This window comes from Durio zibethinus, chromosome 22 (genome assembly GCF_047325235.1).
Source record: "Durio zibethinus cultivar Kanyao isolate XHJ-2024 chromosome 22, ASM4732523v1, whole genome shotgun sequence".
Lineage (NCBI taxonomy): Eukaryota > Viridiplantae > Streptophyta > Magnoliopsida > Malvales > Malvaceae > Durio > Durio zibethinus.
In genome coordinates, this window is record NC_143183.1 from 7,891,053 (window position 1) to 8,035,231 (window position 144,179).

Here is a 144,179-nt window from a genome sequence, read left to right on the forward strand (position 1 = left end):
ATTCAATGTGGAAAGATAATTGGTGATTATGGCTGAAGAGGAATACTTATTGGTGACCCAACCCATAAATGCCCCCATATGTGGAAGTAGTAGAGGAATCATTAGAATGTTCTTATCGATCTTTTCAACCTGTTAATGTAGTTCAACCAGATTTTGATCAATTGGATGGTTAACAAGGGTTGAAGTATTAGGTTCGACTTAGGCAAAAGCCTTTAAGAGATAAGAGAGCTTCTTAAAATTTAGGATTAAGTTATAGATCAGGACTAGGTTATGAGACAAAAAAAATGCAAAACAACAGCAGAAGGGCAAAGAATGGACCAATAATCTTTTTCCACTTAAATGAAACTTTCATTCCTAGAAGATACATGCATTTGAGAGTTGAAGAAGACATAAAAGGAGAACCAAAATGGGAGAAAACTTTTGCCAAGCTATCTATTCATATGGTGGATAATGAATGTCAAAATGAGGAAGTTTTGGTTTATCCATGCCCACTTAGTTATGAATTGAATAATTAAAGGGTCATCCAGATGCTTGTTGTTTTTAATTTTTTCTCTATGTAATCACATCTCCTAATTACTTATGTCCAAAAGCATTAGAATGAACTCTTATGTTTGAGCCCTTTATTTTTTATTATTTTAATAAAAGTAAGAGCATGCATTTTATCCATTTCTTCTATTCATTCATCCTCCCATCAAAAATTTCTTGCCAATATCTCCTATTCTATTAACTTTTAGGTCCCCAAAGGAATGTGAAGGTAATCATGACAATGATCCGAGGTTTAATTTTAAAAATTCGATTAATATCGGTGAACTTAATACTAAAGAAGACTTTAAGGAATACACTTTGTCTTCAAATTTAATGAGGCTAGTTGAGTAAAAAGATAAGTCCATTGAGCTTAATCAAAAAGTTGTTGAACTGATCAATTTGGGTGATGCTGAAAATAAAAAAAAAGTTAAGATCGGTGCTTCACTTTTAGTAGTTGATCGACAATAGATAGAGGATTTGTTTCAGGAATTTAAGGATGTGTTTGCCTGGTCCTACTAAGATATTCTCGAGTTCAGCACTAAAATAGTAGAGCACAAGTTACCTTTGAAGTTGGAATGCAAATTGATGCAGCAGAAGTTGAGAAGGATGAAGCTAGAGATGTTATTGAAAATCAAAGAAGAGGTAAAGAAATAATTTGATAGAGGCTTTCTACAAGTAGCCAAATATCCTAAATAGGCGGTTAATATAATACCTGTCCCCAAGAAGGATGTAAAGGTACGAATATGTGTAGAATATTGAAATCTAAATAAAGCTAGTCCAAAAGATAATTTTCTTTTACCTTACATAGATACACTAATGGATAATACAGCTCTTCATTTAGTGTTCTCTTTTATGGATGAATTTTTTTACTATAATCAGATAAAGATGGCCTAAGATGATATAGAAAAGACCATATTTATCACTATGTTAGGAACTTTCTGTTACAAGGTTATGCCCTTTGAACTAAAAAACGCTGGGGCAACTTATCAAAGGGCTATGGTAACACTTTTTCATGACATGATACATAAGGAGATTGAAGTGTATGTGGATGACATGATCACCAAATCCCGAAAGAGAGAGGATCATGTAATCAATCTCAAAAAATTATTTGAGAGGTTGATAAAGTTTCAACTTAAATTGAATATGACCAAATGTACATTCGGAGCCAAATCAAGGAAGTTATTAGGGTTTATAATCAATGAAAGAGGGATAGAAGTTGATCTGGACAAAATCTAGGCTATCCAAAATTTATCCCCACCAAGCACACAAAAAGAAGTTTAAGGTTTCTTGGACAGATTGAACTATATCTCTCAATTCATTTCTCAACTCACATTTAAATGTGATCCCATTTTCAAACTCCTTTAAAAAAATAATCCTGGTGAATGGAATGAAGAGTGCCAAAAAGCTTTTGGCATGGTCAAGCAATACCTATCAAATCCTCCAATATTAGCACCACTTGTTATAGGGAAACCACTAATTTTGTACATAGTGGTATATGAGAAATCAATGAAATGCGGTTGGGGTAGCAAGATGAATCTGACAAGAGGGACAAGGCTATTTACTACCTAGTAAGAAGTTTATAGAATATGAGTCCAAGTACTCAGTACTCAAAAAGATGTGTTGTGCTTTGGCTAGGACAGCTAAAAAATTTAAGCAATACATACTTTATCATACAACTTGGCCATAGCTAAATTGGATCCCATTAATTGCATCTTTGATAAGCCACTGTCAGGAAGAATCACAAGATGGCAAGTGATGCTCTCATAATATGACATAGTATATGTGAGTTAAAAGTAATAAAAAAAAGTGTCATTAATAAATTTTTGCTAGATAGGGCCACTAATGATTATAAACCTATGAAGCTTGACTTTCTAGATGAAGAATTAATGGCCATCTTAGGGTTAGAAAAAAATGATGATGGGGAAGAGATATGGAGAATGTATTTTGATGGGGCTGCTAACGCCTTAGGGCATGGGATTGAAGCAATATTGATATCTCTAACAAGATATTAGTACCCTATAACAGCAAGATTAAACTTCTACTATATCAATAATGTGACTAAATACGAAGCTTGTGCTATGGGGTTGCAGGTGACTTTGGACAAAAAAATCGAGACGTTACAGGTGTTTGGAGATTCAGTCTTAGTTATTTATCAATTAAAAGATGAATGCGAGATAAGGAATTTGAAGCTCATCCTTTACCATAATTACATCTTAAAGTTGTGCAAACAATTTGAAAATATCCAGTTTGAACATTTGCCCCATGAAGATAATCAAATAGCAGATGCCTTGGCAACTTTAACTACGATGATGCAAATTGGCAACACAGTTGAAATTCAACCCATTAAAATAGATGTCAAAGACATGCCAGTATATTATGATAATTTAAAGGAAGAAGAAGATGGTAACCCTTGGTATCATGACATTATGCGATACCTAATGGATCAATAATACCTGGATCAAGCAACAGAAAAAGACAAAAAGGTCTTAAAGAGGTTAACTATAAGATTCTTTTTGTATGAGGAAATTTTGTACAAAAAAGGTAAAGACCAAGTATTATTACGTTGTGTAAATGCTTTTAAAGCCAAGAAGATCAATAACGAGGTGTATGATGGTAGCGAGGTGCATGATGGCATGTGTGGAACGATACGAATGGGCATATGATGGCAAGACAGATTATGTGAGTTAGATATTATTGGTTGACAATGGAAAAAGATTGCATCGATTATGCTAAAAATTGTCACAAATGTCAGATTTATGCTAATAAAATCCATGCTCCACCTAGCATTTTACATGTTATAGCACCACCTTGGCCATTTTTTATGTAGCAGATGGACGTTATTGGTCCTATTACCCTAAAGGCTTCAAATGGTAATAGATTCATTTTTTTGATGATTTCACTAAATAGGTCAAAACTGCCTCTTTTCACATTTGTGACTAGATCAGTAGTCTACAAATTTATCAAAAAAAAAATCTACAGATATGGGCTCCTAAAAAGAATCATCTCAAACAATGCAAAGAATTTGAATAATAAAATAATGCAAGTATATTTTCAGTTCAAAATCAAACATCACAATTTAGCTCCATATCGCCAAAAAATGAATGAGGTAGTAGAAGCTACAAATAAGAATATCAAAAGGATTCTAGAGAAGATGATTGAAACATATAAGGTTTGGCACGAGAAATTGCTTTTTGCTCTACATGCATAGCAAACCTCTATGCACACGTCTACTAGGGTAACTCATTTTTCCTTGGTTTATGGAATGAAAGTTGTATTGCCATTAAAAGTGGAAATTCCATCTCTAAAAGTCCTAAAAGAAGTGGGGTTAGCTGAGTGGATTTGGAAGTGCTATGAGTAATTGAATTCTATTGAAGAAAAGATATTGACAGCAATTTGCCATAGCCAACTGTACCAAAAGAGAACAATAAGAACACATGACAAAAAGGTCCAACCTCATCAATTTCAAGAAGAAGAGTTGGTATTGAAAAGAATCTTTCCAAGCCAGTATGATGATAGAGGGAAATGGACTAAAAATTGAGAATGACCATATGTTGTAAAAAGAGCTTTTCGAGAAGAGCCTTAATCTTATCAAAAATGGATGGTGATAAGCTTTCCAACCCTATTAATTTTGACATCGTGAAAAAGTACTTTGCTTGAACCTAAAAAAAAAGAATAAAGAATATAAAAAAAAGTTCAAGTTGAAAACTCGACAGGGTAACTTGAACCCCAAAAAAAATGGGGGGGTTCAAGTTGAAAACTCAACACGACAGCTTGACCCAAAGAAAAATTTTGAGTTGAAAAGCCAAAAGGGTGGTTTGAACCAAAAAGGAAAAAAGTTTAGAAAAGTGACTTGAATTGAATGAAGGCAAACTCAGATGAAGATAGCGTCACTTGAAGAGTGTGCCAGAGACATTGAATTTTTAAGAGCTCTAAAGTGTCGGGGCATCGTGTTTTGATTGAATTTTTGAAAAAATTTGAGATTTGTTGTCATGATTATCTGATCATTTGTCTTGTGGCATTGCTATTCCCAAATTGCCATCCCTGTCCACTATCTTTTTGTTTCTATACCATCATCTGTAATTTATTGCTTGTCTGAACAAATGAAAGCCATATTATTGTTCTCTCATAATTTTATACCTTGCCATGAATAGAAGAAGTGCATAACTTGCATATCATATTTTGAAATTAAGATAGTGATTAATAATTGAATAATGTCATTGTTACTTTGAAAAAATTGAAAGAGATAAGGACCAAAGATGAATGCCTCCCATTAAAAGAAAATTAATGACTGTAAAAAGGTCCCCTTAGGGTAACAATAACTACTCATTTAGGGATAGTTTCCTTATTAAGAGGATACAAAGCAAAGAATGCAGATGAAAGTTGTGGAAACCTTAATACCATAATAAATGTTCCATTTGCAAACATTCATATCATTACATGACCATTCATCATAGGTTTCGATCTCGACACTAGTCAAATCATATTCAGACTTGCAGCATTGTCCCAATCTTTAATATTCAACCTTGATTGGGTCTTGGTCATTTTTTGACTTGCAACAATATCTCAGTCATCCGATCTTAACTCAGGTCAAATCATATTTAGACTCGTAGCATCATCCCAATCATTAATATTTGACCTCGACTTAGTCTTGGTCACTTTTTGACTTGTAGTAATGTTTCAGTCATCTGATCTTGGCTCAGATCAGATCATATTCAGACTAATGATATCTTCTCGATCATTAATCTACGACCTTGACTCGATCTTAGTCATTTTTTGACTTGTAGCATTATCTCAGTCATCTGATCTCGACTCAGGTTAGATCATATTCAGACTCACAGCATCGTCTCGGTTATTAACCTACAACCTTGACTCAATCTTGATCACTTTTTGACTTGTGACATTGTCCTAATCATCCGATCTTGGCATAGGTCAGATCATATTCAGGCTTGTAGCATTGTCTTGGTCATTAATATATGATCTTGACTTAGTCTTGATCACTTTTCAAAATCACAACACCATCCCAGTCATTCCGTCTTGGTTCAATCTAGATCATTCTCTCAATCAGAGATTCAATTTTGATCGATTTCGCTTGCTGATTTGACTCGAGCAAAATAGGTGTCTAGGTATTTACATCATCTCTATCTAATAATGATGTGCAATGAGGCATAGCTGTAGAGACCCATCTATGTTCAAAACGAAATGAGGTTGATTGACCTGGATATTACTATAAGTTTACTACATTATATATTATATTATTATTATATATTTATCACCATTATTATATACTATAGTATATCATATTACTTTACTATTATTATATTATTGCTATATTATTATTATTATTTTTTAATTATTTTTATTCTTATTATTATTAGTATTATTATTATCTTTTATTTTTTTTTTTTATTTTCCTTTTGTGCAATATGCACGTGGATAGTGAAATCAAATATTAGGATTAGAACCCACCACATGGTCAAAATTTTAATGCAAGATCATATCAATATGTGATTACTGAAAATTTGGGACATAAAATCCCATCTAGACAGAATTCAATACCAAAATTCAAGCCTGGGATTGATTTTGTTAGGTTTCTAAAATTGATCTTAAAGTTGCCTATAAATTGGACTAACTCTACAGAAGACAAACACGAAGAGAAATTCCTTGAAAGAAAGGTCTGGAGAAATTTTGGGCAAGTAAGGTATTCGGGAATTTTGATTTTGGGATTTACGGGTTCAATTTAAAGTCTTTGAGTGTGATTTTGGGTTTTTAAAAGTAGGGTTAAGACTCTGGAGAATTCTAGAAGCAATCTGGGAGTAATATAGGGAAATTTGGAGAAATCTAGGATTTTTTTGGGTTTAGGATGAACATTTGAATTTTTCGATGAGGTTGAATTTTTTGGTGGAATTTTGGCAAGTTTTTCAAAAACCGACAAGTTTTTTAGTTTTCGATTGAATTTTTTGACAATATCTCTAAAAACCAATGGGCCTTTTAGTTTTCGATGAAACTTTTTAGCATGGTTCTTGGTTGTTTTAGAGAGAAGGCAGAGGATTTTCAAGCTAGAAAGAGAATGGCTCGAGTCTGAGGAAAATGCTGAAGATGTGCCTTTTATACTATTCCAGAATGACAACATTTTGGAAGCCTTGACCCATAAGTGACCCAAAAAGGATCTGCATGTTGACCTTGGTACTAACCCGACCCAATCACAAGTTTTCCTTTTTTGATTTTATTTTTATTTTTTGATTTTATTTTTATTTTTTGATTTTATTTTATTTTATTTTTAACTCATTTTATTTTTAATTTTTTCTAGTTTTATTTTTTTAAGAAATTTTATTTATGTTATTTTATTTTTGAAGATAAATCAGTTTTTAAAAAAAAAAAGAAAAAAAATAATTCCATAACAAAAAGAAAGATATTTTTCAAATAAAATCCTTACAAAATAAATTCATAAGTTCTACCAAACTATTGAAAAATTTTTATGGGTTTAATTTTTAAAATGTAATCCACCAAACTATTGAGAAATTTCATAAATCATTTTTAAAAAAATTTTTAAAAAATAATTTTTATCTTCTAAATTATTAGAGGATTGTTTTAAAGTATGTTCTATCAAACTATTGAGAGACTTTACTAATTTTCTTGAAATAAAATAAATTAACAAATCTGACAACGGAACCTCTTCAGAATGGGATACTAATCTCTATGAATACTCCTAAGGTAAGAAAATTATCTTAAATTGCTACCAAACTATTGAAATAATTTTAAGATTAATTTTTAATATTAAATAATTTGGTAACTTACAAATATAATCAAGGCTTGGATAATCTAAAATCAAATTGGTATCATCCTTTGGATAGGAGGTGTTATAACCTTCCTCATTAACCAACTCTTGAACTTAACATCTAGCTTTATGGATCAAAATATGTTTTAGGTAACCAATCACACCTAAACAAAAAAGATTAATGACGACTCTTCTTATCTATATCTAACAATAGTTTCACGATCTATACATTATGACAGGTAACATTAAAATAAAAAATTTATCGCAACTAAAATTTTAATACTTCAACATACTAGTGTATATAAGATGATAGCGTATATACGATGATAATCAACTATTCTATTAGAATTCTTATTACTAGTAGCAATGTTGTAATAATAGGATCATAGATTGAATTGGATGTCGATTTAATCAATCAATTAATTGCGAACATTAATTTGACTATAATAACCACAATGCTATGAGTTTCCTTTCCTTGAATCATGCATTTTCTTAGCATGATCGATCTCTCTTTTGTTCATTTTGCCAAGTTTTCTGGTACTAAACTAATATCTTTTTATTATCTTTTGCTTTGAAAATACTTAATTTTATACAATCAAATGTGACCGTAATTTGACTGCCCTGACTTTTTGCATGACTGAAGGAAATCAAATATTTCTTTGGAAATCAAATACTTTTAAGAAATGAAAAGAAGGAATCACATGACGCCCTGAACCACAAATTGGACTCTTGTAATTGAATACAAAAGCGGATATTTCCCTCGGGATTTTGTTTTTTTCATTGGAAAATATATTTCTATAAAAATTTTCTCAAGCAAAACGTCACAACAATAATTAAAATGGATTGTTACGACGATGCTACCTTAGACTGTCAAATAGTAACTTTGAAATGGTTAATAAATGGTAAAAGGATTAAAAAAAATCTTTCGAATAAATATTTAATAATCATTTAAATATTTAATATTTTGTTGTAATTAATTAAATCTTAAATTTTTTAATTTTGAATTCGTTTAATCTTTAAATATTTATTTTAATCTTAATTGAATTATCGATTGGATGAAAATAAATGTTGATGGTTAACTAATTTTTATATAATAAAAGTTCAATTGATAAAAAATATATGCTTGAAGATTTAATTGATTGTAATAAAATAATAAAATTTTAAATGATTATGGAATTTTTATTCAAAGATTTTTTTATTTTTTGCCTTAATAAATGGTATATGGAGGACATGAAATCAAAATACATTCAAGATGGATAAATTATCTTAAACGTCAAAGTTTTTAGAATATACCAACAGAACCACCGAAAGAGTTTTTAGAATTCATCGTCGGAATGAAAGATTTATCACATATTCATCTAAAGTAAATTAAAAAATTAGAAAATGAATATATATTTTGAAAGATATATGATAGTTTTTTTAATATTATTTATGAAATTTAAAAACTTTATCAGTTACGTATAAAAAATTATCTCATTTTCTTAATGAGTTAATATTTTTTAATATACCATCAATAAAAAATTTTCAACTCTAAAAATATGTTAAAGAGGTTAAAAAAAAAAAAAAAAACTAACATGAGCATGTTTTTAAGTATATATATATATATATATATATATATATATATATTATCAACAAGTACGTGGCAATTCTCTTCTCATAGTAATAGAGTAAAAAAACCTGGATCAACAATGTATGAAATAATTTTTTATTGAATAATTTCGAATTAGAAAATGATGTGTCTAAATGAAGCATCATGGATAAAAAAATTGTAAATCTAAATGGCCAAACCATTTACTGTGGAAGAAGAGGGCTTGTCAAATTCAGTCGACATATTGTTCGGCTCATGAACATTAAATTGATGAAGTGAATTTGTCAGTTGAATTACTAATTTTCCTATTTCAACGCCAATCAAACATGGTCATATACATTCCTTTAAAAACAAACATAACAAAAAGGAAACTCGTTATTATATCTGAAAACAGCCTTGTGAGACAAAAAGAAAGAGGACAATTTCGTTCCCCGACTAGTTTAATCTTTGCTTGGAATCAAAATTTCCCAACCTTCTTAAGGCCGTGATTGGCGCACATGTAATTTTAATTCCACTAAAATTTCAATTAAATTTTAGGTTAAATATAAAATTAATCCCTATATTATATATTTTTTGTCAATTTAATACTTTAAAAAATTAAAATTATTAATTTGTTATTCGAACTTTTATTTAATCATCCACTTTGTTATTCCAAATTAACGTTATTAGTTAACTTGTTAATATGTTATGAACAATTAATAATATGTTGATACATTTTAAAAAGTTCAATCAAAGTCATATTATTAATTGCCATGTAAGCCTTTAAAAAATTAAAAACTTTTAAAATTTTAATAAAAAATAAAAAAAATGAAAATTTTAATAAAAATAAAATTTTCTTAAATTTTAAAAATTCACAAAACTTAAAAAATTGAAAATAAAAAATCTATAGTAAAATATTTTTCAAATTAAAAAAATTCTAATTTTTTTTAAAAAAATATTAAAATTTATAAAAAAAATTCTTAAAATTTTAAATAAAAAATTTCATAAATCTGAACTATGCTACAAAATTATAAATAATTGAAAAATAAACAATTTAAAATTTAATAAAAATCCAATAAAAATAAAAAATCTAAAAATTTCATAAAATATATAAGAAAAATAAAAATTGTAACATTAAAAAATGAAAAATTTTCAGAAAATTTAAAAACTTTTTACAATTGTTTAAAAATTTTTAGATTTTAAAAAAATAGATTTTTATTATTTTCAATTTTTAAAACTTTTCTAATTAAAAAAAATTAGTTTTATTAAATTTTTATTTTGTTAATTTTTTAGAAATTTTTTGAATTTTTATTAAAATTTTTTAATTTTTAAAGTTTTCATATTTTTAAAATTTGTTAAAATATTTCAATTTGTTAATTTGTTTATGATTGTTAAAATATTCAGATTTTTAAAATTTTTTTTTAACTTTTTTTAATTTAAAAAAAGTTTTCTTTTAATATTGAGGTAGTAATTGATTATGTGATACCGATTCAATTTTTTTTTTCATATGTCATTATTTTATTAGATATTAATATCATAATTGAAAGTTAATGATAATGTTAATCTTAAATATTAAAATAGATGACGGAATTAAAATTGAAATATCAAACTAAAAATTAAATTTTTTAGATATAAACTAATAAAAAAATATAATACAAAAGTAATTTTTATATTTAACTCTTAAATTTTTAATTAAAACTATAATAAATTCACTAACTACACTTTATTCAAAACCGCAAATTCAGAAGGAAACCGTGTCATTCCGATTCCCCTATCCCTTACGGCCTATAATATCTGACGTGGCATTATCCCGAGGTTAAAATAGTAAAATTGAACTTGTTTAACTTCAGTGAAATGGCAAGTCAGAACCTACGATGTGCACCTGAGATAGCGAGGGAGCAAGGGAGACCGTTAATGGCGGTTAGGTATAATTGGTTAAAGTAAACCTAAAAGGTAAACCTAACAAGAAAACGGTAACGTTTAATAGCTTGGTATGTAGCGGCGTCGTCTTTGTTTTTTTCTTGCGGTTTTTTTCCTGCTCGTGGCTCTATAAAAGCCGTTTTCTTGGAGCTTGTACTCTGACTCTTCCTGCTTCGTCTCCTTGTTCTTCTTTTCTTTGCTCTCTCTTCCTCAGCTTTTGTCTATTTTTCTTTTCGTTTGGTTGTCTGCTTGGATACAGAGAAAACGAGGGAGAAAGCTTTTGAGTACCGAAGAAGAAGAGAAAGTTGCAATGGCGGTTTCCAAGAAATGGGTTTTTACTTCTTTAGCGGTTCTGTTTGTGTTTCTTGTTGGAGCAATGGCCACTGTACGGACAGACAACGCTTCCAGGTCTCTCTTTTCAACTTCAGTTTTCAAGCTTTCTCTATCTACAGTCTCTCTGTATTATTTTAGTAAAAGAAAGAAACGGAGGCTCCTCTGTTTTTTCTTTTTCAGTTGGGGGGTTTTGTCTTGCAAAATTTCAACCTACATTATCTAAATTATGTAGAAATTTGATTGGCTAGATCTTGAAAATATTCTTGAAAAATGAATCTTATCCTTAACAACAAATTGGAATTATGTTTCTAACGACTCCATTAATATCCCTCTTCAAAATTTTCATCCAACACTTAGAAAATGAGATCCGCTGTCCTTTTTCAATGCAAAATGAAAATGACTCCTAACTACAAAATAATACAAAATCTATTTATTTATTTATTATATATTTCCCATATTTATTTGTTTTTTATAAATATATTTTACAGCAATGTGGAGACAGAGAAGGTGCAGAGCTCAAAGAACTCAACAATGGCAGCCAGGTAAAGGAGAGCTCAAAACACTAGCTTTTTTTCCTCTTTATTTGCGCCTACTTTTTTTTTGTTGGTTAAAAACTGATCTCAGCCGTTCGTTTTATCTTCTTTCGTGTATGGTTGGCCTGTTGGATCATGGGAACGGTACTATTTTATCCATTCTAACAACAAAATAACGATCCCAGCCGTTGAGATCCAGATCCCTAGATCTCAACCGTTTATTCCGTTACTCAGATTCCTTCTTTCGTTGGTTAGCTAGAATTACCCTTCAAATCCAATAAAAAAAAAAGAGGTTCGTATTATAATGTGAAAGGCCATTTTAGAAATTCCCGCTGACGGGTCGCCTCGCGGTTTCTCTCTCTTCCGCCCTCGAAACACTTTTTTAACAGTTTTGGGAGCTTGGGTGAACAGTCTTCTTTGGGCAGTGTACTTGCTGTAATGTACACATATTGTTTGTTTTTGGTTTTGGGTTTTTAATTCAGTGAGTTTGTTTGTAATTTCAGGTCAGAAGAGGCTGAGCTATTGAATGAGCATGCGGTGGCTGACCCAGAGGCCGTAGCAACCGAGGTCGAGACCATCATTGACATGTGCGTCTCTCCTTTTCAATCTTCTCTTACCTTAACATTACTTCATCTATACGAACATTCAAGCAAATAATATAAGAGTTCCTTTTTTTTTTTTTTAGCTAAAATTGATATTTATTCAATTTAACTGCTAGTAAATGTTAGGGGAAGGATTTGGGTTTTAGATTTTTTAGTAGTTTACAAGTAAGAGAGCGCAAATTTATTATGGTAGATGTGGTATTAGTAGTATTTATTTGCTTCGGGTTTGTTAGTTTTTACCAAACACCATTTGTCATTGTTAGTGATTAAAAGCGAATCCGAGGGAATCAAAACTGTCACGTTCTCAAATCTGTTACATTCTTGGTCATGTCATGTTTATCATATTGTTGTTTTACTACATCCCTCCATCCCTTACTCTGAGCTCCACCACTATTTTGGTCAGATCCGTGTTACACGTTCCTGTCTCTTTCTTTCTCTTTTGTTCAATCCAATACTGTCATTTTACAGGTACTTGAGGGTACAAAAAATTTTCACACGCTTATTCAAAGAAAATGTCCAAATCACTCACTTTTTTCTTAAGTTTTAACAATTTAACCTCTTATATTATAATTAAAGTTTCATTACATCACATTGACTGTAGATTCACGTTAATTGTCTTTTCATGCAAATTGCAACATACTTCTCTCCCATAAATATAATGACATAATTGACAACCCTTTTTTTTTTTACCTATTTTCAATCACTATCCCTTATTTTCTTTCTATTTTTTAATTATAAATGTATAGTACAACTGCTTATGATAGGCAGAAGGAAACAAAGAAAGTCATTTTCTCAATCTATTGTTAATTGGACTATGGTATAGTTTTTGAGAGGAAAACAAAAATTGGGTAACGGATTCTTTTTTTGTATCTGTGTTAGTAATTAAAATTGCAGATCTTTTGTTTTTTCCTTTACTTTTTTAGGTTTTTTCTTTTTGGCAAACAACAGCATTTTCCTGTTTGCTGCAAAAGGACAAGCTAAAAACATACACACACTCTCTTTTGGTTCTTTTCTTTAAAATGAATCGAAGCATCATTCCTAGCCGTTATATCTGGAAACCTTATTGTCCTCATGAATTGACAAACCCTTTGTCTGTTTATGCATTACCTTTCCTATTGGGATCTGATTAAGGTCCTCACTCCTCTGCAGAAGGTAGTATGGAAAGTGGGGCTAATTTACCCCCACCGACAAACTTTCAATAGTAAAACCAGAAATGTTAGTAATAATTCTTTTACAACCAGGAAATTTTAGACAATGACAAATTATGATTTTAATGTTAGTCGCTGTTAATAGTAACATTTAATAATAATGCCTGATGTATAAATGTACATTTGATATGATGGCAGGAATATTCACAATGTGACTGAAAGGAGGAAGTTGGGGTTCTTCTCATGTGGAACCGGTAACCCCATTGATGATTGCTGGCGTTGCGACTCTAATTGGCAAAAGAACAGGAAGAGACTTGCTGATTGTGGCATTGGTTTTGGAAGGAATTCAATTGGTGGCCGTGATGGACGCTTCTATGTTGTCACCGACCCTAATGATGATGACCCTGTTAACCCCAAGCCTGGGACCTTGCGTCATGCTGTGATCCAGGACCAGCCTCTTTGGATTGTGTTCAAGAGGGATATGGTTATTACATTGAAGCAGGAATTGATTATGAACAGCTTTAAGACCATTGATGGTCGTGGAGTGAACGTACATATTGCTAATGGGGCATGTATCACAATCCAATTTGTTACTAATGTGATTATTCATGGTCTTCATATTCATGACTGTAAACCCACTGGCAATGCCATGGTGAGAAGCTCACCGTCTCACTTTGGGTGGAGGACAATGGCTGATGGTGATGCAATCTCCATCTTTGGTTCCAGCCACATCTGGGTTGATCACAGTTCTCTCTCTAATTGCGCTGATGGTCTTGTTGATGCTATCATGGGCTCAACTGCCATTACCATCTCCAACAACCACTTCACCCACCATAATGAGGTAATTTTGCTGCATATTGTTCTTGTAACTCAATTTTAATATGTAGCATCCTTATTAATGGTAAAGAACTGTTTTGCATCTGTGATTAAATGTAGGTGATGTTGCTGGGTCACAGTGACTCTTACACCAGGGACAAGCAGATGCAGGTGACCATTGCCTACAACCATTTCGGAAAGGGACTTATCCAGAGAATGCCGAGGTAGTGCAGTTAATTCAACCTTTCACCTTAAAAACCCGTTCGTTATCCTGTCAATTTCAATGGAAGTAAAAAAGGTAATCTGATAAATGAATTGGATTTTGATTAATGCAGGTGTAGGCATGGGTACTTCCATGTGGTGAACAATGACTACACTCACTGGGAAATGTATGCTATCGGTGGAAGTGCAAACCCTACCATCAACAGCCAGGGTAACAGATATGCAGCTCCAACGAACCCATTTGCAAAGGAGGCATTGTCTCAGTCTCATTCTTTTAGTCCCACAGTGAGATTCACATCCTGAATATGTTGATCATTTTTTGATTGATTGGCTTGAGCAGGTCACCAAGAGAGTGGAGACAGCTGAAAGCCAGTGGAAGAGCTGGAACTGGAGGTCAGAAGGAGACTTGCTGCTTAATGGTGCCTACTTCACTCCATCTGGAGCAGGAGCCTCAGCCAGCTATGCCAGGGCCTCAAGCTTAGGAGCCAAGGCCTCTTCCATGGTTGGAGCCATGACTTCCAATGCTGGTGCTCTTCCCTGCCGCAAAGGCAGGCAATGCTAGTATATCCCCCCAATCAATTACATTGGCTAAAAAAGGGCCATTTACAATCTTTTCTATTTTCCCCTTTTTCCATCATTCTAAAAAATTTAAAGCACCACCTACCAAAATATCCAATATTCTATCCATAGTTTCTTTACTCAAATACCCGCATCATCACATATTTTGACAAGAGGACATTTTTTTTACACATTGTCATCATATTGTCCTACCCACTCCACTCATTCTGTTTGTCAATCTGTTTATTTTCTCAACCTCGGCTTGCTTCAATTCAAGTAAAAAAAAATCTGTCTTGGAAGCAGGTGCGGAAGGGTTGCCCATTTTTTCTTTCTTTTTTGCCTATTAAGCTTTCTGGTCTTTCTCACCTTCACCTAATTTCCATCTTTAACCGCCATTTGGTCCATCCTTCTGTTCCCCAGCGTCAATCTTGGTCTCTACATACTCTTTTGTCTTTTGGGTTATAGGTCTTAATGATTTGATGAATTTTTCTTTTTTTTTTTTTTTTAAATGTGTCAACTCATACAAACGATAGTATGAATGTCATACTTCCGAGTTATTGAAAGACTTTGTTATAGATGATGCATAGCAGTCAAACAGCAGTTATGTTTCTTTTATTAACTTCTACTTTTCTTTGCTTTTTCTTTCTCAATGGGAACAATCCTTCTTTTTATTCACTTTTTGGTTCTGCAGTTGTGGCTATCTTCGATGCCAGCTCGCTCCCCTGTTCATGCTTTTTCCTCAGCCAGCCAGCCAGCCAGCCAGCATTAGTGATTCTTTCATGTTCCCACCTGCCATCCCCACATGACCATAAATAAATTCATTAATCACTGATATCATGACTCTTCTTTTAAGCTTTTGGTCTTAACCAAAATGATGCAATTCTGCCCAATTGCTTTAAATAGTACTACAACCATCATCTGGTTAAAATCTTGCCTAGGAGTAGTAGTTACACTTTCCTCCAAACAATAAATCTCAAATTTAGACACACATTTCCTAATCATCTGAAACATTTATAAAATGATGAGTCCGGTAATTCTAGGGCAAATATACCATTCAGGCAATGCAATATAATTCCTATAGCGCAATTCAAGGTTCATGGAAAATTCAAAACTTCATTCTAATACAGGAACATTATCCTAAACAAATTTGGCAGAAATTGAACAGAATTGACGGTAACCAAACTCCGGAACTAATTTGCAAATTCAAAACGGGATTCACTTAATTTGCATGTGAAAAGTCAATGCGCAATACTACCACTTCCACTTTCGCTTTTGAGAGCAAGGAGTAAATGAGGATCATGCCTTGTCTATAACAAATCGGTCGAGCTTCGTCACAAAGTGGCTAAAACATAACAGATGGATGGCTGTGAAGCAGAGAGGAAGTGATGATGAGCCCTAGACTCACAGTCACGTGGAAGATGATGGACTCACCAAATGCTGTGGCCTGTGGGTTTAGGGGGCCCCATCAGGCATGTGCTTCTCCAAAGACAAATTGCATTTGCATGAGACGTAATGGGACCATTCTCTTTCTATCCCCAGCTTGCACATTATATACATCATATGTCAATACATAAACATGAAAATCTACTCCTGTCACTGCACCACCCTCATGCATTAACCTGTCATTGTTTTTGTTTTCTTCTTCCCCAACGTCGATATAGTGTTTTTCACTAACTCAAGTTGATCCTTTCCTTTGTGTAAATTGAGTGGCCTTGAACTCCAAATTTAACAATATGGAAGCCAATATGGTGTGGTTATGGGATGGTAACAAAATTTTGTATCAACGAATGTTGGAATGCAAAGACAAAAGTTTGCTGTGTTGTGACGTTAACTTGAAAATTAGGACCAATATTTGGTTATAGGAAGGTTGTTTTTGAAATGATCTCATCTACAATCCTAGGTTATTCCAAATTCACAATTTATAAAGAGACATTTGATTGCGAATTACTAAATTTTGATAAATAATTTCAAAAGAAAATGATATTGAAGAAAAATATGTGATTCTTAAATTTTATTGACTCAAGAAATGTAAGATTATTATGTTTGGTTTAAAGAAAAATAAAATTATAAATCAAAAGTAAAATGCAGACTAATTAAGCAATTGTTTTGTAATCACAAAACATTGATACTTGAGGATACAAAAACATCCTTTCGCTGATATAGAGAAGAAATCAATTGCTCAACATACACTGAATTTTGCACTCAATTATAGTTAACAGAGTTAAGAACACCTTTCTCAATGATTTTTAGTTCGGAGATTATTTCCCTACAAAGCAAACATATATGTATATAATGTCTTCCATGTGATAACAAAGTAAGTATTATAGAAGGCAAAAAGCCTTCTTTCACTCTCTCCTGCCTTTCCCAACAGACCATTTCAAGAAATTAGAAGTGAACACACTGAAGAAAGCTTGTAAATGTCTAAGAACATCCCATGCAATGGCAACAATGAAGATATATATAGCTCATTCTTTAGATGGAGATATTGAAACTGTATCCAGCTTCCGCAAAGTAAGATTTCACCATATCAAGAGCCCTAGAACGGTGAGAAATCTTGTTCTTCTCCTCCTTTGGCATCTCCGCATGACTATAGGAATGAAGACATTATTAAATCATCAAAAGGCCTATTCTATTTCTGTCTAGATCATAATTAATCACAAGACACGATACAAAAATAAGGATGGACAGACTTACGTTTGGTCATAGTCATCAGGTTGAAAGATAGGATCCCATCCAAAGTCATTGGATCCCCTAGCTGGAACTATTTTGCCCTGACATATCAACCATATGCTAGACATAAATTGAAGGAGTCATTATCAATTTTTTTTTGTTAAGATGTGATTTATTATCTGATAAAATATGTCCCATTTAAAGAGGAATCCTAAGATTAACTTAAGTTTTTTTAAATAGTAGATTCTAATATATGAAATCAAAATTTAGATTCGAAAGTACAGTTATGATTGAAAAAATTATATCACTCTCACAGCACCCATCCAAAAGATAGTACCAGTTTGATTTCAAATTATCCAAGCTTTAAAACATATTTAAAATTTATCAAATAATTTAATATCAAAATTTTCCTTAAATTACTCAAATATGTTGGTAATAATTTAAAAATATTTTCTTACCTCAAGAGTATTTAAGGAGACTATTTATTATGTTTTGAAGAGGCTTCATCGATAGATTCATTAAATTTGGCTTCTAGAAATAAACATCTATAAACCAAATTTATATCCAAAAATATCATCCAATTTGTTGGTAAAACTTTTTGTTGAAAATTATCCTCTAATCTGTTAGTAGAATTTTATGTAGAATAAAATAGCAAATCTTTTATTTTAAAAAAAAAAATTGATTTTTTGAAAGTTATAAGACTCTCCAATATATTGGTAAAACTTTATTTTTAAAAAGCATTAGCCCCCCAATCTGTTGGTAAAACATTTTATTTTTATATATATTTTTGAAATACATAAAATTATAAAGTTTTTTAATATGTTGATAAAACCCTATTTTTTAAAAAAAGATTGTGTTCTAATCTGTTGGTAATACTTTTATTTACATATAAAAATATATATATATTTAAAAAATAATAGATGAATAAATAAATAAATAAAACAGTTAAATACATAAAATGAAAAAAAATCTGAAGTCAGCTTAGAAAGCGATTGGGTCGCATGGCTCAACTCCGAGCATAAAGAATGGCTGAAGTGGCTTGAAAAGGTGGCTAAGCTCAGCTTGGCTCACTAGCTTAAGAAAAGCACAAGTCATTAGGTCATGCAATACAATTTGGGTTAGGTCACGACAAAACACGCGAATCTTGGTCATTTTTTCAAGCAAAACAACATCGTTTGATGGCAATATAAAAGCAAAACAAATGCCTTTCCCTTATATTTCCTTTTCTTTTTTCTCTCTTTGCCCTTTCTTTTTTCTGATTCTCTCTAACTTGTCAATGCTAGCCAGTTGAATCTTTCAGTAGATTCTAGAAAAGTCATCGATAATTAGGTTTTTTGCCAAAAAAGTCACTGAAAATTTTGAATTTTCATTAAAAAATTTCACAAAATTTGCAAATTTTAGCAAAATCCAAAAAATTGCCAAAAAATACCAAAATCAATTTACTTAAACTCCTAGAATCCTTTACACCCCTTGCCTAACCTAAATTAAATTTCACAATTTTCAAATCCTTAAAAAAAAATCCCTCCAAAACTTTAGTGCCAAAACAAACTATATTTTGCGATTTTTAAATGACGTTCTCCATCCTTTTTGTGTCTTCTTTTGAACAATTTATAGAGATTTTAATTAGAAATTTTAGGGTCAAGGATTTTCAAAAATCCCTTTAATGAAAAATCAATTTGACAAAAACCCTAACTTGATGCTTTTATGATTTTTTTGATTTGATTTCCCATTTCACGTTGGTTAATATAAAAAATTTTGAAAATTTTCTTTTGTCCAATTCTCATACGTGATTTCCAAGAGATTCAGTTTGATTTTATTATCTTTTTTTTTTATTCAATTGTTCTTCAATGTCCTTAAAACAAAACCATATAGAAAACAAAAAATGCTACGGAGTCCTAACCCAAGCAAAATGACTTATTGGGCTGAAGGCCCAAAAATTACTGCTTTGGGCACAAACCCCAAATACCCAATGAACAAGTCCATTTGAGATCAAATGATCCTAAATCCAAGTAAGCTAACTATTTAGATTGTTTGATATTAAACCTCAAACGAAATGAGGTGTCTACAGTTGTCCTTTTTTGCACATTCTTGTGAGGCAAGATTGATCCAAAGACATAAATAACCATTGCGTCCAATTTAACTCCAAACAATTTTAAAAGAACCCTCTAAAAAGAAGTTCAACAAACTAAACTCCTCTATGCAAAGAAAAAATAAATTAAGAAATGGGCTCCTTTATACAGAGGCTAAACAACTTTAAAATAAGAAATAGGCTCCTTTAAATAGAGACTTAGTGATTTAAAACATAAAGTGGGTTCTTCTAATTAGATGTTCGAGAGTTATAAAAAACTTTTTATTCAAAAATCTTACCTCAAAAATTCCTTCTCCATTGAGAAATCAAAATCTTTGCATTCCATTCTCCATGTTGGATTTTACGATCTTCCTGTTTTGAATAAATGCAATGAATATCTATGTATGTATGTAATGCAAATGAATTATCGATTGTTGTACATAAATTTTTGGGACTTTTTCTTTTGAATTCCAAATCCTTAAAGTTTCCAACAATAGGAAAATCAACTCCATTCTCAAATTTGGCACTCGCCTTCCGAAATAAAAGCTAGTACCAGGCCTTGAAGTTTTCATTTCTTACTTGTGTACCCTTCAACCCCTTTAAAGTAATATATAATCTTTCATGATATTATTTAATTATCAATCATTATCTCAATTTCATGACATATAATATGCAAATCATACATTTCTTATATTCATTGCAAAGCATTTAAAAAAAAAGGGCACAGATTGAAAATGGGATATAGATAATGAACATCTTTATTTGGAAAAGAAACTAGATTACAAATGGTGACTATTTGAGATAATTCTGTCAACTAGATATGGTAAAGGTAAACAAGGATGGCTATTTGGGACAGCAATGTCCCAAGATAAACATTCAGATTATCATGATAACATCTCTTAGATTCTTTTCAAAGACTCAACCATACCATGCCCTCAGCACTTCAAAACTTTTTAAAATATATCAACTTTCATGTTGGATTTTGCGATCCCTAAATGATGCTATGCTCACCTTATCCAACTTACCTTTTTAGGTTTTCAACTTAGATAAATCCCCATGTAGTCCAAATTGCTCTTTTGGATTTTCAATTTGAACTTTTTTTTTTTAAGTAAAGTATTTCTTTACAGCATCAGAATTTATGAAATTGAAAGCATCATTTTCATCCATCTCTATTAAGATTAATGTTCCACCTGAAAAAGCCTTTTTTACTATATACAACATTTCCTAATTTGAAGTCCATTTTTTCTTATTATTATGTTGGCTTTAAAGAATTCTTTTCAACACTAATTCTTCTTATCGAAATTAACAAAGTCAAACCTTCTTATCATGAGCTCTTATTAATCTTTTCTAATATAGTTAACCATGACATAGGGCTGCCAACCTTTTTTTTTTTTTAATGAAGTTTAGTTGCTTATAGTGCTCTTGAATCTATTCAGCTTCCTCTAATCCTATTTCTTTTAAAACTCTAAAAAATGAGATTTCTACATTCACTGGCAACACAGCCTTTATCCCATAAACCAAGAAAAATAGGGTTGCACCAATAGAGGTGTGCACTGATGTCCAATAGGCATGCAAAACAAAAAGCAATTTCTCATGTCAATCTCTACACGTCTTGATCATTTTCTCTAAAATCTTCTTGATATTTTTATTCGCAGCTTCTATTGCCCAATTCATCTTTGGATGGTACGATACAAAATTATGGGTATTAATCTTGAATTGAGCATATATCTCTTTCATCATCTCGCTATTTAGGTTCTTAGAATTATCCAACATCATCTTCTTTGAGAGTCCATACTTGTAAATTATTTCTCTCTTGATAAACTTGCAAATTACTGATCATGTCACATTTGCATAAGAAACTGCTTCAACCCATTTTGTTAAATAATTGATTATTATGAAAATAAATCTATTCTCATTTAATGCTTTTGGAGTAATGGGCCTAATGACATCCATGCCCCATATAAAGAATGGCTAAGATGGTGTCAAAACGTATAAGGTAATGGGTGGAACATGGATCTTGTCGACATACATCTAGCAATTATGACATTTTTTAGCATAATCGATGCAGTCACTATTTATTGTTAATCAGTAATATCCCACTCTCACAATCTATCTTACCATCATGTGCTTATTTGTATGTGCTCCACATACCCTGTCATACATATCCTCAATAATCTTTTTTGCCTCAACTGCATTTACACATCATAATAACACTTGATCTTTACTTTTTTATAAAGAATCTCTCCATCTAAGAAAAATCCCATAGCCAATCTCTTCAGCACTTTCTGATCATTTGTTGATGATTCTTTAAGTATTACAGGATGTCATAATACCAAGGCTTTTCATCTTTCTCTTCCTCCACATTGGAGCAATGTACTAGCATGTCCTTGATATCTAATTTAATAGGTTGAATCTCAGTATTGTTATCAATCAGGATCATTATGGGCAGAGTAGTCAAGGCATCTACAATCTAACTTTTTTCACGAGTTAAATGTTTGAATTGGACTTCCTTAAATTGCTTGCACAACTTTAAAATATATTTATGGTATGGGATAAACTTTAAATCTCGTGTCTCTCATTCTTTCTTCAATTGATAAATAAAGAAAGTTGAATTCCTGAACACCTTTAATACCTTAATTTTTTTGTCCAAAATAACTTGTAAACCCATGATACAAACCTCATATTTGCTATATTATTGGTGCAATTGAAATTTAATCTTACTATAATGAGATAATAACGACCTTCAAGAGATATAAAATTACTTCGATTCTATGGGCCAAAACATTAACAGCTCCATCGAAGTACATTCTCCATGACTTATCATTGTCATCTTTTTCCTTTAATCCCGAAATGGCAATTAATTCTTCATTTAAAAAATCAAGTTTCATTGGCTCATAACTTCCCGTAACACGATTCGTAAAGAATTTTGCTATGGGATTTTCTTTGATTACTTTTTGGCTCACGTATACAATATCATACTTTGAGAGCATTACTTGTCATCTTGCAATCCTTTTTTACAATGAAAGTTTTTCAAAGATGTACTTAATTGGGTCCAATTTAGCTATAAGCCAAGTGGCATAGTAAAGCATGTACTGCTTGAGTCTCTTAGTTGTTCAAGCCAAAGTGCAACATATTTTCTCCAATGATATATACTTGGACTCATACTTTGTGAACATCTTGCTCAAGTAGTAAATAACATTTTTCTTTTTATTAGACTCATCTTGCTACCCCAGCACATATCCTATCAATTTCTTATGTACTATCAAGTACAAGATTAATGGTTTCCTCGAAACTGGTGGTACTAACACTGAAGTATTTGATAGGTACTGCTTAACCTTATAAAAAAACCTCTTTACATTCTCCATTCCATTCACTAGGATTGTTCTTTTGAAAGAACTTAAAGATGAGGTCATATTTGGAGGTAAATTGAGTGAGGAATCGATAGATGTAGTTCAATCTACCTAGAAAATTTTGAACTTCTTTTGGCGTACTTGAGGGAGATAAATTTTGGATTGCCCTTATCTTCTCTAGGCTAACTTCAATTCCTCTTTTTCTAAGCACAAAGCCCAGCAATTACCTTGACTTTGCTCCAAATGTGCATTTGGATTGATTTAGCTTAAGCTAAAATTTCCTTAACCTTTCAAACAATTTTCTGAAATTAGCTACATGGTTTTCTCCTTCATAGGATTTTTTGATCATGTCATTCATATATACCTTAATCTCTTTGTGCATCATGTCCTGAAAAAGTGTTATCATAACCCTTTGATATGTTGCCCTAACATTTTTCAATTCAAAAGGTATAACTTTGTAATAAAAAGTACCCCACATAATTACGAAACTAATTTTTTTGTCATCTTGGGCCATCTTTATCTGATTATAACCCAAACATCCATCCATAAAAGAGAATACAAAATGTCAAACTGTATTATCCATTAATGTATCAATATAAGACAAAAAAATTATCATTTGAGCTAACCTTGTTCAAATCACAGTAATTCACAAACATTCATACCTTTCTATCTTTTTTAAAATTTGGTACTATATTAACCACCTACTTATGATATTTGGCCATTTACAAAAGGCCTACATCAAACTATTTTTTTACCTCTTCTTTTATCTTTAACAGCATTTCAGGCTTCATTCTTTTTAACTTTTGTTGAATGGGTCTACATTCAGACTATAAAGGTAACTTATATTCCATTATTTCAATGCTAAACCCTGACATACCTTAATAAAACCAAGCTAATATATCTACAAATTCTTGAAGTAGATCATCTAACCTTTGTTTATAAGCTGATGGAAGTGATATCTCGACCTTAACCTCCTTCTTATTCTCATCATCCCTTCAGTTGATCATTTCAATAATTTTTTGATAAGGCTCAATAGATTTATTCTCTTGTTCAATCAATCTCATTAAATTTAGAGGCAAAGTGTATTCTTCAAAGTCATCTTTAGTGTCAAGTTCATCAGCATTAATTAAGTTTTCAAAATTAAATCCTTCATTGTTATCATAATTATCTTCACATTCATTTAAGGATATAAAATTAAATGAAATGAAAGATACAAACAAAATGCTTTGACTGAAAAGAAAAGATGAATGAAAATGCATAATCCTATGCTTTTATTAATATAATAATTAATAAGAGGCCCATACACAAAAGACTATCCTAATACTTTTGGGCATAAGTAATCAAAAATTGTAATTACATTAGAAAGGTATCAAGGATAGCAAGCATCTCGATGACGCTCCAATTTTTAAGTTTAAAACCTGGATGAACAAACATTTTTTTCCTCTTAGGCTTCCTCTCCTATCATCTGGATAGACATCTCAACAAAAGCTTCTTCCATGCTCAGCTCATCTTTAACCTATCTTTCTGACACTGGACACACATATATCATCTCGACCTAAAAGTCTTATATAGATGCGGTATGACCATCGACATATTTCTTGCTATTTTTTTTCTTTTCCTATTGTCTCACAGCCTTTTCATTTCCCATTTTTCAAATTTATACCTTATGCCCAATTTCTCATTGTTGTCAATTATTATTGGAGGCTCTTTAATTCCTTGTAGATTTTTATCCAACCCAACCCTTAGATACCAACCTTTGTTAACAAACTGGCTGATCGTAATTCTACGGAACTCTGGTTGGTATAACTTAGATCTTTCACTCACAATATTGACAAGTTCAAAGGATCAATAAGAACACTCCAATGATTCTTTTGCTACTTCTACATAAGAAGCATTCATGGGTTAAATCACCAATAGGTCCTTTTTTCTAACCATGATCACAAGTTGACCCTTTACGTTGAACTTGACTTTTTAATGCAAGAAAGAGGGAACAATATCCACCATATAAATCCATGGCCTACCCAATAAATAACTGAAGATAAAAAGATGTTCACAACTTGGAAATTCACATTCAAAGTGCAGGGCCTAATTCACAATGGCATCTCAATATCTTTCAATACCTCACATCTAGTTTTATCAAATACTCGAATAACCATGTAATTGCTTTTTATGTGGGATATATCAATAGGTAGCGTTGCTAAGGTAGACATGGGCATAACATTGATAGCCGAACCATTGTCAATAAAAACATTGGCTATAATATGACTTCTGCATTTTATAGTGATGTATAAAGCTTTTGTGCTTCCCTTTTCTTCAGGTGGGATTTCATCGTCATTGAAGGCTATATAGCATGGTACCATCAGATTTTTTGCCAAATGATTCACATATTCCATAAACACATTATGTACCATATAAGTCTGATTTAACACCTTTAATAAGGTGTTATGACGTGACTCTGGTTCAGTAACAATGACAACAAAAAAATCCTGGCTTATATCTTGTTTAACTGCTCAACCATAAAATATTCATCATGTTTTACCATATTCAGGAACTCTAAACTTCTTTATCAGACATTAACTTTAGATTATCTTTTTCTAAGGTTAGCTCTTGCTCAACTTATTTTTTCATCACTATTACCATCTCTTTTATCACCCTTTCTAGCATCTCTAAGGCGTAACACCTTTCGTTTCTAGTTATGCCCCTTATGCTAGTTATGTTGACAATATCTAACTTGGGCATGGTCTTTTCCTACCCTTGAATTGTCACTTCATAATCATATCTCTATGGTATAGCCTTCTTATCCTTGTAAAGGAACAAGCTTGGGGCTCTGAAACTCACTAGCTTAGGAATAAGTTTGTCTATAACTAATTTTGGCCTTTCACCATAATATAGAGTTATCGACTTTGGCACCCACTTTGACTTATCGATCATAACCACTTTAACATTTTTTGAGGTTTCTATATCTTTGTACAATTCTATCTGGTATGAATCCATTAGCTTTTGTACCTCATCATGAAATTGTTTGCAAGTTTCAATAAAATGACCTGAAGCCTTACTATGGTACTTGCACTTTTGATTTAAGATGCATCTCCTACGATAGGTTCATGGATCTATTGGTTGTACCATCCTATCCTCATATAAAGCATCATACAACTAATTAAATGGCATCTTGATCTCTTTTACTTATCTCTTCATGTATCATTTGTCCTTATTCAAAACATTGACTATATAGATAGGCAATGGATTACAACTACCATTGGATGTTTTTTCATAAGTATCAAAATTAACCAACCCCAATCCAATTAGACCTTGCACCTTATATTTCAAAGCACTGTAATTTTTAGTGGAATGTCCCATAATTACATAATGGTAATCATAATGAATAGTGGGATCGTACCTCACTTAGGATAAGAGGGGTCAAATGGTTTTATACGGAGTGGAGCAATTAAATGATTATTATGAAGTTCTTGGTACAACTCCGTATAGGTAATTGGAATGGGTCAAAAGTGAACTTCTCACAATTATTTCATGGTTTCCTTGAACCGCTTGTTGAATTCAATGTGTGTATGAAAGGTCTTGTTGTAGAAATGGTATTAGAGTGGTAGGTATTTGTAAGTAGTCGAACTAATGGTTAATAAAGGGATGGATAAACAAATTGTGGCATTATTTGGTATAAGAAAGTTACGCATTATTTATGGTAGGATAGTATGTACTGTAACTAGGTTATGGGTAAAGGGTGTAGTTTCTAAATTGCTACCCTTTGAAACTCACAGCTTGAGTTTCACTCTTTTTTTTTTTAGACATTTTCTTAGTTGCTAAGGATTCTCGTCTTTCAAGTTTGCCATTCTTGATGGCATTTTCAATGATCTTACCTAAAATCACCGTATCAGTAAAGTTCTTAGTCATGTTTTTTATCATCTTTTCATAATAAGATGATTTTAAAATGTTCACAAACAGAATTATTATTTCTTTTTTAGTCAACGATGGCTAGACCTAAGCAACTATATTTCGCCACCTTTAGGTGCATTCTTTAAAAGACTTGGTCACTTTTTTCTTCATACTTTGCAAAAAAAAGCGATCAAAAGTCATATCTATAATATAGTGGTATTGATTAATAAAGGAACGAGTCAAGTCTTTCCATGATTTGGTGCAAGTTTTATCCAATTGGATATACCATCTTATAGTAGACCTAATTAAACTGTCTTAGAATATATGCATGAGTAACTTTTCATTACTAGTGTATGAGGCCATTTTATGATAGTATCTCGTAATATGCATGTAAAGAATTTGGTACTATCATATTTTTCAAACTCTGATACTTTGAACTTTGAGGATATCACCACATCTGGTATCAGACAAAGTCCAACAACATCCATAAAACCATAAAAATTAATACCCTCTACAGCTTACAGTCTTTCCTCAAGCATGCTCATCATGTGATCAATTTTAGAGTCTTTCAAAGACTCAGCCATCTCTAACTTCAATTTTTCTTTTGAATTGTGCAAATTGGGAACTTGGATCTATTCAACAACCTTTTCTATGAAAACAGGATTAATGTAGTTTTGAACATTCCTTTGGCTGGGCATAGATGGCATTCCTAATAATTATAGCTTGGGAATGCAAGCTATTGTGGTGAGAAGTTTTTGATGGATTGGGTCTGATACGGGCTATAACTCGGAGGATACAAAGGACAACAACTTCATGCGACACTTTTTCCTTTATTGCTTTTCCCTTATTCAGCTTTCCCGAGGCTTCAAGAATTTTGCTCAGCTCTCTCTTGATTTTTTCCTGAGCTTTTTCCAATTTCTCAACATGGCTTGTTTTATTTTGTTTCATTCTTCTAGCTTGAACCCGAGTGTTGTACTAATGTTAAGCTATCCTTAAATCTTGTGTACCATAACTTCAAATTAGTGATCTTATTATGAACTAACATGATTAATAATTTAATTGTGAATGATTGGATGCAATGCATGAAAAAGAAATAAAGAAAGAATTTGGCCATTTAAGGAAATTTCAACAAAAGTGAATTTTCATTTATTCCATTAAAATCTGTTTTACACTGAATCTATTATTCTCCATTTATAAAAACATTTAATCTACTCATATTGATCATTAGCCTCTTCAATGAAATTCAGCATACGCTATCCATGTTCTTTTGATGGTGTAACCATTGTTCATGCGTTAGCCTCTTCAACCATCTCTTCTACTTTAATCATTACCTTGCTTATCTAGGTTGCAAGATGCTCTATATATCTTTGCCTTCCCAAACCTTTTTTTTGGTTAAACTATGCTTGGTAAGATAACCCCTTATGTTCTTTTATGAGTGCCATAATGTGATCCCCTTATTTATCTAATTTTTGCTTCAATGTCTGATTATACCTTCTAAACATCTCATTTTCCTATTGAACTTGAACATAATCATCTTTCATTCGAGAATATTTTCTTTTAGTTTTTATTTCCCACAAGTCAAATCAATGATGTTTATTTCTTTGGCCTTCATTTGGATATGCAATTTTTTATGCTCTTGACGTAGCTCCGTCAACTCCTTAAGGGCATTATCATGCTCCCTAACAACCTTTTGGGCCTTGCTCTTAACTTCTAATTTTTTATGTTATTGATGAAGCTCCGTCAAATCTTTAACTATCATATCACATTCCTTAGAGATCTTATGAACTCTGACTTCTAACTTTCCTATTTTATCTTTCCATTACTCTCTTTCTTCTTGAAGCTTTAGAATCTTATGTTTTATCTTATCCTTTTCAGCTTCAAATTTTTTTTTTTTTACAAATTCCAACTCTAATGATACTTCATCCAACTCTTGATTCACTAGCTGACAACGATTTTTAAGTGTAAACACCTGTTTGCCCTTTTTGGCTCTTCACACCAAATACCCATTAGTGATTTTATCAGTAAATGACCTAGGACTCACTCTCTTAGGCTTCTTTAATGCCCCGATCACATTATCCACCATTTATAGCATTTTTTGCTTACTATATAGAAAATATGTTTAAGTGAGTTTGTGTTTTGTGGGAATAAACTACTTAGCTCCAAACTATCTTTCCATTACTCTCTTTCTTCTTGAAGCTTTAGAATCTTATGTTTTATCTTATCCTTTTCAGCTTCAAATTTTTTTTTTTTTACAAATTCCAACTCTAATGATACTTCATCCAACTCTTGATTCACTAGCTGACAACGATTTTTAAGTGTAAACACCTGTTTGCCCTTTTTGGCTCTTCACACCAAATACCCATTAGTGATTTTATCAGTAAATGACCTAGGACTCACTCTCTTAGGCTTCTTTAATGCCCCGATCACATTATCCACCATTTATAGCATTTTTTGCTTACTATATAGAAAATATGTTTAAGTGAGTTTGTGTTTTGTGGGAATAAACTACTTAGCTCCAAACTATCTTTCCATTACTCTCTTTCTTCTTGAAGCTTTAGAATCTTATGTTTTATCTTATCCTTTTCAGCTTCAAATTTTTTTTTTTTTACAAATTCCAACTCTAATGATACTTCATCCAACTCTTGATTCACTAGCTGACAACGATTTTTAAGTGTAAACACCTGTTTGCCCTTTTTGGCTCTTCACACCAAATACCCATTAGTGATTTTATCAGTAAATGACCTAGGACTCACTCTCTTAGGCTTCTTTAATGCCCCGATCACATTATCCACCATTTATAGCATTTTTTGCTTACTATATAGAAAATATGTTTAAGTGAGTTTGTGTTTTGTGGGAATAAACTACTTAGCTCCAAACTATCTTTCCATTACTCTCTTTCTTCTTGAAGCTTTAGAATCTTATGTTTTATCTTATCCTTTTCAGCTTCAAATTTTTTTTTTTTTACAAATTCCAACTCTAATGATACTTCATCCAACTCTTGATTCACTAGCTGACAACGATTTTTAAGTGTAAACACCTGTTTGCCCTTTTTGGCTCTTCACACCAAATACCCATTAGTGATTTTATCAGTAAATGACCTAGGACTCACTCTCTTAGGCTTCTTTAATGCCCCGATCACATTATCCACCATTTATAGCATTTTTTGCTTACTATATAGAAAATATGTTTAAGTGAGTTTGTGTTTTGTGGGAATAAACTACTTAGCTCCAAACTATCTTTCCATTACTCTCTTTCTTCTTGAAGCTTTAGAATCTTATGTTTTATCTTATCCTTTTCAGCTTCAAATTTTTTTTTTTTTACAAATTCCAACTCTAATGATACTTCATCCAACTCTTGATTCACTAGCTGACAACGATTTTTAAGTGTAAACACCTGTTTGCCCTTTTTGGCTCTTCACACCAAATACCCATTAGTGATTTTATCAGTAAATGACCTAGGACTCACTCTCTTAGGCTTCTTTAATGCCCCGATCACATTATCCACCATTTATAGCATTTTTTGCTTACTATATAGAAAATATGTTTAAGTGAGTTTGTGTTTTGTGGGAATAAACTACTTAGCTCCAAACTATCTTCAAACCATAAGTTGTGTATAACTCATTGCTCCCTATAAACCCAAAAGTGGGACCCCAGTCACATCTCTACACTGATATAGCATCAATTCATGATTCATCCATGGAACTAACTACTTCACTTGGGTACAAGGCTTTGTAGCAGAACCATCCATTCTTTTTTAGATTTAGGCTTAGCCCATTCACTTTCACAGAACTCCTTAATCAAGGCTCGATTACAAAAATATAATTTGGAAAACACATTCTTCTTACACTTAAAATAATTCTTCATCTACAAGTATAACAATGACACCCCATAAAATTCCCTTTGCCCTTTTATCGATAATGATTCAAAGATTTAATTTTTTAGCCAAAATTGCAAGAGAATGATTACAACATTTTTTTATATGCCAAAAGAAATCAATCATTTATATTTCAATATGACCCAAGATCCTAGGAAATACCACCATGCCATATATAACCAAAGCAAATATATCTTGCCCTTGAGCATTATTTATAGTCATTTCTTTTTTAAAGCCATACATTTACATTTTTCTTTTTTACTCCCATGAGACCAACTAGTTTCTTATGAAATGCTATTTTTTTGCCTTCTAACATATATCTTATTTGATGATTAGAGATGCAAACTCATTAATGTAAAGTACTGTTCTATAGTCGGTGTCATGTCAACCTCATTAACGATGAAGCATATATATGAAATATCCTAGAATTTCACCATAACTCTAATGAAGGAGTATTCAACTACCACTAAAAGGAAATGTGCAATATGACCCTACTTCTCACAAAAAATTAACTATTTGGACTAATTCATACCTTTCCATATATCTAAAAAATCCTTCAAACTATTTTGTTTAAGGAGAAAATTAACTTTTTTAGGCAAGGTGGAAACATACTATAGTGGTAAACAATCGCCTTCCTTTTGTTGCCCTTTTTTTTACTCTACCTTCACATCATTAAGTGACTCACACTCGGAGAACATAGATGAGGCGTAAACTAGACATTCTGTGAATTCCATGAAATCTTTTGTTAAAAATATCCTTAGGGCAAGTATACTATGCAATCTGTATAAATGTTATTATGAATGTGCAAGATAAGAAAACAAAAAAAAAAATAAAAAAATTAGTTAATAAACACAAAAATAATAAAACATATAAACAAAATAACTACAACAACCCACATGAAACTAATTCAAGGTCAACTCTAAAAGGTTAAGAAAACATGGCTCTACTTATGGGTTAAGCTTATAAGGTTAACTATATGTGGTTTGAATTATTTCTAAAGGTTCTCAAATTGTTCCTTACATTATTACCACCACTAGCTAGTAAGGCCTCCTAATTCTTACCCATTATAGGCTATGAGTGAAAAAAATTCAATTTGAGTGAGACCGTTTTGCTAGCTCATGCAAAGATATGAAATCTCATGAAATGGTAGGTACTTTACTTCCTCATAAGGGACAAAACTCAAGTATAAAGCTTATGTTATGTATGTGTAAATAAATGACAAATATGAACAAAATAAATAAAATACGAACAAGAAAATTTTTTTTAATTTATTAAGTTAGGGTTGGATAACAAAAAATCATTTATTGACTTGACTCTTGAAGTCCTTAATGAAATCGTCAAATTATCATAATGTATAGCTTCGTGAACCTACCGCTAAACATAGACTAAAAGAGTTACCACTAATATTTTTTGTTAAGGTATGATTGATCCCTATCAGAATCTGTCCAATTTAAAAAGAGATATCAAGATTAACTTAAGTTTTTTTAAATAATAGATTCTAATTCATGAAATCAAAATTTAAGTACAGAAATACAATTATACATGAAAAAAATTATAACACCATCACAGCACCCTTCCAAAAAATGATACCAATATGATTTTAAATTATTTAAGCCTTAAAACATATTTAAAATTTATCAAATAATTTAATATTAAAAAATTTTTTTAAATTACTCCAATATATTGATAATAATTTAAGAATATTTTTTCACTTTAAGAGTATTGAAGAAAACTATTCTCATACGTTCAAGAAGCTCCATCATCGGATTCATTAAATTTGACTTCTAGAAATAAGCATTTATAAACTGAATTTATAGCAAAAAATGTCCTTCAATTTGTTGGTAAAACTTTTTGTTGAAAATTATCTTTCCATTTATTGGTAAGATTTTATGCAAAATAAAACAAGAAATCTTTTATTTATTTTTTTAAAACAATTTTGATTTTTTGAAAGTTATAAAGTTCTTCAATATACTGGTAAAACCTTATTTTTTGAAAGCATTAACCCTCCAATCTATTAGTAAAGCTTTTTATTTTTATATTATTTTTTTAAAATAAATAAAATTATAAGACTTTTCCATACATTAGTAAAATCTTATTTTTTTAAAAAAAATTACCTTCCAATCTGTTAGTAAGGTTTTTTATTTAAATATAAAAATATATATTTTTAAAAATAATAAATGAATGAATAAATAATCAATAAAATAGTTAAACACATAAAATAAAATATATATATATATCTAAAGTTGGCTCAGAAAGCAGTTGGGGCATGCGGCTCAACTCCAAACACAAAATATGGCTAAAACGACTTTGAAGGGTGGCTCAATTCAGCTTACCTACTGGCTTAGGTAAAGTACGGGTCGTCAGATCATGCAATATGGTTCAGGTCGAGTCATGACAAAACACATGAATCTTGGTCTTTCTTTAAAACAAAAACCACATTGTTTGATGGCAATATAAAAGCAAAACAAACACATTTCCCTCAAATTTTCTTCTCTCTCATCCTTTTCTTTTCTCCTACTTCTCTCTAACCTGTAAACGTTAACCAGTTGCATCTTTCACCAAATTCTAAAAAAGTCATCGATAACTAGGTTTTTTGCTGAAAAGTTTGAATTTTCGTTGAAAAATTCAACAAAATCTAAAAATTTCAAAAAAATCCAAAAAATTGCTAGAAAATACCAAAATCAATTCACTTAAACTCCTGGAATCTTTTGAACCCTTGCCTAACCTAAACTAAATTTCACAAATCTCAAATCCTTAAAAAAAAAAAAAAAAAAACCTCCAAAACCTTACTACTAGAACAAACTCTATTTCGTGGTTTTTAAATGATAATCTTCGTCCCTTTTGTTTCTTCCTTTGAACAATTTATAAAGATTTTAGTAAAAAATTTTAAGTCAAGGATTTTCAAAAATCCTTTTAATTTAGGCAAAATCAATTTGATAGAAACCCTAATTTGATGCTTTATGATTTTTTTGATTTGATTTCCCATTTTATGCTAGTTATTATAAAGAATTCTAAAAATTTTCTTTTGCCTAATTCTTATACGTGATTTCCAAGAAATTTAATTAATTTTATTATCTTTCCTTTTTATTCAATTGTTTTTCAATGTCCTTAAAACAAAACCATAATAAAAAACAAAAAATGCAACCAGATCCTAACCCAAGCAAAATGACCTGCCAAGTCGAGGGCCCAAAAATCACCATTTTGGGCACAAACCCTAAATACCCAGTGAATAGGTCCATTTGAGATCTAATAATCCTAAATCTAAGCAAGCTAACTATTTGGATTGTTCAATACTAAACCCTGAATGAAATGAGGTGTCTATAAATATTTCAAAAGTCATATTTTATTTCATGCAAATTACTCTTAGAGATGTAACTGCTTAACATAACAATCATACATCTACTCAAAAATCAGATGTAAGATATGCCAACGAGAAGTAAACATCAGAAAAATGTTGCCTTCAACCACAATAACAATTTAATCAGAGAGAACTCTTGCAAATAATTCAAATCCCTTACCAAAGACTCTTTAATAGTACTAATGAACTCAAATTATTACTGATTTAAGGACAAACCCATGCACTTCTTACAAAAAATTTTGGTTAAATACTAGTCATATGGTTAAAGAAAATTCTCAAAGATATTGTGACTTTAACCTTATCAATAATGTACAAATCTTACTACATATAAAGAGTGCAAAATAAACACAAAGCATGCCTGAAGTTCAATTCCTTGTCTTAGTCATTGTTGGATCATTTCTCTCTAATATTTTATTACTCATAAAAAATTCCTCATTTAGGAAAAAAGTTAATTTTAAAATCACAGTGCAGTTCATAATATAATCATCTTAACCTCGAGGAAAATATGGCATATGCTTACCAATTCATTTATTTAAGGACTGACCATTATTTAATCCAGAAGCAACCCAAATAAATGCTCTTGATTAATGATTTCTTGCAAGCTCTTTGCAAATTTTAGAGTTAAATGTTCTAAGAACTGCATTAAATCAATCAAAATTATTATTTTAATTTGTTTTCTTCTGTGATTTCAATGTTTTTTTCATACATAAAACATTTTACTTTTTTCTATTTGTGTAACCTCTTGAACTTGTTGCATATGGTTGGTCAAGCAGCTAAACTAGGCATCATGTATGAGGCTCAATGTTACAATCCTGAACTAAAACTAAAAATCCCACATCCATTAAGTACTAGAGTTGATCTTGGGATATAAACGTTCACACCGCTTCCCTCTTGTGAGACACCTTTGGTGAGAAAAAACAGTGAAACCAAAAGGTTAGAGGGGATAATACCTCACAAGGATATGAACCGTGATAAGGAGGCTGATCTAGGATGCCAGATGAGTGCATGCCCAAGTCTTGGAGCCGCGTGGGCCTAAAGTTGAGTCTCAGCCCGCGACAAATGATATCAGAGTCAGCTCTGAGGGTACTAGTGATGTGCCACTGAAGTAAAGCCAGGAATCTCACATCGATTGAGTAATAGAGTTGGTATTGGGATAAAAAGGTTCACACCGCCTCCTCTTTGTGAGAGACCTTTTGTGGGACAAAACTGTGAGGCTCCAAGGGTTAGAACGGACAATACTCCACAAGGGTGTGAACCATGACAAGTAAGCTGATTTGAAACGCCAGATGAATGCATGCTTGGATCCTAGAGCCGTGCAAGCTTGAAGGTTAAGTCTTGACCTGTGACACTCAACATGTATAAAATTTTTAAAGGAAAGAGGAGTGAACTAACAATTCAGTTAATAGAAACATCAAATCAACTAACCAGTAAATTCTCTCAAGGCAGGAAATTATTGTCTAGGTTTAAAATCTATTTTAATGAAATGGCACAGGGCATTTGATACTCACTAATATAAGAATGAAATGAATAAGCCGATAGAGCAAGATATCCTTCTCTAATGTTTTTAGCTTATAGAGGACCAAGAGATCATCAACATAAATGTAGCATTGTCAAATCCTTAACCACAATACATTGCTTATAAATTAGAAATGAGAAAATTCCTAGGCACTCTACCAATTCTTATCCTGAAATTTTAGGAACACCTTCCCACCCCCACCCCCACCCCCATTTTCTATCCTTCTTCTTTCATTTCCATTCATTGTCCAAAAGATATTTAAATTAGTAAATAGTAAAAATATGTATGGATCATTTTCTAATTAAGGCCAAATGCTCAATTTATGACTAAATCTTTGAGTTGTTTCTCATATGAGGGCCAAACCTTTGATTTGCTTCAAAAAAGATCACAAGTAAATAACATTTTTTTAAATAAATAGAAAACGAGAAAATGACACAAAATGCCATTTGTATGCTCTTTATGCACTTTAACTGAATGTGAGAGAATAGTTGAAAATTATACTGATTTGGACAATCTCGAAAAGTTGAGAACTTGATTTGGAACAAATTAAAGTTTGGTCCTCATATGAGAAAAAACTTAAAGGTTTAGACCTAAATTGATCATTTAACCTTCTGATTAATATACCATTTTGGTCTTATTAAGTTAACAAGGCAAATTGCTTTGTGCTTTATTATACTTGTATCTGAGACCATTTCTTCGTAAAAATTATACTTGAAAAGATAATAATAGTAAAGGCGAGAAAGCAGAATAATAATCTTGGAAACATATTGGAGTTTCCCTGGAAAGGTAATAGGTTCAACATCAGGCCCAAGGGCAAGAGAATGCACATAAAGCATAAGTTGAATTGTCCTCATATGCCATCAACAAGTTGTTCAAACCTAGAAAAAGTGACAAAAGTAAACAGATCATAGGAGAGTATTTGAAGCAGCTTAAAATTTCGACAAAAGTAGACAAAGAAGAAAGAAACGATAGAGCGGATTGTGAGAATAGAACCTTCATGACCAATCTTCTCCAGAAGCCACTTGTTGCAGAACACATTAGATAATGACAGTTAGAAAGCATAAAACAAGAATGTCAACATAGCATTGAAAAAGAATGACTATTATGGGAGACATTATTTTCAAAATCATCTAAAGCAATATTGTTGGTATCATAACAAAACAAAGACTAAACTTGAACCTAGAAATTTAAGAAACTGAAGATAATATAGGAAGAACAGGAATAGAACTAGTTTGTAAAAAAAATTGCTCAAAGGAACAAATTGGTGGTAAGAAAGCTCGTAGAAGAAGCTGGCTGAATGTACAAAGAATCTATTGAAAAGGGTTAGTCACTTGCTTTTTCAAGTAAGCCTAACAAGACGTCATGCTCGTTGAACAATAATCATGAACTCACTTGGTTCAGTTCTCCAAATATCAAAATAACACCGACACAAATAAAAAAAAAAATGTTGTGCATTTCAATACTATTCATTTTAATAAATTCTCTCCAATTATAATTCAAACCCAGTTTTTATCGAACTGAAAAGAGAATAAAACTTACAACTTTTGAATTTAGCAAGTATGAAATAGAATTTAGCCAGTATGAAATAGAACTTACATGTTTGGCCCTGCAAATAGTTTAAGAATAATAAAAAAAAATCATTAACTGGAAACCAAAAAAAATCCAGAAACAAATAGAAGTCCAATAAGATTGATATATACCTGGAAGACCCTTTAGGGCATTGAAACAAAGACATGTATCTTCCACCAACACTGGTCCATTCACCTTCATATCCAAAAAAAAAAGATTTTTTTAACATAAATTACATTTGCTTAAAAAAAATCTGGGTATTTTACAAATACAAAAGTTTTGAGTATATAAACCTGGAGAGCAGCCAAACGAGCCTTCTCTTTGGATATTTCTTCCAGCTAGCCTTGCTGTTAAGGCACTAAAAAAAATTAAAAAGTAAAAATAAAAGAAAAGAATATTTTGCAAATTCAAAAGTACAAAAGAAAGAAGATAGTACAGTCAAGTTTGAGGGACTGAAAGGGGATGGATTGGCCCAAGATGGCTTTCACTTTCTCCAGCTTCTTGGAATTTCCAGTTACGATCGTTACCGGCCGTGAGACCAACACTGCTCTCGCTGCTGCCGCCGCCATTTTCCCGCCCTTTTTTTTTCCTCTGTCGCTGGAAAATAGGAATGGAGACCTTGCACCAGCAGAAGCAGAGCAGAAACTTCAAAAAGACAAACCTTTTCTGTGCTACCATGAATGGCTTCATGTCAGTCATGACTTAATTGACGAGTAGTGAAGCTGGACTTGGTAGACCAAAAACAGTTTGACTTGCCGTCTGGTATAGGGGACAAAGGGCCCATCCAAAATTGGAAGTAAGACATAAGTTAAGCCCATTAATCAACTTCCAATTAGAATCCCATGTTGATTGGAGACCGACGCTATAGAAATTGAGGCAAGGATGTAAATGGGTTGAGTTACTCATGTTCAACTTCGACTAATACTCAAGCTTATTTGTTCATTATCCAACCCAGCTTGAGCTCCATCTCCAATTACTTAGATAATAAATTAAGTTAAGGTATTTTAGTTTTCGATTTAAGAGATTCTTGAGTTTAATCAAATCTTTATTTTTTAATATATTTTTAATATATTTAATATATAAATAAATAATAAAAATATATTGTTTAATGTTTATATTTACAATTTTATTGTATCTCACAGAATTTAAAAGTTAAATTTAAATATAAAAAATAAAATTCATTTGAGTTCGAACTAAATTTCAAAATTTTAAATTTTATAATTAAAATGAGTTTGAACCTGATAATGAATCTATTTAACTCTGTTGATTACGCCTTTTTGCAGGAAAAGACAAATCCATATTACTAGGTAAATGTATAGTTGGAGTAACGGCTTTTCCTTTTGGGATAAGTATATAGAACGAATTATAGTTGCATCCTAGATAGCACAAAAATGTTTAAATGAGCAATTAGAGTTGTAAATGAACCTAGTTGAGCCAGGTTCTTTTCTATTCAAGCTCACATCGGTTAATAATAAACGAATTTATAAATGAATGAGCTCTTAATAAATTGTACAACATGCATTCGAACGCAATTTCATTATTTTTAACGAATTTTAGCGGAATACAAATAAGTTCTACTTTAAATCTCTAGAAATGGACTTAATACTTATTATAGCACAAAATCACAACCCACAACCAATTGATGGATTGGCTTGCTTGCTTCTATATTTACACCATATAAGTGAAAAGAGTAGGCAGCAGGTACGAATTTATAGGTTTTACCTATTCCTTATTTTGGTTCTTAAGCGATGTGGGATTTATTGGCATATGGACATATGTATAGTAGAGGAAGAGGATGAGAATTTACAAGTTTTACCCATTTCTTGTTTTGGTTCTTAAACGAAATGAGATTCATTTGTATATGCACATATATGCAACAAAAAAAAAAAATGAAAATTTATAAACTTTATCCATCTTTTATTTCGATTCTTATGCGATTGTGGGATTGTTAAAAATAGGTTTCTATTTTTCAAACTTTATTTAAAGTTATTATCCAAAATTTAAACATGTAAAAAGAGTTAATAAAAAGAGTTATTTAGTAATAATATTTTTAAAAATTTCAAAGTTATTTTGATATATGTCATATATAATTTTTAATGATATAAATTTTATATGATAATTTATAGATTGATAAAAGATATTACATCTTATAATAATCAACTTTTAATATTTTAAACAAATTATAATTAAATTTATTTATGAACATTAAGCAAGTTTATTTGTAAATATAAATAAATCAAATAAATTTTTGTTCGTATTCGATTTATTTAATAAATAAATATAAAAAAATATTATTTAAAAATATTTATTAAGTTTAATAAATAAATATAAATAAAAAATAATCAAACATATTCATGAATGATTTGTTGAAAATTTTGTTTGTTTACACCCTTATGAGCAACGCCATTTTCTTATAAATTCTAATTATTTAGTTCAAAGATCTGCCTAACCACCAGGATGGTACCAAAATGGGTAAGTGAATATTTGGTTCAACTTATTAAAGAGTTTATTTACTATAAAAGTAAAAATCAAGTGTTTGATTCTCAAAATTTTAAGAATTTTAGCTTATGTAAAAAATATATTTGACTTTTTAGACGAGCTATAAATCGAAACTTCTTCAAGAAGTGGTAATGAAAATTTTTTACATTCTCACCGGACTTTTAAATAATTAATAAAATTATATGTAAAATTATATCATTTCACATTATTTTTTATTTTGTTTATTTTTTATTGAATTCATTTGTTTTTTTATTATAATTAATAACAATATATCTTTATTTTATTTATTTTTTCACTTAAAAACTTGTGATTTATTTTATTAATAAAGTTGGCTATTTTATTTTTATTAAAAATAATACAAAAATATTATCAAATAATTTTTTTTTTAAACATTCTAAAACATTTTTGTATTAAGTGTGCCAAACGCTATTTTCGCTTTTCTTTACAGTACTTTTAGAACAATTCTACTCCAGCAGAACTTTTTATAGAAGCTCCAGCCGAGCCGAAGAGGCTTTAAAATTAAGTACTGTTTAACGTGTTGTGAGTTTTTTTTGGTTAGGTGATTGGATGCTTATCGGAAGCTTGACGAAACGTTTGACTTGGATGACCATGATGACTTATAAAAAAAAAAAAGAAAAAAGAACGATAAGGAAGGCGACAAAGATATTATTTTCGGTTGCGTTCTGACGCTTAGTTAGTGTCAGGAGTCACCTTTGTATAAGGTTATGATCGAGATTTAGGTTGTCATGAGTCACTCATATATAAGGTCATGATCGAGTAGATCCCTTGTGTTAAGAAAAGTGTCTCTATTTCAAACATTGTAACGGTTACTGGTAGCATAGCTCTAAAAGCTCTAAGGCTCTTTAAGGGGTGAGCCGGCAACGTAGTATTGGACTATCTCACCGGGTGCTATGCGAGCTTAGGCCACCCACCAAGGGCTGTCCCCCTGGCCCTGGTGATGGTGGGAGGTCTTGATATATGATTCCCGTTTATAATAAAATTCACCCCGATTGAATGCCCGATTGTTGCCTCGATGCGTTTCTTTCTTTCTCGATGTGAATGTGCCTTGTTGTGTGTGTATGCTTGAGATTGACCTCGATATATTATGCCTTATTGTGAATGCTTGAGACTAACCATGGTTTATGATTATTTATTCAGATATCGATCTATTGAAGGCTGACTTGGGTGGAAGCGTCCATTCAAGTGCCGCACGGGCTAGTGCTTGTTGAGAGAAAGCTTAGTCCGTGACACGTGGTATCAGAGCACGGTTAAAAAATGCTAGAAAATGGATGAGATGGCCACAAGTGGTGGACCTGATCATCAACAGAGAATTGAAGAACTTGAGGCCGCGGTGGCCGCAATGAAAACTCACATGGCGACTAAAGATCGAGTGAGGGAGATCGAGACAACCCAGCGGGAGTTGTCCGATACTCTTCACAATGTGAGCGATGAGGCTAGAGATGCCTTAAATATTCTCCAAAAGAAGTTTGAAGAGCTTAGAGCATAGGTGAGCATCTTACAACTGGTTGTGGCTAGGTCGGGTTCGAGCTTGATGGATAGGGGAAGAAGGCCTAAGGTGCCGGAGCCTCAATGTTATGAGGGAGCAAGGGATGCCAAGGAACTTGAAAATTTCTTGTTTGACATGGAGCAGTACTTTCGGGCGGTGCACACGGATTCAGAGGAAGACAAGGTAACAATGGCATCGATGTACCTCGTAGGGGATGCCAAGCTTTGGTGGCGTTCCAAGTTTGTCAATGACGAGTGCCTGATTAAAATTTGGACGGACCTGAAGCAGGAATTGAAAAACCAGTTTTTCCTTGAGAATGTGGAGTATATGGCTCGAAGGAGACTCCGAGAATTTGTGCAAACAGGGACAGTGCGAGAGTTTGTGAGGAGCTTCTCTACCCTGATGTTGGATATTCGAGACATATCTGAGAAGGACAAGATGTTCTATTTTCTTGAGGGCCTCAAGCCTTGGGCCAGAGCAGAACTACAAAGACAAAAAATGCAAGACTTGGCCAAGGCCATGGCTGCAGCTGAACGTCTCCAAGACTATAACGATGGCTCCTTAAAACGAAAAAATCCTTCATCAGCTGGCAGTAGCTTCAACTTTGGGAGTGGAGGAAAGATGACCAGATTGGACCATCCCTTCAGTGGGGGATCAGATAGGAAGTCTTTCGAACGAGATAGCACCCAGCCCAAAACAAATAATGCAGTGACTTTCAGGCCTAGGCAACCGCTAGCTTGCTTTCTTTGCAAGGGGCCGTATCGGGTGGCCGAATGCCCGCACAGAGGAGCCCTTAACGCTTTAAGGATCTCATCTCAAGAGTCTGCAAAAGCCCCGGAGAGCGTTGAAGAGATCGAAGAGGAACCAGCCAGGATGGGCTCAATAAGGTTCCTCAATGCCCTTCACACCCAACTGAACACTATAAGGAAAGAGCAAAGTAAGGGCTTGATGTATGTGAATCTAATGATAAATGAGAAAGCCACCAAGGTCATCATGGATACAGGTGCAACCGATACTTTCATCACACCAGAAGAAGCGAAAAGGTATGACCTTCAGGTTAACAAAGACTGTGGACGAATAAAGGCGGTCAATTCACCAGCCTTTGCAATCAGTGGAAGCTTCAAGGGTGTGACAACTAAATTAGGGCCATGGGAAGGGAAGGTAGACTTCACAGTCTCCCCTATGGATGACTTTGATGTCGTTCTCGGATTAGACTTCATGACGTTGGCTCAGGTGATCCCTATCCTCACTGCTAGCTGCTTGTTATTTTTAGGGGAACACCCATGTATGGTGCCAGCCAATATCTTGCCAAAGAGTGGGAAGAAAATGATTTCGGCTTTGCAATTCAAGAAAGGGGTAAAGAGAGGGGAACCTTCTTTTGTGGCCATACCGATCTACAAAGAAGGGTCGAAAGTAGGACCAATACCCGATGGCGTGAAGAGAGTGTTGGAAGAATTCGAAGAGGTGATGCCAGAGATGTTGCCCAAGGTTTTACCCCCTCGATGAGCAGTGGACCACGAAATTGAGCTCCTCCCAAGAGTAAAACCCCCTGCTAGAGCTCCCTATCGCATGGTCCCGCCAGAGTTGGCCGAGCTGAGAAAATAGTTAGATGAGCTTCTACAAGTCGAGTTCATCCGACCATCAAAGGCTCTTTTCGGAGTGTCAGTGCTATTCCAGAAGAAGCATGATGGGAGTTTGCGCTTATGTGTTGACTATAGGACCCTGAACAAAGTCACCGTAAGAAACAAATATCCTATCCCGCTTATAGCAGACTTGTTTGATCAATTGAGCCGGGCCAAGTACTTCTCCAAACTGGACCTGAGATCTGGATACCATCAGGTTAGAATCGTTGAGGGAGATGAGCCAAAGACCACTTGTGTAACACGATATGGCACATTTGAATTTCTTGTTATGCCTTTTGGACTGACCAATGCTCCTGTCATATTTTGTACATTGATGAATCAGGTGTTCCATGACTACCTTGACAAATTTATAGTCATTTATTTAGACGATATAGTGGTGTACAGCTCCACCTTGGAAGAACATTAAAAACACCTACGCCGGGTATTTAAAAGGCTGCAGGACCACCGGTTATATGTAAAAAGGGAGAAATACGCATTTGCTCAAACCCAAATCCACTTTCTCGGTCACATTGTCGAACGTGGCCACATTCGAATGGACATGGAAAAGGTTAGGGCCATCAAGGAGTGGACAACACCAAAGAATGTTAGTGAGCTCCGCTCATTTTTGGGACTAGCCAACTATTATAGAAGATTTATGGAAGGGTACTCTCGTAAGACCACGGCCCTTACGGAGTTATTAAAGAAGAAGCATAAATGGTGTTGGACCAATGAGTGCTAAGAGGCCTTTGAGAGATTGAAAGATGCTATTATGAAGGATCTCATCTTAGTTATCCCCGATGTTGAAAAGCCTTTTGAAGTTCAGACGGATGCATCTGATTTTGCTATTGGAGGTGTGCTTTTACAACAACATCACCCGATAGCATTTGAAAGTAGGAAGCTAAGCGAAACGGAGAGAAAATATACGGCCCAGGAAAAAGAGCTCCTGGCGATGGTTCATTGCTTGAGGGCTTGGTGACATTACTTGTTGGGTTCACACTTTATCGTGAAGACGGACAATGCAGCCATTAGCCATTTTCTCACCCAACCAAGGCTTACGGTGAAACAAGCTAGGTGGCAGGAATTTTTAGCGGAGTTCGACTTTCGTTTTGAGCATACCGTTGGAAAGACCAATCAAGTGGCAGATGCATTGAGCAGGTGACCAGAGTTGGCGGCCCTCAAAAGAATGGCCCTAATTGCAACTAGCAGAGCCACTATGGACATTCATAAGTTGATTGGAGATCATCTAGGAAAGAACCCGCAAGCCTATGCCATCTTGAAGCTAGTGGAAGAAGGGAAGTCCAAATACTTCTGGCAAGAAAATGGGGTCTTGTGGACTAAGGGGCCTCCAGTGTTTGTGTCAAGAGTAGGAGGGCTGAGACAGATGCTAATGAGGGAATGCCATGACACCCCATGGGCGGGACACCCAAGCTGGCAACGCACTTTAGCGTTATTGAAATAGGGATACTATTGGCCTCACATGCGACAAGATGTGATGGACTACACGAAGACTTGCCTCATTTGCCAACAAGACAAAGTCGAAAAAAGAAAACCTGCGGGCATGCTGGAACCATTACCGATACCCACCAAACCGTGGCAAAGCATCTCCCTCGATTTCATTTCGAGCCTACCCAAGGTTGGTGATCTTGGAACTATCTTGGTGGTAATTGACCGGTTCTCCAAGTATGCCACATTCATCCCCGCTCACAAGTATTGTACAGCAGAAGACACAGCTCGACTATTATTCAAACATGTGGTCAAATATTGGGGCCTCCCTCAAAACATCATCAGCGATAAAGATCCGAGATTCACGGGGTCCTTTTGGAGGGAACTTTTCAAGATTTTGAGGTCCCAACTCAACATCTCTTCGAGCTATCATCCTCAAACCGATGGCCAAACGGAACGTTTCAATGGATTGTTGGAGGAATATTTAAGGCACTTTGTCCAAGCCAACCAAAAGGACTGGCCTTCATTGTTGGACATTGCTCAACTCTGCTTTAATTCCAACAAAAGCTCTTCCACTAACAAGAGCCCATTTGAGGTGGTCACCGGACAACTACCAAGGCTACCCCACACTTCCTTAGAACAATATAGAGGAAAGAATCCGAGAGCTTTCAACCTCAGCAAGGAGTGGAAACAAAACACAAAGATTGCACAAGCTTACCTGGAGAAGGCATCAAAACGGATGAAGAAATGGGCAGACAAGAATCGCAGAGCTCAGCAATTCCAAGTTGGTGATTTGGTTCTGGTCCGACTAGTTCCTGAACAAACCAGGTTCTTAAGAAAGAGAGATCGTAGACTGGTGCGTAAATATGAAGGTCCAGTAAGGGTCATTTCCAAGGTGGGGAACGCTTATTACAAAATCGACCCACCGAAATGGATAAAGGTGCACCCAGTATTTCATGTAAGCAACCTGAAGCCTTTCCATACAGATCTTACAGATATTAGCCGAAGAGAGCCAACCAGAGCCGCCATCACCATGAAGCCACCTTCAGAACGTCGAGTCGAAGAGATCTTAGCCGACAGGGAAACCAAGATATCTCGAAGACTAATTCGGGAATACTTAGTGAAGTGGGAGGGCTTAGGACTAGAAGAAACCAGCTGGGAGAGAGAACACGACCTCCAGAGATTTCAAAGGAAGATTGAAAAATTTCAAGCCAGCAAGTCGACGAGGACGTCGATAGAATAGGTGGGGGAGGATGTCATGAGCCACCCTTGTATAGGGCCATGACCGGGACTTAGGTTGCCATGAGCCACCCATGTATAGGGCCATGGTCGGGTAGATCCCTTGTGCTAGAAAAAGTGTCCCTATTTCAAACATTGTAACGGTTACTGGTAGCATAGCTCTAAAAGCTCTAAGGCTCTTTAGGGGGGATGAGCCGGCAGCGTAGTGTTGGGCTATCTCACCGGGTGCTATGCGAGCTTAGGCCACCCACCAAGGGCTGCCCCTGGCCCTGGTGATGGTGGAAGGTCCCGATGTATGATTCTCGTTTATAATAGAATTCACCCCGATTGAATGCCCGATTGTTGTCTCGATGCGTTTTTTTCTTTCTTGATGTGAATGTGCCTTGTTGTGTATGTATGCTTGAGATTGACTTCGATATATTGTGCCTTATTGTGAATGTTTGAGACTAACCATAGTTTATGGTTATTTGTTCAAATATCGATCTATTGAAGGCTGACTTGGGTGAAAGCGTCCATTCAAATGCCGCACGGGCTAGTGCTTATTGAGAGAAAGCTTAGTCCGTGACAATTAGTGTGTGTCGAAGAAAAGAAGAAAAGGAATAAAAGAGAAAAGAGTAGGTGGGAGAAGATAGAAGGATAATGTAAGGTTCGTAATAAGTTATTTACGATCCAATCCAACCTTTTATACTTAACTCATGTGGACATGCTTAGTTGGTTTATTCAGTATTAACCAAGTATTTGACCAATTACTGTGGTCACTGAATTGACTATCAATAGATCCTGATTTAATAGTGAAAATGTTAATACATGTAACAATCAAGGTATAATATAATATTTATTTTTGGTATTATTATATATAAATAAAAATTTTAAAATATATATTTTAAAAAATAATTAATATTACATATAACTTTTAAATTATAATAAAATATTTAATTTTAATACTTAATTTTTAAAAATTTATAATATAATATTTAAATTTTAAAATTTTTAATGTAATATTTAAATTATAAATATGATAATTAATGTGATACTTATTTTAATTTGATTAATTTTAAATAATAATTGTGACAGATAATTAATTTTTTAAATATTATATTAATTTATAAGTTTATGATTCAAATATTATATTAAAAAATTTAAAATTTTTATATTAAATTAAATATTTTATTATAATTTAAGATAATAGGTGACATTATCCTTTTAAAAATAAAATAAATAAAATAATAATTTTTTTAGTACAAAAATTTCTGTAGCAAAGGCCAATTAAAGACGAGGTTTTGTGAAAACTGGACATGACCCAACTGAGGCTCATTTATCATGGAAGCTTAGAGAACTCCTCTTTTTGTTCGTGCCATAAAGTGTTTTTATTTTTTTCAAAAATTAGATATCAAACACATTGACCGGTCATTGTTTAATTTAATCAAGTCACGGAGTCCAGACAGCATGGGCCTTGAGCTGTTTAAATAAAGCGACTCCCTCCTCACTAAATTCCACCCTTGATAGGTACATATATATATATATATATATATATTTAGTAGCACTGGCACTTGAATACATGATCTGATAGAAATATTATTCTTTAACCAAGATGAGAATCAAGAGTAAAAAATGCTTATAAGTTTTGTCCCTTTTTTTCTTATTCTTGTGAAAGAACCCTGTCTACTTGCACATGACAACTTATTAGATTGTCATTCTTGTCACTCTAATTTAAATCACTTTTAGAACTAGACTACCCACTTCATCTTCACATCAATTTTGTATTCATGCACAAGCAATCTATACTATATAGGTATAATATAGGAAGAAAGATACAAGAGAAAGCTTGTCCTCGTTATGAAAACCTCGGGGTTTCAAAACTGACCGTTTGGTTGGATTATAATGAAGATATCTTTTTTGGATTAGCATGCTAATCAATTTTCAAACCCTAAATCCTAATTTTGATTTTAATAGTAGTCCAATTTTATGTGTACATATGTATTGGAATATTAGAGGTAATCCTATTTGATCTCAAATATTTTTTTTATATATTCTTTTATATCTCATATTTCAACTTGAAAAATTTAGATTGGAGCCTTTGATTCTACTTATCAAGATGTTGCCTTGAATAATTTAAAATTTAATTTAATTAATTTATGCAATTAAGATATCAATTAATTTTAAATTTTAACAATTATAACATTTTCTTTTGTCTTCTATTACGATTTTTTTTTTGTAAAAAAAAAAGGGTTGCCTTGAAGACAAATATAATTAATTATTTAATATCAAATTGATACTATATTATGTTTAGATGATAGACCTAAGATGATGTTGAATTGCTATGATGGAAATCAACATTATACATATAATTTTAGTTGAATGATTTGAACTATGGGTCGTTTTTAATGTGAGGTGGTCCTCCTCACAGTGTTTCCCTCGTCAAAGGGCAAAAGTTGGGTGTGAATAATAAAAGGGTTTTGATTGAGTTTGTGAGATTGTGGCAGAAACAAAACGTGTATAGATTCCAAAGCGGAAACTTCCAAGGCCAAGGCCCTTAAAACACGGGAGGCAGAGAGGCAGCAGCGCCGTTTAGCTTTATTTTTTATTTGGCTCCTTATGCTCCTAAAGCAGTAGTTTAAGGGGGAATTAAACTTAGGTCTTACATGAAAATTAAAATATTATTTTAATTCATTACTTTTATTCAATTAAAATTATATTTAAATTATTAAAATAGAGTTTTCACAATACTTTTATATTAGGTTTTTGGGCTTGGTTGGGTGTATTAGTGGGGAAGGGGGGGGGGGGGGGGGGGAATTTGGATTCCCATCCTCACGTGATATGGCCTCAAAATCAGGGATATGTTTGTTGCTAAAGCTGTTATTCCATTTCGGCTCAAAATCATAATTTTTTTTTGTTTTTTTTTTCTCTTTCTTTTTTCGTTCTTTTGATGATATAGTGGAATGTTAGATTAACGTTAGAGTTTCCTCTGCCACATGATTGTCACCCTTTTAGCTTAATTATGATCGTATGCAATGTTTTTTTTTTTTTTTTTTTTTTCCTTTTTGGAAATTATAAGCAATTAGTGTTAAATACTTTTGGCAAAATCAATCCGGAAAAATTTTCAAAAAGCTTTGAACTTTTATCCACCCAAATCCAAATTATAAAAAGAAATCAAAAGAATAGAATAAGTTCAAAAAACTCAAGCCGAAAACAATTCAAATTTAAAATAACTCAAAACTAAAATGATAAGTATCTGAAATCATTTAAATTCAAAATTTATGTTGAAATTGTTGTATATTTTATATAAAATTTATAGTAATTTAAGACAAATTATCCAAATTGAAAAAAACTTTTAAATTCAAAATGGATTCAAAATTTGAATAATCTAAACTGGAAACGAGTGAATTGAAAGTCCTTCGTTAGCCCCCTCTATTAAATACTACTCATAAATATTTTATTTTGTTTGGTTAGTTAGGACGCTTTTAAGTTTAGCACATTTTATTTCTAATATTCTTCAGTATGCGTTGACTTCTTTCACAATTATGAGCCCTTGTGAATTTCGTCACTTTGCTTATTTAGATTTTAGAGTCTTCTTAGCATTAGTTTTCTTATGAAACTATGAGGTGCTTATAATCAATATTTTATGAAATAAATCCATCCTCTTAAAATTGGTCATAATTTTAATAGATGATTTATTCTAATTTCTATGTCTGGAAAAAAAGGTAATAACTCTCCTAAGAAATTCATAAAATATTCAACTTATGATATATTGCTACTTTGTTCTTCAGTCAAAATTTTAATGAGTCATGTTACTTACTCCACTAACTTTGTTCCAAATTTTTCTTGATAAATATAGAATTATAGGATAAATTTAAATGTAAGATCTATCAATTCATAAGTAATCAACTAATTCATGAAAAAGATATTACAATCAAGCTAATAATTATATATCATATCAAAATTTATAACAACTTGAAAAAAAATTGGTGGGACAAATAGCGTTTTTCATTTTGAATATCGATACCATCAATACAACATTGATAGGGTCAATGTCAAAAGATATATCTTTTAATATCTTTATCACAAATATAGATAGGGTCAATGTCATAAATGACTTTTAAACTATATTGAAATATTCGATGTGATACTTGAATTTTAAAAATTTTTAATGTGATATCTGCATGACTATGAATCTGTTAATTAATATAATACTTATTTATAATATGACTAATTTTAAATGATGATAAACAACTCTTTAAGTATAATATTAATTAATAAATTTATAATTTAATGACTATATTAGAGATTTTTAAAATTTAGAATCACATTAAATATTTTGCTATAATTTAAAAATCATTCATGACATTAACTCATATAGATATTAACACTTTAGTAATTATAAAAGATTACTAGCTAGAATCTACTTAATACTTTAGCAATTATCAATATCTTTAATATCTATATATCGTAAACATAATGGATTTTTCAAAATAAAATTAAGTCAAAGACATTTTAATTTGTGTCCTCAATTATATTTATGTTCATTAAAAGAACCAAATTTGGCTCTCTATTCAGCAGTCACTTTACTATTATAATTTTCATTATCCCCAGTCATTCACAAAATGACTTAATTAATTTGTCAATCCCCAAAACATAGATCTAAATAAATCAACCAAGTTTCAATTTACTAGTGACCCATTTGGCAACATTTTTGGAGAACCTAAAAATTGTAGTAATATTTATTGCCCTACTAATATTTAAGAATGAAAATTATGTTGAGTATTTGAACGAATTTAATTGACCAAAATTTTGAGTGGACCCAATTAATTTATTTTTTTTAAAAAAAATTATAATCATAATAAAATATTATATTCATATAGTTAATTAAATAATCAACTATTATATCATAATTAAATTATAACAACTGAATAATTAACTATCAAACTAAAATATAATTAAACAATCAAACTCATATGCAATAAAACTTAAATTTAAAATCTCAAAGTTGTAAGACTTCTTCTTTGTTACTAAACAAAGGCTTATTGACTAATTTAAACCCAATTAAATTGAATGTTTTTGGTGAATCCCATAAAATATATAATATACTTTTGTTGTACATTATTGTAATGAAAATTCCAGCGCAGGCTGTACTCTTATTCCTCCTAAAATCTTAATTCTTCAAACTTATGTTAATAAAATTATACCCGCAGTTGAATGCCATTAGATCGATATTCCCTAATCTCATTTTTGGAAGGATGCTCCCCTATATGTTTGTCAGCTCAAAAATATTAAGCAAATTAAACTAATTATCATATCGGCTTAATAAGTGCCATTAAGAACACATTAGGGTTCATAACATAATTTAATGACAATTATAGAACCATGTTTAAGGCGCATGGTGATGCCCTGAGCAAGCTTGCGGAGCAATATATCATCATCTTGGGCACAAACTTTGTTTCTTTGAATATAAGATGATGATTTGATTTAGTATAAAAGGTCAGGAGAAGTCACAAATCCTCCTAGCAGATTTCCAATTGTCTCAATAATTTGATGTTAGACTTATTTGTGAAGAAACTTGAAGTCTATAAGATGATAAATTATTCAATGTTTTAGATCTGCAACAAGTCAGAAATGGTCTTATGTCTAATAGACCATTGGTATTTTATGTGGTTGGCTTGCATTATTAGAGTAGGGCATGATATTTCATTTCTAAGTTATCTGATAATATATAAATTAGTTTTCATCTATGTCTATTATTTCTCAAAATGAAATCCAATACCCATTTTTCTTCCATAATCCCTTAGAATGAGACCTCCTTTATAAAAAAAAAAAAAAAAAGTCCTCAATGAAAGATTTGACTTAATTGATTAGTTCGTAGCATTGATGAACCTTCATATTAGCTTTATCAAGAATGCAAGCTTTTTAGCTAAAATTGAAGTGTTTCTTTTGGTTTAGGGTTAGAATAACTTATGTTTATCTTGATTTTATTCAAAATTATGTTGATCATGAATTCATGATTATCTTCCACAGCTATTTTTTTAGTATATTTATGCTTTTCATACAAGTAAAGAGGTTGATCATATTATGAGGATTCAAACCTTTTAGTTAGAGAGGTTTCTAATATTTGGATAAGCTTTTAGTCTTTGGAATGTCCACTTCAATAATTGGTGCAAATTGACATCAAGAGAACAGGTCGAATTCTAGTGGCAAAACATCCAATTCTGCCTGTAAAGGTAGCGGAAACAAAGGTTTTCATTGTGCTTGTTCTTTGAGCTCATTGTCTTTACTATACTTTGCCCCCAAAAAAAAAAGAGGGATCGATTAGGACATATTCAGTAATGTGCTTAATTTTCTGTCCAACTATTTAAAATCAAGCACTATAAATGGTATTATTATTAGAATTATGATATATATACTTTTTTGGCATTAAGAAATAAGAAGTGAATTAAGTTGCTTAATGTGAGATATCTTCCTAATTATCCACATGGGCTAGATAAGTTGGTAAGTGTGGGAAAACACTTATTTACAACTAGTTGTAATATTGTAATCTGTGTATTTATATTTGTATCTCTAGAATTAAGTATTTGTATCCTTAGAATTAAGGATAAAAAATTAAGATAAACAATCCCTCAATTATAGGATTAGTTTTTTAAGAAAATTTAGTTTCCTAGTTTAACCCATAGTTAGTTGTATATAAACCTAAGGTTTTTGTATAATTATTAATGAGTAGTTTTTTAATATACATTTAGTTTTTCTCTCATTTTTCTATACAGTTTTATTTCTTAGTTTTTTCGCATGGTATCAAAGCTTTAGACTCTTCTTGGGAAGCAAAATTTTTAGTCTTCATTGCTGATTTCTATTTTAGGCCTTTATTGCTGAACCCTATTTAGACCTTCATTGTTGAACTCTTGTAAAGAAAGGTATCACTACCACTGAATTTGAGAAAGTGTCAACTGAAAAAATTACTGGAATACTACAGATATCTCGAAAACAAGGAAAGTTCAACAAAGAAAAGATTGAAAAGCTGAAAAACTTATTGAAAATCTTTTAAAAGCCTAATGTGGTATGTTTCTTGGGTAAGGTCTCTATTTCAGGTAAAGCTTCTGGTTCTCATGGATTAAATGTTTTGGTTAAGCTTATTACGAGTTCTTAGGTCATTGACTTAGAAGCCATAGACTATATGACTTATTCTTCACAAAAATTTATTACATATACTCTGTGTTCTAGTAATAAGAAAATTATTGTTACAGATGGTTCACTTACTACAGTGGCAAGATTAAAAGATGTTCAAATTAATCCCTCATTTGTTCTAAAAAATGCTCTTCATATTCTTGGATTGTCTACTAATCTGATATCTATACAAAAACTTACTAGAGATATGAATTGCAAAGTGACTTGTTAGCCTTCTTATTGTGAATTTTAGAACCAGAGTTCGAGAAAGATGATTGGACTTGCTAAAGAGAAGGATGGACTATACTATCTTGAGACATCAAATAACATAAGTAAATCAAGAATAGTTTACCTTTATCATTTTTTTCTGAAAAATCTTTCAATAAAGATAAAATCTAACTTTATCATTTTCATCTTGGACATCCTTCTTTTGAAACTTTGAGAAACATGTTTCCTTCTTTGTTCAAAGGATTAAATGTCAAAGATTTTCATTGTGATGTTTGCGAACTTACGAAGTATAGACGTTTGTCTTTTCCAATTAGTAACAAAAAAAGTTTTACTTTCTTTTACTTGATTCATAGTGACATTTGAGGTCCATCTACAATTCCTAATTTTTTTGGTGCAAGATGGTTTGTTTCATTCATAGATGATTGTATTAAGGTCTCTTGAGTTTTTTTTTTACTTAAATCCAAATTAGATGTGAATAATATGTTTTTAAGCTTCCAAAACATGATCTAAAATCAATTTGGAGTGAAAATCAAGAGATTTAGGTTTGATAATGCAAAAGACTATTTTAATCAGAGTCTATCCACCTATTTTCAAAAAGAAAAGATTATCCATGAGTCATTTTATGTTAATACTCTACAGCAGAATAAAGTGACAGAGAAAAAAATAACTATTTACTAGTCACAACCCGAGCCTTTTTTTTTTTAAGCAAATGTACCTAAATCTTATTGGGGGAAGTTGTTCTCATTGTCACACACATTATAAATAGGTTACCTTCAAAGATTTTGAGATTTAAAACTCCTATGAAACTACTCTCACAATTTTATCCTAACCTTAATACCACAAATAATCTTATATGTAGGATATTTAGTTGTACATTATTTGTTCATGTTCATAGTCATAATAGGAGAAAGTTGGATCTAAGAGCAATTAAGTGTATTTTTGTGGGGTATTCCTCAACTCAAAAAGGATATAAGTGCTATCATTTTTCTACCAAAAAAATTTATGTCTGTAGATGTCACTTTTGAAGAAAGTAAATCATTTTTTACTCAACTTTATCTTTAGGGGGAGACTTCATTCATGGAAGATAAGGATAAAGACTTCTTTTTACTTGATTTGTCCCCTTTTTGAATATTTACAACCATTAATTCTTCTAAGTCAAAACTTGTTTCTGCTGAGCCCAAGTCAAACACTAAATTTGAGTCTGAACCCATTCCAAATATAGAAGATATGATAAAAGATAATACTATTCTTGATTATATGAAGGAATTACAAGTCTATTCAAGAAGAAAAGTTTTAGATCCTGAACTAGTGCCAGTCCAAGAACCTAATCTTAACTCTAGAAATAAGGTAACTATAATTTTTGACTCTGTTTCTCAAAATGAGCATGAATATCCTAAAACTATAACTAGTGATTATGATTTACCTATTGCCATTAGGAAAGGAACCAAAGAATGTACTAAGCATCCACTATACCCAATCTCTAATTTTGTGTCATTTGAAAATTTTTCAACATCTCACAAAAATTTTCTTATAAGCCTAAACACTATTTTTGTTCCAACTAAATTATCTGAAGCATTATCCAGTGAGAAATTGAGGTGAGTCATGAAAATAGAAATAGAGGCCTTAGAGAAAAATTAGACATGAGAACTGGTAGAGTTACCTAAAGAAAAAAATTCAGTGGGATGTAAATAGGTTGTCACTATAAAATACAAGACTGATGGTATTGTTAAAAGGTATAAAGCCAGGTTATTGGTTAAGGGCTACACTCAAACCTATGGAGTGGATTATCAGGAAATCTTTTCTTTAGTTGCCAAGATGAATACAGTTAGGATTTTATTATGATTGGCTACAAATTATAATTGGTAGCTTTAACAATTTGATGTAAAGAATATTTTTTTACATGGTGATTTGGAAGAAAAAATATATATGTAGGTTCCACCGGGATTTGGAAGTAATCTAGAAGCAAACAAAATATACAGGCTGAAAAAGGCTTTATATGGCCTTAAATAGTCTCCTAGGACTTGGTTCGGAAGATTTGCCAAAGTGATGTTAGCAATATGATATAAATAGAGTCAAGAATATCACACATTATTTATCAAGCACTCTGATTCAGGGAGAGTTACAATTTTATTAGTGTATGTTGATGATATAATTATAACTGGAGATGATGAAAAAGAGAAAGAATCTCTAAAATAGTATTTGACTAGAGAATTTGAGATAAAAGAGCTAGGGAGATTGAAGTACTTCTTAGAAATTGAAATAGCTCACTCACGGTATGGTATCTTCATCTCACAACAGAAATATGTGATGAATCTTCTAAAGAAAACTAGGAAGCTCACATGTAAACTTGTAAATACCCCTATAGATCATAATCATAAAATTAGAAAAGCTAATGAAGATGCTGCTATAGATAGAGAGATGTACTAAAAATTAGTTGGAAGACTAATTTATCTCTGACATACTAGACCTGATATAGCATATGCTGTGAGTATGGTAAGTCAATTTATGCATAGTCCTAAAGAAGTGCACTTACAGGTTATCTATCGTATATTGCACTATTTGAAGACCAATCTTGAGAAAGGTATCTTATTCAAAAGAAATGGGGGACTAGTTTTAGAAGCATATACATATGCTGATTATGCAGGTTCAATAACTGATAAAAGATCTACCTCAGGCTATTACATTTCTTAGGTGATAATCTTGTGACTTGGAAGAGTAGAAAACAGAATGTGGTGGCAAGATCAAGTGCTAAAGCAGAGTTTAGAGCAATGGCTCAAGGAATTTGTGAACTACTATGGTTAAAGATTATCTTGGAAAACTTGAAAATAAAGTGGGATAGACCAATAAGACTCTACGGTGATAACAAGTCTGTAATAAGCATTGCACACAATCTTATGTAACTTGACAAAACAAAACACATTGAAGTAGATCGACATTTCATAAAGGAAAAACTAGGCAGTGGGTTGATTTGTACACCTTATGTATCAACCAAGAGTCAACTTGCAAATGTGTTGACTAAAGGTCTTAGTAATGCAACATTTCAAAAAATTATTTGCAAGCTGGGAATGGAAAACACCTATTCACCAGCTTGAGGGGGAGTGTGAGAAAACATTTATTTACAGCTGGTTGTAATCTTGCAATCTGTGTATTTATATTTGTATCTCTAGAATTAAGTATTTGTATCCCTAGAATTAAGGATAAAAAATTAGGATAGACAATCCTTCAATTATAGGATTAGTTTTTTAAGAAGATTTAGTTCCCTAGTTTAACCCCTAGTTAGTTGTATATAAACCTAAAGTTCTTGTATAATTCTTAATGAGCAGTTTTTCAATATACATTTAGTTTTTCTCTTAGTTTTCTATACAATTTTATTTCTTAGTTTTTTCATGGTAAGAAAATGAGTCTTATTTCTTTGTCAATTAATTTGATTTTTATGAGGAATATCTTGGAAATATACCCTTGAATATACCAAATTGATATTAGAGAGTGTACTTGAAAAAAAAAATTGATCTAAACAAAACTTGAGAATGTAGAACAATTCAAAAGCTTTTGATTATTATGATCTAAATGCTATTAAGACTTAATTGGACAAAAATTAAAGAAAAACCATCCTTCATTGCACCCACATTCCAATAAAAACATACGCTGCTAAAAAGGCAATAGACACAAATTATCCAATTTCACTCTTTTTGCCATCACAAATAGTCAATAATCACAATAGGGGCAACATTTGATTTGGGAAAATGTTTTTTATTTTCTATCTTCACCTTATATTTTGGTGTAGTGAATAAAAGAAGATAAAGAATTGAAAATCCTTGTTTTATGAAAAAAACTAAACAATTTAAAGTAGTTCTTGAAAACTTTACAAAATTAGAAAGCAAGTTTTTCAAACTTAGTTAGTTAGTTACCTTATTATTTGAATTACCATATCTAAAATAATTTTTTTATCTGACAAGATAACTTTAACTTTTCATGCTTAATTATAACATGTTTAATAAAGACTTCATAAGTTTGAAATAGGATGACAATATATCAAATACTAACTCATATAATAAAAGCATTTTTTATTTTTAATTAAAATTAATGATAACAATAAAAAAATTTTATATCTTGGCAATGGTAATGACATAATATTGATAATATAATTGGCAAGAACATCTATCATTATTTTTTGTATTTGAGATTGTCTGAATTTGAACTCTAATAATTGAAATTAAGAAATAATTTATAATAACCTCCAAATCTTCTAATGTTATTAAGGCAAAAAGTTGTCTCTTGCCAAAACTAATTTACCAACAATCTTTCCCTAACCATTACCAATATGAACTCTTACTAAGGCCAAATTAAAAGTTTCGCACCCAAAATTTATGGTGTAGCTAATAACCCAATGTTCAATACTATATCTCTCAATATTAATTAAATTGGAATACATGTATTCCAATTTAATTAACCCAAACATTGCAAAATATTAGATGACATGCCATATTTGGAATTGTGCATGCACCCAGAAGGGTGAGAGGGTCAGGAACTCAGTACTCTCAGGAGGTGGCAGAAGATAAATGGGTGCTTAGATAGGAGAATAGCCAACTCAGTTTGTAACTGAACAGGAAAAAAGCTTCCAGGAACCCGAATGGGAAAGAGTGAGCCCCAATGTCCTTTTCTGGATTTTTAAAAACAGCAAATGGGGATGACATAAAACACTAGTGGTATACTCGAACTTGGAGCTAACTGCCGCACTTTTCTCTCATTTATATTGTAATATTGTAATTAGCAGAGTCAAAAACTGATGTACTATCCAACTATAATTATATATGAAAACAAACTCTTCAATACATAAACATATACTATTACTTTAACTTTTTCTTTTTTACTTTCTTTTTTCTCCCTGGTGAGAGCAACTTGATTAAACTATTGAGAAATCCGAAAGATGTGAAGTCTCTTCTTGCTGAGCGTGAGACCAGCTAGCACCATCCTTCCTTATTATTATAATCTCTTGCAGTTTATGTTCTTTATGGGGAGGGTAGGAGAGGGAAGCATCCTAGGAGTGGGTTGGTGGTGAAGGAGGTGGTTGTGCTTGTGCAGTTTTATTGATCTCTAGGTTTTGCTTTTCCTCATTTCTTAATTAATTTTTTTTTACTATTTGTTTAATGCTCATTAGTATTTCACCATATTTTTGATGCAATGTAATTAAATTCATTCGTGCTTTTAATTAAATTCAAATATTAATTTTAATAAAATTATTTAATTTAAATTTTTTGTTAAATTTTTTTTTTTCAATCATAAATAAAATAATTTTATTATTGACTTCAGTATGAGAGTCAATCTCATCACCCATGAAAATGTATCGAGTGTTTTGTTGGGATAGTTTAGTATAGAAAATTCACTATGCCCAAACAGCCAGAGCTTGTACTTTGAGTTTGAGTTCAAAGCAAGCAAGAAATATAGCGTGCGCGGGGGGGGGGCGCCCCCCGCGTGTGTGTGTGTGTGTGTGTGTGTGTGAGAGAGAGAGAGAGAGAGAGAGAGAGGGAAAGAAGCAAGCACAAAGAAAGAGAAGAAGCAAAATCCAATGACGCAAACCCGAGAAGAAAGGTTTGGAAATTGAGGCAAATGTCGATGCCCAGCTCGAGGCAATCCTTCTTCTTCTTCTTCTTCATCTACAAACTCTCTTCTTCGTCATTTTTTTTCTCATTTCTTTCTTTCTTCTTCTTCTTCCTCACTACTTCCACTTTTGCGGCACCAAACCATGAAGCGTCCATTCTCTTCTCATGGCTACACTCTTCTCCAACTCCACATTCCTCTTTTTCTAACTGGAATAATCTTGATCCCAATGCTTGCAACTGGACCTACATAACATCCTCCCCACAAGGTTTTGTCACTGACATCCATATACAGTCTGTCCCTCTCGAGGTTCCTTTACCAACCAATCTCTCTGCTTTTCACTCTCTAAAAAGACTAGTCATCTATGATGCAAACCTCACAGGCACTATCCCAGTTGACATTGGTTATTGTACAGAACTTACTATCATTAATCTTAGCTCAAACAGTCTGGTTGGCTCCATCCCTGCAGGCATTGGTGGGCTCCAATATCTTGAGAACATCATTTTGAACTCTAATCAGCTAACCGGGAAGATCCCAGTTGAACTAGGTAACTGCAAAAGTCTCAAGAATATAGAGCTTTACGATAACCTTCTTAGCGGGACCATCCCTGCTGAGCTAGGAAAATTGTCCAGTCTTGAAGTTCTTCGAGCTGGAGGGAACAAAGATATTGTTGGGAGAATTCCTGATGAGATTGGATACTGCAACAACTTGACTGTTTTGGGGCTAGCTGATACAAGAGTTTCAGGTTCATTACCAGCTTCACTTGGGAAGCTAAGCAAGCTTCAAACATTGTCTATATATACCACTATGCTTTCTGGTGAGGTCCCTCCTGAAATAGGTAACTGCTCTGAGCTTGTAAACTTGTTTCTCTATGAAAACAGTCTATCAGGATCCATCCCTCCAGAGATTGGTAAACTTAAAAAGCTTGAACAACTGTTCTTGTGGCAAAATAGTCTTGTTGGGATTATTCCAGAAGAGATTGGCAATTGTAGTAAATTGATAAATATTGATCTTTCTTTGAATTCTTTATCTGGAACCATACCTGTGTCTTTGGGGGGTCTTTTGGAGCTCCAAGAGTTTATGATTAGCAATAACAATGTGTCTGGTTCAATACCTTCAAATCTCTCCAATGCTAGTAATCTTCTGCAGTTGCAACTTGATACAAGCCAGATTTCAGTTTTGATTCCATCGGAGCTTGGGATGTTGTCAAATCTTACTGTTTTCTTTGCCTGGCAAAACCAGCTTGAGGGAAGCATTCCTTCAAGTTTGTCTAGTTGTACCGATCTCCAAGCGTTGGATCTGTCACACAATTCTCTCACTGGAAGCATTCCTCCTGGCCTTTTTCAACTCCGGAACCTGACAAAGCTTCTACTTATTTCCAATGATATATCTGGTCTCTACGTACGGAGATTGGTAATTGCAGCTCCCTTGTGCGCTTAAGGCTTGGCAACAACAGGATCACTGGCGTCATTCCTAGAGACATTGGGAGCCTCAAGAGCTTAAATTTTCTTGATTTATCTAGCAACCGGCTTTCTGGACCAGTTCCATATGAGATTGGGTTTTGCACACTGCTGCAAATGATAGACCTGAGCAACAACATTCTAAAGGGTCCATTGCCCAATTCATTGTCATCTCTATCTGACCTCCAGGTGTTGGATGTCTCCGTTAATCAATTTGATGGTCAAATACCAGCGAGCTTGGGCCGTCTTGTGTCACTGAACAAGCTAATTTTAAGCAATAATTCATTGTCTGGATCAATACCTTCTGCTTTTGGCCTCTGTTCAAGTCTCCAGTTGCTTGACCTTAGCAGCAATGAGCTCACTGGTGCCATCCCAATTGAACTTGGTCGAATACAAGCCCTTGAGATAGCTCTTAACTTGAGTTGCAATGGACTCATAGGGTCAATCCCTCCTCAACTATCTGCACTTAGCAAGCTTTCCATATTGGATCTTTCACACAACAAGCTTGAGGGGGACTTGGTACCACTTGCAGGGCTTGATAATCTTGTTTCTCTGAACATCTCGAACAATAACTTCGCAGGTTATCTGCCTGACAACAAGCTTTTTAGGCAGTTACCACTAGGAAACTTGGCCGGAAATCAAGGCCTCTGTCCGACAAGGCGGGACTCGTGCTTCTTTGGCAGTGATGGCAGGGTGGGGTTATCAAGAACTGAAAATGACATAAGGAGATCACGGAGGCTTAAACTAGCAATTGCATCGTTGATCACCCTAACAGTGGCAATGGTTATTATGTGGACAATTGCGATGACACGGGCTCGAAAAGCCATTAGAGATGATGATTCTGAGTTGGGTGACTCATGTCCATGGCAATTCACTCCCTTCCAGAAGCTAAATTTCTCAGTAGAGCAAGTTTTGAAATGCCTGGTGGATGCTAATGTGATTGGAAAAGGGTGTTCGGGAGTTGTTTATCGTGCTGATATGGACAATGGTGAAGTCATTGCAGGGAAGAAGCTGTGGCCAACAACAATGGCACCATCCGATGGATGCAATGATGACAAATGTGGGATTCACGATTCCTTCTCAGCGGAGGTCAAAACGCTTGGTTCAATCCGTCATAAGAACATTGTTAGGTTTCTGGGTTGTTGCTGGAATCGAAATACAAGATTACTCATGTATGATTATATGCCTAATGGGAGCTTGGGGAGTCTCCTCCATGAGAGAACAGGGAATGCTTTGGAATGGGAACTTAGGTACCAAATATTGTTGGGGGCAGCAGAAGGCCTTGCTTACTTGCACCATGATTGTGTCCCTCCAATTGTTCACAGGGATATCAAGGCTAATAATATCCTAATTGGCCTTGAGTTTGAACCTTACATTGCTGATTTTGGCCTTGCCAAGCTAGTAAAAGATGGCGATTTTGCTCGCTCCTCTAACACTGTTGCTGGTTCTTATGGATATATTGCTCCCGGTAAGATTTCTTCCAGTTAACTACAACTCTATAAATGCAATGTTTTCCAATTCTTCTTTTCATGTCTGCAACTTTGTTATGTCGATTGCTGTGTGTTTTCCTACTTTAAACAGTTATAGTGTTGCTTCTTTATAAATATAAAAAAAGTCAAATTCATTCTTGCAGTGCTTGGCTAATTAATGATTCAATTTCATTTTCTATCAATCTTTAGCTAACTATTTACTGCTTCTTGGCAGAATATGGTTACATGATGAAGATTACAGAGAAGAGTGATGTTTATAGCTATGGTGTAGTTGTCTTGGAAGTCTTAACTGGGAAGCAGCCAATTGGTCCAACAATACCAGATGGACTACATGTAGTAGATTGGGTTAGACAAGCCAGAGGAGGAATTGAAGTACTTGATCTTAGCCTACTGTCTCGACCAGAGTCAGAAATTGAGGAAATGCTGCAAGCCTTAGGTATAGCCTTATTGTGTGTAAATTCATGCCCTAATGAAAGACCAACCATGAAAGATGTGGTTGCAATGCTCAAAGAAATTAAGCATGGAAGAGAGGATTATGCAAAGGTTGATGTGCTACTCAAGGGATGACCATCAATTGATACTAATAAAAACAATAACTCAAGTGGAGTGTCAGCAACATCATCATCATCAAAACCAGGAACGCAAAGCTTGTATCCAAAAAACAAAAACTCCAACTTCTCAGTGTCCTCTTTACTCATTTCCGTCTAATCCTACAGCAAGGTTAAAGTGATAATAAATACAAAATGGTTATAGCTAAGTGGAAGGAAGTTTGTTTTCTTATCTGCTTCTTCAGTTTCAAAACTTTTTTATTTGCATGTAAAGAAGGAAAGCTTGGTATTTGTTGCAACTAAATGCAGAAGAAAAAAAAAGGGGGCCAAGTTGCAGGTTTCGCTCTTGGAGCACTGTTGTGAACAGCTAAATACAAGTGAAACGACTATTATCACACAGTTTCCCAACTCTCAACTTGCAGACATGACAACAAATAATAGTAACAATAAATTGTAACTAAACCAATACGAGAAGTCAAAGTAAACCAAATTGAGCGTAGGGGAATAGTGTTAGTTTCAGATCTGGGTTTTGGTATGAATAAAAGAGCCTGCAAATGTGAATAAACAGTACATTTATCTGGTTAATCTCGATCTGTTTATATTATTGAATCCACCAGGCCATGCAATTGTTACTAGTACTACTACTATGTTAGGGCTCAGGGTTGCCTTTTCCTCCCCCAAACAAAGAGTATTTGACTGGCTTCGAATCACAGGTAGTAAGAAATCATTCAAAATCAGAGGATTTTTAGGACATACGAAAAGAATCTGAGAATCTAGTGAAAAGTTGATAAAAAGTTACTCACCAGGCGATTTCAGACTGAATGATCAAGACATTGATTTGACCCCTAAATTCTGTTGAATGGGACCCATGATAAGTTGGGGGCCTTAAATTCCTTGCATGTGTGATCGTATCATGGCGCCTGGTGTGTCAGTTTTCACTTTTTCTCGTTCCCTAGTTAGTAATCAGTATGAAAAAATTGATTCTAATATTGCATTCAGTGTACCTTTCCAAGGATCTTACACTGCTGTGCTGCTTTAACCAGGGCAAAGCTTTGTGTCCAAAAGGACTGCACTTCCAGCTCCAAAGTTCACAGTGGCTGTCTCAATAGATGCAAAGGGAAATGTTGTTACGTGATGAAGCAGTAAATTTTTACAGTATATTTACTTAATGCTTAAGGTAATTGGCTTTCTTATTGATCAAGTAAAAGAGAAAAAATTGTATGATTTACTACGAAGAAATATGCTACAGCCATGAATTTCAGAGCGCTGGGTCAGGCTATGATCATCCCTGGTTAATTTTGCAGGTCAGGTCGGACTCAAGAATCTTTTGATTTTCACTTTAGATGGACCCCTTTCCACTCCTAGACAAGGGACATTGCCCAAAGAGGTGAATCATTTCATTTCATTCTGCCCTTTCCTATGAAGGATTCCTCCATGGTACTGATTACAAAGGATATTTTCAAGCTTCGATTGTGACCATTTGAGTGTGATAAAGCAAGCACAACTGCCCAGGTACCTTATCTCCAAATTCAGTTGCGACGGCATTGCTTGAAAAATCAAGCAAAGAATAAGAAGGAAAAAAGAGTGGCTGCTATATCCGACATCTAAGCCAGATGCAAAAAACAGCTTGCCTGGAGTATAGATTAAGCAAAAAGCAATGCATACCAACCACAAGACGAAAAATTTAAAAATTAAAATAGAAAGTCGCTATTAATTTTTTATTGTGGTAAATATAATTGGTCACTTAAAAATTTAATTTTTTAATAAAGTCAAAAACAAATTTAAGGATTATGAAAAAGGTAATTTTGATTTTTGCAATAAAAAATGAGTTATAGAGTTTGGTTGTAGATGAAAAAAGATTAGAATCTTCACAGCATCCGTTTTAAAAATGGTACTAATTAATTACAGGTTATTTTTGAATTTTGAGAAAAAATGGTCCTAACTATAATATTTAAAATTAATTCCTTGAATTTGATTTATTTCCATAAAATCTCATTTATTTTTAAAAAAATGCAAATCATTTTATTTTTTGGATTAAAATGGAAACTTTAATATCGAAACACTTTTCAAACTCTCCTACATTTGGATTAAATTTTAGAACATCCCTTTATTTTGGGATTTTCATGATAATCCATCAAAACTAAGATAATATTCCTTATAAAGGCAATTGTTTAGGAATCCCCTATGTTGAGGCCATGTCTCAAAAATTATCTTTATTTGAAATATTACTTTATTTTTTCTTAAAACACTTTTTTATTTTTGAAACCATGATTGCAACAAAATAAATTATATGCATCATAAAATAAAGTGCATGAAATATGAAAACATAAATCGTATGCATGAAAATAAAAATGTAAAATGCCAAAATAAGTGTATGATAAAACTAACACGAGAATGACCATTTAAAAAAAAAGAAGATAATGTGTGTGTAAAACAAGTAAAATGCAAATGCATGGGAATGTGATTTGGGTTTAGGATTTTGGGTTAGAATTTAGGGTTTGGAAAATGGTTTGAGCACGTTCAGGGTTTGGTTTGAGTTTAGGGTTAGAGTTAGGTTTTAGGGTTTAGTAGGTTAAGGGTTAGCATTTAGAGTTTAGGGTTTGGTTTAAAGTTTGGCTTAGGGTTTAGGGTTTGGTTGTTTAGATTTTAGGATTAAGGTTTGGTTTAGAGTTTGTTTTGGTTTATGATTTAGTGTTTGGTTTAGGGTTTAAGGTTAATTTAGGAATTATAATTAGGTTTAACAGTGAGGCCTAATTTATGCAATTAGGTTAGTGTTTGGTTAGATTTTAGGCTTGTATCCCATATCAAATCGATCATCTTTCCTAGGTATCATCCATGGCCGTTTCATCCCTTACAAGTTAGCCTACACTTGTTGTCTTTTTTCTACCACTTCTTTAAAGGCCATATTGGAAGCTTTAGATATATATAGAGTAGGTACCTTTGATCTTTCACCAACATAAGTTGCATTAACAAATTTAAAGGATCTAAAAAAATACTCTAGGCTTTCTCAATTGCTTTAACATATAACGCAGTTGATGATTTAATCACTAGCAAACCTTTTCCAATGGCAACAATGACCACCTTTCATCGATTATGAATTTTAACTTTTGATGTAAAGTAGAAAGATAACCCCTACCATGTAAATCCACGATTGCCTTAAAAGATAACTATAGAAAATAGCGATATCATGACCTAAAAAACTATATTAAAGGTACATGGGCCAATTTGAATTAGTAGCTCAATTTCACCTATCACCTTATGATGGGTCCCATCAAAAGCCCTCACTATCATGTGACTTGTCTTTATGTAAGACATGTCGATTGGTAGTCTAGATAGTGTAGTCATAGGTATGACATTCATCGAAAATCCATTATCAATGAGCATCTTGGTTAGCGTATGATCTTTGTATCTTATGGAGATATGTTAGGCCTTAGCTTTACCTTTACTACTAGGCAAAATTTTATTTTCACTGAATGATATAAAATTCTACACCGTGATGTTTCAACTATGCAGTCAAGTTTCTTCACAAATATGTTATGAGCCACGTAAGCTTCATTAAGTACTTTGAGCAAGGCATTTCTATGAGGCTTAGAATTCAACAACAATGAAAGCATGGAGATCCATGCTGGTAAGTGATTCTATTGCTCTACTGCACTGTACTTATTGTGCTTAATAAGTTTCAAGAACTTATAAGCTTTTTTTTTTTTTGTAATTGGATTCTTACATTCTTAATCTAGGATTTGGACCGGGTAAGTCTTTTGATCATTGAGTGGTCTATTTTTTTTTCTAAGCTCATCTCTTTTTCCCTTACTTTTCGTTTTCATGGTCTCTCAAATGCTTATAGGGTATAACATCGCTTACTTCAAGTTATGCCTTCCACACTAGTTATGTTTGTTGCACTTTTATCACATAAGCCACATTGCAAGGATCCATTATTCAAACCTTGTGATATGATATTACAATCATATTTTTAAGAAATTGCCTTATCAGTTTTGTATGAAAATAGAACGGAGACCTTAATTGTTACTGGCTTATCCATCGTAACACTTGATTTTTCTTTATAAATAATGGTAACAGGTTTAAAATTTATATGAACTAGATTATCAACCTTAATGTTCAACTTTTCTTCATAAAAGATGGTAATAGGCTCAAAATTTTTTTGATAAGACCTATTCTTTGACAAATATCCAATCATAACATTCACTGAATTCCTTCATATATATCATAAATTTGACCAAAAAAACATCTATCATCCTTTACAACTCCTGTCTAAAGGCTTCACAATCTTAAAGTGAATAACCAACTACCCCTATATGGAATTCACAACTGTGATTAAGGTTATATGTGCAATTCTCATTATCTAAATCTTTAGGTATTGGGCAAATCATATTGGCATTCACTAAGGCCACAAATATTTGATCTATAGGGGTTTTGATCTCATTTATTTATTTTTTAATGTTCCAAGTTGTCTCGCTACTTAAAACATTTACTAATCCTCTGCCATGATTGAGTAACAAATTGGCATCAACACTTAATTTGACCTTCGTTGTGAAATTTAAAATCTCGTTATCAATCAAGTCTTACACCTTATGTTTGAAAGTCGTGTAATTTTCTAGAGAATGGCCCTAACCCCATAATGGTAGTCACAATAGGCTTTAAAATCATACCACTCTGGATATGAATATTTTAAAAGCTTTATGGGTAGTCGAGCCACTAATAGTTTCTAGAATAGTTGAAAGAATAACTCTATGTAGGTCATGAGAATTGGATCAAATTACGGTTGTACTCGATAATTTTAGGGTTTCCTTCGATTAAAGTTTGTTGGTATTTGACTGGGTGAAAAGTTATGGTGGAGGTGTTTAGGGATAAAATTGGTTTGGAAGGTAGGTATTTAGGTTTGCACTGATTGGTAATGGTTTTAGAACATGTTGGAAATGGTTGCGTAAAAAGGCTAGTATGTGGGATATGAATGATACAGAGTAGAAAGTTTTGGTTATGGTTTTTCAATGGCGATAGCTTGCACTTCTGTTTCTTTTTTCTTGGGTGATCCTTCTTTCTTTGATAAAACATCACCCATTTCAATCTTTTCATTCTTAATGGCATTTTCTATTATCTCACCCTAATCATCATATGAGCAAAGTTTTTCCTATCATGACCAATGAGCCTGTCATAGTACGAGGCTTAAAGGGTGTTAATGAATAGAATAGTTGCTTCTTTTTTGGTAAGAGAAGGTTAGACCTAAGCAACAACATCTCACCATCTATAGGCATACTTTTTAAAGTTTTCACTGACTTTTTTTTTTCATATTTTATAAGGACAATCTATCAGAGCCATTTCTATGACATGTTTGTATTGAGCAATAAACACTTTGGTCAAATCTTTTTATGAATGAATTTGACTCTTATCTAATTGAATATATCATCTGGCAACTGGTTTGGTAAGGTATCTTGTAAACAATAGAGGAGCACTTGTTGTTGTTTATATGCCCGATCATTTTTTAATAAAACATAATGATATGTGCCATGGGGAATTTGATTCCATTATATTTTTTAAATTTTGGCACCTTAAATTTTGGTAGGATTACCAAATCTAGAACCAAACTAAGTTCACTTACATCAATTGTGTCGAAAATGTTCACACTTTCAACAATCAAATTTTGTTATGCCTTTACATTCTTAGATTGTTTGGACGTGCTTTTCTTTAGTTTCTCTTATTTTTTGGATCATCTAAATTTGGGATCATAATAGGATCAACATGACTTACCTAATGTTTAGCCCAACATGTCCTTCACTCTGTGGTTGAATTGTGAATGGAGGTAAACTAAACTGAATATGTGGTTGCCTTTCAAGTTGTGTCATTTGTGGATGCACTTGATGAGAAGCTTGATCATAGGGTGGAATGAACCCTAATGGATATAAGGAATCTTCCTTATTATTGGTGTTTTCTTGAACTTGGGGCTCTTTCTTAGTGGCACTTCTTTAGCTACCCATTTTTTTTGGTCATTTTTCTTATCATGTCCATCATTGCAACCATTTCTTTTTGAGTCTTTTCTTGAGACCTAGTCATTTGTTTTATCAACTTTTATTGAAACCTAATAATCTATTCTTGTATTTTATATTGAGTTTTCTCTATCTTTTTCATTACAGATGCTTGCTCAATGGTCATAATTCTGACTTTTGAGTGAGTGTTGTAATGATGATGAGTGGGTTGATCTATATTTTCTGATAGCTTAACTATCCTTGCACTTGATCAAGTTAAGGGAAACTCTTTTAGATTTGTTATTTCAAGGTCCCTTTATTTCAGTCATTTTGAAAATCTCATGATGCATTTTTTTAAAAAATTTAACATTAAATGAAACACACATATGATGCATGAATGCATAAATGCAAAAGATGTGCTTATTATGTATCCCATATTTGCATAAGATTTTAAGCTAAACTTAAACCACCACATCACAATGTCACATTACTCAAATTGCAATATTACAAACTTGAGTTTGCCATAATACCTTACAGAAGACTTTTTACACTTAGACCATAATATTATAATATTAAAATTTTTAAAAGAAATGCCTTACATGCTTGCAATGTTTGTAAACACTATCTAGAAAATTAGTCAAACATTGGCTATGTTTTTTCGAGTAGACTTCTTCTTTTACTTATTTAGCTTCTTGGGCCATGTCTCTTGCTTTAAAGTTGACTTTTCTTACTATTCTACTAGGTGAATGCCTTGAGATTCTTTCAACAAACACTCTTCCTTCCAATACTATGCTTCTTTGGCTTTAAGTTTAAATTGATCTTGTTCTTCTCTCAAGACTTGAATAGCTTTACATTGATAGTGTTTTTGCTGTTTCAAGTTATCCATGAGACTTTATAGCATCTTATTTTCTTCCATAGGCTAACTAAGCTCTTATTCCTTAGATAACAAATTGGACTAAAGATGTTCTACATTCTTTCTAAATTCTTTAAGGTTAGTGGTCATCCAAATGATAGACTTATACAAGTTGTCATAATCTCTTCTTGTTCTCTTTCAAGCCTTCAAAATTTCCTTTAATTCTCTTTAGTTTTATACTCCACTTATTACTCTTATGTTGACGTCTCTTTTTCTCAAGCTCTCATAATTCTTTCTCTTCTCCAAATTAGCGTTTCATAATTTTCATGTCTTTAGGGACCTTTTCATTATATGCATTTTTTTGATTACATGGTTTCTTTTCTTTAGGAGTAACTTTGCTTTTGATATGTTGCCTCCTCCATATCAGATATTCAGGTGTGGCTTTATCTATATACCCCCTATGATCTATTCTTCGAGTTTGCTTCCATTCTTTGATTATTTTTTTTCACCTTTCTAAGAAATCATGATTCTTTGAAAGGGAATTCTAGTTCTTAAAGTCCATGCATCATTGAAATGAATTGCTTTAACCCCAATTGTTGATGAACCATTATTAGAGCATAGCTTATATCTCTTCACGGCCCTAAGACTAAAATCCATGGCTTGTCACCATAATTGTACAACATGGCTTCTTAGGGCATTTATGGAGCCCTCTATATAACCTGAGCACTGGTGAGATTTTACAAAATCGATACTCACTCTTCCTTGGACTTTATTTGACCATTCAACATTGCAAAATTCTTTAATTGGCATGCTTCTATTACTATAAGTAGGATGAAATTACCCATATGATGCTGACAATGACTTTTTACCTACATAAAGTAGCTATGCACACCCTATGAAGTGTTTTTCTCTTATTTGATAGTAATTCAATGATTTAAAAATTTTTGCCAGTATAGAAGAAACATGATTAATTTTGTTGTCCACGTGCTCAAGAAAGTCAATTATTGATACCTTCATGTACCCCATGACTTTTGAGAAAATGATCAAGCAATAAATTACCAAAGGTATTATTCTAAAGCCTTATTCATCCTTTAAGTGTTTGATGATGTAATTACCCAAGATTTTCCAATGGATGCAATTAGTTTTGCCTTTTGTTTGAATATATGAGTTCACATTCTGAGTGGGGACCTCCATCATGCATGCAAGTTTCCTTTGAGATCTAAGTTTTTTTTACCTCGCCAATAGATTTTATCTGGATTAAAGAGATGCAACCATAGCAATGTTTATCTCATTGGGGTGATATCTATCTTGTTGAACATGAAACATCTATAAGCAGGGTCCCAAAATTGAACTAAAGCTCTTATTAGCTAGTTTTTCATAAGCTCCTTAAATATTAAAGCAATATGATCACATTTTTCCTTAAAAGCCATTTTCCTAAAAATTGTTACACGATGCTAGATCTCGACAAACTTAAAAATGTCATTTTGCTGAAACCCTAGTTTGCTTTCTTTAGGCAAAGTTTCCTCTTCAGATCCCTTTAGACAATTTCCCATTTTGCTTTAGGTTTCTAATGATAGAGTTATTAACTCATTAGCCTCTTCATACATGATGGGCTTCGAAGCTGATAACATTAAAAAAGATAAAAAATCTTTAGACTGATACTGGTACATTGACACGCATATCTCATATGCAAATGTTTATGATGATGCATGATTTTGAAACAAATAGAAAGCAAAATAAATTAGGGTTAGTAATCATTAAAATAAATGTTCCCCTATATGTCCTAATTTAAGGTTCACAATCTACGAAAATGGTATGGCTTTATCTAAGGTTGGTTTTTTAAGGTTCACTATATTCATGGTTTGGTATTTAACAAAAGATAAAAGGTTCCTAAATTGATCCTCAGTATCATCCATTATGGACTAGTAAGGCTCTTAATCCTCACCCATAATGGGTTGCCAATGGAAAGGGTTCAACTTGAGTGGAAGTATTTCGCTAGCCCATGTGAGGCATTATAACCTTATGAAAGCGTAGGCACTTTACTCCCTCCTAAAAAGGGACAAATTTAGGAGCTCGGGTATAGAGTTCATGAATGAATGCAAGTGTGTACATGTGTTAAGGAATGTAGCAATTATTAAGTGAAATAAAATCAACAATATAATTGGCAACAATGTAAGACAAGTAAAATAACAAAAAAAAAAAAAACAAAATGAAACCGTCAAAATTTTGCTTTTTTTATATTCTTAATTTTATACTAAAATGAGATAAGGAATTAAAATTAAATACTGAAAAGACCATAAAATCGAAGTTTGGATGACACATGCTTAATTTTTGGCTTGACTAGTAAGCTGTCTCCAGCAAAGTCTCTAAGCTATTATAACTATTTTTCGTTTGAGTGACTCAATTGCTAGACTTGATCAAGGTTTTCAAAGTCATCACCAATCATTTTTAATTTAGTGTGATTGGCTACCTAAAATTTTTATCCTTTTAATAAAACATTTAAAACAAGTTTAAAGTCTATTACAATAATATTTACAATCAATGAAATCAGGATTAGGTCCAGAAGTACAATTACGAATGGGGATGGTATTAGTACTTGCACATCGCCTATTCGAAGAACTGTATCAATTAAGTGTGTATTATGCTTTACTTTTAATGATATGGTCTTTTTAAATATTTGAAGTTAATTCCTTTAAAAAAAATTTTATGAAAAATATCTTATTATTATTATTATTATTATTATTACTACTACTACTACTACTACTCTACATTCTATAAATTTTTCAATGCTTTGGTGGAATTCATATAAAATATCTTTATTCAGAAAATTTTCAAACAAATTGACCATTTTCAAAATTTTTGAAATTTCTTCATAAGATATTTTATTTATTTTTTAAAACTGATTTTAGGATTATCTCAACTTTTTAGCGAAATTTAAAAATCATTTCTCAAATTGATTTTAGAATTATCCCAATTTTTTCAATGAAATCCTACCAAAATCATTTCTCCCAAAAACAATTAAGAAAAATAAGATTCTTCCAATTTTCTTAAAATTCTTACTCAAGAGATTTAATTAAACATTTAATTTATTTTTATTGTTATTTTTCTCTTTTTATTATTTTCTATTATTTATTATCTAAATAAATCTTTATTTAGTAAAAATAACTTTCTAGATTATCCTTTTTGGTGAAATCTAAAAGTATTTTTACTTGCCGTAATTAAAGGAAATTGAATTCTTTCAATGTCCTTCAAAAATTACTCTTTGAAAGATTTATTCAAATAATTTTTTGTTTTTATTTTTATTTATTTTTATAATCAAAGTAATTTCTTGAATCATCCCAATACTTTGGTGAAATTCAAAAAGTATTTTTTTTACTTGTAAAATCAAAGGAAACTAGAACTCTTTCCATTTCCATAATAATGTCTTTCTTTTTAGGATTTATTTTATATTAAGAATTATTATTTATTCTTCATTTTATATTATAATTATCATTCATGATAATTACTTATTATTTATTTGTTTAAATAAAAAAAATATATCTATATAAAAAAATTAACAAAAAAATAACAAAAATCAAATCAAATCAAAATGAAATCAAAAAATAAAAATAATAATAAAAAAAGTTTACGAATGGGTCAGGTTAGGCAGAGGTTGGGCATGGATCAAGATACTAAATCGGCAACATTTTGGTGGATTATAAATAGGCCTTTTTTGAGTTTTTTTCTTAAATTTTTTCTTTTTTCTTTTTCTCTCTCTAAAAAGCTGAAGCTTCTCTCTTTAAAAATCCTTCCATCCGTCGGCCATTGTGAAACCTAGATTTCGACCGATTGCGACCATTTACAAGTGGTCAAAATCTTCAACGATGTCAAAAAATTCAAAAAATTTTTAGGTCACATTTAGTTACCTAGATTTCGGTGGTCGAAAAATTGAACTGATTACCAAAATTTCATATTCCCCAGATTTCGGCAACTAAAGAAAATTTTCAAAAAAATCCTAAAAGTAAATACCTAGAATCATCTTTACAGCCTTTTAAAGACTTATTTTAACCTAAATTTTTCAAAAAAAAAAAATCCCAAATCTTCTAGATCTAGATTTTCAGTATTTTTTTTGTTTTTGCAAAAATTATTTTTTGCTAATTGTTCCCCCTATAAGGATGTAGTGTTTTTGATGATTTTTTTTGCATTTATGTGTGCATGTGTTTTTATCTTTTTTTTTTTTTTTACGGAATGGCTGTAGGCTTTTTTTATGTGTTTCTTTCTGTAAAATTTTTTTTCTAGATTTAAAGGATTGGTTTGATGTAAAATCCTAAATCTTGGGGGAAACAAACCCTTAATTATTTGCTATCTATTTAGGTAGAGGCAGTGAGCTTTCAGTGCATTAAATGCATCGACTTTTAGGAAGAAAAAAAAGCTTTTGGCAACTTGATTTTAGTTGCCAAAGTTGAAACAATTTTTGACTTTTTTTTAGATTAATTAGTAAAATAATAATAAAAATAATAATGATGATGATGATGACGATAATGATAATAATAATAATAATGTAAAATGATCGAGTACAAAATAATTAGATAAATTCAATTAAAGTATTCAACTAGATCCAAGTGGAACTGAGAATTAGTTTGAATTTATTTTGGCACATACTTGATCTCCCAAATAAAATAGATGTCTACAGCTAACATTTAAGGTTAGTTTTAAACTAGCAAACACTTTCCAAAAAATAAAAGAATAAAAGAGGGTTTAAACAGGAGAGGAAACTTATGGACTATAAAAATATAAAAACAAAGCAAAAGAAAACAATTGAAATCCTAAATTCCTATTATATGGATTTTTAAAAAAAATAAAAAAGCCATGAATCACATGAAATATAAAATAAAAATGTAAAATATCAAAAAAATACTAAGAAAAATGCTACCTACAGGTCATTGTCAAAACGTATAGATCCGTGGACTTACCGCTAGACATAGATTAGAAGAGTCGCCACCAATATTTTTTGTTTAGGTGTGATTGGCCGCCTAATCGAATTGTCTCATTTAAAGATGAGTCCGGTATCTTTAGACAATAGATTCTGATATACGAAACTAGATTTTAGGTTCAAGAGTACGGTTACGTGTAAAAAATGTTATAGCACCCTTACATTCTTATGAAAATATGGTACCAGTTTATGTTTTTACCAAAATATTTAATATTGAGAATTAAACTTAAAATTAGCCCAAAAGTTTGGTAGCAGTTTAGGATAATCCTCTCACCTCAAGAATATTTATGTAGACTAGTGTCCTACTCGAAAGAGGCTCCGTCGTTAGATTTATTAATGTATTTTATACAAAAAAAAAACTAGTAAAGTTCTCCAATAGTTTGTTAGGATTTACTTTGAGACAGATCTCCTAATAGTTTGAAGATATTTTATTTGAAAGATATTTATAAAATTTTTTTTTTTGAGAAAATTCATTAAATCTTCCAATAGTTTGGTAAGATTTAATTTAAGATGTGATCCTCCAATAGCTTGGTAAGATAAGATACAAAAATTATCTTTCTTTTTGAAATTAATTTATGAAATTTCCTAATAGTTTGGTAGATTCCATAAAATTTAAATCCTTAAAAATCTTCCAATAGTTTGGTAAGATTCATAAATTTATTTGAAAAGACTTTTTTATTGTTTTTCAAAAATAAAATAATAAAAGGAGTTTTTATAAAATATTTGATAAATAATAAATTGCTCAACAAAAATAAAATAAAATAAATAATAAAAATGAAATAAAAAATTTAAAATATAAAATGATAAAATCAAAAAATAAAATAAAAATGAAAAAAAAAACCTACGATTGACTTAGGTTGTGCATGGTAAAACATGCGGATCTGGGTGCCTTAAATTCAAGCTTTTTCTCAAAAGTGTTTGAGTATGCCTCTCTTTCTAAAATAGTTATTCTTCTATCTTCTATCTTCTCTCTAACTGATTTCCAAAAATTGATGAATAAATCCCAAAAGCCAATAGAGAATTTCTAGAAACCCAACAAATTGTCTAGAAAACTAAACCTAAAAATCCCTAGAATGCAAAACCCCACAGATATTCAAACCCAAAAACACCAAATCCCAATTCTATAAAATCTAAACAAATTAAACCCATAACCTAGACCTATTGGTTGCTAAACAAATTTCTTTATTTTCTCTCAAGAGTTTTTACATAATCTTTTATTTTGAATGATCCCCTGTTCTGCTGAATTGATTCCACAATTGTTTCTCAATTATTTTTTTCTAATTGCTTGATTGTAGGCTCTCTCTCAATGGTTAGAAACCTTTAATCCCTAAAAACTTCAAACCTAGAGAGTTTCCCTTAAAGATCCAACTCTCACTCCCCTGTGATTTTACACTCAATTTATAGCCAGTTCTTGGTAGAGATTGTAATGTCTAAACAAAATAAAAAAAGCTTCAATCTTGAGATTGAATTTTGTCTAACTTGATTTTAGGCTTAGGTTTTTGCCAATTTGTCTGATTTGATTTGATTCTAAATTAAGAACCCCTTTAATTATGCTAATTTGATTTCCCTGTAATCAATATAGATAAAGAAAATGAAAGAAAATAATAGTAATAATATTAAACACAATTGACACGAACACAGTTATGTGTCTACAGCTGTCCCTTTTTGTGCATTTTTTGTGAAATAGGAATTGTGCAAAGATAAAAGACATCTATTTTGTTCAGGTCTAAAAGTCGAGATTTAAAAAATGATCGAAGTATACCAACATAGGAAATGATCGAGATTGAACTACAAAACAAGAAATAAAATGATCTAGACTGAATTGAGATCAAAACAGGTGATCGAGATTGAACCACGAGTTAAAAAAAATGATCTAGACTGAGCTGAAATCAAAATGAGTGATCGAGATTGAACTGTTTGTCAAAAAAATAAAGTTCAATATTTCAACTCAAAATCCAAAGATTCATAATTTGGACATTCAAAAATTTGTGAGGTTCCATAACAGAAGTTGAAAGATCCTAATAATCCAAGTTTAGCAAAATCGTAAAGATTCAAGATTCGCAAAGGCTTTTAAATTCATAAGAATAGAAGATTCGCTAGATTCTAAGTTTTACAAAGGTTCTAGATTCACAAATATTTCAAGTTCATAAGGACCTTTAGATTTGCAAGAAGGAAATATTCGTATGATTTCAAGTTTCGCAAAGGTTCTAGATTTGCAAAGATTTTAGGTTCACAAGGATTTTCAGATTCGCAAGAATGAAAGATTCATAAGATTTCAAGTTTTATAAAGGTTCTAGATTCGCAAAGATTTCAAGTTCGCAAGGATTTTTAGATTATCAAAAATTAATGATTCGTAAGATTTCAAGTTTTGCAGAGGTTTTAGATTCACAAGGATTTCAAGTTCGTAAGGACTTTCAAATTTACAAGAATGAAAAATTCACAAGATTCTAAGTTTCACAGAGGTTCAAGATTCATAAAGATTTTAGGTTTGTAAGAACTTTCAGATTCGTAAGAATGAAATATTCACAAGACTCTTAAGTTTCATAAAAAAATTAATTTGGATTGAGCTGAGATTGAAATGAGTGAGTAGGATTGAACTGTGGGTTTGAAAAGATGATTTAGATTGAACGGAGATCAAAACAAGTGACTGAGATTAAATCGCAAGTTAAAAAAATGATTTAGACTGAGCCAAGATTGAGTGGCTAGGATGAAACCACAAGATCTGGATCGAGCCAAGATCGAGTGATCGAGATGAAACCATAAGTCAAGAAAATGATCTAAATTGAGCTAAGATCAAATGATTGAGACTAAGCTACAAGTTAGGAAAATTTTGACTAAGCCAAGATGAAATAATCGAGACTAAGCCATAAGTTAGGAAAATGATCTAGATTGAGCCAAGATCGAATGATCGAGATTGAGCCATAAGTCAAAAGAATGATTTGGACTAAGCCAAGATCAAACGATCAAGACTGAACACAAGTCAAAAAAATCATCTAGATTGAGTCAAGATAAAAAATGAGTTATAGGTGATAATACAGTGATGCATATGCATGTCCTATCTAGGATACATATGTAATTATCAAGGATTCAAACACAATGTAAACATAATGTATGTAATGCAGATATTAATATATCAATGCCAAGAAGTTTTAATTATGGTAGTAAGGTTCTCAAAACTATATCATTCCTTTTTAGCTTCTTAGTATTAATGATCTCAGAATAAATTTTGTTAGCTAATCCATGTCATTATCCTCCTCTAGTCATGATTCACCAGCCATCTCAACCAATCTATCAATTCATCATTAGGTCACTTTATTTGCCCTTTTTAAATCTATCAATTCATCACTAGGTCACTTTATTTATCCTTTTTTAAATCATCTTTATAGGCTTCTTTCACTCATTTCATCTTAGACTTCTTTCAAAAGAATGACCCTTCTTTATGAATATTATCATTCATTTATTCACCATCATTCAAGTTAATGATAGACAAATACATTTCCTTGATTCATTCAGGAGATGTACATTTAGTAAAGGACAAGAAAGATGGGTCTTTATGAAAAGAAATATGGTCAATAACAAATCAAAAGTGAATAAAGGCAGAATATTTTGGCTATTTAAATGAGATATCAACATTCAAAATAATGATTGTTCAGACAATTTTGAACTTCAACCTAGAATTCTTTTTCAAAAACACATTCCATCAATATCCTCAATCTTTGAGTCAATCATCATCCTCATTCCCAGGACCCTTACATGATGTTGTTTCTTTGAGTTTTCATTTTTACTTAAACTGCTCTTTTAGGTTTTCAGTTTAAGTATTTTTTTTTTTATTTTTTCCTTTTTTTTTTGCACACCTCATTCTCATCTTTTCTTTTCATTTCTTTTTCTCCTTTATCCATCAATGATACTTTGATCAAAGTCCCAAACAATCCAATGACAAATTTACCTTAATTCCATTCATGATTTCTAATTCAAGTATTCACATTCGATCAAAATAGACTTTTAAAGGACATAACATAGGCTAGGACAAGGGATTATAAAAGAAACAGACAAAACAAGCTCAAATTGTATTTTAAGGGTTATCAAACCAAGATCATTTTTTCATGTGGAGCACATTGGCATTTTGCCTTATTAATTTCTCTTTCATTTTTCATTTTTTTATCTTTTTATCTTTTTTTTTCATCATTTTTCAAGAAAGGTGTAAGCATCACAAGGCTTTAACTTTGAAATCACTAAGGATAAACAAGCTTTTCCAACTTTGTCCCCTAGTATGGGGGTGATCCTTAATTAGGGTTCCTCAAAAGAAATTTTTAACAGGCTTAAATGGGGTGGTAAAGGATAATTTTACTTTTTTTTTGAAGGATAGAAGAAAAATGGCCATTTATCATCTCAAGCATGAATACTCTCAATAAAGAATATTTATTGAACAAGAGCAAATTTATGAATGAACAATTGTAAAGATCATGTGTTGTGTCATTTTTGAAATTCTTCATCAGATTTATCTTCTTTTTATTCAGCAATCCCAATGAATTGACAGTCTCTATCTATCAATCAAATCATTATGAATAATGTTTTCAAAATTGAATCATTAATTATTGTCATAACTATTTGAACATTCATTATTTGGAATCAAAGAATAGATATAGAAAAAAGTGTGAGAAGGTAAAAGTAAATAATGGTGATTCACGCAAAAGAGGGCTGTCATGAAAATGCACCAAATCCATCACTTTTATTAAAATGATGAAAGAAAATTAAATCCAAGTACATAAAAGAGATTCATATTCTCAAAAAATCCTAAGATGATAATCAATTTCAATTAACCTTCCCAAAATCATGCTCTTAGGTGATTAGGTAAAAGACCTTTGTAGATATTTATCTCCCCTGATTCATTAAAGCTCATCGAGCTTGCTCGAATCAAACTTTACACCTTATGCTTGAAAGTAGGGCATGTTTCTTTGGAGTGACCTACATTCTCATTATGGTAGTCATATGTGGCATTAACATTGTACCATTTAAGATAGGGTGGCTTTAATGGCTTCAAAAAGATTAGGGATACTAGGTCATTCTTGACCAATTCTGAGAATAGCTCAGTATAGATTATGGGGATAAGATCAATGCGAGCTTTCTCTTGATTATCCCTGAATCTTCTTAAACCACTCACTTGATTGTTTGGCCTTGAAACTAGTGTAGTAACAAGATTAGGCCTATATGTAGTTGCTTGAAATGTTGGTTGATGAGGACTTAGAGCAATATTGTTCATGGTTAGGAAATAGGGTTGGTAAGGAACTTTTACAACATTATTGGCTATTGGATAGTAAGTAGGATGAACATATGGTTGATATAGAGCATAACTTATGGATTGCTGCCTTCAAAACCTCTTTTAGGCATCGTACGTTTCTTGGCATTATCAATCTTTCCCTCCTCAAGCTTGCCATTCTTGATGGCATTTTCAATAATCTTCCATAAGATTACTATAACAGTGAAATTTTTTTTGTTCCCTATCATCTTGTCATAATAGAAGGATGTCAAAGTGCTTACAAACAAAACTGTCATTTTTTTTAGTTAAAGAAGGTTGTACTTGAGCGATGACATCCCGTCATCTTTGGGCATACTCTTTGAAGAAATCAAATGCTTTTTTCTCCATTCCTTGCAATGAAAGGCAATCCAGAGTCATATTTGTGATGTGACGATACTGATTGATAAAATATCAAGTTAAATTCTTTCATGATCTTAAATGAGTCCTGTCTAATTGAACATTCCACTTTGCAGCAAACTTGATTAAGCTATATTGGAAAACATGCATGAGCAGCTTTTCATTACTAGAATGTGCTACTATCTTATGACAGTACATTGTGACATGTGTAATAGGAAACTTAGTATCATCGTACTTCTTAAATTTTGGCACTTTAAATTTTGAAGGAATCACAACATTTGGGACCAAACAAAGGTTGGCAATATTTATGGAACCATAAAAATCTATTTTTTACAACCCGTAATCTTTCTTCAATTATGTTCATGATTTAATCAGTCTTAGAGTCTTTTGAGGGTACAACCATTCGTAACTTCACTTCTTCTTTTTTCTCGTCAAGATTGGGGATTTGGATTGGCTTGACTACCTTTTCAACGAAGAAAAGATTAGTAACTCTGAACATTTACTTGACTAGGTGCATAGGGCATTTTCGGGTAGCTGTGACTTAAGAACGTGGTTTGTTATGGTTAAAAGCTTGGAGTGGCTTGGGTCTGATGTGGACTGAAACCTAAAAGATATAGTGACTTAGCACTTCATGCGAGATATCTTCCTGCACCATTTTTCCTTTGTTTATTTTATCCAGAGCTTTAAGGATTTTGTTTAGTTTCCCTTTAATTACCTCCTGAGCCTTTTCCAACCTTTCAAAATGGTTTGCATTATCTTGCTCTATCTTTCTATCTCTAGCTCGGGTGTTATACGGATGTTGAGCTATTCTTGCACCTTAGTACCACAATCTAGAATAAGTGATCTTGACATGATTTGACAAAATGAATAAATGGTCATGAATGAATGTAATGCAATGCATGTTTATGAAAATGCCCAAGACGAAAAGAAATAGACAAGATAAGAAAATCGGTTAATCATCTCAATAAAGAATAAACACTATAAAGCAAATAAAATAACAACATGACCCTAAATTTTAGATTAACTATAAAAGGTGGAAAGGCATGGCTCTACCTATGGTTAGGCTCTTAGAGTTAACTATATGCAGTTTGGATTACTTCTAAAAGGGTTCCTTAATTATTTCTTACATCATTGTCCGTTATAGTCTAGTAAGGCACCTTGATCTTCACCTATCATAAGCTACAAGCGAAAAAGGTTAAATTTAAGTGGGAGTGTTTTGTAGGCCTATGTAGAGACATGAAATCTCACGAGGGCATAGGTACTTCACTCCTTCTTAAAAGTAAAGCTCAGGCTGAGAGCTTATGTTATGCACATACAAATGAATGATAGATATATCTAAATGATAGATATATATAAATAATAACTAAATGAAATATAAAAAATGAAAAGAAAGAAATAGGAAAGATAGAAAATAATATCAAATTTATTAAGCAAGGCTTAGATAATAAGAAATCATTTACTAGTTTGACTCTTGATGTCCCCAACGAAGTTACCATACTATTATAACATATAGATCCATGAACCTATCGCCAGACATGGATTAGAGGAGTTGCCACTAATTTTTTTTGTTTAGGTATGATTGGTAACCTAATCGAATCTGTCACTTTTAAAAATGAGTCCCAAGATTGACTTAGGTATATTTAAATAGTAAATTTTCATCTACAAAACCAAATTTTAGGTTCGAAAGTATAGTTACGCGTGAAGAAGGTTATAACACCCTCACAGTGCCTATCAAAAGATGGTACAAATTTGATTTCAAATTATCTAATCCTTAAAACTGTTTATGTTTTTACCAAAATATTTAATATTGAGAATTGACCTTAAAATTATCCCAATAGTTTGGTAGCAGTTTATGATAATCTTCTCACCTTAGGAATATTTATGGAGACTAATGTCCCATTTTGAAAAGGCCCCATTGTTAAATTTATTAACATATTTTATTCAAGAAAAACTAGTAAAGCCTTCCAATAGTTTGGTAGGATTTACTTTGAGGTAGATCTCCCAATAGTTTGGTGAGATTTTATTTGAAAGATATTTATAAAATTTTATTTTTTGAGAAAATTAATTAAATATTTCAATAGTTTGGTAAGATTTAACTTAAGATGTGTTCCCCTTCAATAGTTTGGTAGGATAAGCTACAAAAATTATCTTTTTTTTTTTAAATTGATTTATGAAATTTTCCAATAGTTTGGTAGATTCCATAAAATTTAAGTACATAAAAATCCTTCAATAGTTTTGTGGGATTCATGAATTTATTTGAAAATATTTTTTATTATTTTTCAAAAAATAAAATAATAAAAGGAATTTTTATAAAATATTTGATAAGTAATAAATTGCTCAAAAAATCAACAAAATAAAATAAAGAATAAAAATGAAACAAAAAACTTAAAATATAAAATGATAAAATCAAAAATAAAAAATAAAAAAAATAGAAAAAGAAAAACCTGCCATCGGGTCGGGTTGTGCATGATAAAATACGCGGATCTAGGTGCTTTAAATTTCAAGCTTTTCCTTAAAAGTGTTTGAGTGTACCTCTCTTTCTAACATGATTATTCTTTTGTCTTCTCTTTAATTGATTTCCAAAAATTGACGAATAAATCCCAAAAGTCAATAGAGAATTCCCAAAAACCCAACAAATTGTCTAGAAAACTAAACTAAAAAATCCTTAGAATGCAAAACCCCATAGAAATTCAAACCCAAAAATACCATATCCCAATTCTAGAAAATCTAAACAAATCAAACCCAGAACCTAGACTAGTTGGTTGCTAAACAAAATTCTCTCTTTTCTCTCAAGAGTTTCTGCATAATCTTTTTTTTTAAATGATCCCATCTTCTGCTGAATTGATTCCACAATTGTTTCTCTATTTTTTTTCTAATTGCTTGATTGCATGCTCTTTCTTAATGGCTAGAAACCCTTAATCCCTAGAAACTTCAAACACAGAGAGGTTCCTCCAAAGATCTAACTCCTTCCTCCTTTGCGATTTTACACTCAGTTTATAACTAGTTCTTGGTAGAGATTTTAAGGTCTGAATAGAATTAATACAGGCTTGAATCTTGGGATTGAATTCTGTCCAATGTGATTTTAGGCCTAGGTTTTTGTCAGTTTGTTTGATTTGATTTGATTCTGAATTAAGAACCCCTTTGATTATCCTAATTTGAATTCCTTGTTATCAGCACAGATTAAGAAAAAGAAAAAAAATAAAAAAAAATAATAAGCACAATTGACCTAGATACAGATGGGTGTCTGCAGTCATACATCATAACATTTACATCTTAAAATTTAAACAGACAAATACATGTCTTGAAATTCAATTAATAGATTTGGATACTAAAAGTATATATATTTATATCATTTTGGCCAACTCATCTTGATAAGGAGGTAGCCTGTTTGTGAAGGTATATTAATATGAAAAGTTTTTGACAACTATTAATAAGAGTTTGAAATCTAACATATCCATAATTTTCTTCTCACAACCAAACAACAATATCAAACCAATCAATTTTAAATTCCTTCCTCAAATACTTAAGGTAAAAACTCAAAAGTAATTAACACATCAATTGAAGCATTTTAATCACATCAAGCACAAACTTAGAAATGTTTTTGAACAGTTTACATCCTCACATGTAATACTTTACAAAGTCCTATTTAAATCTACGTCCTCTCTCTTTATATATATTTTCACTAACTCTATCAAACTTTTTATATAGATTTATACGTTAATTTAAAAGCAAAGGAAAAGAGGAAAACATCTATAGCAAAGTAATTTTATTTAACTAAAGGTATGGAAAAAGTCATTCACCTTTAAAAATTAAATAAAAAAATCAACATGAATAATACAAATTAGTTAATAGAGCTTAGGTCACATTTGGTACACAAAATATGATAAGATAAGATAGGATAATATTATAAATAGAACTAGATTAAATAATGTCATGTTATTTTGTATTTGATGTATACAATGATTATGATAGGATAATTTATTTATTTGTCAAAATTATCCTTCCTCAAAGTTTATACGATTTAAATTATTGATATAATTTTTATGGATATAATTGCACATGCAAATTTAATCTCATGGATTAAAAATAGTTCATTAACTTGGAAGGATTGTATAATCCTATACCCAGAGGATATTAATCCTCATTACAATCCCTATCTTTCTTTTTAGATACAAATTAAACATAATATATGATAATTATTATTCTATCCTATTCTATAAATAATCTTATATATTAAATATGACCTTTGTACATAACTAATAGTTTCCATGTAAGTTTTAAAATTTTTTTCTTCTTTTGCATTTTATTACATTAAATTTCATGTTCAACTATTAGTTATGACTAATTTTGTTGATGACCCATATTATTAGTTATACATTAGAGTTATTTATTCTTAATTGAAAATAATGGTTTTGCTATGATGAAAATGTGTCTTTATTTTGTTTAACCATGATGATACTAATTAATTTAGTTATTAAATTTTTTTTTGTAGGAAATGGGTACTATTATATGATATGTCTGCCCAATTTGAGGAATTTGTTCTTCGACAAAAAAATTCATTTGAAATTTATTGCTTGACTATGTCATACTTAGCTTGGGAACAAAACAACTAGAGTAGAAATTTAGTATTGTTTCTTTTTCAGTAAGCCCTTTTTGAAAGTCAAGCCTTATAGCCTTAGGAGTTGGTGACACCTTGGTTTGTGGGTTTCATATAAACCTTGGTGTGAAACCCTTAGGAACTGGTTTTTTCCTTCCATCATGTCTTACATGGACATGATAGACAACAAGCCTGATTGGTTTTGTAACCTAAGCTAGAGCCTTGTCAAAACGAGTTAGGGGGTTAACTCGAATAAAGGAAGGATATTGACAATACTCCCAACAACTAAACCTCTACAAGAACCTCATCATATTAGATTGCTTCTTCATCCATAGCTTTGACACGTTCTTATAAGCCCTATTGCTGTTTGACCTCTTATAATCTCTGATTTTGACCAAGTAAGTGCCAAACTTGATATCTTTTCTTATCTTTTTTAGAAAAATCTTTCTTTAATTTTTTATTTATTTTTATCTTTCCTGATGCTATATTTTCTTCTCTTCCAATATTGAATGCTTATCTCTTTCTGTTTCCCTCTGCCATATGTCTCTAGATTCTTCTTTTCACTTTCAAATTACTTAATTATCCCCATAATTTAAGTAGACCATTAGTCATCAAGGATATATCAAAAGGGCATTTGATTCACGAAATCTTCAATTTCGAGAGAAAGTGTGATCTTTGGAAAAGTGTGATATCCAAAATTTTTTTTTGCTAGTTTTAGAGCATTACGTGTTCAGATTCACTTGTTTAGTTGTAAAAAATCCACATATATTAATTTTTAAATAATTACCATAATCTCTTTTATATATATGATGGCTCTTTAACATATATGATAATAATTTTTTATTAGTTTTTATTAATAATAAATATCCAAACGACAAATGATGCTTTTAATAGTGAAAGAAGACAAATATTTTATTTGATTGCTGTTTTTATTTATAAAATATCATCAATAAAAAAATATTAAAAATTATTTAAGGTATTTTTTATCAAAAATACCTTAAATAATATCTTTCAATGTTTTGGACCGTATTATTTAAGGTATTTTTTTACTAAAAATGCCTTAAATAATCTCTTTCATTACTTATAAGACTTAAGAAATAAAATATAAAAAACTGGGGTAGCTCAGTTAGTTATAGCATATGGTTATCAATCATAAGATTGTAGGTTCGATTTTTTCCTCTAGCATTGTAATGTTTTTTGAAGGGTATTATTTAAGGTATTTTTGACAAAAAATGTTTGAAATAATCCTTTTAATTACTTATAAGATTTAAAAGATAAAATATAAAAAATTAAAGTAACTCAGTTAGTTATAATATATAGTTATTAATCATAAGGTTATTGGTTCAATTCATTTTTTTAGCTAGAAAATATCTTAAATAATGCTGATCAATTTTTTTATGAGATTATTTAAAATATTTTTGGTTAGAAAACACCTTAAATAATCTTGTTTAATTTTTTATAGACGATTATTTAAGACATTTTTTATATCAAACGCCATTAATTGTAATATAAAAAAACTTTTTAGTACTAAAAATTTACAATTGATTTATAATTACTTTCAAACATATTTTTTTAAAATAATAACGACTATTTTATAATACTATAAAAAAATAAATTTCTAATTTTGAAATTTTAAATATTATTAAAAATCTATTACTTTTCTCAAAATCAAATTATCTCAAATTAAATATTAAAATTAAATACTTACCAATAAAATTTATAAAATAATGCATAAATTTTATCAAACTAAATGCTTCCTCATAGAAAAAAGCTCATGTGTCATGCTAAAAAAGATTTGCAAATAATTTTATCGTGATTAGATTCTTTCCTGAACCTTTTTTAATATTTGATAAGGCAATAGAGTTTCATCATTGTCCATAACATTTAACCAAAATTTTGTTATGTTTTGGATAGGTAAAGTAATTATCTATGGTAAACTTGAAATCAAAATTATATGGTAGTTATATATATATATATATATATATATATATATATATATATATACCTATATCAATTTTTACACGTGTAAAGATATATTTGCATCTGCCTAATTTATTTATATAATTAATTTTACTCTTTTTTATTTCCTCGTAAACCTATCACGTATCAAATTAAAAATTATCTTTTTTTATTTTTTATTTTCTATTTCATCTTTATTCCTTCTTTCACTTTCTTTTCTGTCGCTATCACATCAATACAAAATAATACATCATTTATTTACCCCCACACGCCACTTCATCACATTGTCGCCTCCTTTTGCTTCTTTTTTTTCCCCTACTTTTAGTTATACTTTTTTTTTTTTTTTTATAAATTCCACAGGTTAAATATTTTAAATAACTGTTTTTTTATTTTTTAGGAGTGAACAGTGTCATTGGAGAAGCAACTTTTATATTTAAGTCATCCGTTGATGGGTTGATAAAAACTTGACAAATTTTCATAGAGAAGCAATCTATAGCAAATTTTTATTATTTGATACCATAAAAAATAATTAATGAAAAAATATTAAATTATAAATTTATAAAAAAATTATTTTTGTTTTTCACCCTTCTCACTCTAGTGTTTTAAGAAAATAAGCTCCGAAAACAACTGATGAAAAATTAATTGGTTTGACAGTTTTTTTTTAATAAATTATCTATTTTATTATAACTTTGCATATTCTAATTGGTTAATATATAATTGTTTAATTGCATTCTATTTGATTTATCATAATTTACAGGTCCTCAACGGAGCGTTGGTATTGTACAAGTTTGATTTACTATTATATATGCACTTATCTGTGGAATTAAGAATGAAAGTCAGCTGGTAGTAATCATTTCATGTTTTTCGTTTTGTCAATTAAAAAGAATGAAGAGAATGTTTGATTTTTACTATATTGTTAACAAAAATATGGTATACGGGTTTTGTTGGAGGGTGCATGCATCCAAAAATTGTCTATAAATATTTCGCATAATAAAAATAAACTTCTTACCCCTTGATTTCTTCCATAAATTTCGTTAGTGTTTCAATTTATTTTAATGTTCTTATTTGTTGACATCATTCTTCTTCTTTTTTTGGTATAAATGGTTTTTTTATTTAAAAAATTAATAATTGAATTTTGATCACTAAAATTAAGAATTTAGTATTTTATAATATACCATATAGACTTGGTGTCACAAAGTACGAATCCAAAAAACCAACCACTTATACAAAATTTTAAACTCAAAACATAAAGTTGCTATCAATTTTTTTTTGATAAATTTGATTAGCCACCTAAAACATTTATTTTTTAATAAAGCCTAAAATTAGTTAACATTTATCAAAAAAATAATTTTCAGTCTATGAAAATAAAATTAGGTTCAAAAGTATGGTTATGCATGAGAAATATTAATATCCCTACAGTGTCTATTTTAAAAACAATACTAATTAATTTCATGTTATTTTTAAGTTCTTAAAAATAGTCTTAATTTTAATATTTAAAAATAATTTCCTAAATTTCACTTTTATCACAAATTTTTAATTTTTTTTTTAAATTTCTTCTTCTAAAGCAAATCATTTTATTTTTAGATTAAAATGAAAGCCTTTTGTTTCAAAATATTTTCTAAACTCTCCAATATATATGCAGAATTTCAAGAACTTTTCTCTAGTTTAAGACTTCCATAATAATCTGTTAAACCAAAGATAATATTCTTTCATAAAAGATGATTATTAAGAATCCCTCCAATATCGAGGTAAAGACTCAATAATTATTTTTATTTAGAATGTTATCTTATTTTTTTCTAAAAAAACATTTTCTTTTTCTTTTTGAGCCAATAATTGTCATAAAATGTTAAAATGCTTATGAATGCAACAAATTAAATAATGTAAATGTCAATTAAAATGCATGTGAATGCAATACAAAAGAAACTGAACGTGTAAATGCAAATCAAAATGCACATAAATACAACATGGATTAGGGTTTGGGTTAAAGGTTAGAGTTTAGAGTTTGGCAAGGGTTAGATTTAGGGATTGGACAAGGTTCGTATTAGGGTTTAAGGGTTTGACTTTAGATTTTTGGATTTGATTTTGAGGTTTAAGGTTTGACTCTAGGGTTTAGTCTTGGTTTAAGGTTTGACCTTGGTTAGGGTTTGACCCTGGTTTAGGGTTTGGGTTAGGTTTTGACTTATAATTTAGGGTATAGGTTAGTGTTTGACTCATAATTAGGATTTGACCTTAGTTTTAGGGTAAGATTAGGGTTTCAGGTAGGTTAAGGGTTTTAGGGTTTTTAGGGTAGGTTTATGGTTTTAAGGTTTTTAGGGTAGGTTTAAGGTTGCGGGTAGGTTTAGAGTTTTAAGAAAGGTTTAAGGTTTTGAGTAAGTTTAGGGTCTTAAAGTAGGTTTAAGATTTAGGATTTTTAAGGTTGGTTTAAGGTTTTAGGAGAAGAACGAAAACCTGTGATCATTGAGACCTTTTTATAAATCCTCAATATTTTTGTGGACTTTAGAAGCAAGCTTAATAACCATGAATTTTCATTTCTTCATTAAGGATTAATGTTTATGTAAAATGGAATTAACATAAATATACGTAAGGGAATATGACATTTATTGACTTAAATAAGTAATGCTTAACCTAAATGCTAATGATGAATGGGAATTAGACTAAACCTTGTGCGACAAAAATGACCAAATAACAAACAAAAGAACAAAGTGATCAAAATTTACCCATTAATAAACCACACTAATACAACATAGAAAACACATAATCAAGCACCATAAATGAGAAAACATATGATAAAAGGAATTATTCATGCAAAAAACATAAAAAAGTATTAAACAAAGCAAAAGAGACCATTAAGGGATGATGGAGGTCACAGCTAGGCATGAAAGGTGGGCTAGGTTGAGACCTCCCATAAGCATTTCTATTGGCATTTTTTTGGCCATTCACAAAGGAGACCACATTATCATGCAAACTTTACATTAAACACTTGGAAATCATGGTAAAAAGAATACTTTTTTTTTTTTATCTAAAACCTTTCTTCAAACATTTACAAAACAAATACAAAAGAAAAAAAAAACATTTTATTCATATAATAAACCCACTTATCAAATACTCTTGGAACTTTAGAAGCTTCATTCTAGTCCACTGCAAAGGTGTAATGAAATAAAGGATAAAAAAGAATGTAAAAGAAAATAATCATGGGAAAAGGTTGTCTGTCCCTTAAAAGCACGGGCCAAGTAAGGGATTACATGCATAAGAATGAAGCTTACATGGAGAAAAATAAGAGGAAAGGTGTAGAAAATGCTACCTTCTAAGCTTTCCAAAATTTTTGTACTTTTTTTTTTTTTATCTTGTCTCCATTGCCAACTTCAACAATCCCTTTCTCAGCCTTGGCATGCATGTCCCTTTTAAAGATAAAATCCTCGTATGGAAGCCATTAGATGAAATCAGATTTAAGGGTGTGGAATGGTTTGTCTTTTTTTTTAATTAAACTTTGTACCCAAGTATGCAATGTGGATCATTGGATGATTATACTCTAAGATATAAGGATTCATTTACAAAACATTCTCCTAGCTATTTGCATAGTTGTCCCATTATGCCCAGCAAAATTATGACTTTGCCCCTCTTTGAATAAATTAGACATTTCATGTTTTTTTTTTTTCAATTTTTTCATTCCAATGTCGATCCTTGACCTTATTATGCCAAAATATAATAATGGGGTTTCTAAATCTGAATTCATGCTTACATCCAAAATTTGACATTATTTTGACCAAATTTATAGAAATGTCCCTAAGGACATTTTTAGACTGTTATGGTTCGTTTGAGGCCAAAATTTGATTTTTGAGATCTCAAATTATAATTTTATTAAAATTAAATCTTAATTTGTTCTAATCAAAACATCGACTTGATTTTTACGGTTTGATCTAGTTTTAACTTAGTTTGACAAAAGTTTGATTAAGGGATATTTCAATTCAAAATTCGAGCTTTCAATCGAATCTAGGGTTTTCTAATTTATTTCCCTCAAAATCCATAATTTGACTCAAGTTTGACTAAGTTGACTCAAATTTGACTAAGTTGACTAAAGTTTGATATATATTTGACTAAAATTTAATCGAAGGGTATTTTAGTCAAAATCTAAGTTTTGTTCAAACCCAAAGGTTCCCCTATTAATTTCTTTCAAAATTATACCATTTAAACAAGTTTGACAAGACTAAAAATGATTTATTTCATATTTTTATGTCGACATGAATTATGATGCTCAATTTTCATATAAAATACAAACCAAATATATGAATTGTTAGTATTTTACATAGTATGAATATACAAATTGCTAGGGACCACATGGTTATTGAATTGGTGTATATGATTTTGGATAACTCATTAAGGGTCCATTTAAATGGATGATGATATTGGCTCCGGTGATTGAAAACAATAATGAAGGTGAAATTCATTATTGTAGCATTAAAATTAAGTTAAATACACATTCAGCTTTTGAACTTTAAAATTGTTGTCATATTGGTACTTAAAGAATTTTTCTGCTTTATTGGTATCTAAACTTTCAAATTGTTATCACGTTAGTAATTCGGACTAACGTCGTTAGTCAACTTTGTTGACATGTCATCAATTTCCAATAAAATCCTAATGCATGTCAAAAAGTCTAGTCAACACTATATCATTATTGCCATGTTAACATAAAAAGAAAAAATTCTAAAAAATTCTTAAAAAATATAAAAATTTTAAAAACTTCCAAAATAATTTAGAAACTAAAAAAAATCAAAACAATTCTAAAAAATTTTAAAAAATTATGACATATTTTTAAAAATTTTCAAATTTATAAAAAAATTTAATTTCAAAAAAATTTAAAAAACTTCTAAAAATTTTAAAATTTTCTAAAAATCTTAAAAATTTCAAAAAAAAAAAAATTAACAACTTAACAAAAATTTGAAAATATTCTAAAAAATTTTAAAAAATTATAAAAATATTTTAAAAATTTTATAATTTACTAAAAACTTTTAATTTTAAAAAATTATTAAAAAATTCTAAAATTTTTTTTAAAACTTCTAAAATTTTTAAATATTCAAAAATGTTTTAAATTTCTCAAAATTTTTTTATATTTATAAAAATTTAAAATATGAAATATTTTTATAAATTATAAAATTATCATAATTTAAAATTTTTAAAAATTTTGAAAGGTTTTTAAAAAATTAAAAATAAAAAAAAATAAAATTCTATAAAAATAAAATTCTATAAATTTATAAAAAATTATGAAATTTTTTTGAAAATTGTCATGATTCCTTAATTATTTTTGAATTTTTTAAAATTTTCTAGAATTTTTTGAATTTTTGAATTTGTTTAAAAGTTTTAAAAGATTTTAGAATTTTTAAAAAATTTTTAGAATTTATTTTTTTTAATTTTGTAAAAATTGTTTGGCATTATTTTAGAAATTTATTTTTGAAAAATAGTTTGAATTTTTAAAAATTGTTTAGGATTTTTAAAAATATTTTTTAATATTTTTTAGAATTTAAAGAAATTTTTAACTTTTAGATTTTTATTTGAATTTTTAAATTTTTAATTTTACAAATATTTTAAAATTGTTTTTTGAATTTTTTGAAATTAAAATTTTTTTCGAATTTTGTAAAAATTTTGAATTTTGTTTTTAGGTTTTAGATTTGTTTTGAACTTTTTTAAATTTTAATATTTTAAAGATTTTTTAAGATATTTTTTTAATTTTTTTTTATGTTGATATGGCAATGATAATGTGATGCTGACTTGATTTTTTGACATGTGTTACCATCTATTGGATGTTCATGTTGTGCTAATAAAGTTGACTAATGGTGTTAGTCCAAGATACTAATGTGATAACGATTTGAATGTTCAATATGACAAAAAAATTATTTAGATATTAATGTAGCAAAAATTTTAAAGTCTAGGTACCAAATATGTATTTAACCCTTAAAATTAAATTCAGTGGTGAGATATTTGTTTAGATGCAAAAGTAATCATGGTGATGAGATAAATTGTAATGAAAAATAAAATAATCATTAAATATATAGGATTAAAAGTAGTATATAATAAAAATTTTAAATCAATTAACATTTATAGAATTTATTTATTATATAAAATTTGTTAATAAATAATAAAATTTCTTAATAAATAACAAAATTTATTCAAAATTTTTTAATGTATTATATAATTAAATTTATTATATTAAATTAAAATTTAATTTTAGAGTTTTTAAATAAAAAAATAGAATAGAAAGAAAAGAAAAATATTGTAAGGACATTTTCGATAAAATAATTAAAAAAAATTCCCCACTAATCCATTATACAAAAAATGATCAGTTGATGATTAGTCATTTTTCAATCTTTATATGTAACGCCCTGGGTGGACGCACCAGGTGCACAAGCCCGAGTAGCAAAGGTTAAGGCTCAAGCACCAGGGACATTGGTAGGGGTTTGTGCACTAGGCTTTGGAGAGGAGTCCAAAATGCCCGCACAGCCAGGGCAGGCTTGCAAGATGCTCGCACCATACCTAGGAGGGCCTAAAGGAGTAGGATCAATCCAGGATCTTCTAGAAGCACCTAGGATCGGCATGAGCCTTCAACAAGATCTGGTTGACCTTGAAAATCATGAGGAACCTTCTGTATTAATGTTTAATCTGTGTAATTTCTAATTTTTAGGAGATATTGTAATCCCTTTATTTTAGGAACTAGCCATAGGTAGAGCTAGGGGCCTCAACTATAAATAAAAGGTCTCCCTACCCTCTTTGTAGATCATCAAACACTTTGCTTTAGTAATATATAGTGCATATTCTAGCAATTCTCTTACTTTCTAAACTTGTGCATTTTGTCCTTTCAGTTATTTTAGTACCCGCACACTTGTGATTTATTGACTTAGGCTAAAAAGAGGTGATTCCAAGCCTAAGGCTGCATGAATTCTGAGTTTTAGGTCAAAGCCCAAGATAGTTAGTATCAAAATAGATTCGGTTTAGGTTCTGCTTGTGTTTGTGTGTAGGTTAGATTGTAGTCGAAGAGATGGCATCTTAGAACGATGTTGCTAGCTAACAACTAGAGGCCCAAGAGCAAGGCAACGGATGGGGCAAGAAAGCCAGTTTAAGAGACATCTAGTCTACCATGGATGAGAGGCTATCCAAGATGGAGGTGACCATGGGTAATGTGAAAGAGAAGCTTAAAAATGTGGATACTCACGTTGAAGTGCTAAAAGAAGCTCAAGGGTGAGTTGTAAGCTACTCTCAATGAAGGCTTTAACATGATCACCCAGAGGAATGCATTCTTTGAAGCCTAGATGAAAACCATGCACAATGGGATGAAGGCCATGTGTAGAGAGATGAAAGAGTTCAGAGGGCAGCTCGTTGCTTGCAGGACTGCCATTAAGAATGGCATGTTTGCTAGAATGTCTAAGACCCATGTGGATATTCCCAAGCCCAAAGAGTTCAAGGGGACAAGGGTGGCCAATGAAGTAGATAGCTACCTATGGGAGATGGAACGGTACTTTCAGGCTATAAGCATGCAAGATGATACTATCAAGGTAAGTACCACTTCAATGTACTTACTGATGTTGCCTTATTATGGTGGAGGTACAAATGTGATGATGTAAAATGCATGGACGCCATGATTAGAACTTGGAAAGAGTTCAAGGAGTAGTTTTACCTAAAGTATACCATTGATGAGGCATGGGCAAAGTTACGCAGGCTTAGCCAGCAAAGGGACGTAAAGGAGTACGTCTAAAAATTCTTTGAACTGATGCTTCAAATCTTGGATCTAAGTGAGATAGAGAGTCTATTTGCTTTCATGGATAGGTTGAAGTCATGGGTGAAGCATGAGCTATAACAGAGGGGAGTTCATGACTTGGCTAAAGCCATGACTACTGCTGAGTCCTTAGTGGAGTTTAAACTATAAAACAAGTTCTAATCTTCTAAGTCCAAAGGAAAGGGCAAGGACAAGAAGAACCGGGAGAGGTAATCTAAGGGAAAAAACCATGATGGCTAGTTTAATAATGAGGACTAAGGTCGTTTGAACAAAGATGGCGAGAGGAAGCCATCAGTAGGGAAATGGAAGGCGATGGGAGACTATGAATCGATCTCAACTACCTATATGGAGAGGGACACATAGCGTGCAATTACCCAAAAAAGGGTAAATTGACTACTATAAACAAGGAGTCAGATGAGAAGCCAAAGACAAAGGCAACAAAGCTTGGGTCGTTGGTGCTCAATGCTATATAGGTAAGAGGAGCCATAAGCCAAAGTGCTTAATTATGGATCTGATGGTTATGGGCAGGAAAGTGAGCATACTAGTGGACACAAATACCTCACATTTGTTTATTTCAGGTGATGGAGCCTAAAAACTCAGACTAAAGGTGTAAAAAGGGACTGGTACCATCAAGACGATGAACTTTAAAGACATTTCAGCCATTGAAGTAATGCGAGGAATTGAGTTATAGCTTGGAGACTGAAAGAGCAAAGAAACCATTGAGGTAATACCTTTGGATGATTATGAATTTGTGATTGGGTTAGATTTCCTTGTTCGGATTAATGCTCTTTTTATGCCTTTTGGTAATTATATATGCATTATGGATGCATAGTGCCAATGTCTTATACCATTAAGGTGTAGGTTTGAGATTGGGTCCAAAATGCTATCGACCATTCAATTTGTCAAGGTAGTGAGCAGGATGAAGATACCTTTTTGGCAGCCCTGAAGTATGAGAAACCAAGAGAGAAAGAGACTAATACCCTATTGGAAATGCTAAAAGTGTTGGAAGCCTTTGACGATGTGATGCCTACCAAGCTGTAAGATAGGTTGCCACCCAAGAGAGAGGTGGACCACAAGATCAAGCTAGTGTCCAATGCCAAACCACCAGCCAAGGCCCCTTATTGAATGTCTTTTTAAGAGTTAGAGGAATTGGGGAAGCAGTTCGAGGAACTGATTGATATGGGGTACATCTGGCCATCCAAGGCCCCGTATGGTGCATCGGTATTGTTCCAATACAAGCATGATGGGTTGCTATAGTTGTGTATAGACTACTGAGATTAAACAAGGTGATTGTGAAGAACAAGTATCCTATCCCACTCATTATGGACTTGTTCATCAACTTGGAAGTGCAAAGTGGTTTTTCAAGCTAGATTTGAGGTCAGGTAACTACCAGGTCAGGATCACGAAAGGAGATGAGCCCAAGATAGCACGTGTCACATAGTATAGTTTGTATAAGTTCTTAGTCATACCATTCGGACTCACCAGTGCTCCAGCCATGTTTTGCACTCTAATGAACATGGTATTTCAGTTATTCCTTGATCATTTTGTTATGGTTTATCTTGATGATATTGTGGTTTATAGCCAGACATTGAAGGACCATGTAGATTACTTGAGATAGGTGTTTGAGGTATTATAGGTGAACAAACTGTATGTCAAGATGAAAAGGTGCTCATTTGCCCAACAGGAGATCTTATTCTTAGGCCACATAGTGGGAGGTGGCAGAATATACATGGATAAAAGCAAAGTGTGCACCATACTAGAGTGTGAACCACCAGCCAAGGTCACTGAGTTGAGGTCATTCCTTAGGCTAGTCAACTACTACAGGCACTTCATCAAAGGCCACTCAGCTATAGCCATGCCATTGATTGACTTGCTCAAAAAGAGGAGAGCATGTGAGTGAAGCGCAGGGTGTAAGAAAGCCTTTGATTGAAAAGCTAGTGTTACCCTTGCCAGACCATGCCAAGTTGTATGAGGTGCATACAAATGCATTAGACTACACAATAGGGGGCGTATTGATGTAGGAGGGTCATTTAGTTGCATTTGAGAGTTGAAAGCTCAGTGAGACCAAGTGCAATTACATGATCTAAAAGAAGGAGATGACAGCTATAGACACCCTAATTGGTTCGGGCTTAAGCCAATTGGGCCTAGTTTAATAAGGTTCGGGCCTAAGTTTATTGGGCCCATTTCAATAGGGTCCAAGTAGATAGGCCCAACTTTTTGTTATTTTATTCATTTTATTTTTATTCTTATTTTTACTTGATTTATTATTATTATTTATTTTATTTTAAGATAATAGGATATTAGTAAAAAAAACAAAAGGAAAAAATTACAAATTCTATCGTGCATAGGCACTGGTAGAATTACATTTGGTTTCAATCTCTCCAGGATAATTCTTAAGTTTTCTGATAATCTGGAAACTCAATTGAAGGGGGATTTCTAATTGATCAAAAACTCTTCTGATCTAGTTCTATAAATACAACCTTGAACACAACACATGAGGGGGCACAGAAAAGATCACACACGAAGTAGAGAGAAAACAAAAACACCAGAGAGCAGAAATTAAAAAACAGAGAAAAACAGGAAACAAAAAAAATTTTTAGAGTTTTTTTTTATAAAAAATTTTTTTGGAAAATTTCCAAATTTTGACGAAATTTTCGATGCTGGTTGAATTTTTTGATGAGTTTTTCAATGCCGATTGAATTTTTTGGCATGGTTTTCCATAATCTAGTGAAGATTCTGGCAAGTGTTGAATTTTTCGATGACTTTCTGGTAACCAAACCAGATTTTGATGATTTTTTCCAGAATTGGATTGAAGTTCAACCATAGTTTATCCGATTAGAGAGAGAAGCAGAGAAGAGAAGGGGGAAAAGAGAAGAAGGGATGGAGAAATCTAATGGGAAGAGCTAAAACTCAGCCTTTTATAGTCTCATCTAAATGACATCATTTCGACCTTTAAGAAAACCTAGGATCTGTGCGTTTTTCATTCAAGTGACCCGACCCGAGTGCCAACCCGCGCTTGACCCGCGTACCAGTCGATCTTTGAAGCTGAGTTGGGTCGAGTCGAGCCGCATCCCTTGAGCTGCGCTTTAAGCCACTTTTTGTGCCTTAAGCCGAGTCACTTTAGCTGCAAGTCAAGAGTTTTTTGGTTTTTTTTTAAGGTTTTTTTAGTATTTTATTTTTTTTTATTTATGTATTTATTTTTTTTATTTTTGCATGATTAAATTTAAGGAAAAATAAATAGAAAAGTAATAAATTTTGGGAATGAATATTAATTATCCAATGATGGAATTTATAAAAATTTCAAATGGTAAATTTTTATAAAATTCCTAGGTGAGAAATTTTATCTAAATTTGTCCCAAATGGTGGAATAATTTAGATAAAGTTTCAATGACAATAATTAATGTTTATTTTCAAACAAAAAAATATAAAAATATAAAATATAAAAAAAAATTTTGGAATTAACTACAAATTATCCAAGGATGAGATTCTTAGAAATTTCAAATGGTAAATTTTCTAAAATATCTATAGGTGAGAAATTTCTTCTAAATTTGGCCCAAATTATAAAATAATTTAGATGAAGTTTCAATAAAAATAATTGTATTCTTTTCCAAATAAAAATTTAGGTTGAAAATATTTGATAATTATCCAAGGATGAGATTTTTGTAAATTTCAAATGGTAAATTTCTAAGAAATCTCTAGGTGAGAAATTTTCTTTAAATTTATCCCAAATAGTGGAATAATTTAAATAAAATTTCAATAAAAATAATTGTCATATTATTTTCTTTCCAATAAAAAAAAGAATTTTTAAATAGGCCCAAATTGTGAAAAATTTAAAAATTCTAAAAAGGAAAATATTTCTAAATTGACCCAAATGGTGGAAAATTTAAAAATAAAAAATAATAAAAAGAGTTTCTAAATAGGCCTAAATGGTGGAAAATTTAAAAATTCAAAAAGAGAAAATATTTCTAATTTAGCCCAAATGGTGGAATAATTAGATATATTTGTGACAAAAAAAATAAACTTTTTTTCGACGACGAACCCCCTTCAAGGAAATAAATGGGATCCTTGAATACTCTTGAGGTGAGAAAATGTTTTTAAGAATTCTACCAGATTGATGAAAAATTTTAAAAGTTATTTTCAATATTTAACATAAAATTTGAAACCATTAGACTCAAAACCTTAGGATAAGTTTGAAATAACATGGTGAGAAATTTTCTTTAAATTTATCCCAAATAGTGGAATAATTTAAATAAAATTTCAATAAAAATAATTGTCATATTATTTTCTTTTCAATAAAAAAAAGAATTTTTAAATAGGCCCAAATTGTGAAAAATTTAAAAATAAAAAAATAATAAAAAGAGTTTCTAAATAGGCCTAAATGGTGGAAAATTTAAAAATTCAAAAAAAAAATATTTCTAATTTAGCCCAAATGGTGGAATAATTAGATATATTTGCGACAAAAAAAATAAACTTTTTTTCGACGATGAACCCCCTTCAAGGAAATAAATGGATCCTTGAATACTCTTGAGGTGAGAAAATATTTTTAAGAATTCTACCAGATTGATGGAGAATTTTAAAAGTTATTTTCAATATTTAACATAAAATTTGAAACCATTAGACTCAAAACTTTAGGATAAGTTTGAAATAACATGGTACCATCATTTGGATGGGCATGTGGAGGTGCTATAACCTTCCTCACATGTAATCGAGCTCTCGAATCCTATTTTAGTTTGTAAACCTGAACCTATTCTTTTAAGAACCCTTAGTCAAGTTTAGAAGCTCCTTTAAATGATCGATTCCTCAGGTGATCAATCACACGTAGATAAAAAAAATTGGTGGCGACTCCATTTATTAAGTCTAGCTATAGATTTTCGAATCTATATGTTATGACAGTTTGGCAACTTCACTGGGGATGCTATTGAGAGTCAAGCCATAATTTTTGAATTTATCGTATCTTTTGGTCTAATGGTTTTAAATTGTGGTGATTTGTGTTATTTGTTTACTAACATTTTTCCTTTTTTATTTTTTTCTCTTTTATTTTTAGGGCATGAAACCTATATGTTCCTTCAGACACACTATCACATGTATTTGCATTACATGAGCTCTATACCTGAGCTTTATCCTTCTTAGGAGGGAGTAAAAGTAACTACGTTATCATGAGATGATAATCTCCGCAATGGCTAACGAAATACTCTCACTCAAATTGAATCTTTTTCGTTAGTAGCCTGTGATTGGTGAGGATTAGACTGCTTTACTAGTCTATGATGGACGATGATGTAAGGAACAATTTGAGAACCTTTAGTGGTCAATATCACTTAACCGTACATATAATCAACACCTAAGAGCTTTAGGATAGAGCCATTCCTACCTAGTGATAGATGTAACCCAATGTTAGGACATAAGAAGGAACAGTTTGTGATCTAACTATTTTGTTTGTTTAACTTTATGCATCTGCATTATCATATCATGCATTACTTTCATTGTCATATGTAACATTGTGCATCTATATCACTTTCATTTCATCCATGAAACTAACCATGTTGTTTGTTTGATTTTATGCATATGCATCATTTCATTCTATGCATCATTTTCATGATCTTGTTCCATTCATGCATCAACATACTAAACATAAAGCATAGCATCTTATTTCTAATCATAATTATGGTATCAAGGTTTAAGGATAGCTCCATTAACCAAGAATCCCACACAATCAACTCACCAGTACAACACAAGAGCTCGAGGCAGACAAATCAAATAAGAAAATTCCAATCGTCTTGAAAGGATAGAGAAAGCTCAAAAGAAGCTAGAAAGGAAGTTGAATAGGATTTTGAAGGCTTTGAACAAATTAAATAAGGGAAAGGGTATAGAAAAAAGTACTAGCCAACAAGACTATCCATCACAAGAGGTGGATAACCCACTATACCCTCCTGGTTTTGGATTACCTCAAGCCTAGTCTACACAAGATCCACTACCATAATAGTTCACTTATCCTGTAGGGCACACATACCCTAGAATGCCATCAGCTTCAAACCTTGGCCAATATCAGAGTTATGTAAATCCTGTCTTTATAGAAAAGATAGTAAAACCAATTTAAGTCCCTGATTTGGACAATCCAAAAGAGAATGAAAAGTTAAAATGAAAAGAGGGTAAGCCACTAAAGGACTTAAAAGCTAACCAGAAGATTAGTTTGCTAAAAGAGAGGCTACGAGCAGTGAAAAGAGTTAATTTTTATGGTTTTATAGATGCTGCTGGGCTCTATTTAATCCTAAATGTGGTTATTCCTCTGAAGTTCAAAGTGCCAGAGTTCGAGAACTATGATGGTACAAAGTATTCAAAGACCCACATTACCATGTATTATAGAAAAATGGTAACCCATGCTAATAATGAAAAACTATTGATGCATGTATTTCAAGATAGCCTTACGAGCTCTGTTGCTAGGTGGTATATCCAGCTAGATAGGACTCGCATTCACTCCTGAAGTGATATGACCTATGACTTCATTAGTCAGTATCGACATATCATAGACTTAGCGCCAGATCACTTTTACAGAATATGGAAAAGAAAGCAACTGAGTCATTTAAGGAATATGCCTAGAGGTAGAGGGATATTGCTTATCAAGTGTAGCCTCCTTTGATTAAGAAAAAGATCACAGTATTGTTCGTCAGTACTTTTAAGTATCCTTATTATGAAAAGATGATAGGGAATGCAATAAAAAACTTCGTTGATATGGTGATTTCAGGCGAAATCATTGAAAATACCATTAAAAATGGTAAGTTAAAAAGATAGGAAACCAAAAAGGTGCCAGAAAATAGAGAGATCAAAACTTAAGCTGTGAGTTTTGATAGACAGTTCGGGGGATATCAACCCTATCCATAAGGTTATTCTCTATACTATAGTGCTGTGAATAATACTTCATCCTACTCATATCAGCCCACACCATAACCATCTTACCCATCAACATACTAGCCTGTTTTCAACCCCAAAGCTTTCATATATAGCCTTAACATTCAACCTTTGATAAGACCTCAAATTCATCTTGTTAGCCTAGTAAGTGGTTCATAAGAGTAACGAATTACCCGAGAAAAGCTCGTATTTGATCTAATCCTTATGACTTATACAAAGTTATATTGAGAGCTCTATAATAACCACTTGATTGCCCCTGGCTATGTGAAGCCGTTCAAGCCACCATATCCCAAGTGGTATGATCCTACAGCTCACTGTGACTATCACTATGGAATTGCTGGCCATTTCACTAAAAATTGCACTGCTTTGAAACATAAGGTGTAATGGTTAATTAAGGATGGGATGATAAGTTGTGATCAAGAAAGAGCAACAACATCAAATGTTAGTGGCAATCCATTACTTAATCACAATGTCAATGCTCTGAGTGAGAATCAAGAACACGTTGATCCAAAATGGCCTGGAGAGCTACAATGAATCAAAGGGCAAGATATCAATAAGGATCCTTCATCTGATTGCATAGGGGCACAATTTTGGAAAAGGATATTTAAGGCTGATTAGAAGTTGTTTATTATTTTAGGATTTCTTTTAGAGTAATGTTATGATTTTTTTTATGCAATAGGACTTTATTTGTTATCATTTTAATAAAAGGCAAGATAATGCATTTCTTTACATTTTCTCTTTCATTCAACCATTGTTCCATGCTTTGTCACCTTTCATAACTTTTCATTCCTATTCTTAAATTTCAGATGATGAATTTTTAGACAATGATAATAATAATTCTGAAATTTAATTTTGAAAACTCATTCATATTGATCTAAGAAGATTATTTGAGCAAAAGAAGCTAGCTAATAGCAGATAAGAAGTAGATATGTCTTGAAAATGTGCAAAGATCCATGAGCTTGTTTTTGTTTAATAGATGAAGTTTAAGGAAAGCATTCACATTTGATAGAAAAAATGGCCATATTTTTTTTACCATTAGAAAACCATTAATTGCTATCTCTTTGAGCCTATTATGATTTCTTTTTCTAAAGAACCATGACCAAAGATCACGTTCCACACTAGAGTGTTTTCTTTTTTGAAAAAAAAAGGGTAAAAGATCGTAAAAGGTCTCAAAGAGAGAAAGAAAAGCAAAATGAAAGAAAAAGAGAAAAGAAAAATGCCATATACAAGTTGGGGCAAAGTAATGAGAATCTTTTTGTGAGGAATGAGATGAAAAAAGAGAAAAAGTAAGGAAATGATGTGGAATGGGGCAAAATGCCAAGTTGTTTTGAATGACGAGAAATGATCCTTTGGTTTTAAACCCTTTAAACACATGTTTTAAGCCTATTTTATTCATTTCTTTCATGGCCCACCATGGCCTACATTACAACCTTTAAAAGTTCATTTGGATCAAATGTGAATGCTTGAATTGAATGATCATATGTTGGGCTAAGACATGCTCGTGATGGAACAACGCAATTATGCTATATTGCTCTAGAGATTGATGTGTGAAGGATGTTACGAAGGATTGAAAAAAAAAGGAAAAAAGAGAAAAAAAATGAAAAATGAAAAATAAAAAGGAGAGAAAAGGAAGACTCAAATTAAAGACCTGAAGGGGCAATTTGGGTAGGAAAAAAAATATCTAAGCTAAAAGTTTGATGGATAGTTCTAGCATATGGAAGATTGAGGTATTTGTAGATCTCTTGAAATTGGGGCAAAGTTTGATAAGCTCAAAATGATTTTAACAGTCAATGGAATGAATTTTTGAAAAAAAAATCCTAGATTAATGTTCAGAATTGTCTAAATATTCATTGTTTGGATATACCATTCATTCCAATGACATGCATCCAATTTGTTTCTTTTCTTATTTGTTTTGTACCAAACTCGTTCTTCATTGATTACCTTTCCTATAATTCACCTTGTGTTCTCTTATTGTTACATCCTCAAAATAAATCAAGGAAATGTATGAGTGCATTATATTTGTCATGATTTGAAATGATGATGAATGAATGACAATGTGTATAAAAAAGTTTTGCATTCTTTTGAAAAGAAATCTAGGATGATAAGAGAAAAATGAAAAGATAGTAGAAACCTAAAAAAGATGATTTGAAATGACACATGGTGTGATCAAATGATGAATATAGTGATGGATTGGTCAACAAATGAGTGCAAAAAACCTAAAATAGTGATATGACTAAGTGATGAATATAGGGATGAATTGGTGGTCGACATAACCTTATGAGTTGTGGTCAAATGGTGAGAATAATATGGACCAGTGGGTGAAATTTGTTCTAAAATGGTTAGTGTTGAGAAACCTATGATTGGTGATCAAGTGACAAAGGATAAAATTTATTCTAATATGGCTAGTACTAAGGGGCTTGTGAGTTGTGCTTAAATGATATAGGGCAATGGATGAAATTTATTCTGGAATTGCTAGTGCTGTGAGGTCTATGAATTGTGATCGGGTGATGGAAATAATGAGGATTAGTTGATGAAACTTGTTCCAAAGTGTTGAGAAGCTAAACAAGGAGAAAACATGAGATGGTAAAGTCTTGAGGACCATATTACCACATTTTGATTAGAATTTCATGACTTTGATATCCGCATTACATGCATTACGTTAGCATTGTTTTTGGAAAATGTTTAAAACTTTGGTTTGGATATGCATTTGCATTATGTAGTAAACATTTTAATCATGGTTAAAAATATGACATTATGAGAATCTAGATTATTGCATTTGCATCATTAGGAAAGCATTTGCATAATTGATCATGACATTCAGTACATATAAAATTTTCACTCTGGTGGAAGTTTGAAGGTCATCTGAAAAAGAAATTTTTTAATTTTCGAATGAGAATCTTTGAATTTCAAATGAAAATCTTTGAGGTATGAAACTAAAAATTTTTGGAATGTGAATCTTTGAACTCAAATGAGAATCTTTGAATTTCAAATAAGAATCTTTGAGGTGTGAAACCCAAAATTTGTCGAATGTGAATATTTGAACTCAAATGAGAATTTTTGAATTTTCAATGACAAATTTTGAGGTGTGAAACCCTAAATTTGTCGAATGTGAATATTTGAACTCAAATAAGAATCTTTGAGTTTCAAATAAAAATCTTTGAGGTGTGAAACCCTAGTGTCCGTTGAATGTGAATCTTTGAACTAGAACGAAATGTTTTGAACTTTTGGATATGAATCTCCAAAATTCAAATGAAAAGCTTTACACTATTTGGACGTGAATCCCTAATTTGTCAAATGTAAACCTTTGAACTCAAATGAGAAGCTTTGAACTTTTGGATGTGAATCTCCAAAATACAAATGAGAATCTTTAAATGTTAGATGCAAGTCTTGCAATTTACAAATGCGAATCTTGAGATCTTGCAAAACTGAAATTTTGATTATTAAATTTCAATGAATTTTTGTGAAGCTGAAAGATTTTGCGAATATGAACCTTTTATTTTCAAGCTCAAATTGTGAATCTTTGAGTTTTCATTACAAATTTCATCAGACATAATCTATGACTCCTCTAGACATGTTTGTCAATGAGCCTTTTATTTTTCAAAGTTGTGGTGCTTTTGTTTAGAGGAGCAATTTATTTTCTAAAGTTGTGGTGCCTCTATTTAAAGGAGCAATTTATTTTTCAAAGTTGTGGTGCCCCTGTTTAGAGGAACAATTTATTTTTTCAAAGTTGTGGTGCCTCTATTTATAGGAGCAATTTATTTTTCAAAGTTGTGGTGCTTCTGTTTAGAGGAGTTTTGTTTACTTTTTTTCAAAAAAAAAAAAGAAAAATGAATATATTGGGATGATAATGGGCAAGGTGTCTACGTCTTTGTGCAATTCCTGTTGCACAGGAAATGTGCAAAGAAAGGCAGCTATAGACACTTTAATTGGTCCAGGCCCAGGCCCATTAGGCCTGGTTCAATAGGGTTTAGCCTAAGTCCATTGGGCCCATTTCAATAGGGTCCAAGTAGATATGCCCAACTTTTTGTTATTTTATTTTATTTTGATTTATTTATTTTAAGATAATAGGATATTAGTAAAAAGAAAAATTACAAATTTTGTCGTGCATAGGCACTGACAGAATTACATTTGGTTTCAATCTCTCTAGGATAATTCCTAAGTTTTCTGATAATATGGAAACCTAATTGAAGGGAGATTCCTAATTGATCAGAAACTCTTTTGATCTGGTTCTATAAATACAGACTTGAACATAGCACACAAGGGGGCACACAAAAGATCACACATGAAGTAGAGCGAAAATAAAAACATCAAAGAGCAAAAATTAAAAAATAGAGAAAAATAAGAAGTAAAAAATATTTTAGGAGTTTTTTTTATAAAAAAAAATTTTTTTGGAAATTTTTTGAAAACTTTCCAAATTTCGACAAAATTTTTTGACGTCGATTGAATTTTTTGGCAAGGTTTTCCAGAATTCGGTGAGGATTTCGGCAAGCATTAAATTTTTTAGTGACCTTTCAATGACCCAACCTAGATTTCGATGATTTTCCCCAGAATCTGGTTGAAGTTCAATCAGAGTTCAGCTGGTTAGAGAGAGAAAGAGAGAAGAGAAGGGGGAAGAGAGAGAAAATGAGGGAGAAATCTGAGGGGAAGAGCTAAAACTCAGCCTTTTATTGTCTCATCAAAATGACGCCATTTTGGCCTTTAAGAAGACCCAAAATTCCGTATTTTCCATTTGGGCGACTCGAATTGAGCGCCAACCCATATCTAATCCACATACCAACCGATCCTTAGAGTCAAGTCGAGTTGAGCTGAGCCGCATCCTCTAAGCCACCCTTTCAAGTTATTTTTTGTGCCTCGAGCCAAGCCGCTTCAGCCGCAAGTCGAGCCACTTTTTGGTTTTTTTTTAGGTTTTTTTAATATTTTATTTATTTATTTATTTTTATTTATGTGTTTATTTTTAGTGTTTTCGCATGATTAAATTTAAGGAAAAATAAAAAGAAAAATAAGAAATTTTGGGAATAAATATTAATTATTCAATGATGAAATTTATAAAAATTTCAAATGGTAAATTTTTATAAAATTCTTAAGTGAGAAATTTTATCTAAATTTATCCCAAATGGTGAAATAATTTAGATAAAGTTTCAATAACAATAATTAATGTTTATTTTCAAACAAAAAAATAAAAAAATAAAAAATTTGGAATTAAATACTAATTACCCAAGGATGAGATTTTTAGAAATTTCAAATGGTAAATTTTCTAAGAAATCTCTATGTGAGAAATTTCTTCTAAATTTGGCCCAAATGGTGAAATAATTTAAACGAAGTTTCAATAAAAATAATTGTATTCTTTTCCAAATAAAAATTTGGGGTAAAAATATTTGATAATTATCCAAGGATTAGATTTTTATAAATTTCAAATGGTAAATTTCTAAAAAATCCCTATGTGAGAAATTTTCTTTAAATTTGTCCTAAATGGTTGAATAATTTAAATGAAATTACCATAAAAATAATTGTCATATTATTTTCTTCCCAATAAACAAAGAATTTCTAAATAGGCCTAAATGGTGAAAAATTTAAAAATTCGAAAAAAGAAAATATTTTTAAATTAACCAAAATAGTGGAAAATTTAAAAATAAAAAAAATAATAAAAAGAGTTTCTAAACAGGCCCAAATGGTGAAAAATTTAGAAATTAAAAAAAAGGAGAAAATATTTCTAATTTGGCCTAAATGGTGGAATAATTAGATATATTTTCGACAAAAAAAATAAACTTTTTTCCGACGATAGAGCCTCTTCAAGGAAACAAATGGGATCCTTGAATATTCTTGAGGTGAGAAAAAGATTTTTAAGAATTCTACCAGATTGATGAAGAATCTTAAAAATTATTTCCAATATTTAACATAAAATTTGAAACCATTAGACTCAAGACCTTAAGATAAATTTGAAATAAAATGGTACCATCTTTTGGATGGGCATGTGGGAGTGCTATAGCTTTCTTCATATGTAACCGAACTCTCGAACCTTATTTTAATTTATAGACCTGAACCTATTCTTTTAAGGACCCTTAGTCAAGCTTAAGAGCTCTTTTAAAGGATAGATTCTTCAGGTGGCCAATCACAAGTAGATAAAAAAGATTGGTGGTGACTCAATTTGTTAAGTCTAGCTGTAGATTTTTAGATTTATATGTTATGACAACCTCAATGGTGCACTGCTTACGCACTTGGTGCCATTACCTATTGGGCTCAAGGTTCGTGGTCAGGATAGACAATGTGGTGACCAACTACTTCCAGACGCAGAAGAAGCTATCCTCTAAGTAGGGGAGATGGTAGGATTTTCTTACGAAATTTAATTACAGTTTAAAGTACAAGCCTAGGTGGGCAAACCTAGTGGTTGACGTGTTAAGCAGGAAAGCAAGCCTAGCTGTAATTACCTAATCAGAGGGTTTTTTAGTGCCATGCAATAGGGAGGGGCTCACATATGATCCTACAGCCACAACTCTCATCAAGCATGCAAAGCAAGGTAAGACTAGACAATTTTGGATGCAGGATGATTTGTTGCTTACCAAGGGTAGTAGGTTGTTTGTGTCACAGCATGGAAAACTCTATAGGGAAGTCATGCATGAGTGCCATGATTCGAGGTGGGCTGGACACTTAGGGTTGAGCCACACCTTGGCTTTGCTAGAGGGCTGGTATTACTGGCCACATATGAGGGAAGATGTGAAGGCCTATGTGAAGATTTGTCTTAAGTGCCAACAAGATAAGATGGAGCTCAAGCCACCAGGCAATCTCTTAGAGCCATTGCCAATGCTAGAGCAACTATGAAAGAGCATCACTCTAGACTTCATAGTTAGTCTTCCCAAGGTAGAGGTGTTTGGGAGTATCATGGTAGTGGTGGACAAGTTTTCCAAGTATAGGATTTTCATTTTAGCAACCAAGGAGTGCCCAATCGAGGAAGCAGCTCGAATGTTCCTGAAAAATGTGATGAAGTATTAGGGAGTACCAATGATCATTTTTAGTGATCAGGATGGGCATTTTATGGGCAAGTTCTGGACTAAGTTATTCAAGTTGTTGGGGTCAGACTTGAACTTTTCCACCAGCATGTATCCATAAACTGATGGATAGACTAAGCTTGTGAATAAACTATTAAAGGTCTACCTCAAGCACTATGTAAGTGCCGTGCAAAGGGACTAGCCAAAGTTGCTAAATGTCACCTAGTTTTCTTATAACTTGTAGAGGAGTGAAGCAACGAATCAGAGTCCATTTGAGATTGTGACAAGTCAGCAACTGCTAACACTTGATTTGATTGCTATAGGTTATATAAGGTTGAATCTAGTAGCATACAAGTTTGCCAAGGCTTGGCAAGAGTAAGTTGACTTGGCCAGAGTTTGTCTACACAAAGCTGCGAAGAGGTCGAAGAAGTGGGCAGACCAGAAGAGGTAGGATGTGCAGTTCCAAGTAGAAAACTTGGTATTGGTAAAGCAACATCCCATTGTATGCCGTAAGAAGCTACACAAAGGCCTAGTCCAGAGGTATGAGAGAACTTTCAGAGTTCTCAAGAGGGTAGGCAAGGTTGCCTACAAGCTGGATATGCTACCCAAGTTGAAGGTACATCTTGTGTTCCATGTTAGCATGCTCAAGCTATTTCATGAGGATGAGAGAGATCCAAAATGGGCAGAGTCGAAGTGTGCGCCATTGAGAGCCAAGGCCTTATATGAGATGGAGGTCCATAGCATCATTGCTGACCGAGAAGTGAAGCAAAAGAACTACCAACCAAGACAAGAGTACTTGTTACGCTAGAAGGGATTTTCAGATAGTGAGGCAAGCTAGGAGCTAGTGAAAAACTTATGGTAGTTTCAAGACTAGATCAGGCAGTTCCATATAGAGGACACGATGAGGGCATCGCGTAATCAGGTTGAGGAGAATGTGATGCCTTGGGTGGGCACACCAGGCACACAGGCCTAAGCACCAGGGGTTAAAGCTCGAGCATTAGGGACATTGGCAGGTGTTTGCATACTAGGCCTTGGAGAGTAGTCCAGATTGCTCACACAACATGCAAGCCTACCTGTACAGCCAGGGCCAAGCCCGTAAGATGCCCGCACCATACCTAGAAGGGCCAAGGGAATATGACTAATCCAAGATCTTTCAGAAGCACCCAGGATTGGCAAGAGCCTTCAATAGGATCTGGTTAACCCTGAAAATCAGGATGAGCCTTCTGTATTAATGTGTAATCTCTGTAATCCCTGATTTTTAGGAGATATTGTAATCCCTTTATTTTAGGAACTAGCCATAAGTAGAGTTGGGGGCCTCAACTATAAATAGAGGGTCACCCCACCCTCCTTTGTACATCATCTGACACTTTGCCTCAGTAATATATCGTGCATATTCTAGCAATTCTCTTACTCTTTCAAACTTGTGCATTCTATCTTTTTAGTTGTTCTAGTGTCTACACGCTTGTGTTTTAGGCTGATTTAGGCTAAAAGGAGGTGATTCCAAGCCTAAGGCTGTGTGGATTTTGAGTCTTAAGTGAGAGCCCGTGACACAAACACTCATTACGCTAAAAACGTTATAGTGGACAAACATTTTGGTTGAAACTGTATTGTCATTGAGGGTGCAGCAATACAAATGGGGCCTTACATGATTCGAACTATGAACATCCAAATCATAGTATAAATATTTAGCCGTTGGAGTATTGTCATTAAAAGTTTTCTTGCTGTGACTACTAAATGATAAGAATTAGTTAGATTGAAAGATCTATAGAGGAGAAAAATGAAGGATTGGCAACAAATTCAATTCACCGGCCCCATCAAAAGTGAAGTATTGACAATTTAATTCATATGGATAAGAAGTTAGAAAGCAGTTAACCTGATTACCTAATTGATTGGAAGGGTATAAACTCTTAGGCTCTTTAGGTCGAATATAAAAGGAGTTTTCTTTGATTTGAGCAGAGTTGAAGCCAAGTTTATGCTTAATTAAAAAGTAGTTTCATTAGGTAAGATATAGTCATTTTCTTTAACCAACATTCTCACCATCACTTGAATTCTCAGCTGCATCCTTTAATTGTCAATAAAACTCTCAACAAAATTCTACACAAACTCTTACAATTAATCTTTGTAGCCATAATTTATTATTATTACTATTATTATTTTGTTTTTCTCTCTTTATAATGAAGCAAGGGACGATTTTGCCACCTAAACTCATAAATTAGTACCAAACCAGTTCTGTTACTACAGAAAATTAAGTTTTTTTGCAACAATTATTTACATGTTTAATGGCGCTAATAAATGTTCCATGAAAAAAATATATTTACGATCAGTTTTCACTTGCTGATATTCTATATACATTATCATTAACAAACTACATTTGAAGAAATAAAAAGTCCAAGCGACTTCAGAGTTTCTAACTGTATTTATATTCTCCCTATAGTTTCCAACTCTTTGATTTCTTTTCATGATGACAACCCTATTTGTTTCTCACAAAATCGCGCATGAAAAGTGGTCCAAATTAAATGGACCAATTAGTTGACCCGCACCAAAACGGATGGGGCACAAATAAATGAAGCCAGCTCAAGCAATGAGACCCCATATTTAGACCAATCATCAAACACCAACCACAATCGCCGACCGCCCATTGGCCATGGCTTTGCGAAAGTGCTACCTTAAGCTTAGCTCAGTTCACATGCTCTTCTTCCTTCCAGCTTCCATCTCCACTCCCCCCCCCCCCCCATCAAGGAACTCAACTCAACATCCAACAACTACACATAGAAACAACAAGTATTCCCACTTAATTTCCCAATTTCCATTGGTTTACAACTTTCCCATTCTCTTCTATGATTCTTCTATCTTCACTTTTTTTTTTAAATTCTTCAATCTTTATTTGCAAAGGGATGGCACAACCATTTATTTTATTAATTTTTTAAAAGGTTAAAGTGTCAAAAAAATTTCAAATAAAAATACAATAATTATTTAAATCGTTATTAATTTATTATAATTAATTAAAATTTTAAATATTTATTTTCACTAATTGAATATTTATTAAACAAAAACTAGTTAATTATTAATATCTTTTTTTGTCTAATCAAGACTTCAATTGAAATAAAAATAAATATTTAAGAGTTCAATTTGATAAAAATAAATATTTAAAAATTTAATTGATCTAAAATTAAAAATATTTAAGATTTGATTAATTATAATAAATTATCAAAAATTTAAATGATTATTAAATTTTTATTTCAATTTTTTTCTTTATGCTTTTTTTTAAAGAAAATTGTTTGTTGTTTAAGGATTAATATATAATAAATTTGATTTTAATTTGTTTTAGAATGGTGGATAAAGGATTAGGACATGTAACACTGCATGCTTAAAGCAAGTGTCCGGCCAGGTTTGGGTGCAACAATCTCAACGGAAGAATCTTATCTGTTTACAAGGCCACACCATGTCTTGTCCTAAAAAATAAGGGAGAAAAAAGGGTCTTTGTTTTTACAAATAAGAGGATTCCTTTTAATGAGTATGATTGAGGAGATGAAGTGGGAAGCCCAATCTTTTGAATTGTTCAACATTATCACGGTAACGTAATATCAAACTAATTTTATTATCAAAGTAATTTCATCACTCGTTATTCGAAATTGCTCTATTTAATTAATAATCATTAATTCATAAAAATTAAAAAATTATTGTATTTGATATTATTAAAAATCAAATATTATTTATTTAAAAATACGAAAATAACCATATATCTTATAATAGTTACATAAGTTAATGATTTATAAAATAAAATATTTTATTTATTTTATAACAAAATATAATTAAATTATTAAATTAATAAATATAATTATTTATTAGATAAATTAATTTTTATAATATAAATTTTGTAAAAAATTTTGACTTAGAAAATAAAATTAATCTATCAAAATCATAATAAAAGAAAAATAAAAAAATTATATTATTATATAAAATATTAAAAAAGTAAAAAAATAAACAAATTATTTTTAAATTTATGGTAAACTACATAAATATACTTTAAGGTTTAATGCGATTTGAGTTTGCTCCCTAATGTAAGTGACACTTAACCACCTTGAGCTATGTGTTTATGATATTCTGTTAGTTTTCTTTAACGTTGTTAACACCTAATCAATAAACCCTAGCTCTTTCCCCAAAATTTTTTTTGTTTGTTATTTCTCATATTTAAACAAAGAAAAATTGGGCTGGAAGCCTGAATTCTTTGCAATCTTCAATAAATAGGGGACCAAATGATGGAAAAGTATGCTATTGTGGTGTACAATCACCTGTAAGAACATCTGGAACAAGGAACAATTGTGGAAAAATTTTATGAGTATGGCAAATTTGAAGTGAGATGTATTTCATTTAATCTTGAAATAGCTTATAGGATAATTGAAATAACATTACATTTCTTGTTAGGCAAGTTGAAAATGTGATTTCTTCTAATGGGTGGATGAAATGTCATGTGATTTTTTTTAAAAAGAGATAGTAAAACTGGAAGAAACAATAAAAAAAATGAAATATGATATTTCCACATCAAATTCAAAGAAGCAAGAATTATTTGAAGAATTGGCTTTAGTTTTAGCAAAAAAGATGAGTTTGCAAGAAGAATTAGTTAAAGCAAAAAAAAAAAAAAAGCTTAAATTGAAGGAAGAACTTGCTGACACTAAAAACAGAAGGAAAAATGAGGGGTTTTAAATTTGTTCAAGTGTTCTGGTTTTATTTATGGTTATTTTGTATGATCACTTTAATCCAAGATGTTGTAAAAGCCAATATCTAGAATTGAAGAATTGAAATTCCAATGTTGATGCTAGCAGAAAAGAGTTAATGCTTTATGTGTTCCTAGTATTTGTGGAGTGACTAATGAACTCTATGATTAATATATAAAATTTTATTCTATTGTAACGGTATTAAATCATTTCTTTTATAGTAGTTGTGTTATTTGATTTATAACACAACTAGTAAACCTATAAAAAGCCATATTTCCATCATTAACATTGTTTGATTAAGAAACATAGCAAAGAACATGAAGGCTTTCAATTCATATTGATATGAAAAATAAGTTGCACTTTAACATAACAACATTGTACATAATGAAACCTATAAAGATATTGGCTATAATAAAAAAAAGACTATACCCTAAAATGGTTCATTCACATTCAACCCAAAAAGAACTATACCACATTCACCCAAAAAGAACTATACCAACACTTGACTTTCATACAAAAAAAAAAAACTATACCCTAAACTGATTCCTCACTTCCACCCAACAAGAACTATACATCAATATACATAATTAGAATAGCATGTACGAACCATTCTCAGATTGCAACTAAACTTTTTGGCTACTAGTTGCTTGGGTATCAACTCTTTGGTTGCTAGTTTCTTAATTTCTACCAGCAGTGTGATTGCCAACTAGTTGGCTACTAGATGCATGGTTCCTAACAATAGTAGGCCTATCATTTCATCTAATTGGTGTAACTTTTAGCCTAAAAGGTCTTTTTCCTCTTTCTCTAGTAACATTTACAATAGCTCTTCTCATTGGACTTGTGCCAAGATTTGAAGTTGTAGTAGTAGTAGGAACTTGTATATCAACATTTGCAATACCTCTTTCTCTCATACCAACATTGCCGTCATTTCTTGTAGTTCCTCCTTTTATAGCAACATTAATAGTAACTTTTCTTTTCGTATCAACATTGCCATCATTTTTTCCTTTACCAGTTTCAAGAAGCACTTTTTAGATCTACCTCTTTGGATATGCATTTATTTGGATCTGCCTCTAGCATTAGTCTTTCCTCCTAAACTTATCCTCGAACAAGACACTAAATTTTGGGCAACATGTCAAAATAACCACATAAAGAAAACAAAATAAACAACAAGATAAACAATCTGATAAATAAAATAGTAGAAATAAAAATTACAACTAACACTATGATAAACTAAATAAACAACAAGATAAACAATTTGATAACTAAAAACAATTTGATATAATATGATACATTTAGATAAACAAATACCACATAAAACATAAAATAGTAAGCTCATAAAATAGCATGAAAACAAAAACAACATGAAACAATTTAATAAACAAAAATAGCAAAAATAGTTGTAACCTTACATAGCAAAACTAATAGAAGCTATTACCTGAGTATGGGTTCTTACTTCTTTAACCTTATCTTTTTTTGTCATGGAATCTCTCTTACAATTGATGCCTTGTAACATCTCACATTGTGTCTTTCTTGACCACAGTTTTCATTCCATATTGGTTTGTTTCTCCTAGATAATTTGTAAGGATTTTGAGGTTTATTAGTTGCTCTCTTTAATTTTCTTGGTTTGCCTGGTGGTTTATAAATGATTGAAGGGGCTAAAGGGAGGTTATTTGTAACCCATTATGTTATCTTAGAATATGGTTAATTATGCTATCATATGTCTTCATGTAGGTCTTCTTAGAGTATCAAGAATGAACATAACTTTTTGGTTTCTCTCTATTCTTGAAAATAGCTAAAACAAAATGCTTATGAGAGATTCTAGTCAAATCCCAATACTTGGAAGTACAACTCTATTCTACCAAGTTCGCATGGCTAGTTATACCACATTTAACTTTATAAATATACCAACTAGTCGGGATAGAAAAATAGTTGAATGAGTCATTTTTTATTCTTTCCAGTTTGTCCTGAAATGTAGATAGATAAGGCTTTTGTATAACTCTTTTCCAACCCTTTTAGCATGAAACATTTCATCAATATTTTTTTAATCCATTCCAACAAGCTTAGTATAGGCAAATCCCAAGTTTGTAAAACATAAGTATTAAATGACTTACTAAGATTATTAACCAACAATCACGTAGTTCTTGTACTAAAATAAGACCTTGCCCACTTAGATAAGTTCAATCTACTTACTCAAATATAGGTCTGGCTTATTTTGTCAAGTCCTCGTAGATGCAACATTGCCTTTTCCCATTCTTTGATTGACCCAACACTCATTTCTTTCCACAATGCTTGTTTATATTTTTCTTCATTAAACTGTCCTTTGAAATTTATGTATAAGTGCCTCAAATAGAACCTATACTCGACTTCAGGGTATACTTATTGAAATGTTTGCTCTAATCCTTACCAAATAAAAAAATATATATATTGTTAAAAATCAAAACTTAAAGGATATTAGATAAACAAAAAACCAATAAGAAATTTCATACCTTCTGTTGATCAGACATGAATTCTAATTTCAGTTCATGAAAATTGCCAACTTTTTCATGTAACAGATTAAGAAACTAAGACCAGGTTTCTTTATTTTCTTGTTCAACTACTACATGACAAAGCAGGAAAAAAGTTTTATTCCCATCTCGAGCAATAGCATTAAGTAATTGTCTTCCAAAATGACATTTTAAATGATAACCATCCAGCCTTATCAACTTTTTACATCCATTAATGAATCCCTTCTTCTGTAGATCAAACATAATGAAGTTCTTTTTAAATCTAGGAACAAAATCTCTAGGAACACCAGTTTCATCATCAAAACTTTAAGATTTTAATTTGATCAATGTAAAGCTTCCTGCATTTGTCTGTTGAATCATGTCACAGTAATCTCATAATTTGGCACATTGCAACTTCACATTCCCGTCCATCATTTATCTAGCTTTTTTTTTAATTTTATACACTTGAGAGATAGATACATTGACTTTCAGCTCTCTAGACATCTTTCTCTTAATCTTTTCAGTTTTTCAATTAGGATTATCTTTCAAGTCATCAAAGAATTTCTCAGCTAAATAAGGTGTAGTAACCTAATTAATCTTGAACTCTTTTGGACAACTATGCTTCAAATTAAAAGTCTTGATTTGAAAGCTTCAATCCTCTCTTATCATAGAAGCATATATCCTCCATCCATAGTCCTTAACACATGAAGCACTAATCTTCTCCCCATCATTTTATTTTGAATTTATAGTCAAAGTCTCTACTCACAAAATACTCTTTTCATGCCCTCAAATAAAGAGAGGCACTAATAAACTTCATTCCAATCTTTAACTCTATATTTTTCATATCAACTTCTTCATTAAACATGGTATATTGCTTTCTCTCATCATTAGATCCATGAACACTATGTAAATTACCATCCTTTACCATATTATCCTTAAACTCTTCCTCTACATCATTACTTTGAATCACTAGATCTGGACTAGGTTCTCTAATATTAGCCTTTTGCCATTTTTTTTAGTTAGAACCATCAATAGTTTTTTTATCCTTAAAAGAATCATGAGATTTTGAAAACCTTTCATTTAACCAACTAGGGTCATTGCTAGAATAACCATCACTATTTGCCTGATAATCACTATCATCCTTATTACTATCCTCATTATGCCTCCTCTAACCTTATCTTCCTTATCTACATTTTCAACTTTCTTATGAACATTTCCAACTTTATCACTTTCATCCAAATTAACAACTCTAGGTTGATCATTTTCCATTTTTTTTTCATTCACACCTGGTGTACATGGATAAACAACAAACAATGGAGGTTCACCAGCTACAACATAAATTGGGATTGTTCTTTTGTCCATGACTATGAACCATAGCTTCAACATCTCTATCTGAACAATTTTTTTTAATCCATCATTCAAAGATAGCTCAGAACACAATAATACATTTCACTAGTTGACTCATAGCTTAATTTTATAACCCATTCTTGCACTTGAAAAAATGATAATCGATCTAAAAGAAAATCATCAACCTGTGCAACATCCCCTTTTACGCAAACCTTGTAAGGAATATAGACAAATGACCCACCATGATAAAATTCAAGTGTTTTATTCCCATTCCACATCTATAAAAATAAATTTTTATTTTAATAAATTTGAAGACTATTTCAGAAAAGCATATTTAATTATTGTTAGCATTAAAAAAGTTAGAAAATGAAACACTATTCATAGCTATCATCATCCCCTTTCTTAGGTAAACTAAAATATTCCCAATCTTAAAGTGTACAAATCTATAGATTTTACATGAATATTAAACTATTACAACAGTATAACATTAATGAAGCTATTGTATGATGATGTATTCTAAGCTGTTGTGGTCATAAAGGACTTTAATATTAACAAAAATAACCCATGTATAAAAGCTCTATAGCATATCTGTAATTTAGTTATTTAGAATAAAAAAACCCTAAATTTCTTAAATTTAATAAACCCTAAACAGAAGATTTCAACCAACCTTAATGAAATGGAAGTGAGAATTGCACATAAAAACCCTAAATTTCTTAAATTTAACAAACATTAAACAAAATATTTCAACCAAAACCTTAATGAAATGGAAGTGAGAATCGCATATACCTTGTTAGATTATGAAAGATTGGTCAATACACAGTAATTATGCCTTATTGCTTTTTTGCCAAATGGTGCCCAATTTGTTTCGTTCACTACCTTTTCAACCAAATTTTGATTGATTTTTACCTAAACCTTACATCAAAAAACTCTTTTTAATTGGAATTGAAAGGTTTTTTAGTTTGATTCTTGAATAAAAACCTTTGATCACTTTCAGATGAGATGATTAGATTGTAAGTAACAAAGTTTTGCTTTCTATTTCAAATGCTTTGAGAACAAGTCATGGGTTTTGTAGCAATAAGGGTATTCTTGTCATTTTATGATAGAAAAACTCTAAAGAATACTCACAGAATGTCATGGATACATAGCTCAGAGTAGTTAAATGTCAATTTTTAAACCTTAAGAGACAAACTTAAATCGCATTAAATCTCAAAGTATATTAAGGTAATTTACCTTTAAATTTATTATAAATAATATTAGTATGAAAATATAAAAAATAATATAAAAGAATTACAATTTTAAAATGAAACAAATTTTTAATTCATATATTAAGTGAGTAATATGAATTATGGTTAATTTTGCATTATTTCACCTAAGTGATAAAAGTTTCCCATTCTTTTGGGTGGAAACTAAATCACCTTCGAAAGTAGTTATCTAATCAATCTTAGTGATTCAAGATCATTGTCACATAAGATTACTAAGTGCTTATCAAACCTGATGATCTAATCACGATATATAAATCATTATGATTTTAGAGTAATCACCTTGTGCCATTAACACAAACTAAGAGATTAAGACCCTACCCAATTAAATTAACTACCCAATTAAATTAATAAATTATTTAATCATTAACAAGCAATTTTGCTGTAAAATGTATTGGATATGCTTTATTAGGGTTATAAGTTATTTAGATTAAAAAAATATATATTATTATATTTTAGGTGTAAATGAGTTACATTGTTTGGTTTCATTAATTTTAAAAATAATGCACCCATTTGTCCTTTCTTTTTTTAAGTACATTTCTAAAATTGCAAAAATTAATCACTATTAAAATATAGTATCTAGTAAGTCTATGATTTTATACAAATGTAGTCTGTCATAATTTATAAATTTGTAAAATTATAGCTAGACATAAACTTAAGGGTTGCCACCAATTTTTTCTATTGAGGTACAATTGACTACCTAACTGAATTTGTCCCATTTTAAAGAGAAATCTCAAGTTCGACTTAAGTATCTTTAAAAGGAAAATTATAGTCTACAAAACCAAATCTAGGTTTGGGAGTATGGTTATGTGTGAGGAAGGTTATAGCACCCTCACTACACCCATAAAAAAAAATACCAGTTTGATTTCATGTTATCTAAAGCCTTTAAAAAATCTTACCGTATAATTAATTATGGGGAATTATATTTAATTGACTCCAATATTTTGACAGAAAATTAAGAATATCCCCTCACCTTAAGAATATATAAGAAAACAATTATTTCTCTTACAAAGATTCCATCATCGGATTAGTTAACATTTATCTTATTAAAATTTATGCATTTCAAGGAGAATTTTAATTTCAAGGAAAAATTGACACTTCAACTTGTTTCCTAAAAATATTAAAATAAAAAATTGATATTTCAATTTTTTCTCAATATTTCAATTTTTCCTCAAAAATCTTAAAAATATTTAAACAAGAAAATTGATATTTTAACTTTTCTTTAAATCTTTTGAAATTATTTTAAAGGAAACATTGATATTTCAACCATTCCTTTTTATTTTGACATTGTTGTTACTTAAGAAAACTTTTTCCTCAAATTTCAAAAAATTTTATTTGAGGAAAAATTAGTACTTTATCATTTTCCCAATTGTTTTTTGTAATTATTTTTATTTCAAGGACAAATTGATACTTCAACTTTTTTCTCAAAAACTTTGAACATATTCTTTTATTTTAAGGAAAAGCTAATACTTTAACCTTTTCCTCCAAAATTTTATTTAGTTTGAGGGAAAATTGTTATTCCAACTTTTTTCTCAATTTTTAAAATGATTTTCTTTTGAAGAAAAATTGATATGTCAACTTTTCCCTTAAAAAAACTTGTTCAAAAAATAAATAACTAATTAAATAACTAAACAAAATAAAAAAAGAAAAAATTTACCAAAAATGATTGTGGCTTGGCTAAAAAAAATAGCTTAGCTCAATTTCAAACTTAAGAAGCAACTCAAGGAAGTGTCAGCTTGGCTCGTTGCTTGACAGCTTGGCTCAATAGGTTTGATGGGTTTTGGGTTAATCGGTATAGATCAAATCTGTCAATAGGGCAACACACGGATCCTTTAGTTCTTAGAGACCTCAAAATGATGTAGTTTTGTTTCTTATATAAAAACCAAATTTCTTTTTTTTTTCATTAAATTCATCATTTCCCCCATTTTTTTCTTTCTCTCTCTTCAAAATCCTTTCATTTCTTTTCTGGTTTTTGCATATTTCGATCGTCGAAATCGTCAATGTTACTAAAAAGGTAGCCAATTTTTAGGTTTGTTGTTGGAGACTATGAAATGATTGCTATATTCTGAAAATAGTCATAGGTTTATGGAGATCGCATCAGAAGTTGATTGGAAAACTTGAATATCACTAAAAAATTCAATCGAGAAATTCAAGTTCTTCAACATTTCCAAACTTTTCCAAAAAATTTTCAAAAAGTTCCTGGAAAAAAGCAAAAAAAAAAAAAACAATTTGGATTTTCTAGCTTCCTAAACATTCAAACAGCAGAATCAAAACTTGAAATTTCCCAAAATTTTCAAAAAGACTTTTATCAAAAACTCTTTTTTCCTTTGTTTTTTTCTTCTCTCGAATTTCTTGTATACTACTTTGATTACTTTCTCTGTGTTTTTGTGATGATTGCGTGTGTAACTATTATGCTATTTATAGGGCAAGTTAGGGGAATTTTGGATCAAATCAAACTCAGTTTGAAACTAAGGATTTTCAATTCAAAGTTTCCTAACTTATTAGCAAAGCCAACCATCCATTTTTTTTCATTTTTTGTTTTTTTTTGAAATAATAAGATAAATTAAAAATAATTGAAATTAAAGATAATTAATAGTTAAAAATAACAAATTTTTTTTCTTTTTTTTTTCCTTTTTTTAAACAAATAAAGAAAATAAAATAAAAGGAAGATAATAGAATAAATTGGATAGTAATATATATATATATATACAGACAAATAGAAATAATAAAATAATCATAATTAAAAAAAATACTAGGCTTTAGATAAACCAGAGCACAATCGATTTTAGGTATATGGGCTTGAAACTAAATCAAACCCAATTAACTTAGACCCTAAACTAAATAGGATGTCTATAATTACTCCTCTTTGTGCATTTTTAATGGAACAAGAATTGTGCAAAAACTTATACATCCATTACGTCTGAATTTAAAGATGAAATTATTTAGATCTAGTCGAAAGTTAAAATGGAATGACTTGGATAGAGTCAAATGTCATAAATTTATATAAAAAAAATATAAATTTTTTTAAAAAAATTTTCAAGTTTCCTTAGTTTTTTTATTTTTTTAAAAATTTTCTAGAATTTTTTGGAGTTTTTATAATTTTTAGAAATTTTTTAATTTATTTAAAAGTTTCGAAAGCTTTTAGAATTTTTTAAAAATTTTAAAAATTTATTTTTTTTAACTTTGTAAAAATTGTTTGGCATTATTTTAGAAGTTTTAGAATTTTTGAAAAATAGTTAAAATTTTTAAAAATTGTTTAGGATTTTTAAAAAAAAATTTAATATTTTTAATATTTTTAATATTTTTAAAATTTTTAAAGAAATTTTGAGCTTTAAAATTTTTATTTGAATTTTTATTTGAATTTTTAATTTTTTTAATTTTATAAATTTTTTAAAATTTATTTTTGAATTTTAAAACAATTTTTAGAAGTTTTTAGAATTTCTTATTTTTTAAAAAAATTTTAGACTTGTTATGAACTTTTTAAAATTTTAGAATTCTTTATAATTTTTAATATTTGAAAGATTTTTTCTAGAATTTTTTTTAAAACTTTCTTTCTTATGCTGATGTAGCAATGATAATGTGATGCTGGTTGGATTTTTTTAACATGTGTTAGCATCTATCGGATGTTCATGCTATGGTAGTAAAGTTGACTAATGACGTTAGTTTGAAATGCAAATGTGATAACAATTTTAATATTCAAAAACCAATGTGATAAAAAAATTCTTTAGGTATTAATGTAACAAAAATTTTAAAATTTAGGGGCTAAATATGTATTTAACTCTTAAAATTAAAATCAGTAGTGAGATATTTGTTTAAATGCAAAAATAACTGTGGTGATGAGATAAATTGTAATAAGAAATAAAATAATCATTAAATATACCGGGTTAAAAGTTGTATGCAATAAAAATTTTAAATTAATTAACATTTATAGAATTTATTTATTATATAAAATTTTTTAATAAATAATAAAATCTCTTAATAAATAACAAAATTTATTCAAAATTTTTTTAATGTATTATATAATTAAATTTATTATAGTAAATTAAAACTTAGTTTTAGAATTTTAAAATAAAAAATCGAAAAGAAAAAAAAGAAAAATATTGTAAGGACATTTTCGATATAATAATTAAAAAAAAAATTCCCCCCTAATCAATTGTACAAAAACTGATCAGTTGATGATTAGTCATTTTTCAATCTCCATACACTCATTTGGCTGAAAACGTTAACAGTGGACACACATTTTGGTTGAAACTGTATTGTCATTGAGGGTGCAGCAATACAAATGGGGCCTTACACGTTTCGAACTACAAACCTCCAAATCATAATATAAATATTTAACCGTTGGAGTTTTTCGTTAAAAATTTTCGCAGGCATGAGAAAACTAAATGTTAAGAATTAGTTAGATTGAAAGATCTACAGAAGAGAAAAATGAAGGATTGGCAACAAATTCAATTCACCAGCCCCATCAAAAGGGAAGCAGTGACAATTTAATTCGGATGGATAAGAAGTTAGAAAGCAGTTAACCTGATTAGCTAATTGATTGGAAGGGTATGAATTCTTAGGCTCTTTGGGTAGAATATAAAAGGAGTTTTCTTTGATTTGAGCAGAGTTGAAGCCAAGTTTATGCTTAATTAAAAAGTAGTTCCATTAGGTAAGATATAGTCATCTTTTTTAACCAACATTCTCACCATCACTTGAATTCTCAATAAAACTCTCAACAAAACTCTACAAAAACTCTTCCAATTAATCTTTGTAGCCATAATTTATTATTATTATTATTTTTATTTTGTTCTTCTTTCTTTATAATCAAGCAAGGGACGATTTTGCTACCTAAACTCATAAATTAGCACTGAACCAGTTCTGTTACTACAGAAAATTAAGTTTTTTTGCAACAATTATTTTCATGTTTAACAGCGCTAATAAATGATCCTTGAAAAAATATATTTATGATCAGTTTTCACTTGCTGATATTCTATATATATTATCATTAACAAACTACATTTAAAAGAAATAAAAAGTCCAAGCGACTTCGGAGTTTCTAACTATATTTATATTCTCTCTATAGTTTCCAACTATTTGATTTCTTCTCTTCATGATGACAACCCGATTTGTTTCTCACAAAATCCCGCATGAAATGTGGTCCAAATTAAATAGACCAATTAGTTGACAAGCAGCAAAACGGAAGGGGCACAAACAAATGAAGCCAGCTCAAGCAATGGGACCCCATATTTTGACCAATCATCAAACACCAACCACAATCACCGACCGCCCATAGAAACAACAAGCATTTCCACTTAATTTCCCAATTTCCATTGGTTTACAACTTTCCCAATCTTAAAAATTCAATAATTATTTAAATCATTATTATTTTATTACAATTAATTAAGTTTTTAAATATTTATTTTTACTAATTGAATATTTATTAAATAAAAACTAATTAATTGTTAATATATATTTTCATCTAATCAAGAGTTCAATTGAAATAAAAATAAATATTTAAGAGTTTAATTTGATGAAAATAAATATTTAAAAATTCAATTGATCTATAATAACCAAATTTAAGATCTGATTGATTATAATAAATAATCAAAAATTTAAATGATTATTAAACTTTTATTTAAAAATTTTTTTCTTTATGCCGTTTTTTTTTAAAGAAAATTGTTCGTTGTTTAAGGATTAATATATAATAAATTTGATTTTAATTTGTTTTAGAATGGTGGAAAAAGGGGTAGGACATGTGACACTGCATGCTTAAAGCAAGTGTCTGGCCAGGTTGGGTGCAACAATCTCTACGGAAGAATCTTGTCTGTTTACAGCAAAGGCCATACCATGTCTTGTCGTAAAAAATAAGAGAGAAAAAAGATCTTTGCTTTCACAAACAAGAGGATTCCTTTTAATGACTATGATTGAGGAGATTAAGTGGGAAGCCCAATCTTTTGACTGGTAATGTAATATCGAAGTAATCTTATTATTAAGATAATCTCATTACTCTTTATTCGAAATCACTCTATTTAATTAATAATCATTAATTCATAAAAATTAAAAAACTTATTATATTTGATATTATTAAAAATCAAATATTATTTTACTTAAAAATATGAAAATAACCATATATATTATAATTGTTACATAAGTTAATCATTTATAAAATATAGAATGTTTTATTTATTTTAAAATAAAATATAATTAAATTATTAAATTAATAAATATATTTAATTATTAGATAAACTAATTTTTATAATATAAATTTTGTAAAAAAATTTGAATTGAAAAATAAAATTAATCTATCAAAATCATAATAAAAGAAAAATAAAAAAAAATTATTATATAAAATATTAAAAAAGTAAAAAAATAAACAAATTATTTTTAAATTTAGGGTAAATTACATAAATATACTCTAAGGTTTAACACAATTTGAGTTTGTCCCCTAATGTAATTGACATTTAACCACCTTGAACTGTGTATCTTCGATATTTTGTTAGTTTTCTTTAACATTGTTAAATGCCTAATCAATAAACCCTAGCTCTTTCACCAAATTTTTTTTTTGTTATTTCTCATATTCGAATTTTTCAAAGAAAAATTGGACTGAAAGCATGAATTCTTCGTAATCTTCAATAAGTAGGAGATCAAATGGTGGAAAAGTATGCTATTGTGGTGTATAATCACCTGTAAGAATATCTGGAACAAGGAACAATCGTGGACAAAAATTTTATGGGTGTGGCAAATTTAAGGTGAGATGTACTTCATTTAGTCTTGAAATAGCTTGTAGGATAATTGAAATAACATTACATTTCTTGTTAGGGAAGTTGAAAATGTGATTTCTTCTAGCGGCTGGATGAAATGTCATGCGATTTCTGTAAAAAAAGAGATAGTTAAATTGGAAGAAGCAATCAAGAAAATGAAATATGTTATTTCCACATCAAATTCAAAGCAGCAAGAATTATTTGAAGAATTGGCTTTTGTTTAGCAAAAAAGATGAGTTTGCAAGAAGAATTAGTTAAAGAAAAAAAAAAGAAGCTTAAATTGAAGGAAGAACTTGCTAACACTAAAAGTAGAGGGAAAAAGGAGGTGTTTTAAAATTATTTAAATGTTTTGGTTTTGTTTATGGTAATTTTGTATGATCATTTTAATCCAAGAAGTCGTAGAAGCCAAATTCCATAATTAAAGAATTGAAATTCCAGTGTTGATGTTAGTTGGATGGAGTTAATGCTTTATGTGTTCCAAGTGTTTGTGAAAATGACACAATGAACTCTATGATTAATATATACAATTTTATTCTATTATAACTATGTTAAATGATTTCTTTTATAGTAGCTATATTATTTGATTTATAGCACAACCAGTAAACCTATTAAAAACCACATTTCCATCAGCTACCACATTTTCTAACAACCGATAACCACATTTGCAAACAACCACATTTCCATCATCAACATTGTTTGATTAAGAAACATAGCAAAAAACATGAAGGCTTTCAATTCTTATTGATATGAAAAACAAGTTATACTTTAACATAACAATATTGTACATAATGAAACCTGTAAAGATATTGGCTATAAATAAAAAAAGACTATACCCTAAAATGGTTCATTCACATTCAATCGAAAAGGAACTATGCCACATTCACCTAAGAATAACTATACCAACAGTAAGCTTCCATAAAAAAAAAAAAAAAAACTATACCCTAAACTAATTCCTAACTTCCACCCAACAAGAACTATACATCAACATACGTCATCAGAATAGCATGTGTGAACCATTCCCGGATTGCAACCAAACTTCTTGGCTACTAGATGCCTGGCTATCAATTATTTGGTTGCTAGTTTCTTAATTTCTGCTAACAGTGTGATTGTCAACTGGTTGGCTACCAAATGCATGGTTACCACCAACAATAGGCCTACCTCTTTCTCTAATTGGTGTAACTTTTGGTCTAAAAGGTCTTTTTCCTTTTATTCTAGTAGCATTTATAGCAGCTCTTCCCATTAGACTTGTGCTAAGATTTAAAGTTGTAGCAGTAGTAGGAACTTGTGTATAAACATTTGCAATACCTCTTCCTCTCATACCAACATTGCCATCATTTCTTGTAGTTCTTCCTTTGTAGCAACATTGAAGTAACTTTTCTTTTGGTATCAACATTGCCATAATTCCTTCATTTACCAGCATCAAAAAGCACTTTTTTAGATTTGTCTCTTTGGATCTACATTTCTTTGGATCTGCCTCTAGCAGTAATCTTTCCTCTTGAACTTATCCTTGAAGAAGATATTGAATTATGGGCAACCTATCAAAATAATCACATAAAGAAAACAAGATAAACAACAAGATAAACAATATGATAAACAAAAATAGCAGAAACAAAAATTACATCTAACACTCTGATAAACCAAATAAACACTAAGATGAACAATTTGATAACCACATACAATCAAACACTAAAAAACACAACTGATACAATTAGATAAATAAAAACAGTATGATATAATATGATACATTTAGATAAACAAATACAGCATGAAATAGAAAACAATAGGCTCATGAAATGGCATGAAAAATAGCATAAACCAATTTCATAAACAAAAATAGCAAAAATAGCTTTAACCTTTCGTAGCCAAACTAGTAGAAACTATTACCTGAGTATGGTTCCTTACTCCTTTAACCTTATCCTCCTTTGACATGAACTTTCTCTTACAACTGATGCCTTGTAACATCTCACATTGTGTTCTTCTTGACCATAATTTTTACACCATATTGGTTTGTTTCTCCTAGATAATTTGTAAGGATTTTGAGGTTCATCAGTTGCTCTCTTTAATTTTTTTGGTCTACCTGGTAGTTTATAAATGATTTGAGGGGCTAAAGGAGGGTTATTTGCAACCTATTCATGTTGTCCTGGAATATGGTTAATTATGCTATCATATGTCTTCATGTAGGTCTCATTAGAGTGTTAAGAATGAACATAAATTTTTAGTTTCTCTTTATTCTTGAAAATAGCTAAAATAGAATGTTTACGAGAGATTTTAGTCAAACCCCAATACTTATAAGTACAACTCTATTCTACCAAGTTCACATGAATAGTTGTACCATATTCAACTTCATAAATATATCAATTAGTTAGGATTGACAAATAGTTGAATGAGTATTTTTTTATTCTTCCAATTTGTCTTGAACATCTAGACAGATAAGCCTTTGTGTAATTTTATTCCAAACTTTTTAGCATGAATCATTTTCATCAATCTTTTCTTAATCCATTCTAATATGCTTAGTATAGGAAAATCCCTAGCTTGTAAGATAAGCATTAAATGACTTACTAAGATTATTAACCAACAAATCACTCTTAGTTCTTATGCTAAAATAAGACCTTGTCCACTTAGATGGGTTCAATTTACTTACCCAAGTATAGGCCTAGCCTATTTTGTTAAGTCCTTATAGATGCAACATTGCTTTTTCCCATTCTTTGACTAACCTAACACTTGTTGCTTTCCACAAAGCTTATTTATGTTTTTCCCCCTTAAATTGTCCTTTGAAATTTATGTATAAGTGCCTCAAACAGAACCTATGCTCAACTTCAGGGTATTCTTCTTGAAATGTTTGTTTTAATCCTTACCAAATAAAAAGAAAACAAAATATATATTATTAGAAATCAAAACTTAAAGGATATTAGATAAATAGAGAACCAATAAGAAATTTCATACCTTTTGTAGATCAGACATGAATTCTAATTTCGGTTCATAAAAATTGCCAACTTTTTCATGTAACAGATTAAGAAACCAAAACCACATTTCTTTATTTTTTTGTTTAACTACTGCATAACAAAGCAAGAAAAAATTTTCATTCCCATCTTGAAAATGACATTTCAAGTGATAACCATCTAGCCTTATTAGCTTTTTACATCCATTAATGAATTCCTTCTTCTGTGCATCAAATATAATAAAGATCTTTTCAAATCTAGAAACAAAATCTCTAGGAACACCAGTTTCATCATTAAAATTTTAAGATTTCAATTTCATCAATGTAAAGCTCCTTAGATTTGCTTGTTGAATCATGTCACAGTAATCCCATAATTTGGCACACTGCACTTCACATTCCCTTCCATCATTTATTTGGCTTTTCTTTTAACTTTATACACTTGAGAGATAGATACATTGACTTTCAACTCTCTAGATATCTTTCTCCTAATTTTCTCAGTTTACCAATTAGGATTATCTTTCAAGTCATCAAAGAATTTCTCAGCCAAATAAGGTGTAGTAACCTAATTAATCTTGAACTCCTTTGGACAACTCTGCTTCGGATTAAAAGTCTTGATTTGAAAGCTTCGATCCTTTCTCATCCTAGAAACATATATCATTCATCCACAGTCCTTAACACATGAAGTACTAATCTTCTCTCTATCATTTATTTTAAAGCAATAGTCAAAGCCTCTATGTACACAATACTTTTTTAGTGCCCTCATATAAATATAGGCACTAATAAAATTCATTCCAATCTTTAACTCTATATTTTTCATATCAACCTCTTCATTAAACATGGTATATTGCTCTCTCTTTTCATCAAATCTATGAACACTATGTAAATCACCATCCTTTACCACATTATCCCTAAACTCTTCCTCTACGTCATTACTTTGAATCACTGGATCTAGACTAGGTTCTCTAATATTAGCCTTTTCCCTTTTCTTTTGGTTGGAATCGCTAATAGCTTCTTCATCCTTAAAAATATCATGAGATTTTGAAAACCCTTCATTCAACCAACTAGGGTCACTGCTAGAATAACCATCACTATTTGCTTGATAATCATTATCATCCTTATTGCCATCATTATCACTATGTTCGCTAACCTCATCACTGCCTCCACTAACCTCATCTTCCTCATCCGTATTTCTAACTTTCTTATCAACATTTCCAACTTCATCACTTTCATCCAAATTAACAACATTAGGTTGATCATTTTCTACTTCTTTTTTATTCATACTTGGTGTACATGGATAAACAACAAACAAAAGAGGTTCACCAGCTATAACATAAATTTGGATTGTTTTTTTGTCTTTATGACAATGAACCATAGCTTCAACATCTCTATCTAAACAAATTTCTTTCAATCCATCATCCAAAGAGAGCTCAGAAACACAACAATACATTTCACTAGTGGGACTCATAGCCTAATTTTATAACCCACTTTTGCACTTGAAAAATGATAATCAGTCTAAGGGAAAATCATCAACCTGTGCAATATCCCTTCTTGTCCAAACCTTGTGATACGAACAAATGACCCACCATGATAAAATTCAAGTGTTTTATTTCCATTTCACATCTATAAATTCAAAGTTCTATTTTACTCAATTTTGAAGTCTATTTTAGAAATGCATATTTAAACATTATTAGCAGTAAAAAAATTAGAAATGCAATATTATTCATAGCTACCATCATCCTCTTCCTTAGGCAAACCAGAATATTCCTAATCTTAACGTGCCAAAATCTATAGATTTCACATGAATATTAAATTATTACCTATAGTACAACATCAATGAAGTTATTGTATCATGATGTATTCTAAGCTATTATGATCATAAAGACTATAAACTTAACAAAAATAACCCATGTATAAAAGCTCTACAACTTATCTGTAATTTAGTTATTCAGAATAAAAAAACTCTAAATTTCTTAAATTTAATAAACCCTAAACAGAAGATTTCATCCAACCTTAATGAAATGAAAGTGAGAATTGCACATAAAAACCCTAAATTTCTTAAATTTAATAAACCCTAAATAGAAGATTTCAACCAAAACCTTAATGAAATGGAAGTGAGAATCACATATACTTTGTTAGATTGTGAAAGTTTGGTTAATATACAGTAATTATGCCTCATCGCTAATTTTTTGAATGATGCCCAAAGTGCTTCGACTACTACTTTTTCAACCAATTTTTTATTGATTTTTACCTAAACCTTCCTCAAAAAACCAATTTTAATCAAAATTGAAAGGTTTTTTGGTTTAATTCTTGAATGAAAACCTTTGATCACTTTCAGATGAGATGATTAGATTGTAAGGAACAAAGTTTTGCTTTCTATTTCAAATACTTCGAGAACAAGTCATGGGTTTTGTAGCAATAAGGGTATTCTTGTCATTTTATGACAAAAGATATCCAAAGAATACTAACGAAATGTCACGGATACATAGCTCAGAATGGTTAAGTGTCACTTTTTAAACCTGAAGGGACAAACTTAAATTGTGTTAAACCTTAAGGTATATTTAGGTAATTTATCCCTAGATTTATTATAAATAATATTAGTTGAAAATATAAAAAATAATATAAAATAATTATAATTTTAAGAGGAAATGAATTTTTAATTTATATAATTAAATGAGTAATATTAATTATGGTTAATTTTGCATTATTTCACCTAAGTGATAAAAGTTTCCTATTCTTTTGGATGGAAACTAAATCACATTTTAAAGTAGTGATCTAATCAGTCTCAATGATTCAAGATCACTGTCACACAGGATTTCCAAGTGCTTATCGAACTTGATGATCTAATCACGATGTGTAAATCATTATGATTTTGCAGTGATCACTTTATACCAAAAACACAAACTATGAGATTAAGACCCTACCCAAATAAATTAATCAATTATTTAATCATTAACAAGTAATTTTGCTTTAAAATATATTGGATTCGCTTGATTAGGGTTATAAGTTGTTTAGTTTCAAAATATATATATTTTTTGTATTTTAGGTATAAATAAGTTACATTGTTTAGTTTGATTAATTTTAAAACGAACACACCCAATTTTTTTTTTAAAGTACACTTCTAAAATTGCAAAAATTAATCACTATTAAAAGATGGTATCTAGTAAGTCTATAATTTTATACAAATCTAGTCCATCATAATTTATAAATCCATACAATTATAGCTAGACATAAACTTTGGAGTCGCCACCAATTTTTTTGTTTGGGTGCAATTGACTACTTAACTGAATTTATCTCATTTTAAAGAGAAGTCTCAATTGACTTACATATTTTTAAAAGGTAAATTATAGTCTATGAAACCAAATCTAGGTTTGGGAATATGGTTACATATGAGGAAGGTTATAGCACCCTCACAACACCCATAAAAAAAGTATCGTTTGATTTTGTGTTATCCAAAACCTTTAAAAAATATTACCATATAATTAATTGTTGGGAATTATACTTAATTGACTCCAATATTTTAGTAAAAAATTAAGAATATCCCTTCACTTTAAGGGCATATAAGAAAACAATTGTTTCTCTTACAAAGACTCCATCGTCGGATTAGTTAACATTTATCTTATTAAAATTTATGCATTTCGAGGAAAAATTTAATTTCAAGGAAAAATTGATGCTTCAACATTTTTCCTAAAAATATTTAAATAGGAAAATTGATATTTTAACTTTTCCTTAAATCCTTTGAAATTATTTTAAAGGAAATATTGATATTTCAATCCTTCCCATTTATTTTGACATTCTTGTTACTTTAGAAAACTTTTTCCACAAATTTTGGAAAATTTTATTTGAGGAGAAATTAGTACTTTAAGTTTTTCTCAATTTTTTTGTAATTATTTTTATTTTAAGGAAAAATTGGTAGTTCAACTTTTTTCTCAAAAATTTTGAACTTGTTCTTTTATTTTAAGGAAAAGCTAATACTTTAACTTTTTTCCCAAAAATTTTATTTAATTTAAAGGACAATTGATATTCTAACTTTTTCTCAATTTTTAAAATGATTTTTTTGAGGAAAAATTGATATTTTAACTTTTTCCTTAAAAAAACTTTTTAATTATTAATTATTATTTTTTAAAAAAACTTATTCAAAAAATAAATAAGTAAATAAATAACTAAGTAGAATAAATAGAAAAAAATTACCATAAAAGATTGTAGCTTAGCTAAAAAAAAAAAAAGCTCGGCTCGGTTTCAAACTCAAGAAAAGGCTCAGGGAAGTGTCAGCTTGGCTTAATAGGTTAAATGGGTTTCAAGTCAATCGGTACGGATTGGATCTATCAATAGGGTAGGACACGGATCCTCTAGGTCTTAGACCCTTCAAAACAACTTAATTTTGTTTCCTATATAAAACCAAAAATTTTTTTCGTTAAATTCTTCTTTTCCCCCTCTCTTTTCTTTCCTCTCTTCAAAATCCTTTCATTTCATTTTTGGCTTTTACAAATTTCAATCGTTGGAATTTTTAACATTGCCAATAAATGTAGCTGATTTTTAGGTTTGTTGTTTGAGACTAGAAAATGGTTGCTGGATTCTAAAAATGGTCACTGATTTTTGGAGATCTCATCGAAAGTTGGTTGGAAAACTTGAATATCACTAAAATATTCAATTGAGAAATTCAAGTTCTTCAACATTTCCAAACTTTTCCAAAAAATTTTCAAAAAATTCCTAAAAAAAAGCAAAAAAAAAAAAAAAACACCACTTTGGATTAACTAACTTCCTAAAAATTCAAACAGTAGAATCAAAACTCGAAATTTCCCAAAATTTCCAAAAAGACTTCTATCAGAAACTCTTGTTTCCTTTGCTTTTTTCTTCTTTCGAATTTCTTGTATACTGCTTTGATTACTTTCTCTATGTCTTTGTGATGATTGTTATGTAACTATTATGCTATTTATAGGGCAAGTTAGGGGAATTTTGGATCAAATCAAACTCAATTTGAAAGAAAGGATTATCAATTCAAAGTTTCCTAATTTATCAACAAAGCGAACCATCCGATTTTCTTTTCACTTTTTGTTATTTTTGTTTTGAAACAATAAGATAAATTAAAAATAATTGAAATTAAAGATAATTAATAGATAAAGATAACAAAATTTTTTTTCTTTTTTTCCTTTTTTTAAACAAATAAAGAAAATAAAATAAAAGTAAGATAATCGAATAAATAGAGAATAATATATATATATACAAACAAATAAAAATAATAAAAATAATCATAATTAAAAAAAGAAAAAACTACTAGGCTTTGGATAAACATGAGCGCAATTGATTTTGGGCCTTTGGGCTTGAAATTAAATCAAACCCAATTAACTTAGACCCTAAACTAAATAGGTTGTCTACAGTTGCCCCTCTTTGTGCATTTTCTATATAACAGGAATTGTGCAAAAACTTAGACATCCATTACATCCAAATTTAAAGATGAAATTATTTGGACCTAGTCGAAAGTTAAAATGGAATGACTTGGATAGAGTCAAAAGTCATAAAATGATTACTTGGACTAAGAAAAAGTTGATATATGATGACTTGGAATTAGCCATGATAAAAAAAATGTGATGACTTGGTTTTAGTCGAGGTCAAAAAATAAAATGACTTGGTATTAGTTGAAATAAGAAAATAAAATGACTTAGTCTTAGTCAAAGTTAGAAAATAAAATGACCTGGTCTTGGCTGAAGTTAAAAAATAAAATGACTTAGTCTTAGCCAAAGTTGGAAAAAACTTATATAATTTGGACTAAGCCAAAGTAAAAAATGGAGGTGACTAGATTGAGCCAAGGTAAAAAATGAAAGTGATCGAACTAAGCCTAGGTTAAAAATGAAGGTGATTGGAGAAGATCAAAAAATCTTGAAAATCTTGAAAATAATAATTGCAAGATTAAAGATCATGTCTAGAGGTTTTATAGATCATGTTCGGAGGACTTTGAGATTATACCTGGAGGACTTACAAATCTTATGCATTTTTAAAAATACACTCATTGAGACAAATGAGCAATTTTTGAAACTTCCAAACCAAGAGTTAAGGTATTATCTTTTTCTCAATCAAAGATTTTCTTTTGCAAATCTTCTTTAACTAAGGACTTACTGGTTCAAAATTCTTTTACTCAAAAAATTCTTATCCTTTTGCTTATTTAAACCTTTTATTTGCAATTTATGTAATGAATGTCATAAATGCAATGTATAAGATGTAATAAATGCATCCATAATTATGGTAAAAAAGTTCTCAAGATTCTTTTTTTTCATCCTTAAAATTGGTTATTTGCATAACTTTTATGAACCCTTTTATGAACTAAAATATCCTTTCAACAATTTTGAACTTTTACTCTAAATGCTTCTTCTTTTTTTTGAAAGTTTTGTATCAAAATTTAAACAAGTTTCTTTCATCACACTATCTTCATTCTACCATGTCAGTATCGATTTTCTTTTCAAAGTAATATAGGGATCTTTTATATATTTTTTCATTTATTTTCTCATCATTCCAATTTCATGAAAAATACGATTCATTACATTTTTTTCCATTATAGTAAATCAAAAAATGATGAAAAACAAAGTGGTTTGAAGAATAAGGACATCCAATGTAAGAATAAGAATAGTGAAGGGTAATAGATGAGTGGACAAGGTTAAAGCATATTGATAGGATAAGTTTATGGATGGGATTTGAACACCAAAATAATGAATATTCAGATGATTTTTTACACCAATCCAAAATTCTTTCTTACAAACTCATTTTATTGCCACCTTTAATCTTTTTAAGCTTAAAATCCAAAATTTGACCTTTAACCCATTAGACTTTTGAATACTCTTAGGCTGCCTTATTCATGTTTTTAGCCAGTATATCTTCTTTCACTTAAATCACCCTTTTTGGTTTACAATTTAAGTCTTTCTTTCCTAATATTTTTCATTCTTCATTTTTTCATTTTTTTTTCATTTTTTTCATTTTTTTTTCTTTGCATTTCATTCCCCATAGGTACTCCCACAGAATTCTATATGAATCCTTAAAATATAATACCTCATTGTCCTCATTGTCATTTAATCATACCATAAGTCTGCCCTAATTCAATATATGATTCTTCAATTTTAACATTCATGTTTGATTGAAATAGACTTTTCAGGCATGTAACTTCGGTTATAATGAAGGGTTATGAAAAAAAGGAATAAAGTAGGCTAAAAATATATGTTTGATAGGGTGTAAATAAATGATCATATTTTTTTTATTTAAAACACCTTGGCATTTTGCCTTATTCTTTATCAAATACCTTCGCATTTTTTTCTTTTTTTCATTTTTCCTTCAATCTCATAATCTCACTTTTTTCCTTTCAATTTTCTTTTTCAAAAAGGATTCATACACAAAAGATTTCTCTTTTTTCTTTTCTTTTCTATTTTTTTGCCCCAACAATCATTTGTGACATATTTCTTTCTTTCTTTTTGTAAATAGATCATTTTCTCAAACTTTGTCCCCCAATGTGGAAGGTGATCCTTGGTGGGTTTCTTCCAAAAAAATCATAATAGGTTTAAAAGGGATAGCAAATGGTTGATTTTACTTTTTATGAAAGGTAAAAGAAAAATGGCCATTTCTTATTAAAACATGAAAGCTTTTTCTAAAAAATATATATTAAATGAAGGTGATCTTGTGGATATAAGGGACTACATTCTCTTAAATGGTTTTATTTCAACTTTAATTCACCCCAATAGATTAGGGTTCCAAATCCTCAATCTCGTTAGTATAAATGAAATTTTCAAGATTGAATCCCAAACTATTATCACAATCAGTTGAATATTCATTACTTGGAATATGAGAATGAGTGAAATATGAATGGATATATAAAAGTAAGGATAAAAGAAAAATATGTAATGAAATAAACTTGTTATTTTATTGAAATCCAAGGTAAATACAAGATAAACGCATAAAAAACCATCCTATAATTCATTACTTTTGAAAAAAATCTCTTCAAAATCATGCTTTTATATCATTAGGTAAAGAAATTTCGATGATGCTCAACCTTTTTTTATCATCAAACTTGATCAACCCAATATTAATGAGACCTTGTACCTTGTGCTTTAATGCAACACAATTCTATGTTGAATGACCTATGATACTATAATGGTAGTCACATCGAGCATTGGCATCGTACCATTTCAGGTTAAGAGGTTTTATTGGCTTTACATGAATAGGGGTCAGCAAATGATTTTCCACTAGATGTGATAGAAAATCTATGTATGTCATGGAAATTGGATAAAAAAAAGCCTTCTCTTTATTAATTTATGGTCTCCTTGATTTACTAGTCTAATTATAAGGTTTTAGGGTCTAATTATAATGGTAGTCACATCGAGCATTAGCATCATACCATTTCGGGTAAAGAGGTTTTATTGGCTTTACACGAATAGGGGCCAACAAATGATTTTCCATTAGATGTGATAGAAAATCTGTGTATGTCATGAGAATGGGATAAAAAAAAGCCTTCTCTTTATTAATTTGTGGTCTTCTTGATTTGCTGGTCTAATTATGAGGTTTTAGGGTTGACTTTACAATAAGTGTAGTGGTGGGATTGTATGTATAAGTTGATGGGAAAGTTTATGGATCACCCGATAGTGGGATAGGTTGATAGGGTTAAGGTGCTACATTATTCATGAATGAATAATGAATTGGATACATTGGTGATGGGTACTAGGAAAAAGTTTTGAATTATTGACTATCATAGCTCGCACTTAAGCTTTATTCTCTTTCTTTTCTTTGTATTTCACTTTTTTTCATACTGGTTGACTCTTTTTCTCCTAACTTGCCATTCTTGATAGTGTTTTTGGTAATCTCACCTAAGATCACCATTCAACAAAATTCCAAGTTGCTTTCCCTATCATCTTCTCATAATAAAGAGATTTTAAAATGCTTACAAATAGCACTATAGTTTCTTTCTCAATTAAAGGTGGTTGGACTTGGGTAGCTACGTCTTTCCATCTCTGGGCATACTCTTGGAATGATTCTATTGCTTTTTTTTCCATATGCTATAGGAAAAAGCAATTAAAAGCTAGATCTATGATATGGCGGTACTGATTGATGAAAGCATGGGCTAGTTCATTTCAAGAATAAATGTGAGTTCTATCTAGTTAGACATGCCATCTTATAGCTAAACAAGTGAGGCTATCTTAAAATACATGGATTAATAACTTCTCATTGTTGGTGTATGTGGCCATCTTTAAACAGTACATAATAGCATGTATGATTGGGCACTTTGTACCTTTATACTTTTTAAACTCTAGAACTTTGAACTTTGGAGAAATCACAACATTTGGTATCAAGCAAAGTCCAGCAACATCCATAAAGCCATAAAAGTCAATTCCTTTAATGGTTCACAACCTTTCCTCTAGTAGATTCATTTTTTGTTTAGATTTTGTGTATTTTATGGACTCGACTATTTTCAACTTCAACTTTTCCTTTTCCTTTAAATTGTCCAAATTTGAGACTTGAATTAGCTAAACCACCTTTTTCGTATAAACAAGGTTACCATAACTTTGAAAATGCCTTTGAGTTGATGTGGAAGGTATTCCAAGGTAGGTATTTTCGACTAAGAATGAGAATTGCTATCGAGGAATGCCTTGGAAAGATAGAGCCTAATATGGGCTATAGCTAGGAAGATACAGAGGATCAACAACATCCTATCATGAATGGTCTTTTTATCTATAATCTTCTTTTATAACCTTCCCTTTTGTTAATTTGTTCAGTGCTTCGAGGATTTTACTCAACTTTTCTCTAAGTTCTTCTTGGGCTCTTTCTATCTTTTCAAAATGACTTGCATTTTCTCACTCCATTTGTCCAACTCAAGCTCTAGTGTTATATTCGTGGTGAGTTGGTTATGCAATGTTTTTGGATAGTCGAGCTCTTCTTGAATGTTATGTACCATAATTTATGATTAGAATGATGTTAGCTATAATTTATGCAAAAATAAAGGAAAAATATTAAATATGAATGAATGGTTGCATGCTTTGAATGCTATCACATAATAAGAAAGAGAGAAAAAATTTGTTAATTAAAAATTAAAAATTGTTATAACCAAATATAAAAAACATTCATAAAGAAAATCTTTAAATCTATTGCCTGGTCCTATACTTTAGCTTCAAGATCTTCATGCTGCTATGGGTAAGTTTTTTAGCCGTTATGATTGGGCAATGACCTCTCAACAATCTTAAGCATTCATTCTTCTTTAAAGCTCAACAAGCCAACTTTAATCAAACCTTGTACTTTATGTTTATCAAATGGCCTATATTCTTGAAGTGATAACCCCACTAAGCCTCAGCATCACACCACTTAAGATAAGGAGGTTTTAGTGACTTTAAAAGAGCTAATGTGATCATATAGTTTTGGAGAAGTCATGGGAATAACTTACTATAAGTTATAAAGATTGAATCAATGATGGCTCTCTCTTTCTTTTTACTTAGTGATTTCTTAGGTTGAGCCATGGTTAGACTTACAAGTGCAGGTCTTGAAATAGAACTATGTGTATATGCCTACGGGTTCATTGGGAAACTTGGTTGCTAGATTGGCTGAAAAACATTACTCATAACTACGAAGTATGGGTTTAGGTTAATTTGTGGGGGTTGAATGGAAGCAAGTCTTATATGAAGTGCCAAAAAAGATTGTTGAGGAATAAACAGATTGGTATATGGATTTGAGTATAAGCCAATCTATGGAGTTTGGGCAAAATTAGAAGACTTTATCTTTTTTGCTTCTTTTCTGACTTGATCTTTTCTAATCTAATCTTTTCTTGTGCCCTTAAATGCGCTAGCATGACTTGGACTAGTATCAATATTCTGAGAGGCTTTTTTATGCTTACAAAGTGATTTTTTAATGCATAATCGAAATGGAAGTAATAAGGACTCTTGAGAATAGGCTGATTTAAGATTTTCCACCAACTTGGCAAGTTACATTTTAACTTCTTGTAAGTCATGCCTCAATTCCTCTTGGATGAGTTCTAAGGCCTGGATTCATACTTCTAATTGATCTCCCATGTCTTTTAAGTTATTGACTTAGATAAAGCAAAAGATCGCTATGCTATGTAATGATATGATGAATGCAATACATGAATGATTATCTATGAATGAGTGAGATGCATGAACTAATTAAAAGAAATAATTACAACCCTATTGATGTTAACATGTTTCATGCAAAAAAAGAAAAATAACCAACTAGAAAAGAGTTAGCATTCAATATATATAAAAAAAAAGACAAAAACAAGTTAGTGCACTATTTATGTATAACAAAAAGTATGTGACCTAATTTCAGATCATTTACATAAAAGGGAAAGACATGGCTCTACCTAAAGGTTGAGTCCATTACGACTCACTATATAAGTGTTTTGGATTTGGAATCTAAAGGTTCCCAAATTGTTTCTTACAACATTGTCCATCATAGACTAGTAAGGGACTCTAATCCTCGCCCATTATTGGTTACAAGTAGAAAGGGTTCAATTTGAATTGGAGTATTTCACTAGCCACTGTAGAGATATGAAATCTCATGAAAGTATAGGTATTTTACTTCCTTTTAAAAGATAGAGCCCGAGTTTAAAGCTCATGTCCTGAAATGCACATATATAACAAAATATTACAAGAAAAAAATATCTTCAAAGAAAATTCCTAGACTTATTAAGTTAGGCTTAAATAACACGGATTCTTTTACTAGCTTGACTCTTGGCATATCTCTAATGGAGTCGCTAAATTGTCATAACATATAGATTCATAGACCTATAGCTAGACATAGACTTACAAGTCACCACCAATCTTTTTTATTTAGGTTTGATTGGGCACCTAACTGAATTTGTCTCATTTTAAAGAGAAGTCCCAAGTTTGACTTAGGTATCTTTAAAAGAAAGATTCTAGTCTACGAAACCAAATCTAGGTTTGAGAAAATAGCTACATGTGAGGAAGGTTATAGCACTTTCACAATGCCAATCCAAAGAATGGTACTAGTTTGATTTGTGTTATTTAAAGCCTTTCATTAATTATTGAGAACTATACTTTATTGACTCCAATATTTTGGCAAAAATTTAAGAATATCCCCACACTTTAAGTGTATATAAGAAAATAATTGTTTCTCTTACAAAGCCTCAGTCGTCAAATTATTTAACATTTATCGTACTAGAATTTATGCATTTTGAGGAAAATTTTAATTATAATGAAAATTTGATACTTTAAAATTTTTCTTAAAAAAATTAAGTAGAAAAATCGATCTTTCAACTTTTCCTTAAATCCTTAAAAATATTTAAATAGGAAAATTGAGATTTCATCTTTTTCTTAAATCCTTTGAAATTATTTCAAAGGAAAATTTGATATTTCAACTCATTCCTTTTATTTTGACATTATCATTACTTAAGCAAACATTTTCCTAAAATTTTGGAAAATTTTATTAAAGGAAAAATTAGTACTTTAATTTTTTCTCAAATATTTTTTGTAATTATTTTTGTTTAAAGAAAATTTGATATTTAAACTTTTTCCTCAAAAAATTTGAAATTATTTTTTTATTTAATTTAAGAAAAAATTGGTATTCCAACTTTTTCCTCAAATTTTAAAATCATTTACTTTCGAGAAAAAGTTGATATTTCATCTTTTTCCTTAAAAGACTTTTTAATTGTTAATTATTATTATTTAAAAAAAGCTTACTGAAAAAAATAAATAACTAAGCAAAATAAAAAAAATTACCAAAAAGGTTGTTGATTGGCTTAGGTTAATCAACTCATCTCAGCTTCAAACTTAGGAAACGGCTCAAGGAAATGTTGGCTTGGCTCGTAGCTTGATAGCTCGACTCAACAGGTGAGAGGGTTTTTGGGTATAGGTTGGGTTTGTCAATAGGGCAATATGTGGATCCTTTGGGCTTTAAACACCTCAAAACGATGCCATTTTTGCTTCCTATATAAAACCTAAATTTCTTATTTTCTTAGATTCTTTTTTTCCCTCTTTCTTCTTTCTCTCTCTTCAAAATCCTTTCATTTCTTTTTCAATTTTTATAGATTCCAATCATTAGAATCTTCAAAGTCAACAAAAAAAAGTTGATTTTTAGGTTTGTTGCCAAAGACTGGGAATGGTCATCAGATTCTGAAAATGGTTATAGGATTTTGGAATGGTCACCTGTTTCTGGAGATTTTGTCAAAAGTTGGCCCAAAAACTTGAATATCATCGGAAAATTCAACCAAGAAATTCAAGTTCTTCAAAATTTTCAGACTTTTTCCAAAAGTTTTTCAAAAAATTCCTAGAAAAATGCCAAAAAACACTACTTTGGATCTTAGCTTTCTGAATACTCAAACAACAGAATCAAAACTTGAAATTTCCTAAAATTTCCAAAAAGACTTCTATCAAAAACTCTTTGTTCCCTTCTTTTTTTCTTCTCTCAAATTTTTTGTATACTACTCTGATTATTCTCTTTATGTTTCTATGATGACCGCTATGTGGCTATTGTGTCTATTTACATGTCAAGCTAAAGGAATTTCAGATCAAATCAAACTTAGTTTGAAACCGAGGATTATTAATTCAAAGCTTCTTGACTTATCAATAAAGCCAACCATCTATTTTTTTTTTCATTTTTTGTTATTTTTGTTTTGAAATAATTAGATACATTAAAAGATAATCGAAATTAAAGATGATTAACAGATAAAAAAAATAATTTTATTTCTTTTTTTAACAGATAAAGAAAATAAAATAAAAGGAAGCTAATTCAATAAATCAAATAATAAAAATATATATATACACATAAAAAAATAAAAAATAAAAATAACAAATTTAAAAAAATAAAAAACTACTAGACTTTGGACAAACTTGACTGCAATCGATTATAGGCCTCTAGGCTTTAAATTAAATCAGACCCAATTAACTTAAACCTTGGACTAAATGGTCATTTACACAGTCTTCTTTGTAAGTCTATATTTGGATTGAAATTAGTAAAGGATAGGAAAGAAAAATAAGAGAAAAAAAGTTGTTGAAGAAAAGGAAATGATATTGTAGACACCCAATTTTGTTCGAGTCAATTTAAACATATTCGATTTTTATGCTTAATTTGTATGTTCTTATTTGAGCCAGTTTAAATATTAAATCGAATTGAATTTGTTTGAGTTTATTTCGAATTAGTCATTTTAATTATTATTATTATTATTATTATTATTATTATTATTATTATCATCATCATCATCATCATCATTTAGGATTAATTAAATTAATAAAATAATATTAATTATCAATTAAAATTAAATTACAAAAAAAAAGGCAGAAGATAACTTTTTTGCTCCACTATCCTACGCATCAGGCCAATGCCACTCCCTTCACTAGTCCTTACCCACTCCATGCCATAAGTGGGCAAATCTCTAGCAGGTTCTTCCTACAAGATAATAAAAAATTCATAAATTAAAAAACCAAGAAAGGCTCAGTTATAAGGGGGTTCTAACAAATTTTCTTAGCATCCCAAGCTACACCTAGAACTCATGGACACCAGCACCAAGCCCTTCTAATTAGCCCCAGGTCTACCCCCTACAAAAGACCCTTGCACTCATTCTCCCTTCTTAACACCACATCAACCCTTCATCAACTTAACACACCCTTCATCTATAGCACCAGACAAGTCCCCAACACCAAGCTTCAAACAATCCAACTTTTCCCGAACACGTCATAATCCCTACATGCACCAAGCTACAAGTCTCTTCGTTCCTACACATGACCAAGCCTCCTACTCCCAACACTACACCAACCCTAGCTTACTAACCCAGCATACTACATAGCTTAGGACTGGCTCTCCACAACAAACCCCACAAGCCACCTAGAAGCACCACTATCTCCCTCAAGCCTAGGACTAGCCCTTCTACAACAACCCTATCAAGCTCAGTTCTAGCACATACCCACTTCTGTTCCCCTATTCAAATGGAACCTAGCATAACCCAGACTTTCCTTACCTAAACTAATCCTCACTAGACCCCTTGTCCCTACACATGACTAAGCCTTCTACACCTAATACTACACTATGATAGCTTTTACTCGGCCATCACAAAACCCCAAGCTCCACTAAAAACCACCCCCATGCCCTTCGTAAACCCATTGCTAAGTCTCATAACCCAATAACACCCCCTACAGCCCATTCGAGCCTCTTACAAAAACCAAACTCAACCTCAACCCCATCTTTGTTTCACCACACCATAAACCTTGACCTATAAATTTCAAATGACTAGCCTTTACCTGCTATTACCATGATCTCCCCGAAGCTAGAACTAACCTTCCATAATAGTCCTAGTAGCCCCTACCAGTCGCATCCATCGACAAAAACCATTACCTAACTCTAGATCCTACTAAACAAAACCACTCCAAGCCTTTAGTTTACCTTCTATACAAGCTACCACTCATCTATTACCAAACCACCACCATAACCCTCATCAACCATACAAACCAAAAAAGAACCCTTACCCATAACCTCAACACCTTCATACCAAATAATTAAAACTTACAAAAAAAAATTAATATTCATAGTCCTCCATGAATGGAGGAATCTCAACGCCAAAGCCACCCTACAAAAATAATAAAACAAAAAAATCAGTCTCTTTAAAAGAAAAAAGAAAAAGAGAGAAAGAAAGAGGAAAATGATGATTAGTGGCTAAAAAGGGGCTCTTCACTAGGATCATAAGCCAGAAAAAGGGAGAGGAAAAAATAATAAGGAAAGGAAATAAGGAGAAGAAAAAGAGAAAAAAGGCAAAATGGTGCATCAGACTAAAAAATGAGGGGGAAAAAAGAAAGAGAAAAGGAAAAAAGAAAAGAAAAAAAATGAAATGGGAGTTTCATGATCGGTAGTAATTGACGAAATGATAGATCAATAAAAGCTAGGTGGAACACTTTTGGTTTTCTTTAAAGATGAGATTTTTTTTAAGGAGATGAAATGAAATTAAAATAAAAACCTTAATATTTTATAGTTGAAAAGAAAAAAAAAACCTAACGGGTCAGCCTAACTCGTGACTAAGATTCAGCTTGTGATTTGACTTGGACCTAGTCCAAGGCCCTCTGCTTGATTCAAATAGAGCCTAACCTACAAAGGCTTTTCTTTTAACATTGGTCTTGCTTTGTGGGCTAACCCAAAAACTTCATTTTTGGTACTTTCTTTTTAATTTATTTATCTTACTATTACATTTAATTATATTAGTGCTTATAAAAGTTGGATTATAAAATGCATAAATAAACAAATATGTGAAAAATGATATCTTTTTCAGTGCTTTTTTTTAAAAAAATAAAAATAAAAATATTATTACCATAAAGATCAAATAATAAAACCATAAAAAATGAATTTTTTTAAATAATAACAAAAGTATCTATTATGCATGAATATCTTTTATAGTAATATTTAAAAATAATAAATACAATGAGTATAAAAAAAAGGAAAATCTCCGATGATGGAACTCTTGGAAGTCTAAATAGTAATTCATGATAATTCTTTAGGTGAGAACAGATTTCTAAAAATTACCAAAGTATTGGAATATTTAGAAACTCTTTTCAATATAAAGAAATTTTCCCTTAATTTGAATAATTTTCTTAAATATATATACAATATTTATAAAGTATACACTTTTAAGAAATAAATTTATTTATAAATAATTATATTATTACATAATTTTTAAATATTAATAAGTATTACAAAAGTAATGAAAAATCTTCGACAATGAGATCCTAAAGAAGTTTGAGTAGTAATTCTTTAGAAATCTTTAGATAAGAGAACTTATCTAAAATGCTACCAACATATTGGAGTATTTAGGGTAGTTTTCGATAAAGATTTCTAGTCTATTTTAATAAATAGAATAAGAAATGATTTTTTAAAAATATTATCAATATTAAATTATAGTTATTATATTTTATTACATGCATTATAAATATGGATTTTAAAGATAAATATGAATCACCGATGATGAAATTTTTTAGAATTTCGAGTA

The 144,179-nt window shown here is 31.0% G+C and overlaps 3 protein-coding genes and 1 pseudogene across 5 annotated transcripts; 3 read left to right on the top strand and 1 right to left on the bottom strand.

Moving 5' to 3' along the window:
• The first annotated feature begins 2,381 nt into the window (after positions 1-2,381).
• On the top strand, positions 2,382-2,975 carry LOC149512524 (uncharacterized). Its single transcript, XM_089751464.1, has 2 exons — positions 2,382-2,507; positions 2,616-2,975. Exons 1-2 carry the CDS (start codon positions 2,382-2,384, stop codon positions 2,973-2,975), a joined length of 486 nt encoding a protein of 161 aa, XP_089607590.1.
• Positions 2,976-10,947: 7,972 nt separating this feature from the next.
• Positions 10,948-16,947, top strand: LOC111307309 (putative pectate lyase 1). Of its 2 annotated transcripts, XM_022905323.2 has the most exons (7): positions 10,948-11,195; positions 11,609-11,662; positions 12,157-12,240; positions 13,602-14,244; positions 14,340-14,443; positions 14,555-14,693; positions 14,782-16,947. In XM_022905323.2, exons 1-7 carry the CDS (start codon positions 11,098-11,100, stop codon positions 15,001-15,003), a joined length of 1,344 nt encoding a protein of 447 aa, XP_022761058.2. In that variant the 5' UTR covers positions 10,948-11,097; the 3' UTR covers positions 15,004-16,947. The 2 variants fall into 2 exon arrangements, with proteins under 2 accessions (XP_022761058.2, XP_089608162.1); XM_089752036.1 differs by lacking the exons at positions 10,948-11,195; positions 11,609-11,662 and adding an exon at positions 11,938-12,056 and having other exon boundaries at positions 14,782-15,673.
• Positions 16,948-17,161: 214 nt separating this feature from the next.
• On the bottom strand, positions 17,162-37,980 carry LOC111307310 (uncharacterized). The gene is made up of 7 exons (XM_089752037.1): positions 37,728-37,980; positions 37,585-37,638; positions 37,423-37,486; positions 36,716-37,328; positions 35,157-36,600; positions 17,694-17,770; positions 17,162-17,586 (listed from the first exon to the last, which is right to left on the bottom strand). The coding sequence occupies exons 1-4, from the start codon at positions 37,858-37,860 to the stop codon at positions 37,232-37,234; spliced, it is 348 nt and encodes a 115-aa protein (XP_089608163.1). The 5' UTR covers positions 37,861-37,980; the 3' UTR covers positions 17,162-17,586; positions 17,694-17,770; positions 35,157-36,600; positions 36,716-37,231.
• Positions 37,981-58,486: 20,506 nt separating this feature from the next.
• On the top strand, positions 58,487-62,395 carry LOC111307084 (uncharacterized; annotated as a pseudogene). The gene is made up of 2 exons (XR_016332123.1): positions 58,487-61,504; positions 61,741-62,395. The product of XR_016332123.1 is annotated as an uncharacterized LOC111307084 (transcript).
• Positions 62,396-144,179: the final 81,784 nt, after the last annotated feature.

Coding starts and splice junctions, on each gene's coding strand:
- LOC111307309 (XM_022905323.2), top strand. CDS start 11,098: ATGGCGGTTTCCAAGAAATGGGTTTTTACTTCTTTAGCGGTTCTGTTT. Junction 11,663..12,156: donor AACTCAACAATGGCAGCCAG/GTAAAGGAGAGC, acceptor TTGTAATTTCAG/GTCAGAAGAGGCTGAGCTAT. Junction 14,444..14,554: donor CTTATCCAGAGAATGCCGAG/GTAGTGCAGTTA, acceptor TGATTAATGCAG/GTGTAGGCATGGGTACTTCC.
- LOC149512524 (XM_089751464.1), top strand. CDS start 2,382: ATGAAGCTTGACTTTCTAGATGAAGAATTAATGGCCATCTTAGGGTTA. Junction 2,508..2,615: donor CCTTAGGGCATGGGATTGAA/GCAATATTGATA, acceptor ATGGGGTTGCAG/GTGACTTTGGACAAAAAAAT.
- LOC111307310 (XM_089752037.1), bottom strand. CDS start 37,860: ATGGCGGCGGCAGCAGCGAGAGCAGTGTTGGTCTCACGGCCGGTAACG. Junction 37,639..37,727: donor TCAGTCCCTCAAACTTGACT/GTACTATCTTCT, acceptor GTGCCTTAACAG/CAAGGCTAGCTGGAAGAAAT. Junction 37,487..37,584: donor CTCGTTTGGCTGCTCTCCAG/GTTTATATACTC, acceptor TTGGATATGAAG/GTGAATGGACCAGTGTTGGT.